General features: G+C 42.5%; 4 protein-coding genes across 4 annotated transcripts; 1 reads left to right on the forward strand and 3 right to left on the reverse strand.

Annotated features, from left to right (window-relative positions):
• Positions 1–6,352: 6,352 nt before the first annotated feature.
• On the reverse strand, positions 6,353–10,488 carry LOC106565782 (granzyme K). The gene is made up of 5 exons (XM_014133293.3): positions 10,276–10,488; positions 10,003–10,150; positions 9,441–9,594; positions 7,368–7,637; positions 6,353–7,169 (listed from the first exon to the last, which is right to left on the reverse strand). Exons 1-5 carry the CDS (start codon positions 10,358–10,360, stop codon positions 6,990–6,992), a joined length of 837 nt encoding a protein of 278 aa, XP_013988768.2. The 5' UTR covers positions 10,361–10,488; the 3' UTR covers positions 6,353–6,989.
• A 5,296-nt stretch (positions 10,489–15,784) lies between these two features.
• Positions 15,785–17,866, forward strand: rxfp3 (relaxin family peptide receptor 3). Its single transcript, XM_014129309.3, has one exon. The coding sequence runs from the start codon at positions 16,282–16,284 to the stop codon at positions 17,512–17,514; it is 1,233 nt and encodes a 410-aa protein (XP_013984784.1). The 5' UTR covers positions 15,785–16,281; the 3' UTR covers positions 17,515–17,866.
• A 4,546-nt stretch (positions 17,867–22,412) lies between these two features.
• Positions 22,413–47,569, reverse strand: slc45a2 (solute carrier family 45 member 2). The gene is made up of 7 exons (XM_014129320.3): positions 46,961–47,569; positions 44,041–44,217; positions 34,729–35,087; positions 31,898–32,038; positions 30,897–31,020; positions 24,598–24,803; positions 22,413–22,674 (listed from the first exon to the last, which is right to left on the reverse strand). The coding sequence occupies exons 1-7, from the start codon at positions 47,430–47,432 to the stop codon at positions 22,447–22,449; spliced, it is 1,707 nt and encodes a 568-aa protein (XP_013984795.2). The 5' UTR covers positions 47,433–47,569; the 3' UTR covers positions 22,413–22,446.
• Positions 47,570–48,873: 1,304 nt separating this feature from the next.
• Positions 48,874–100,452, reverse strand: amacr (alpha-methylacyl-CoA racemase). The gene is made up of 6 exons (XM_014129329.3): positions 100,368–100,452; positions 99,708–99,965; positions 97,166–97,309; positions 82,857–83,017; positions 51,347–51,533; positions 48,874–50,002 (listed from the first exon to the last, which is right to left on the reverse strand). The coding sequence occupies exons 2-6, from the start codon at positions 99,952–99,954 to the stop codon at positions 49,593–49,595; spliced, it is 1,149 nt and encodes a 382-aa protein (XP_013984804.2). The 5' UTR covers positions 99,955–99,965; positions 100,368–100,452; the 3' UTR covers positions 48,874–49,592.
• Positions 100,453–128,703: the final 28,251 nt, after the last annotated feature.

The following is a 128,703-nucleotide window of genomic DNA, read 5'->3' on the forward strand; positions in this document are numbered from 1 at the left end:
CATTGGTTTGTTATGAAAAAGAATGCTATTAAACATTTGCATTTAAAGTATAACTTTTTAATGTATTTAAACAAAGTGCATACAAATCTAACCATTCAAAACGAATACAATCTGAACAGCATAATATAATATTGCACCATATCAAAGATAAATAAATAACAATTTGCAAAACTGCAGCATCCCACAAATTGAAATAAATGTAAAAAAGAAGGACGCTATTACACAATTTGTTTATATACATTAAAAAAGTTATACTTTAAATGCACATAAACAAATTGCATATAAATGTAACAATTCAAAACTAATACAATCTGAACAACATAATAATAGAATATTGCTCCATATCAAAGAAAAATAAATAACAATGTGCAAAACTGCAGCATCCCACTTAAAACATTAAACTGGTCCCTCTTTTCTCTCTCTTCTTTATTGCCATGTTATAACCATCAGCACACAGCAATGCTGACCATATTTTGCATTCAGATTTGCATTCAGAAATGCAAGCCGCCTCACTTTCGAGGGGCTGATGCGGTTTCTTCTCTCAGTAATTATTTGTCCCGTTATTGAGAAGACCCTCTCAGAGGGAACGGATGTGGCCACTATGCAGAGTCTCCCTCTCATGACTTTAGTAAGCCGTGGGTAGACAGAGGCCTTGTTCTTCCACCAGCTCAGAGGATCTGCAGATCTTTGGAGGCGGGGCTCCTGCAAATAGGATCTGACCTCCATTATGGCATCTGCTGAGGGATTCCTTCGTGCTGCATTCCCAGTTGCTCTCTCGTCAAACAGCATCCAAACAGCAGATGTTTGTGGCACTACTGCTGGTGCTTCTGCTCCATCTGCTCCCTCTTCTTCCTGTTGCCCTGGTGCCTGAGCCAGATGACTGCTGGAGCTGTCCCCCCCTGCTGCTGAGGTTGTTCTTCGAAGAGCCTCATCAATTGCTCTGGCATCACTGAAGGCTAACTTCTTAAACCTGGGGTCAAGTGCAGAAGTTTCTGATAGCACGTGATTATATTCCATTCTGTGGAACCTTCTGTCCATTGATGAACATAGGGTGTCCATCAACTCTGTCACATGTCCTTAGGTTACATTTGCTTCTCTCTGTTGGCTGGCTGTGATTAGCTGCAGACCCTTACGCAGGAGTATCATTTTTGAGGCTGTCACATAGCTGAAAAGAGAGAACAGTAACATATTAGTTCAGGTTCATGTTTTGTCTACTGATACTACATTCTCATCTACTGCTCAAATACATATATAATACTGGATTAAATAATGATGTAGTAATAACTTCTTACTGTACCTCTCTCCACTGATCTCCACAGTGACCTGCTCAAAGGATTCCAGGACTCTGCACACCTCCTCCACCACCTCCCATTCCTCTTGGGTCAGAGCATCAACAGGTGCATTGACAATGGCCAGGGTAGAGATGATGGCATCCTTTGACTCAAGAAACCGCTTCAACATATAAAATGTTGAATTCCACCTTGTAGTGCAGTATTGTTTAGGCCTCAGCTCAGGCATCCCCATCTGGCGTTGTGTAGACTTTAGTTTTTCAGCACCTACTGTGCTCCTGTGGAAGTATCCCACAGCTGCTTTCACTTTGTCCACAGTGGGCTTCATCACCTTCAGAGCATCTCTTACAATCAGGTTGATTGTGTGGTTACCCTTGATGTCCAGCAGTCAGTGGTAAGGAAAACTGCAGTAGCTTTTTGGACTCTTTCCCGCACTGAAGCCTGTGTGCTCTCGTACAGTTGTGGAATAAGTGATTTTGAAAGGGTTTTCCTGCTTGGAATTGTGTACATTGGATTTAGACTATTGCTATAATTTCTAAAAACCTCTGTCCTCCACGATCGAAAATGTCTGGAAATCGGTGGCAATAATTTTTGCCAATGCAATATCAATTTGGCCTTGTTTTGCTACAGACATAGACTTTGGCATAAACTGGTTCATAGAAGACTGCGTTGCTGTGGGTCGCGGAGTAGAGCTACTTGATTGAGTGGATACACCTCCACGTGTGGAGGTGCTGGCTCCACCACTATCACTAGCAGGCCCGCTAGTTTCTCGAAGCTCCGCTACAGCTAGCTTCACAGTTGGGTGCACAGTTCACATATGCCGGTGTAGGTTGTGCGTAGAACCGGCTTTATATGAGATTTTGATTTGGCAAATTCTACACTGTGCTCTAACAGTGTCTACATTATTAAAGTGCATCCAAATGCTACTGTGCTTCCGACTCATTTTACAGCTGTTGTTTTCACAGCTGTCCTTCCTCTCTGTCCTCGGCTGCTAAGTGTGTGACTGTGAGTGAGTTGGCTCGGCCCTCCCTCACGCATCTTTGGTTCATTGGCTGACACCGCGTGACTGATTGACAGGAACAACAGGTGAGGCTGTTAGTCTGAGCAGACAGTCAGAATGAATGTGTGTGTGCTTGAGCATTTAGGCCTATATTATTTTATTTCTTTTTTCGTTCTTTGAATTCATTCTATTCATTTAAATCTTTCAATTATTCATATCTTAATTTTTTTATATATTTTTTTTTTAGTTTCGGCTCTTCTGATATGCAAGCCGGCTTCCGATGTTCACCTACAAGAGCCGGCTCTTAGATCCGACTCGTTCGCGAACGACCCATCACTACTGCAGATTACATTTCTGCACTCTCTTGAAGGCTGCGCCCCCATGATAGAGCGCAAAAATAGCAACACTCCTGTCTGTATAAACTCCAAATAGACTTTGTAGTATAGTTGGCCGGGCAGTCAGTGTTGTGCAGTTCTGTCTATTTTTCTGCTTTCCCCACCAAATGCACATCTTTTTTACTTCTGATATGGTTCGCTATGTCTGCTTTGATGCTCTGTCTATCCCACGTAAACAACTGTGATATGAGAAGTCTCTTCTCCTCAGCAGAATGGTTTATTATAATCACAAACATTTAGAAACCATACTTCAGTGCATTTGAATCATCCATGAATCCATGTTACAAAGACATTTGGCTGGATTAATGAAACAACAAAAGCTGCCTTAAGCAGTGCTAGCCTACATCTGTCCAAATACTAATCCACGTTGCCATAGGCTTTCACCGGCCTGGTTATGTTGTATATTTACAGTAGGCCTATGTCAACGGTAATGTTAATACTGTGTTGGGAACACTTCCTATGGGTCCCCACGACCAGGACCGAAGAACAGCCTATCCCAGTCCCTACCTAACCCCAATTTAGTTTCAGCATGTTGGAAATTGAGCCAACTCGACCGTGAAGACTACCGGAGGAGTATCATTGTACCACTCAATCATGATGTAACGGTAGTGAAATGTCCTCCACTGAGGGTTTTGTGGAAAAACTGTAGGGATTAATGAGGTCATGAGCAAAAAAGGGATTGATGTGTATAGATCTACTTATTTTATCCTTTTTCTTTAACTGAAACTGTTAACAGAGATGGGACATTTCTGCAACAAAGCTTTTCTTCTATGCACCTTTTTCTTGTCAGGTCTGGCATCCCTCACTCAAAATCGTCCATGAAATATGCCATTAATTTCAACTAATACTCACCCAGAGATTGCATCAATACTACAGTTGTGTGATGTTACACTGTGTGAGGCACTTTCTTAAATACTTTTGTCCAGTAGATGGTGGTAATGCTCTGTAATTTCCTCTCTACTCTCGTTCATCAGTATGGCCTGTGAGTCGTAAAGTGCAAGATGCTCTGCTCTGGAGATATATAACCATTGTGAACATAGCAGGAGGGCCTGGCTATTAGATTGCCACTCTCTGGTCTCCCTTGGCTCAGAGATGAGACTGCTTGGCTCAGTCATAGTGGGCTGAAGTATGAACCCACAAGTAGGCTTCTACTCTCCGATTGAATCAACTGTCAGACATGTTATGTTTCTCGCACTTACATTGATTGAAGCGTTTTACTTTGACATGACACATCCACAGAAAACGATCTCATGACAGCACAGCAGTGAGCTCTAAAAAGGGTATTGAATTCCCTATATTTTTATCTTGATATTTTTCCCAATTTCCCCAGGTTTTTGGGGCATAAGGTTGGTACTGAAAGTTGCAATCCTCCAGCAAAGATACTTCTGCTCCCATGAGTCTCTCCTCTCATAACATTGTAGTCCTCTTCATCCATCATTCGTCTGATGTCAGTGTTATAGTATTTTAAAATCCACAACATCTACAGTAGTTTTAGAAATAATGGTAGCCAATGAGAAGTGTTGTTATTGAAAAAAAGTTGTCCCTCAAGCTATCCGCTTGAACTCAGCAGGGTGGCTTTGCTTGTTTTTTTGATTTTGTAAATTACTAAGTGACATGATCTGTTTTACTGCATAATGAAATATATTTTCCAGACAACACAAAAGTGAATAGTTGTTATTGTGCTTGTCTATGCTGTGGTCTTTGCAGTTCATTCTTGCCCTGTGACTCTTTAAATATTTGTATAATGTAAATGTGTGCTGTGCTGCACTTACCAAAGCATTTACATGGTTTCAACAGAGGGCATCCAACGCTTAATGTTTAGCTCAGCTTGAGAATGCATTGAAAAGCCCCACACAATTTTTCAGAGACACATGCATCCTCTTGAACAGTGGCGATTTTAGCATGTAAATCTTGTTGGGGCAAACACATTTTTTGGGGGGGATGAATACCAGCAAAGCCACTACACAACACAACACAACACAACACTAAACAATACATGAATTGCACTATAACGGTAACAACCTGTGCCCACAAACTTTTAGGGCCTACATAAAGCTGTCCCAACAGCAGAGTCCCAACACTTTACCACTGCAACACCTGGCTATTAGCGGAGCCTTGTCTGGCAGTGAAACACTTCATTCAGCCTCATTTACTGCCTTTTAAAAAACATAGCTGATATGGCTAACTTGCTTAAACAAATATGTTTTGTACTGACAATTGAGATGTACAAACTATGGCATAAGAGGACGACAAGCGGATAAGAGGTAATCCGTAATTTCGATTAAGACATTAATGAGCGAGCTAGGACAAGTGTAGTCAATACAACTATTTGTTCAGCACTTTTTGAAATGTACAGCAACAGAATTCAGAACATGGGCCGTTCTTACAGCATTCTCCCTGTACATCAAGTCAGAACCATAAGATAAATAAAGGGGGCATATAAGCAGACAATGAAAGCTCTTCATTACAATGATTCTTTAAAACAGGTTATAGGCTACATGTGCTCCACCAAGTCAGAACAGTAGGCGAAATTAAGAGGGGAAAATAGAACAAATTATTAGGGTGAGGTACATAGACTACTAACAGCTTACAACACAACACACACTTAGTATTACTTTCTTAGCTACAGTATACATATCTCCCTGGCATATTGCACATTTTACACATGCTCACTTGAACAGAAAGGTGACGTGGCAGTCCTTCGGGGGCAGATTTTGTCATCAAACTTCGTCATCAAAGTCTGGCATTCTCTGGATTTATGGTGCGTTCAAGACAACTTGGAACTCGGGAAAAAAACAAGGTCAAATCATGATGACATCAGTGATCTTCAGGTTGTAGCTCTAGAAAGAACCCAGAGTTTCCGAGTTGGATGACCGTTCAAAACGTATTTTCCCAGTCGGAGCTCGTTTTTTCCCAGAGTTCCCAGTTGTCTTGAACTCACTGAAATCAGATTTCCCAGTTCTAAGTTTCCAGTTGTTTTTAGCACAGCAGAAATTATGCTAGATTTGACAGCATGGCCAGTGTTGAATGTTTACCATTTTAAGCTTGGAAAGAGACCCTTAAACCCAGAATTCGGACCACACACCCACTCCACTGAATAGCAGGCTAGTGATTGCTTTGCAATGCTTGCAGTTAACCACTGATTCCCTCCAAACCACTCATTGTTGAATTTGCGATTTCTAACTTGTTGTGTAATGTTTATGTCCAATGGCCGATGAGGCCCGAAATGTTTTATCTATATTTTCTCTTCATTATTTCTCTTCACATGACAAGGATAAAAAAGGATTTGCCAGTAGATTATCGACTTGATTCATGATGATGACTGCTAGCTAAAATTTTCAAAGTAAGTCCAATCAGTCCAATCAAAGCTACTGTAGATATAACGTGATTTGACGTCATTTTATCTGTGGCCAATGACTTTGAGCCTTCTTGGATGGGCACTTCTAATGTAACTCAATGGCAGCACCCAAGGGGATTGAATTGTCGAGCTCTACCCTTAGATTTGGCAGTGACGTAGTGTCCCCATGAGTGACAGAACACTGAGCCAATCACGGCACAACTAGAGAACATTAGCAACCCCTACGCTCCATATTTTCCAGTGGCTACCCCACCACCACAGAAACAACTGCATTTTGGAGCTGTCTTACTCAAGAAAGCAAAAAAGAGACCATGGTTGTATGCAGCTTTATTAACTAAATTATTTATTTTATTTTTTACATGTTTGCAAACTGATATGTGACAAATATTAATGCCAAAATAACAATCAAAACAAGCAACCCCCCCCAAAAAAAATATGTTGTTGTTATTATGCTAAAAATGTGGGGCTCAAATTGTTACTTTTTTTGTTATAGTTTTTTTGCTAAAATTGTGGGGCTCACATTGTTAAGCATAGAAATGTAACCAAACTGTGTGAACCACACAAGCAGATATACAGTTGTAACCTGACGCCCATGGACTGTTCAAGCTATACAAAACAGAGATGCCGGCGAGGTAATGTATATAGCTAAAGCTGATGTCCCACAGAGATGTCCAACAGAGAAATCTTGTTTGACACATAGAGATCCAGCAAAGACAACCGGTCTCCCTAAAGGAAATACATAAATGACGGGTTGCCACTGCTCTAGAAGGAAAAACAAAACTGTCAGGAAAAGTGAACACCACAATAGTTGCAGTTACTCTTTATTTTAAACAGAGAGGCAAACGGGTGATGACATAAACACATGTATTCTATGAGCCTTAGGGACCTAGGAGCTGGACTGTAATTGATTCTAGTTCAAACAATCTATGGTCTGACCCATTACATCCTTACAGTATGCCAACGTTGGTGGTGTTTGATTGATGTTTGATGATCTTGTGGATCCAATCCAGGTGTCTTTTGGAGAACCGGGTGTACACTCCAGGCTTCTTGGGGTTGCCACAGCCCAGTCCTCCAGACACCAAGCCTACAAAGGCTTTCTTACACTCCAACGGACCACCAGAATCCCCCTGGAAAAGGTCAACAAACATTTGACCTTTCATGCAGGTTAACATGGATGTCGGTTGGACCAGGTAACTAGAGTTCATGGCATTTGACTGGATCAAAGGTTAATGCAACAAATTCCCATGAAAAAACACCCACACAGTATGTTGCAACAAAATGGAAATCAATGTAGTTAGATCTATCAGTTCCCCCACAAACCGTACCTTGCAAGCGTCTGCCTGTCTTTTGTTGTTGCTAGCACAGAGCATGTCCTGGGTGATCACAGGGTTTCGGTTGTAGAAGCAGTCACAGAGCTTCCTGTCCAGTATGTCCACCTCTGCCCCCTGCAGTGTGTCTGACGGCATGCTACCCGTAGCACTTACCACCCCCCATCCTGTCACCTGGCACTGTGTGCCAACCTGGAGGTCTTTGCCAGACTTTGAAACCTCTTTCACTTTCACTGCCTTGCTGTTTATCTTGACTTTCATCTTCAGCTGTAAGAACAAAACTGTTAAGCATCAGGTAATCAGCTTGTGAAGATGACATGCAGACTTGGCGTATCTTGCGCTGCATGATGCAAACGTCCTCATTGCATCTTCAATAAACAAATACAGTTGAAGTCGGAAGTTTACATACACTTAGGTTGGAGTCATTGAAACTCATTTTTCCACCACTCCACAAATTTCTTGTTAACAAACTATAGTTTTGGCAAATCGGTTAGGACATCTGCTTTGTGCATGATGCAAGTATTTTTCCGAACAATTGTTTACAGACAGATTATTTCACTGTAGCGCAATTCCAGTCGGTCAGAGGTTTACATACACTAAGTTGACTGTGCCTTTAAACAGCTTGGAAAATTCCAGAAAATGATGTCATGGCTTTAGAAGCTTCTGATAGGCTACTTTGACATAATTTGAGTCAATTGGAGGTGTACCTTGGGATGTATTTCAAGGCCTACCTTCAAACTCAGTGCCTCTTTGCTTGACATCATGGGAAAATCAAAAGAAATCAGCCAAGACCTCAGAAAAAACAATTGTAGACCTCCACAAGTCTGGTTCATCATTGGGAGCAATTTCCATACGCCTGAAGGTACCACGTTCATCTGTACAAACAATAGTACGCAAGTATAAACACCATGGGACCACGCAGCCATCATACCGCTCAGGAAGGAGACGCATTCTGTCTCCTAGAGATGAACGTACTTTGGTGCAAAAGTGCAAATCATTCCCAGAACAACAGCAATGTGAAGATGCTGGAGGAAACAGCTACAAAAGTATTAATATCCACAGTAAAACAAGTCCTATATCGACATAACCTGAAAGCCCGCTCAGCGAGGAAGAAGCCACTGCTCCAAAACCGCCATAAAAAAGTCAGACTACCGGTTTGCAACTGCACATGGGGACAAATATCGTACTTTTTGGAGAAATGTCCTCTGGTCTCCTGAAGCAAAAATAGAACTGCTTGGCCATAATGACCATCATATGTTAGGAGGAAGAAGGGAGAGGCCTGCGAGCTGAAGAACACCATCCCAACCGTGAAGCACGGGGGTGGCAGCATCATGTTGTGGGGATGTTTTGCTGCAGGAGGGACTGGTGCACTTCACAAAATAGATGAGGGAGGGAGGAAAATGATGTGCATATATTGAAGCAACATCTCAAGACATCAGTCAGGAAGTTAAAGCTTGGTCGCAAATGGGTCTTCCAAATGGACAATAACCCCAAGCATACTTCCAAAGTTGTGGCAAAATGGCTTAAGGACAACAAAGTCAAGGTATTGGAGTGGCCATCACAAAGCCCTGACCTCAATCCTACAGAAAATTTGTGGGCAGAACTGAAAAAGCGTGTGCGAGCAAGGAGGCCTACAAACCTGACTCTGTCAGGAGGAACTTATTGTGGGAAGCTTGTGGAAGGCTACCCGAAACGTTTGCCATTAAATTGTTTAACTTAAACTCAATTAGTATTTGGTAACATTGACCTATGTAAACTTCTGACCCACTGGGAATGTGATGAAATAAATAAAAGCTGAAATAAATCATTCTCTCTACTATTATTCTGACATTTCACATTCTTAAAATAAAGTGGTGATCCTAACTGACCTAAGACAAGAAAGTTTTACTAGGATTAAATGTCAGGAATTGTGAAAAACTGAGTTTAAATGTATTTGGCTAAGGTGTATGTAAACTTCCGACTTCAACTTTATATCTGGGACAACAACCAACTATATCACTATTGATTCCGTTTTACCAACTAATGAGGCACAGCGCCCCAGAGTGCATGCTTTTGCTGTGATAAATTCACCTTGATTAACATGATGTCATCTTCCTTGGTTCTGTCACTGTAGGTGCCAGGCACATAGTACTCCTCAATGCCTACCCGCTGTGTGTTTTTGCTGCTTGTCAGAGAGTGAGCTCCAAGGACGGCTTCCACGAATTTCTTAGACTCACCAAAGACACTGCAATTCAAGACCACGTTTTTCTTGTTCACATTACATCGTTTCCTCTGAACTGCCATTTCCAAATACTTTAACCACATGCAAATGAGGTAAAAGCAAAAAAAGCACTTATTTTCTAAGCATGGTGTATGTACGTCTGTATGTCCTTTTCTATGGTTTTAAATGCCTGTTTGTACATAATGTTTTCATGTTTATATGTTCACCTGCCGGGGACTGCAGATGTAAATTAGCTTTCAGCTAAATCTGATGCAACGTATCACTTATCATACTCTGAGACTTATGTTTTGTTGTACATTGTCCCTGCCAAATAAACGTTATAAATACAAATAAACATGGTGTCCTTGCCTGAACTCAGTAATTGAGATATTAACATGGTGTTAAATCCAAGTTATCAGCCAATTAACATACCCCTTACAGTGAGCTGCCGTCAGAACCCACTGGTCTCGGATCAGAGTGCCCCCACATACGTGATTGTTCTTGACCTGAAGGGACACCATCCACGGCCTGGAGTGAGGCTTGACCTCATGTCCCCCCACGATTGTAACCTCAGAGCAAGCTGAGAGAAGAAGACATCATCATCGCAATGTGTCACAATAGATACAGCACAGCGCTTTAGAGTGGTACAACGTGACACAGCCAGGCACAGGTTGAAAGATAGACATGAAAGTTATCTACCCTTACCTGCTAATTTCCAAACAGAGGCAATCAAGAGGGCGGTTTGCAGCAGTGGTCCCCCAAAACGTATGATTCTGTTGAATCTCTCCATCTCAACTCACTGAGTCCATGGAAGAAAGCACATTTTATGAGTGTTCAGTAGGAGAGGTAAGGGGGCTGAGATTGCTCTGTATTTGCTGTGAGGTTTCTCTTGTGGTTTTTACAAACACATCTGCTGTTCACAACACCTGCAGACAATGCCTTGGTTTTGACACCATTGCTCTCTCACTTTTACACGGCTTGCAAAATATGTCAACTTGAGCTGGAGAAATGTGTCATGTTATTTTAGCATTGTATAAATAAGAACAGAGTAAACATTGAAAGGGTATACAAGATAAGTGGATAAAGCTTTGATTTAAGGAGGAACTTCTGAGATAAGTTCAAGACATGCTCAAATGAGTGCTGCCCCACTGGGCACAGACGTCAGTTCAAAGTCTAGTTTCGATATACATTTGGTTGAGTTATCAACTAATGTGAATTCAACGTGAAATCAACAAACAGTTTTACCCTGTCATTAGATTTAGGTTAAAAGTTGGGTGAAAAAAATACACAATTCCTTTATGTCAATTAGTTTTTGCAAATCCAATCAGTTTTCCACATTGATTCAATGCCATCACATTGATTCCATTTTTTTATGATGTGGAAACAACGTCGATTCAGCCAGTTTTTGACCAGTGGAGTGCTAGAATGTTAGTAATCTTGCTTTTATACCAGTCTAGGCCATGGAGATACACCTTTCTGAGGCTGTTTCCTCTGAGGTTGTAACACTGTTGTTTTAGAAGCAGCTTGAGAGAAGAGCTTTCTTCCCAGCTCAGCGCTGCTTAGTCAGACACTGCAGAGCATGCTTCCTGTCAACACTGTTCACTCACACCTTTTTTGTCTTCACCCCTTGAGATCACACCCTTGAGGTATACATTTTTTTCATAACTGTTAATTATATACCTCAATGTTCATAACAGACGGTGATGTATAATTTCCTTGCACAACCGACAGTGTGAGTCTGAAGACTTGATTTACTCTCTGTGATGTTTTTCTACAGAAATCTCGACTATGTTCAATGATGTTAAATATATTGTCTTGCTTTATACATTGTCCTTCTTGAAATGGCAGCGCTGTGTAAGTTTAAAGTCACAACTGTGCAAATGAGACACTTTTAAAAGCCTTTGACACTGACAATCAGTGGTTGTCTGCTTGGAATGAGATGGGTTTTTATGCAGAAAATCATGGCCATGTCGCAGACTAACCACAGGCTACAACCCCCAGTTTCCTTTAAAAAAAACGTTACCTCTCAAGTCTATTATTGAGAGCTTAAACAAAAAGCTGAGCACCATGTTTTCTCTAGTTAGAAAATGTCAGAATCACAGAAGTCAATACCATTGAACAGATGGTTCAGCTTCTCTAATTTTCCCCCAAATAGGCACAGACATTCAAATCACACCGAGTTAAAAGTGTTGAAGTGTGTTGAACTGCTGAAAAGTTGCATCAGGAAAAAAGAACACCGTCACCCACTTGCCCTATGACAGAGTTTGTCAGGCTGCTACCTTTACATTCCGTGACATCCCTATGAGGGTGTTGTTTTCTCGCTGTGCAACAGTAGATCACCTTTCATCTCCTTTCAGAACGATTTGAAGGCGCGTTTACCTGAGATAAGCGTCTCGCTTAATCTATTATTAATTAACTTGTATGTCTCTGTGTAAAGGCCTACCTCATACCTGTAGATTATACACATATTCATCTTTATACTGTCTGTGGTGAGTTTTTCATCTTCAAGCCATTTTAATGTTGTTTTCCTGTTAGTTCTATCAAAGCAAACAAACAGACCATTAACTATCAATAACTTAACTTCATATAACACCATGGCCAGAATGTTCTTTATGCTGTGCCAAAGGTGTACAACACACCTCCCAATCCGGTTCCTTGGGCACTCAAGGTTGACATCTACATTGACGGGGTCAAGGCAAAGCAACTACAGCTCAGAATGTCTTTGTTGTACTTTCACCACAGATGCTATGGGTGTATAATCAATGGCCGGTGATGAAATAACACTAAAGTGAGTGTACTGCAGACAACCGTTATGAAAGATGAAGATAGCCGACTGCAACTCCTCATTAATTATTGAAGGGCCAAATGTTACAGTTGCTGTTAGACACAAAAACAAGCCAGGTGACCTGGGCCCAAGAGCACTTCCATAAGACAGTGTGAATTCAGATCACCAGTTCAGAGCGTAAGGTTTACCGTTCAAACAAGGCATAGGGACTATGTTGTGTGTTTGACTTGTGGATAACAACCCCCTTCCCCACATCTGAGTTGAATACGATAGACAAAAAGAAACTAAGACTGTACAATACAATACACAATACATGATCTTTCGCTTACTGTTTTATCATATTGATAATAACAGAACAGGGCATTATACCTCATAAGAAACTGGACACAAACAACAGAGATGAGGCTACTGTATGTATTCTTCCCACACATTTTCCCCAAGGCAAGAACAGGAAGGATAACAGTCCAACGTCTGTAAGGTGGAAAATAAAAGACATGTTTAAAAGCCCATCAGACACAGCTCCAACTCTGACCAGCTCTATTACCGTGGCCATCCATTAGCCTAGAGGTAAACAAAAATAGAATAGTCTGAATGAATTGACCATGAATTGATACCTGTGCATTATCACCTTAGCCGTCATTTAGATATTTTCTTCACTACTGCCAAATACTGTACTTAATTTCTAACTAATTATAACAAGAAAATACAAAAATAAAAGGAAAAGCTAATATTATAGTTTGGATGTGAAATACCTCACACAATTTATTTTTCCTAGAGGTAATTCTTATCATGTAAATTATAAATGTAGTTGAAAGCAGCAGGGAAAAACATGGTGGTGTCCAGCTGTCATCTTTCAGCTGAATATGTGTTTTCAAAGAAAGGTGGTACAATTGAATCAAAGTGACGTATTTTAAGTTTCAATGCCTCAAGAGTATATGAAAGAGGTTGCCAAGTGGCAATGACAGAGGCCATTCTCAAGAGGAGGAGATAGTAAAGAATTACAGGCAGGCCTTGAAGTGAGGCACTCACACCTAGACAATGCCTTTCAAATCCTTCTGTTGGGATTGCTCTGTGTGTGTGTGTGTGTGTGTGTGTGTGTGTGTGTGTGTGTGTGTGTGTGTGTGTGTGTGTGTGTGTGTGTGTGTGTGTGTGTGGTGTGTGTGTGTGTGTGTGTGTGTGTGTGTGTGTGTGTGTGTGTGTGTGTGTGTGTGTGTGTGTGTGTGTGTGTGTGTGTGTGAAAGAGAGAGATGGGGTCTTGATAAAGCCTTTGAACGTGTGCTTCTATTGTTGAGGAACAGGTTTTCTCTCTGGGACTAAATTTAAGCTTTTCATTAAGAGGCGAATATGCTGTAGCTTGACACTATGCCACTCAAAGCCTTCGCCAGCGAAGCACAGTTCTCTGTTGAAAACAACTGCTTTCTTCTCCTTTCATCTCTTACTTTTCATCACTGCTCAAAGTACCACAGAGAGGACAAACCACCAAAACAAAAATAACTGATTCATCTTTATATAGCATTGACTCAGTTAACATGATATGTCTTAAGGAAGATTAAAACATGTCCTTTGATGGTATGGTTGTTGTCAGCATCTGATGTCTTCCCTTTTCAAGACTGTACAACTTCTATCAGAATTCAAAATCCTTTTAAAACCATGCGTGTAACCCTGCTCATCCCAACTACCAGACTCTCACTATAGTAGATCAATACAAAAAAAACATTCTCACAGATCATTCTGCATGCATACCAATAACTGTGCTGAGAGACTTGCTGAATAGCTTCAATTTGACTCTTCAGCAAAAGTAGTCAACTGATGATTGCCACCTTGTGGTGTCTTGCTCAAACAGCAGCGAGCTTTAACTTCATACAGTAGCTTTGAAAGTTGACATTTAGATTGTGCACAATATTGAGCGTCGACCACCCAGGTACATGCTTGTATGAGGATCCCGATCAGATAAATTCACCACTTTAAATTCAGTAAAGTCATCAGATGTATGAATAGGATTTCTCCCGACTCTACCTGTGACAATATTAACTTTAGTATATCTGAATATTGACTTTTCATTCATGTATGCCCTTTAGCAGGCGTTTTTAGCCAAAGCGACTTAACAGTCATTCGTGCACACATAACCGTAGGACTTGTAGCACTTGGAAATATTTACAGTCCTCGCGCTTCCTTATCACATGGCATTTACTCAGGAAAATTAAAAAAGCAGAGAGAGAGTAGAGAGGTCAAAATGTAATGGAATAACACAAGCGGTGAATGTGAATAGTGTGTGAGAGAAAATCATTGATTGACAACTGAGTGACGTGATGATTTATCATGGTGGTGTAAGATCGTTACAGGTTGTATCCAATAGGAGGTGGTACCATGTACATACAATACAGTGCAGGTATCCAGGTGCAACAGCCATGGTTGGGGATAATTCCACAAATTAAATTGTAATTCAATTCATTCTCCTTGTAAATGCCATTTAATTCAATTTAAATTCCAGGTCAGTCTTTGAATTCAGAGATAATTCAATTACTCGCATTTCCATTTCAAGAATTCAGCCCCAATTCAATATTATCCCCAATAATTCCACAAATTCCTATTTGAATTCAATTCAAATAGGAATCATGTCACTGTTCAGACAACTTAGCTATACTGGAAATATAGACATACAAGTTGAAATAATTTAAAATAAATCATGCAGTTAAATATTGATACTAAGTGCATTAATTTCATTAACTGTAAATGTACAAATATTGAATTCCAATTAAAGTCAATTCCAAAGATTAAATGTTTTTACAATTCCAATTAATTTCCAATCCAAACAGTCCAAAGAGCCTAATTCCAACTCAATTCCAATTCCATGACTTGGAGATTGTTGCAATTGAATTGAATTAAACGTCAACTTTCCACTTCATGAGTAAATTCAATAATTTAATTGGAATTTCAATTCATGTTGGCAGCATCAGTGTTAATTATACAGTGTCAAGGTGTAAAACAGAGGAGGATGATCAAGATAATGATTATATTATTCTCGCACTGCACAATCAGTCAATTACATCAACAGTTGTCAGAAATTGATTTAGAGTGGATGACGGAGATTGTACAAAAAATGATATATACATATAATTAAATAAGGGGGGTATTTGTAGCCTAGTGGAAAGCCTGACTGGAAATCATGGCTCTCTCACACAATTGTGGATAATGTGGCAGTGGAATTGAAACCACACTTTTAATTGTATAATATATTGAAGTTTTGCAGGTGATATGGAGCTCTCCAGAAATAATGGCAGAGTAATACCAATCATAGGTCTATGATTAATGCATGAGCTCAAATAGTTTAGGACTCCCTTGTCGTTCCATTAAAGATGTACTGTAGTGGGGAGCAGAGGAGAAGCTATTTGATTTTGATAGATCCTTTGTCGCTCATGCACAGTAAATAAACGGCCCGAATTCAGCACTGCGGACCGTAAGTGCACATGCGTGAAAGGCATATTGTCCAATCCCCGCGAAGACGCTTGAATAAAACGCGTCCGCAGCAGATCATTTCAAGTCATATTACAGTAAACACTCAGAGGAAGTGTCCCGTCATCTTGTCTTGATAATATAACTGGTCACACCATATGATTTTTCGCACGATTTTACGCATGATAAATTGTATTTATATTAAAAAAAAAGAATCATTGTAAGTTTAGTTTTTCTATCAAAACTTGATAATGGATACATGTATGAAAACACTTTTACTTTTATGGCAGTTGTCATCTGGGATCGGGTTTCGACCATTTCAAAGTGGATTTTACATCTAGCAGGTTGTTGTGTGTTAGCGAGTGGCAACAAAAACACTACCCATGGGATTTAGGGAGACCGCCGAGGCTGCAGCAGGTGCGTCTCAACAGTTGGGATACCCATAACTCCGAAGGCAACTGGCAGAGCATGGAATGGATTTTCTTAACGGCAGCAGTGCTGGGTTGAGGTCGGAGATGCAGGGGAAACTTACCGAGGAAGGTTCCGGATTCTATCCTGTTTCTGCGTTGAACTTCTCTTTCATGCTTAATGAAACGAACCAGTCCTTTGAATTCCTGGGGGATGGATCCGCCGTCCTGAGAATAATCATCTCTGTGATTTACTCTGTGGTCTGTGCTTTGGGGTTGATAGGAAACATCCTTGTCTTATACCTAATGAAGTCTAAACACGTATGGAAAAAATCGTCTATTAACCTTTTCGTGACGAGTTTAGCAGTGACTGATTTCCAGTTTGTATTAACTCTTCCCTTTTGGGCAATAGAGAACGCTTTGGACTTCACTTGGCTTTTTGGAAAAGCCATGTGCAAGATAGTGTCTTACGTGACAGCGATGAATATGTACGCAAGTGTGTTTTTCCTGACTGCTATGAGTGTGGCACGGTACTGGTCCGTTGCTTCTGCGCTCAATAGCAGGCGCCGCCGTCCGCGCTGCTGCTCGGCAGGCTTTATGAGCATTGTCATATGGGTTGCTGCTATATTCGCAGCTTTGCCCCATGCGGTGTTTTCCACAACGGCGACTGTCTCCAACGAGGAACTGTGTCTTGTTAAATTTCCAGACACTGTCGACGCACAATTCTGGCTTGGACTTTACCATAGCCAAAAAGTACTGATCGGTTTTCTAATCCCGCTGGGGATCATCTCCGTCTGCTACCTGCTCCTTCTGCGCTTCATCACATCCAAGAACGTGAACACCTCCTCCGCAAAAAGACGCTCCAAAGTGACTAAATCAGTGACTATAGTGGTTCTGTCATTTTTCCTCTGTTGGTTGCCCAACCAGGCACTAACGGCTTGGGGGATTCTTATAAAACACAACGTTGTGCATTTTAGTTGGGCATATTACACCACGCAGGCATATATATTCCCAGTGTCTGTCTGTTTGGCGCACTCCAACAGCTGTCTAAACCCCATATTGTATTGTCTAATGAGAAGAGAGTTCAGAAAGGCTTTGAAGAAACTTTTTTGGCAAATAACGTCTCCATCCGTGACCAACATGAGACCGTTTACGGCAATGACCAAGCCGGAACAGGACGAGCACGGCCATGCGATTGTTCCGTTAGCCCTCTGTCCGGAAGAGCCAGCCTTGGTTTTCTATCCACCTGGTGTTGTTATTTACAATGGGAGAAACGATATGCTCCCGAACAGTACGTAGCCTGTCCTAATACATTTGCCAAGCTGTCTATGGTGCCAAGTTGATTTAAAATGAATGAATTATTTAAATGAATGTATTGTTGTGTTAATCGATTTATTTATTCAATGTATATTTATATATGTATATTTATTCATTTCTATCACCACTATTTTGTCAATTTTACGCATCAATCAGAAGTGGCATGCTCTCGACTGATTGAAGCAAAAACGGAATAAAGGCATTTCCCTGTTCAAAATGTATTTAGATGCAAATCATTAATGCACAAGCAGCCCATTGGTTAATCTGTAAATTGTAGGCTTCAATGTATATGTGTGACACATCAAAATAAAGACCAGGATAATCTTGACATTCACCTCTGGTAAATGATGTGGTAAATAAATCCTGCACATGCTCATGAGTTTTACATTCCTAATTACTTGCATTGCCTTTTTTAGAATCACAGTGCTAGATCTAACCTGTGGGGAATATATTCAGTGGGAGCAACATCTATTTCAATTGTGCAAAGAAGTTATAAATCAGTAATTGAGGTGGAAATGAAATGGGCTATCACAGCCTCTCCTCTCACATTTATGTGGATGACCTGTCCTTTAACAGGTTTTAGAGTTCAATTTAGAGGAGTAGTACAGAGATCGTCACTATAATAGGAGCAAACACCAGCAGTGACAAGTTTTTATTCTGAGCTAATTGCTTCTAGGAAAGGTGGGCATGCGAGAGGTGATCTGTAGAGTTTCTTATGAAAGGTGGGCAGTTGACAGACACATACTCACTCTCCCTGGAAGTGAAACAACTGAAAGAGCACTGCAAGGGGCACATCATTGACAATAACCCTCTGTGCAGAACACATGACATACTGCACCTCTGTGCACCTCATACATACCACATGATATACAGTGGCTTGCGAAAGTATTCACCCCCCTTGGCATTTTTCCTATTTTGTTGCCTTACAACCTGGAATTAAAATAGATTTGGGGGGGGGGGGGTCTATCATTTGATTTACACAACATGCCTACCATTTTGCAAAATATTTTTTATAAACTTGAGCGTGCATAACTATTCACCCCCCCCAAAGTCAATACTCTGTAGAGCCACCTTTTGCAGCAATTACAGCTACAAGTCTCTTGGGGTATGTCTCTATAAGCTTGGCACATCTAGCCACTCGGATTTTTGCCCATGCATCAAGGCAAAACTGCTCCAGCTCCTTCAAGTTGGATGGGTTCCTCTGGTGTACAGCAATCTTTAAGTCATACCACAGATTCTCAATTGGATTGAGGTCTGGGCTTTGTCTTGGCCATTCCAAGACATTTAAATGTTTCCCCTTAAACCACTTGGGTGTTGCTTTAGCAGTATGCTTAGGGTCATTGTCCCGCTGGAAGGTGTACCTCCGTCCCAGTCTCAAATCTCTGGAAGACTGAAACAGGTTTCCCTCAAGAATTTCCCTGTATTTAGCGCCATCCATCATTCCTTCAAATCTGACCAGTTTCCTAGTCCCTGCCGATGAAAAACATCCCCACAGCATGATGCTGCCACCACCATGCTTCACTGTGGGGATGGTTTTCTCGGGGTGATGAGAGGTGTTGGGTTTGCGCCAGACATATCATTTTCCTTGATGGCCAAAAAGCTCAATTTTAGTCTCATCTGACCAGAGTACCTTCTTCTATATGTTTGGGGAGTCTCCCACATGCCTTTTGGCGAACACCAAATGTGTTTGCTTATTTCTTTCTTTAAGCAATGGCTTTTATCTAGCCACACTTCCGTAAAGTCCTGCTCTGTGGAGTGTACGGCTTAAAGTGGTCCTATGGACAGATACTCCAATATCCGCTGTGGAGCTTTGCAGCTCCTTCAGGGTTATCTTTGGTCTCTTTGTTGCCTCTCTGATTAATGCCCTCCTTGCCAGGTCTGTGAGTATTGGTGGGCGGCCCTCTCTTGGCAGGTTTGTAGTGGTGCCATATTCTTTCACATTTTTAATAATGGATTTAATGGAGCTCCGGGGGATGTTCAAAGTTTCGTGTATTTTTTTATAACCCAACCCTGATCTGTACTTCTCCACAACTTTGTCCCTGACCTGTTTGGAGAGCTAATTGGTCTTCATGGTGCCACTTGCTTGATGGTGCCCCTTGCTTAGTGGTGTTGCAGATTCTGGGGCCTTTCAGAAGAGGTGTATATAGTTGAAGTCAGAAGTTTACATACACCTTAGCCAAATACATTTAAACTCAGTTTTTCACAATTCCTGACATTTAATCCTAGTAAAACTTCCATGTCTTAGGTCAGTTAGTATCACGACTTTATTTTAAGAATGTGAAATGTCAGAATAATAGTAGAGAGAATTATTTATTTCTGGTTTTATTTCTTTCATCACATTCCCAGTGGGTCGGAAGTTTACATACACTCAATTAGTATTTGGTAGCATTGCCTTTGAATTGTTTAACTTGGGTCAAATGTTTTGGGTACCCTTCCACAAGCTTCCCACAATAAGTTGGGTGAATTTTGGCCCATTCCTCCTGACAGAGCTGGTGTAACTGAGTCAGATTTGTAGGCCTCCTTGCTCGCACATGCTTTTTCAGTTCTGCCCACAGATTTTCTATTGGATTGAGGTCAGGGCTTTGTGCTGGCCACTCCAATGCCTTGACTTTGTTGTCCTTAAGCCATCTGGCCACAACTTTGGAAGAATGCTTGGGGTCATTGTCCATTTGGAAGACCCATTTGCGACCAAACTTTAACTTCCTGACTGATGTCTTGAAATGTTGCTTCAATATATCCACATAATTTTCCTCCCTCATGATGCCATCTATTTTGTGAAGTGCACCAGTCCCTCCTGCAGCAAAGCACCCCCACAACATGATGATGCCACCCCGTGCTTCAAGGTTGGGATGGTGTTATTCGACTTGCAAGCCTCCCCCTTTTTCCTCCAAACATAACAATGGTCATTATGGCCAAACAGTTCTATTTCTGTTTCATCAGACCAGAGGACATTTCTCCAAAAAGTACGATCTTTGTCTCCATGTGCATTTGCAAACCGTAGTCTGGCTTTTTTTATGGCAGTTTTGGAGCAGCGGCTTCTTCCTTGCTGAGCGGCCTTTCAGGTTATGTTGATATAGGACACTTTTTACTGTGGATATTAATACTTTTGTAGCTGTTTCCTCCAACATCTTCACATTGCTGTTGTTCTGGGAATGATTTGCACTTTTGCACCAAAGTACGTTCATCTCTAGGAGACAGAATGCGTCTCCTTCCTGAGCGGTATGATGGCTGCGTGGTCCCATGGTGTTTATACTTGCGTACTATTGTTTGTACAGATGAACGTGGTACCTTCAGGCGTATGGAAATTGCTCCCAGGGATGAACCAGACTTGTGGTCTACATTTTCTTTCTGAGGTCTTGGCTGATTTCTTTTGATTTTCCCATGATGTCAAGCAAAGAGGCACTGAGTTTGAAGGTAGACCTTGAAATACATCCACAGATACACCTCCAATTGAATCAAGTGTTGTCAATTAGCTTATCAGAAGCTTCTAAAGCCATGACACCATTTTCTGGAATTTTCCAAGCTGTTTAAAGGCACAGTCAACGTAGTGTATGTAAACTTCTGACCGACTGGAATTGTGATACAATGAATTATAAGGGAAATAATCTGTCTGTAAACAATTGTTTGAAAAATTACTTGTGTCATGCACAAAGTAGATGTCCTAACCGACTTGCCAAAACTATAGTTTGTTAACAAGAAATTTGTGGTGTGGTTGAAAAACGAGTTTTAATGACACCATCCTAAGTGTATGTAAACTTCCGAATTTATGTGACAGATCATGTGACACATAAATAAAGTCCACCTGTGTACAATCTAAGTATGTGACTTATGAAGGTAATTTGTGGCACCAGATATTATTTGGAGCCTTCATAGCACCACTTTTCCTTTTTTTTTTATATATATATTTTTTGAAACAAGTAATTTTTTAAATTTCACTTCACCAATTTCGAATATTTGGTGTATGTCCATTACATGCAATCCAAATAAAAAAAATCTATTTAAATTACAGGTTGTAATGCAACAAAATAGGAAAAACACCAAGGGGGATGAATACTTTTGCAAGGCACTGTACTGCACCTCCGTGCATACATACAACATGATATACTTTACAATACATCCTACAGGGCACAAATGTCAGTTCAATGTCTAGTTTTGATTAGCATTTGGTTGAGTTGTCAACGAATGTGAATTCAACATGAAATCATCAGAACATTTCACCATGTCATTGGATTTAGGTAAAAAGTTGGGTAAATAAAATGAAAATCCCTTACATTGATTACTTTTCCCACGTACATGTTTTATTTTTTCCCCTTTATTTAACCAGGTAGGCCAGTTGAGAACAAGTTCTCATTTACAACTGAGTCCTGGCCAAGATAAAGCAAAGCAGTGCGACAAAAACAACAACACAGTGCAACAACATCATCACATCAAAGTTTTGGGTTGAAATGATGTGGAAACAATGTTGATTCAACCAGTTTTTGCCCAGTGGGATGCTTCTGTGCACATGTGTTTCAAAGGAGTTAAACCCACATGAAATAACGTCTAGGATTTCTAACTTCTTTCATTTTAATGAATTCAATTTCGAGTGATGTGCTTGACGTAATTCATCTGGGGCAACTAGGCTCACTGTTTTGACTTCGATACAGATGGATTTATATTGGTTAAAAGCCTCGCCTAAGGGCACACCATTAGTATGCCCCATCTGTCTTCACCAACATATTTTTTAGAACATCTACTGGTATAGCAAATGGGGAACATAGGGAGGATGAGAGGAACACATTGATCTGCACAGTTTGTTTTGCCTTGCTCAAGAGCATATGAAGCAGCTTTTAATCCATTTACAAAAACCTTAATGGGGTGTAAGGAAGAGGGAGACGAGGTTAAAGGGTATAAGTAAATATCTTTATTAAGAGGTTATTCCACGTATCTGATGAAGAGGGCGATGAACAGACAGCCAATTAGAGACATCGTCGATGCTGATAGGACCACCACAATCACACTTCCTGCCATGTTAACCAATGCCCCCAGTCCCGCCCCCACGATGATCTGAGCCAGCTGCACCATACACGTGAGCGCTGCACAATCCACGCCGGTGCCTCGATCCTGTCCTGCAGGATTCCCTTTCCCCATCTTTCTCTGCAACTGGTGTCACAACAGGAAGAATCCATTTTAGAAATGCTACTTACTGTATAACAAACACACTCTCATAGTCACACACGCCGTCCACAGTCCACCCAGTATATGACATGTTGTGAAAGAACGTGTTGTAAAACTAAAGGAAATGTAACCTGTTGTGACACATTACAAGAACAAGAGCAGCTGGGGAAGTCTTTTGTGAACATAGCCTAGTAAGCAGAATTACAAGCAATGCTTCAGCTCCAAATCAATAAACTAGTTATCACAAATCCCCTTCATGTCCTGCTCTAACGGGAGCTAATAGATTGATAGGAAATGGAGCTGAAACCAGATATGTTTGGTCTGATATAAATCAGTGTAATTGACTAATCTATCAGAGGGAAATAGTGGAAAAACAGACATGAACATGATAGTGATATGAAAGAAAAGTACAATGGTGGAAAACACTTTTGCTTTGTCAGTTGGAGACATTGTTGGAATCTTCCATCTGTTTGATTATGCAGTATTAGTCTTTCCCTAACTCTTGGTGAAAGCAGCAATTTAGGGATTATATGTTTCAAAATTAATCAGCCTCGTGCATTGGCAGACTGGACTACAGTTAGTAATTTGGGGTCTTTATTGCTGAATTGATGTTCTCATGTGGATAACATATCACTTGCCTATAAAAAAAGCAATATATGTTTTTTTTTTAAATCATACTTTCCGATTTTCATTGAGATAAAATGTGCGTTTCATCAATCTAAATTATTTGGATCAAATGTATTTCCCCACGTCCTGAGATTATAGAATATACGTCTACTATTTTCACAATTAGACATGGAGCGCTGTCCAGAGATGCCCTTACCGAAGCTGACAGAAAGTGTTGAATCCAAAGTGAAGTGCAGATTGGCTAAACTGAATCTCATTAATCCCTTTTTTCCATCCAAAGCCAAGCCTTTCCCTTTTTACATAATGAAAGGGTGTTTACTGCTTAGCCAAAGCACTAACAGCAGCTTGTCTAAGCGAGGCCTGTTGAGCAACAGCATTATGGAAAGGAACAGGTTGTCCGATCGGTCTGTAGAGACAGGGGAGGGTGTTTGGGAGGCCTGTCTGTTTTGAAGGGCACACCTGCTCTTCGCATGGGGCCCATGCTGACCAACACAGCGTTGACCACTCAACATTGACATGCTCAACAGATAGCTGGGCTCTATGGCCTGGCAAATAGTCATGCTCATGGGGAGTGGGGAGACGGGGGGTTGGGAGGACAGAAGGTCACCCATCTGTTGGTGAAGGGAAGTGGTAACGTAATCAGAAGCAGCTCTAGTGATGCACGTGGGTCCACTCTGTCATTATCTCACTGTATTAAGACACATTTGGATGCCAATCCTCACCACTCCTTGTCTTATAATACGCTCTTCTTTGGAAGGGTGATGGGTATTGATTTAGACAGTGTGGGAATCAATTCAAAAGAAATGCGGGTATAGAGTTGTTTTCCCTGAATGACATTCAAGTATTCCAGAGAAAGCAACCTATAGTGGGATTACCTATGCAATGTGAATTACAAGTGATTCATGACACTCTCGTTGGACAGAAAACAGAATAAAGACTAAATCAATAAATAGAATTAGAAAGTAACTCTACGCCTTCATGAAGGCGAAAAGGGGAGCGGTGATACATGACACATGGTGAGTATTCAAGTTACAGATGTGCATCACTCGATGTATGAGCTACAGACAGGTGGTGGATGAGGTTCGCAACGACTACACATTATTAGCTTGTAACGTAAGCTGCCACAGCCTCAGAATGTACAATCCACTATCAGTTCCAACTATCTGAGGTGTGAGAGAGTAGCCTGGTCCCAGATCTGTTTGTGCAGTCTTGCCAACTCCTATGGTCATTGTAGTGGCACAACCAGATCTGGGACCAGGCTATGAAAGAGAGGGTACTGACCTCCTCCTCACGGTGGTACTCTGAGATGAGGTTGAAGGGGATGGTGTACAAGGTGCTGGACATGACTCCGAAGACACTGCACAGGATGAGGGTGGTGATAATGTTGGGGAACAGGCCGATAAGACTGGTGCCCAGACCAAACACAAAGTATCCTACGAAGTAGAGCCCCTTCAGACCGATGTAAGGCAGCAGCAGCCTCTGGACATCTGCAGACACATCAGAGAGAGAGGGAAGGAGGGGAGGGTGGAGAGAGGGTGAGAGGGAGAGCGAGAGCGAGAGAGAGAGAGAGAGAGAGAAGGAGGGGAGGGTGGAGAGAGGGTGAGAGGGAGTGTCACGCCCCGACCGTAGAGAGCCCATTTATTTCTCTATTTGGTTAGGTCAGGGTGTGATTTGGGTGGGCATTCTAGATTTTCTATTTCTTTGTTGGCCGGGTATGATTCCCAATCAGAGGCAGCTGTCTATCGTTGTCTCTGATTGGGGATCATACTTAGGCAGCCCTTTTCCCACCTGTGATTGTGGGATCTTGTTTTGGTACTGAGCTTATGCCCTACTGAACGTATCGTTTTCGTTTTGTATTTATTTCGTTTTTTGTTTCAGTGTTCATCTAATAAATATGATGTACGCTTACCACGCTGCAACTTGGTCTCCTTCTTACGACGAACGTGACAGAAGATCCCACCAAAAACGGACCAAGCAGCGTGGCCAGGAGGAGTGGACATGGGAGGACATCCTGGACAGTAAAGGAACCTGGACGTGGGAGGAGATCCAGGCCGGAAGGGATCACCTCCCATGGGAACAGGTGGAAGCAGCAAGGGAGGAACGGCGACGAGATCGGGAGTCACGTGTGACCGGTCAGGCACCGTGTTATGCGGTGATGCGCACTGTGTCTCCAGTGCGCATTCACAGCACGGAGCACTCAGTGCCTGCCCCCGCATTTGCCGTGCTAGAGTGGGCATTCAGCCAGGACGGATTGTGCAGGCTCAGCGCTCCTGGTCTCCGGTGCGTCTTTCGGCCCAGGATATCCTGCACCGGCTCGACGCACTGTGTCGCCAGTGCGCCTTCACAGCCCAGTGCGTCCTGTGCCAGCGCCCCGCACTTGCCGGGCTAAAGTGAGCATCCAGCCAGGACGGGTTGTGTCAACCCTACACTCCAGACCTCCAGTGCACCTCCACAGTCCAGTATATCTTGTGCCTGCTCCACGCACCCGGCCTCCAGTGCGTCTCTCCAGCCTGGTACGTCCTGTGCCTGCTCCACGCACCCGGTCTCCAGTGCGTCTCCCCAGCCTGGTAAGCCCTGTGGCAGCTCCACACACCAGGCGGACAGTACGTCTCCTCAGTCCGGTGAGACCTGTTCCGGCTCCACGTACGAAGCCTCCAGTGATGATCCATGGCATGACGCCTCCAGTGATGATCCATGGCCCGTAGCCTGTAGTGATGATCCATGGCACGAAGCCTCCAGTGATAATCCATGGCACGAAGCCTCCAGTGATGATCCATGGCCCGGAGCCTGTAGTGATGATCCATGGCACGAAGCCTCCAGTGATAATCCATGGCACAAAGCCTCCAGTGATGATCCATGGCCCGGAGCATGTAGTGATGAACCATGGCACGGAGCCTGCAGCGACGGTCCCCAGTCCGGAGCCTGCAGCGACGGTCCCCAGTCCGGAGCCTGCAGCGACGGTCCCCAGTCCGGAGCCTGCAGCGACGGTCCCCAGTCCGGAGCCTCCGGCAACGTTTCACAGTCCGGAACCTCCAGAGACGGTCTACAGTCCAGAACCTCCAGAGACGGTCCACAGTCTGGAACCTTCAGAGACGGCTTACAGTCCGGAACCTCCTGAGACGGCTTACAGTCCGGAACCTCCTGAGACGGCTTACAGTCCGGAACCTCCTGAGACGGCTTACAGTCCGGAACCTCCTGAGACGGCTTACAGTCCGGAACCTCCTGAGACGGTCCACGGTCCGGAACCTCCTGAGACGGTCCGCAGTCCTGAGCCTCCAGAGATGCTCCGCAGTCCAGAGCCTCCAGCGGCGGTCGGCAGTCCAGAGCCTCCAGCGGCGGTCAGCAGTCCAGAGCCTCCGGCGGCGGTCAGCAGTCCAGAGCCTCTGGCGACGATCTACGGTCCGGAGCCTCCGGCGACGATGCACGGTCCGGAGCTTCCGGCGACAATCCACGGTCCGGGTCCTCCGGCGACGATCCACGGTCCGGAGCTTTCGGCGATGACCCCCGAAATATAGTCGCCACCGAGGATGGCGGATCCGCGAGCAGAGCGGGGTCTACGTCCCGCACCGGAGCCTCCACCGAGGCTAGATGCTCACCCAGACCCTCCCCTATTGAGTCAGGTTTTGCGGCCGGAGTCCGCACCTTTGGGGAGGGGTACTGTCACGCCCTGACCGTAGAGAGCCCATTTATTTCTCTATTTGGTTAGGTCAGGGTGTGATTTGGGTGGGCATTCTAGATTTTCTATTTCTTTGTTGGCCTGGTATGATTACCAATCAGAGGCAGCTGTCTATCGTTGTCTCTGATTGGGGATCATACTTAGGCAGCCCTTTTCCCACATGTGATTGTGGGATCTTGTTTTGGTACTGAGCTTATGCCCTACTAAACGTATCGTTTCGTTTTGTATTTATTTTGTTTTTTTGTTTCGGTGTTCATCTAATAAATATGATGTACGCTTACCACGCTGCACCTTGGTCTCCTTCTTACAACGAATGTGACAGGGAGAGAGAGAGAGAGATTTCAGCTTTAACCCTCCTGCTGTGTTCCGGTCAAATTGGAACTATTTACATGTTTTCTCTCTGAAAAATGTAGTTCATTTAATCTGATTGTCACAAGGTTCCATGACTTTGTCCACAAAGGTCATCTGAACACACTAAATACATTTTGATGATTTTAATAACATTTTGGGTGTTTTATTTAACTTTTGTACACCTGTGGTATTCCCGGTCAAAAATGACCGGACATTAGAAATGAATGAGTGAGACTACAATTAGTGTATAAAATTGAGTTCAGGCACATGCCCAGTCATCAGATGGACCCACTTCCATTCCCAGACCCCCACATGCATGTATGTTTGAGCACACACACACACACACACACACACACACACACACACACACACACACACACACACACACACACACACACACACACACACACACACACACACACACACACACACACACACACACACACACACACACACACACACACACACACACACACACACACACACACCTCACTCCCCTTCCATGGCAACCCCCACAGGAACCTTTCCCCAATAGAATCTTTCCCCCACAGGAACCACACCTGTTGGCATTCTCACAAACAATCGCAACATTGTTTCAATAATATATAGAACTTTTCTCACAGCTCTGGTATATAAAGCTTTTTTGAGGCCTTGCTCACAATTCATTCTGTGGCAGCACAATGACCAAACGATATACTGTATGTGAGGCTCTTGATCATATCTTTGATCATGACACTAGTGAGGAGGAGAGAGTCCTTGTTAAACTTTGACACAAAGTAGTCTGTGATAAATAGCACAATATGTTTCATCTGAGTATTTGTTATAGTCAAAATAATCCATACATTGCTTTTTTTTTACTCAAAAACGAGTTGTATGAGCTCAGGTCATTGAGGCCTACAGGCCATAAATGGCAAATAGAAGTTCAAAACGTGTAATGTTCACAAGAACTTAAGTTGATAAAAAGATCTTACACAACATTAGGTGATAATATATGTATTATTATGGATTTATAATCAGCTATAATGGGGCGGTCATTTTGTACCAGGAACACAGAATGAATTAACATGAAACAAACACAACAGAAGGGTTAAACAGTATGTGGACTGGTACTGCCAAGTAAGCCTTTTTTGTTACATTATATACTACTGTTAATAAACTGGGTGATTCGAGTCCTGAATGCTGATTGGCTGACAGCCATGGTATATCAGACCATCTACCACGGGTTTGACAAACATTTATTTTTACTGCTCTAATTACATTGGTAACCAGTTTATAATAGCAATAAGGCACCTCGGGGGTTTGTGATATATGGCCAATATACCACGGCTAAGGGCTGCGTCCAGACACTCTGTGATGCGTCGTGCGTAAGAGCAGCCCTTAGCCGTGGTATATTGGCCATATACCACACCCACTCGTGCCTTATTGGTTAAGTATAAGAACACAGAACGTGTCCAAGAAGACTGCATGTATAATTAAGTAAGGCATAATCAACAAGTGGCTATGCGTTCTATGGAAAATAATGAATAACGTGGAAGGTGTGTTCCATGACATGCTAGCGCTCCAGAGCGCTCGTTTAGTTTTACCTGTTTTTCTTTTGACATTTCTTTGTATATATACAGTACCAGTCAAAACTTTGGACACACCTACTCATTCAAGGCATTTTCTTTATTTTTACTATTTTCTACATTGTAGAATAACAGTGAAGACATCGACATTATGAAAAAACACATATGGAATCATGTAGTAACCAGAAAAGTGTTAAACAAATCAACATGTATTTTAGATTCTTCAAAGTAGCCACCCTTTGCCTTGATGACTGCATTCTCACAATCAGCTTCATGAGGTAGTCACCTGGAATGCATTTCAATTAACAGGTGTGCCTTGTTGAAGGTTAATTTTAAGTCAGACACCTTGACTTTTTCAACATTTTGTCACGATACAGCCTTATTCTAAAATTGATTAAATGAGACATTTTTCCTCATCAATTTTCCTCACACAATACCCCATAACGAAAAAGCGAAAACAGATTTTTTTTTTTACATTTCAAAACAGAAATACCTAATTTACATAAGTATTCAGACCCTTTGCTATGTGACTCGAAATTGAGCGCAGATGCATCCTGTTTCCATTGATCATCCTTGAGATGTTTCTACAACTTGATTGGAGTCCAACTGTGGTGAATTCAATTGATTGAACATGATCTGGAAAGGCACACACCTGTCTATATAAGGTCCCACAGTTGACAGTGCATGTCAGAGCAAAAACCAAGCCATGAGGTCGAAGGAATTGTCCACAGAACTCCGAGACAGGATTGCATTGAGGCACAGATCTGGGTATCGGAACCAAAAAATTACTGCAGCATTGAAGGTTCCCAAGAACACAGTGGCCTCCATCATTCTTAAATGGAAGATGCTTGGAAACACCAAGACTCTTCCTAGAGCTGGCCGCCCGGCCAAACTGAGCAATCGGGGGAGAAGGGCCTTGGTCAGGGAGGGGACCAAGAACCCGATGGTCATTCTGACAGAGCTCAAGAGTTTCTCTATGTAGATGGGAGAACCTTCTAGAAGGACAACCATCTCTGCTGTGCAAAGTAGCTGTGTAGCGACGCTCCCCATCCAACCTGACAGAGCTTGAGACGATCTGCAGAGAAGAATGGGAGAAACTCCCCAAATACAGGTGTGCCAAGCTTGACTCAAGCCTGTAATCGTTGCCAAAGGTTTTTCAACAAACTGGTTGTGCCACCTTTAGCTGCAACCAAACACTTCCTGTAGTTATTGATCAGTCTCATGTTGCTGTGGAGGAATGTTGGTCCATCTTCCATACAGAACTGCTCTAACTCAGCAACATTTGTGGTTTTCAAGCATGAACTGCTCGCTTCAAGTCCTGCCACAACATCTCAATTGGGATTAGGTCTGGACTTTGACTAGGTCATTCCAAATCTTCAAATGTGTTGCTTTTTAGCCATTTTCACGTAGACTTGTGTTTTTTGGATCATTGTCTTGCTGCATGACCCAGCTGCGGTTCACCTTCAGCTCACAGACGGATGACCTGACATTCTCCAGTAGAATTATCTGACACAACACAGAGTTTATGGTTCCTTCTATTAAGGCAAGTCATCCAGGTCCTGAGGCAGCAAGACATCCCCAAACCATCACACTATCACCACCATGCTTGACCGTTGGTATAAGGTTCTTACTGTGGAATGCAATGTTTGGTTTTCGCTAGGCATAATGGGACCCATGTCGTCCAAAATGTTATCATTTTGATTCACTTGTTCATAGAACATTCTTCCATGAGTCTTGATGATCATCCAAGAGTCTTCCAGGTGCTTTTTGGCAAACTTGAGTCAACATTTTGGACGAGATGGGTCCCATTATGTGTTATTTGTAAACTCAGGTTCCCTATCTAATACTGGGTTTTGGTTGAAGATCTGATAACATTCACTATCAAAAATATGCAAGTAGAGAAAATCAGAAAGGGGGCATTGAGCTAAATCACATGTAGACATTAGCTGACTCCAATAATGTCTTATGCTTGCTGCGACACGACTTACAGGAGTAAAGAGCAGAGGAGACGGCGTTGATGCAGAGACCCCAGCATCCAATCTCCACCCCCCTCTCATACCGCTCGTAGGCTGTGGAGTTATGGTCCGCATATGGGTTGCCCTTATACACAATCTGTCAACACACACAATCAACTCAACCATTATTTGACACAAGTTATGACTAAGTATGATAATTATGATAATCACATACAAAATGGAGGCAAAGTCACCCCCACAAATAATCAATAAAAGTGGTGGTATGGGTATTGAGGATTGAGATAAAAGCTAGTGCCTGCATGAAGTGAGGGATAATGATGATGATTATGATGTATTCGCTTTATAGTGCATGTGCTGTACAGTAGCTTATAACAGTTAACAAGCTCCATCCCATGTGTTATCACATAGCTGCCAAAGCCTGTATCAACATCATAAGCCATCTCTGTGCCACAGCTCTCTATTGACACAGCCAGAGCAGGGTTTGTTCACGCCTGGCATGCTGCTCAATCTGCCTCAGTCTGCCTGCAACCACTAACTCACCATGACCACCGTGTAACTGCGGCCTGTGTGAGTGCTTGTAGCATCCAGATCAGCCGTGATCACTATAAACTCCTGTCTGTCATTACAGACCAATTCATCTGAGCACACAAAACCAATCAGCGAACGCCGTGACGAGAGACTACCCACCAATCAGGGTTTGTTGTGATGGAGCTAAACCAACAGAGGAAGCCTATTAATGAACACCACGGCGAGCATTTTGCTATCGCCTAACGTTGAAGACGACATGAGAATTTAAATTGGGTGAAAAGATTCACTTCTTTAATGACCACTGTCAAATAACAGTAGTCATTGGCCGTGAATGAGTGATAGTATTAGTTTAATGTTTAACGGTAGCTACACTGAACGAACGACCCACTCCTCCCGCCGCACAGACACAGAAACAGACCCGCGTACACACATACACTCTCACTCCATCTCTCACTCCATCTCTCTCTCTCTCTTTCTCTTCTCACCTGTCCCATGAAGTCTGTGAAGAAGAGCATGTTGCAGAGGAAGGCAGTCCATCCCAGCAGGTGACTGACACAGAGACAGCGGTAATGACTTGGCATGTTAATCATGGCCATGAGACATGACTTCAGAGTCATCCTCTTCTGCTGCAGTTTAGAGAAACACACCGGGTCAGGCCATGAGACTTCAGAAGGACTCACACGGGAACAACAGGGGGTCAGAACAGAGGGAATTAAAAAAGAACAAGGAACAGTAGGGGTCAGATAAGAATAAAGAGAGAGGTCAGATGAAGACTTTTAGCTAATGAAAGATATACTAGCCTTATCCGGCAAAAAATCCTGTTTTAACAAGTCAGGAACCGAGGGGGGAAAAAAAACAAAGGACAAGGGATTAAAGAAATGGGTGAAATAAAATGTACTGTGTGTTCTATTTCTTTAATCGTGTTCTGGTTTAGTATAGTAACTAATGTTCTCTCGGATTGAACGCTTTTTTATATTGTGTACATGTACACAGTGTGGCATGACAGCATACAATAAACTGATGTTATTATCCCCAAATAAATTCCCAATCAACATTTTCTAGGAATTCTGTAAAGTGGCTGTACCCATCGAAATAGAATATGAAAATCTATGGTTGCACCGAAGTACCCTGTCTGACTACTGTGATAATAGAGGACCCTTGCCTGCTAGAATGGTATCATCTAAGAACATACAGTAATCATTCCTGTCTCTTTTCATAAAATGTTGAATAACTGAAAAGTCAGTCATAATTCATTTCCAGCTTTAGTTACACGCTGGGCATAAATACAGTCATTACATTTCCATTGTTATGGTGCTGAATTAGATTGTTGAACACTAGTCTGGGTTTCAATGTGTCTCTTTCAGAGCACTGGTTTGAATGGCTGTCTGAGCCTTACATGTCATGTAATTCATTTAATTCCAGGGGCTGAGTTACCGATACCTGTAGCAAGTGGCGGATTTAGGTAGAGGCCATCTTGCCGGGGGCGGCACGGGGCGCCCGCACAAAAAAATTCGGAATGGTGACATTTGCGCGATCGGTTTTGTATTGCTCATTTGCACATCATGTCAATGATATCATGTCACCGTGTGGGCCTGTGGGTCAATTAACCTTGTCGGAGTGGGCGCCCTGATTATAGTTTGTGAGCTAGGCAGGCTACTGTCTGGGAAGGTCTCCCACTCAGAAGTATGAGATGGGGAGGGGCGCGGGGGTAGGTTGACCTGAGGTCTCCCCACTGGAAGCCTGAGGTAGGGGGAGCGGGAAAATCTATAAAAAAGTGCACCTCTAAATTTGTACAGTACTAATGCAATTAGTAAAATCAGTCACACTGAAATGCTACCAGATAAACCACAATTCATTCATAATACTGATAACATATAGTTTCACAGACATATTGTTGCATTTTTTTCTGGTTTGTGCGAAATCGTTAAGAATAATATAAAACCAGTCTGCACACCACCAAGGTGAATTGGTTTAGTCTTGACTCTTGGTTGACAGTGTAGGGGGATGGGTAATATACTGATGCTCGAGTGCCAAATCAACATTTGTCTTTGTTACTTCTTTTTGATATTTATTAGTCTTATTTTTGTATATATTTGTATATATTTATATACTTTGAAATGTTATGATTACAAGCTACAACCGCCACTGCCACAGTACAGTATAACGATGGTTTAAATGGCTTTCTCGTGTGAGGTGACATTGCAACCTTTTAGTGGTTGTTCTACACTCTAGCCAGACCTGATGACTGCCTGGTCTAATCAGCGTCAAGGTAACCATGCATGTAATCCAGCTGACGCTGGTAACTAAGAAAACCTGTTTCCTCCATTAACACTAGGTTTGGGAACAGACAGACACAAGTTACTGTTTCCTGCTTCTTTAAATAACTGCATGACCCTTGTCCTCTAACAATCCTGCTGTCTCCAATCCCCACCTCCCACCTTCTCTATCCACTCTCCTCTATCCAAACCATATATGGAAATTATACACATTGAAATTGTGTAAAATTCTAATTATGTGGTTACTATGGCATTGCCTGTGGAGTGGTCACCATTGTCACACACCAGAGCAATGCTACACCATAGAGGCGTGAAAGCACATATCTCACACAGCGATGCCACATTTGACTAAGGACGCAGACCACTCGCAATGCTCCAAAGAGAGATATGCACACCCAGACTGTTTGCGTAGTCTAATATGGAGAGTATTGAAACTCATGGCTTTATAAATGACTTGTTCTCATACTTAAAGCTCAAGCATTCATTTTGCGTTATCAGTATAAAACAGTCATTGTTACTACTACGTAAGTACTTTACATAATTCCCAGGCTTTAACCTTTCAAAGACAAACCTAAAGTCAGAGCCTGGAGCCTGGGGGTCAGGGCTTGCGTGCGAGCAGCGTTTAGTGAGACACGTGTCAGAAAACACAAAGGTCACACTATACTGTGTAAATAGTATATAATACATATCTCCTCACGAGGAAATCAAGAGCTTTTACCCAAGGAGATACTCGAGAGGTAGTCACCTCTTTTTAAGTGCCATAGAAGTGCCATGAGATATGAACATAAAACCCTAAATCAAAGCATGTATACTGGAGTGTACATTAAGATTACTCTACGGTGTGATCACATTCTTCTTAATAAACACTGATGCCATTTAACACTGATGTGTTTCAAAGGATTTGACATTCCATTAGTGTGTGTAGTTTCATAGACTGATCTCTTTGTTTTGTTACCTGTAAAACACAGTATTGGTATCAAAGTCAGGATCTCATAGAGAAGGTCAGCCAGACTAGACTTCATGGTGTGTCTTTGACATACCTCTTTGTTGGGTTGCTTGGCACTGGATGTGACGGAATTGGCTTCCCCCAGGGCAGAGAATGAACGAGGCCGGAGGTCTGCCTCCGACTCTTGGGACATTGATCCATGCAAGGATCCATAGCCACCACTGCTGCTGTGTGTGCTGAGGAGGAGGAGTGCATTGGGGGTCATCACGTCCAAGCTAATGTCCTTGGCCAGGGGTGTCTCTGGGATGCTGAAGAGATGCACGATGAGGAATACCATCCAGGTCAGAGCAGAGAAGAAGTAGATGACCTGGTACTCTGACCCCAGCAGTCGGCCCAGGGACGAGTGACCCCAGTCCATGGCTCCCACGAGGTACCCAAAGGCACCCCCAAGCCCTACAACAGACAACAGGCACAATAGAGATTGGTTATCAGGTCAGTTGGTGGGGTCCTAGGCCATTGGTCATAGCAGAGTCATCAGACGGCATCTGCAATCCAGGAATTGAACTGAACATTTTTAAAAACATTTCATCATTAATAATAATAATTTGGAGGGTGGTTATATTTGTCCTATTTCACACATGTACAAGTATGTATCATACACGTGTGAATTGGTAATGTGTTTTTTGCATATGCAAACTCCCCGAGACACCCTCTGGGAGTGGGGTCACGGCTTTAGGTCTTAACATTAGGATTAAGTGTCTTGCTCAAGGGCACATCAGCAGATTGTTCACCTTTGTCTGATCTGAATTTGAACTATTAACCTTTCGCTTACTGGCCCAACGCTCTAACCGCTAGGCTACCTGACACCATTTTGCCTGTGGTGGTTTTGAATTTTCCAAGGAAGATAACGTGGGCTGTATTTAATAAATACAGTGTCTGATTTATAAAATAATGCTTCTTGCATCTGAATGTAAAGCTCATGTCACAATGTAATGTTTAGGCTGGGTGATCTCAGAGAAGCTGGGAGTAATGTTGTGATAAATGAGTTGTCACGTAGTACGATCCTGCACACAGATAAGTGGCTTGTTCTGTCAGACATATCCCTATAATTTGGACATACAGTGGGGGAAAAAAGTATTTGATCCCCTGCTGATTTTGTACGTTTGCCCACTTACAAAGAAATGATCAGTCTATCATTTTAATAGTAGGTTTATTTGAACAGTGAGAGACAGAATAACAACAAAAAAATCCTGAAAAACGCATGTCAAAAATGTTTTAAAATGATTTGTATTTTAATGAGGGAAATAAGTATTTTAGAAAGTGTTTATTAGAATTTATTAGAAAGTTAATTTAATAATTTATTAGAAAGTGAAACTTTAGAAAAAAAATACAAAACAAATAAAGAATAAACAAACCGTGACTACAAAGCAACTACACATAAACAATATCCCATAACCCACAAGTGAAAAACAGCTACTTAAGTATGATCCCCAATTAGAGACAACGATTACCAGCTGCCTCCAATTGGGAATCACACAAATCACCCAAACATAGGAAAACTAAACTAGAACCCCACATAGAAAATAATAACTAGAAAAAACCCCTGTCATGCCCTGACCTACTCTATCATAGAAAATAAGAGCTTTCTATGGTCAGGACGTGACAGTACCCCCCCCCCCCCCCCCCCACCCACCCACAAAGGTGCGGACTCCGACTGCAAAACATGAAACAAAAAAGGAAGGGTTAGGGGGGGGGGGGGTCTAGTGTCGGTGGCGGCTCTGGTGCAGGACGAAGAACCCTCTCATCCTGCGAATCCGTCAACATCGGAGGTGACTCTGGTGCGGGCCGAAGAACCCGCTCATCCTGCGGGTCCAGCCATGGACCCAGGCTGAACACTGTGCCTGGACTGGGCACCAACGCAGAAGAAGACTGATCGCCGTGCTTAGACTGGGCATCGGCGCAGAGGAAAGCTCCGGCCATGGAGCTTGAGGCTCTGGGCCATGGACCGTCTCAGGAGGCTCCGGGCCGTGGACCGTCTCAGGAGGCTCCGGGCCGTGGACCGTCTCAGGAGGCTCCGGACTGTGGACCGTCGTTGGAGGTTCCGGACTGTGAAACGTCGCCGGAAGCTCTGGACTGGAAACTGTCGCCAGAAGCTCTGGACTGGAAACTGTCGCCGGAAGCTCTGGACTGGGAACCGTCGCCGGAAGCTCTGGACTGGGAACCGTCGCCGGAAGCTCTGGACTGGGGACCGTCGCCGGAAGCTCTGGACTGGGGACCGTCGCCGGAAGCTCTGGACTGGGGACCGTCGCCGGAAGCTCTGGACTGGGGACCGTCGCCTGAAGCTCTGGAACGGGTAGGCGCACTGGAAGCCTGATGAGTGGGGCCGGCACAGGTAGCACCAGACTGGTAACACGCACCTCAGGGCGAGTGTGGGGAGCAGGCCCAGGACGTACCTGACTGAGGATACGCACTTCAGGAAGAGTGCGAGGAGGAGGCACAGGACGTACTGGACTGGGAATGCGCACTGGAGACCTAGTGCATGGAGCCGGCACAGGTGGTGCCAAACTGGTGACACGCACTTCAGGGTGAGTGCGGGGAGCAGGCACAGGACGCACTGGACTGTGGAGGCACACTGAAGACCTGGTGCGTAGAACCGGTGCAGGATATACTGGACCGTGGAGGTGCACTGGAGGTCTGGAGCATAGAGCTGGCACAACCCGTCCTGGCTGGATGCCCACTTTAGCCCGGCAAGTGCGAGGTGCTGGCACAGGACGTACTGGGCTGTGCAGGCGCACTGGCAACACTGTGCATAGAGCTGGCGCAGGATATCCTGGACTGTGAAGGCGCACTGGAGGCCTGATGCGTGAGGCCGATACAGGTAGCACCGGACTGGTGACATGCACTTCAGGGCGAGTGCGAGGAACAGGCACAGGACGCACCGGACTGGGAAGGCGCAGTTGAGGGAGAGTGCGAGGAGCAGGCACAGGATGCACCGAACTGGGAAGGCGCACTTGAGGAAGAGTGCGAGGAGTAGGCACATGACGTACCGGACTGGGGACACGAACTTCAGGGAGAGTACGAGGAGGTGACACAGGACGTACTGGGCTGTGAAGGCACACTGGAGACCTGGTGCTTATAGCCGGCCTCAATTGTACCGGAACTTTAACACACTTCTCAGGACGAGTACGGGGAGCTGACACAGGACGTACTGGGCTGTGAAGGCGCACTGGAGACCTGGTGCGTATAGCCGGCCTCAATTGTACCGGAACTTTAACACACTTCTCAGGACGAGTACGGGGAGCTGACACAGGTGGCATTGGACGACTAACACGCTCCTCAAGGCAAATGCCATGCACACTACGCCAAACCAACAGCTCTCTCTCTTCACTCTCCTCCAATTTATCCAACAATTCCTCGAAAGTCTCTAAATCTCCCCTCCGTCCACTCTCCTCCAATTTATCCAATAACTCCTCAACGGACTCTGACTCATCCCAATATTCCTCTTCGCTCTCCGACTTGCCCCTCAGCCTCGCCGACCAACCCATGTGCCCCCCCAAAACAATATTTTGAGGTTGCTTCTTGGGCTTGTGTCGTGGCCCGGAACCCTGTCGTCTTCGCTGTCCTTCCTTCACCGCTTGCGTCTCCCGCCATGGAAGGCGATCCTGTCCTGCCAGGATTTCTTCCCAAGTCCAGGATCCCTTCCAATCAAGAATTTCTTCCCAAGTCCAGGACTCCTTCACCTGGTCACGCTGCTTGGTCCTGGTCGGATGGGATATTCTGTCACGTTCGTCATAATAATGATCAGACCAAGGCGCAGCGTGAGTAGCATTCCACATAATTTATTAGAAAGTGAAACTTTAGAAAAAAATACTAAACAAATAAAGAATAAACAAACCGTGACTACAAAGCAACTACACATAAACAATATCCCATAACCCACAAGTGAAAAACAAGCTACTTAAGTATGATCCCCAATTAGAGACAATGATTACCAGCTGCCTCCAATTGGGAATAACACAAATCACCCAAACATAGAAAAACTAAACTAGAACCCCACATAGAAAATAATGACTAGAAAAACCTCCTGTCACACCTCCTGTCCAGCTTTCTATGGTCAGGACGTGACAGACACATTTTCTATAGGATTTAGGTCAGGGCTTTGTGATGGCCACTCCAATACCTTGTCTTTGTTGTCCTTAAGCCATTTTGCCACAACTTTGGAAGTATGCTTGGGGTCATTGTTCATTTGGAAGACCCATTTGCGACCAAGCTTTAACTTCCTGACTGATGTCTTGAGATGTTGCTTCAATATATCCACATAATTTTCCTCCTTCATGATGCTGATCTATTTTGTGAAGTGCACCAGTCCCTCCTGCAGCAAAGCACCCCCACAACATGATGCTGCCACCCCTGTGCTTCACGGTTGGGATGGTGTTCTTCGGCTTGCAAGCATCCCCCTTTTTCCTCCAAACATAATGATGGTCATTATGGCCAAAAAGTTATATTTTTGTTTCATCAGACCAGAGGACATTTCTCCAAAGAGTACAATCTTTGTGTGCAGTTCCAAACCGTAGTCTGGTTTTATTATGGTGGTTTTGGAGCAGTGGCTTCTCCTTGCTGAGCGGCCTTTCAGGTTATGTCGATATAGGACTCGTTTTACTGTGGATATAGATACGTTTGTACCTGTTTCCTCCAGCATCTTCACAAGGTCCTTTGCTGTTGTTCTGGGATTGATTTGCACTTTTCGCACCAAAGTACGTTTATCTCTAGGAGACAGAATGCACCTCCTTCCTGAGCGGTAGGACAGCTGCGTGGTCCCATGGTGTTTATACTTGCGTACTATTTTTTGTACAGATGAACGTGGTACCTTCAGGCATTTGGAAATTGCTCCCAAGGATGAACCAGAGGTCTACATTTTCCTGAGGTCTTGGCTGATTTCCTTTGATTTTCCCATGATGTCAAGCAAAGAGGCACTGAGTTTGAAGGTAGGCCTTGAAATACATCCACAGTTACACCTCCAGTTGACTCAAATGATGTCAATTAGCCTAACAGATGCTTCTAAAGCATGACATAATTTTCTGACATTTTCTAAGGTGTTTAAAGGGACAGTCAACTTAGTGGATGTAAACTTCTGACCCACTGGAATTGTGATACAGTGAATTATAAGTGAAATAATCTGTCTGTAAGCAATTGTTGGAAAAATTACTTGTGTCATGTACAAAGTAGATGTCCTAACTGACTTGCCAAAACTATAGTTTGTTAACAAGAAATTTGTGGAGTGGTTGAAAAATGAGTTTTAATGACTCCAACCTAAGTGTGTGTAAACTTCTGACTTCAACTGTAAATCACCGACAATGTCACCAGCAAAGCACCCACCCATCATCACTCCTCCTCATCCATGCTTCACGGTGAGAACAACACATGCGGAGATCATCCGTTCATCTACTCTGCATCTCACAAAGACATGGCGTTTGGAACCAAAAATCTCAAATTTGGACTCATCAGACCAGAGGACAGATTTCCACTGGTCTGATGTCCATTGCTCGTGTTTTTTGGCCCAAGCAAGTCTCTTCTTATTATTGGTGTCCTTTAGTAGTAGTGTCCTTGCAGCAATTCGACCATGAAGGCCTGATTCACACAGTCTTCTCTGAACAGTTGATGTTGAGATGTCTGTTACTGTGAAGCATTTATTTGAGCTGCAATCTGTGGTGCAGTTAACTCTAATAAACTTTTCCTCTGCAGCAGAGGTAACTCTGGGTCTTCCTATCCTGTGGCAGGCCTCATGCAGAGAGACAGTTTCATCATAGCACTTGGTTTTTGTGACTGCACTTGAAGAAACTTTAAAAGTTCTTGAAATGTTCCGCATTGACTGACCTTCATGTCTTAAAATATTGATGGACTGTTGTTTCTCTTTGCTTATTTGAGCTGTTCTTGCCATAATACGGACTTGGTATTTTACCAAATAGGGATATCTTCTGTATACCACCCCTACCTTGTCACACCACAACTGATTGCCTAAAAAGCATTAAGAAGAAAATTAATTCCACAAATTAACTTTTAACAAGGCACACCTGTTAATTGAAATGCATTCCTTAGACAATTATGCATTGTCATCAATTATGCATTGCGTTTGAGAACCTCAAACTAAGATTACCTCATGAAACTGGTTGAGAGAATGCCAACAGTGTTCAAAGCTGTCATCACTTTTTTCGTTACTACATGATTCCATATGTGTTATTTCATACTTTTGGTGTCTTCACTATTATTATACAATGTAGAAAATAGTACAAATAATAATAAAAACTATTGAATGAGTAGGTGTGTCCAATCTTTTGACTGGCACTGTGTGTTCCATAAATTCTTCATCCTGTATCCTACAATGATATACCTGCATGTAACTGAAACATTGTCATCAATTATGCATTGCGTTTGAGAACCTCAAACTAAGATTTCACTTCACTGCACTACTCCCTGACTACTATAACAAATAGCATCTCTCGAGCCATATAAATAGAATTATACGGCAGGCTATATTTGCATGTATACTGTATATCTCTGGTCCTCTCCTTCCATTATTGCAAATGGTATATTATTGCAGAGAAACTTGGAAACTTTATACATTTTTTTGTATCTATCCATAGAGGCAGTTTGGAAAAAGTCTGCATCTGCATTATTAGTTGGAGATACACAGTGAGTTAGAAAAGACATTGAACCAAAGACCATGAAACCCATTAGCATTCCGCATGCTCAGACAGCTAATCTCTAAAAACATCCAGCTATATAAACAACTCTAGTTCTAAAAGAATAATAAATTCATACTTCAAAGAATATCTTGGACATGGCATGTTTCAACAACTGTCATGTTAAGTATTTTGTTATATACACTACCGTGCAAAAGTTTGGGGTCGCTTAGAAATGTCCTTGTTTTTGAAAGAAAAGCAAATTTTTTGTCGATTAAAATAACATCAAATTGATCATAAATACAGTGTAGATATTGTTAATGTTGTACATGACTATTGTAGCTGGAAACGGCAGATTTTTTAATGGAATATCTACATAGGTGTACAGAGGCCCATTATCAGGAACTATCACTCCTGTGTTCCAATGGCACGTTGTGTTAGCTAATCCAAGTTTATAATTTTAAAAGGCCAATTGATCATTAGAAAACCCTTTTGCAATCATGTTAGCACAGCTGAAAACTGTTGTTCTGATTAAATAAGCAATAAAACTGGCCTTCTTTAGACTAGTTGAGTATCTGGAGCATCAGCATTTGTGGGTTCGATTACAGGCTCAAAATGGCCAGAAACAAAGACCTTTCTTCTGAAACTCGTCAGTCTATTCTTGTTCTGAGAAATGAAGGCTATTCCATGCGAGAAATTGCCAAGAAACTGAATATCTCGTACAACGCTGTGTACTACTCCCTTCACAGCGCAAACTGGCTCTAACCAGAATAGAAAGAGGAGTGGGAGGCCCTGGTGCACAACTGAGCAAGAAGACAAGTACATTAGAGTGTCTAGTTTGAGAAACAGACGCCTCACAAATCCTCAACTGGCAGCTTCATTAAATAGTACCCGCAAAACACCAGTTTCAACGTCATCAGTGAAGAGGTGACTCCGGCATGCTGGCCTTCTAGGGAGAGTTCCTCTGTCCAGTGTCTGTGTTATTTTGCCCATCTTAATCTTTTATTTTTATTGGCCAGTATGAAATATGGATTTTTCTTTGCAACTCTGCCTAAAAGGCCAGCATCCCGGAGTCGCCTCATCACTGTTGACATTGAGATTGGTGTTTTGCGGGTACTATTTAATGAAGCTGCCAGTTGAGGACTTGTGAGGCGTCTGTTTCTCAAACTAGACACGCTAATGTACTTGTCCTCTTGCTCAGTTGTGCACCGAGGCCTCCCACTCCTCTTTCTATTATGGTTAGAGACTGTTTGCGCTGTTCTTTGAAGGGAGTAGTACACAGCGTTGTACGAGATCTTCCGTTTCTTGGCAATTTCTCGCATGGAATAGCCTTCATTTCTCGGAAAAAGAATAGACTGACGAGTTTCAGACGAAAGTTATTTGTTTCTGGCCATTTTGAGCCTGTAATTGAACCCACAAAGCTGATGCTCCAGATACTCAACTAGTCTAAAGAAGGCCAGTTTTATTGCTTCTTTAATCAGTACAACAGTTTTCAGCTGTGCTAACTTAATTGCAAAATGGTTTTCTAATGATCAATTAGCCTTTTAAAATGATAAACTTGGATTAGCTAACACAACGTGCCATTGGAACACATGAGTGATGGTTGCTGATAATGGGCCTCTGTACGCCTATGTAGATATTCCATAAAAAATCTGCCGTTTCCAGCTACAATAGTCATTTACAACATTAACAATGTCTACACTGTATTTCTGATCAATTTGATATTATTTTAATCGACGAAGAAATGTGCTTTTCTTTCAAAGACAAGGACATTTCTAAGCGACCCCAAACTTTTGCATGGTAGCGTATGTATTTGTGTATTTTCATGCATTTATCCACTAATTGACTCTCAACTTCGTCACCTCTAAATTCACAGGCTAGTAAAGTTTTTGAGTTGTGAGGGTAGTCAAAATTAAGTTTGGGGTGTTTTTTTATGTTTAAGTCATGTGACTGCAATGATAAAACAGTACAAAAGAGAAATATCATAACAGCCAATTCTTGTGTGTCAAGAAAAAACACACACATTCCTCCAAATACCAGGGCTACGGTGACTAGCAGGTCATGTGCCTCCCCTCTCTCTCTCAGCTCCAACTCATGACTCCAACACATGACTGAGTATCTGCTGGATTAGGACCTACTGAACAAGCTCACACCACCCTGTGCCGGCTTCCCTTGCAATCAGCTGAGTCCACGCACTCGCTCGCTAGTACACTCGAATACTTACTCACGAGCTTGTTGACTGACGCACTCACTGTGCGAGCTCTGAGGGCCGGGCTTCAGGTTACTAAACAGCCACTTAAAAGTACAGAGCATACTGAGAGGTATTTACATCACATGTGAATATGCACTCTGTGCTGCAGGGACCCTCTCCTCCCCACACCCAGACATGCACTCTGCACACTGCACTGAGCCAGTGATCCCAGTCCGGCTGCCTCACATGCACTGTCTAAAATAACTTCATATAAAGGAGTGTAGATTGGGACACCAGTTTTCTTATTCCATAACAATCACATTAACTACATGACAACAAAACTCTGAAAATATACATATAATATCAATATAAAAGTAAACCTATATCAATAAAGACAGCAAATAAAGCAATGAATCTCCACATTTGCCTACCAATTTGAATTTCTATATTCCCACAAGCATAACAGTAAGAGCCTTTCACTAAAACAATATTGAATCTGACTAGTGGGAGGGAGGTTATATAATATTTTTCTTACCTGTGAGAAGGGCATGGTAGTGCAGTCCTCTTTCCTTGTCTGTGTACGAGCAGACGTCAAAGAGGTAGGCCTTGACTGGCCCATCGATGAAGTCTGCTGCAAAGTCAAATAGCACCACTCCAAACATGACTATGACGATGGCCCATATCCTCTTCAATGACCTATCCTGTACTAACGCTGCAAAAGAGGAAAAAGACAGGAGTTTACTTCAAGTTACAGATTCAGTCTGTCCGATTTTTCACTCGTTACTACAACTAGATCCACTTTCAATAACAGATAGTTCTGAATGCTTTTTTGTGTTTGTTTAGGATGAGGCGTAGCAGCTGAATCATGTCAGTTTGCCTTAAGAAGTACATCTTTCACTCAGCCATTAACTTCAAGACAGACACTGGCCCAGCTGACGTTTACAGACGTGATGAGACATATTTTCCAGGGCTTCTGAGGTAAACAGTGGATTTGTTAACAACTTGATCAAACACATTTGATCATGTAGTTTCAGTACATTGATACTTACGGTTTCATCAAGATCGATGGGGGCTAATACAGTCATGTATTCACCACATAGCAAGGAACAGCATGTTTGAAACCACATTCCTTTTGTTCAACACAATGCAAGGGCAGTTCAAAAGGCACATTTTTTTGGGGGGGGGCCTTTAAAAAGAAAATAAACTAAAATTTAAACAAAACACATTGCCAGCATGGCTCTGTCTGGCTAGAAAAACAACTCCTACTTAATTGTATGTTAATATCCTCAATCTGACACTGTGTACAACATTTGTATTAGTAATCACAGTATCTAGTGTTGATGCTCATCAAAAAGAGATACTGTTGCAAATCAGTCAGAATAATTGTCATAATTATGTTGTGCACCCGGCGGAGCACAAACAAACAGAATTATGTCCTTAATCTTGAGTGAGAAACAATTGGCTAACAGATTGCAGCAGAATTAAAACCTACCCAGCCGTATTTAAATTTGGGTGATTACTAATGCCATTACAAATCCCAGTTGGGTGTTGTGTTGCAGTCTTATTAGGCATGCCGGATGTATTGAGGCCTACGTTTTGATCTTGGAGAAATTCAAGAACTTTCCTCAAAGCTTAGTTTTATCCGTTGTATCCACATATACTGTACTTTACACTACAGTAGCTAACACACAGGGTGTGCATTGTCACAGATCCCGTTTTACTATTTCCTAGTGTTGAAGAATGGAAATAATCATCTTAACAAAAGTACTGTAAGTGGTCACACTATGTATTGTACAGTACTATTACAGAGAAGGTGAAATCCGGCATAACCGAAACCAACAATGAAGGCATTCACTGAAAACAAAAAGTTAGGTTGTCAGATCAATGTACGATACTGCTGCAAAAATAAATCCAATCCAAGCCCTTACGGAGAGAATTCATTTCCATATTTTAGTATTATTCTACTTACATTTATACTTTTCAATACACAAGCACAGCTCAACTATTTAAAAGTATTTGAAATATGTATTTTGACCCAGGTCTTACCAGCTAACCATAGACCTGACCCAATAAATTAAACAATCCCTTTTCAGTAAGCTCAAATTCATGGACGGACATGAAAATGAACAACATAAACAACAGTGGATATAACAGTTTGTGAAAAGAGGTATGGGCCGAACATGTACACTGAACAAAAATATAAATGCAACATGCAACAATTTTAAAGATTTTACTGAGTTACAGTTCACAACGTTGACATCAGCAAACGACTCGCCCACACGATGTCATACACGTGGTCTGCGGTTGTGAGACAGGTTGGAGGTACTGCCAAATTCTTTCAAACGACATTGGCTTATGGTAGAGAAATTAACATTCAATTCTCTGGCAACAGCTCTGGTAGACATTCCTGCAGTCAGCATGCCAATTGCACGCTCCCTCAAAACTTGAGACATCTGTGGCATTGTGTTGAGTGACAAACTGCACATTTTAGAGTGGCCTTTTACTGTCCCCAGCACGAGGTGCACCTGTTAATGATCATGATGTTTAATCAACTTCTTGATATGCCACACCTGTCCGGTGGATGGATTATCTTGGCAAAGGAGAAATGCTCACTAACAGGGATGTAAACAAATCTGTGCACAACATTTGAGAGAAATAAGCTTTTAGTGCGTATGGAACGTTTCCGGGATCATTTATTTCAGCTCATGAAACATGGGACCAACACTTTCCATGTTGCCTTTACATTTTTGTTCAGTGTACGTCTCAGTATTTGCAGAGGTGTAAAGATATGCCATATCTCTTTCATTTCTGTTCTTTGCAGATAGTTTTTCCCTTGAGACTCAGGATTGTGTCCAGCACTCATATTAAGGTTTCAATAATTGCTGTTGTGCAAGGCCTGCGGTCGAGCTCGTTTTTTTGAACACCTTGTGCAATCAACTTGGTCCAGTCAAAATAATAGGAACATTTGACCCTTCTGTCTAGACATACTAAGACACCCTCTCATTAATAGTTATGAAACACATTCAACTGCCAGACAAACACACACACATCTAAATTATGCAGTGACGTGTCTGTAAATATGTAATATTCTTCTTCGATTTCAGTTATTGCCCTCTTCTGGCAGCTGTTAATTAGTTTGACTGTCTGAGCAAAATAATCTGGTGTTCAGATAATTTAATTAGTCGTTTGAGTTCAGAGCGCGATACCCTCATGTTTCTCTTAAGGTAGGGGTGGCTCGGGCAGGGCGTTAAAAAAAATATTTGCATTTTCTATCAACATTGAAACAGCCCATTAATTAAGCACAAGTTTAAATTAAATATACTACGTATGTTAAAGTGAAAGTATTTTGGTTTCTCATATACAAGCTGCCCAACTCCATGACAACTATTGAAAAAACATAGACCAGTTCTCACATACATTGTAGAACACTATGCCTGATAGCCATGGGCTCTTACCAGATATGACTGCATCTCCATTTAGAAACAAGGTAAGGCCCATCAGCATCATAATCCCCAGTGCGAGGATGTAGGGCCTCCGTCGGCCCCACGGGGACCTGCAGTAGTCGCTGGCCGAGCCGATGATGGGCTGCAGCAGAAAGCCCAGGATGGGGCTGATCAGCCACACAAGGCTGTACAAGCTCTGAGGGAGTCCGACACTAAGAAGCACTGGCGTGACGAAGGCTGCCTCCACCGCATAGCAAAATTCCCTTCCAAACATCACCATGCCATGCAGCAGCAACCTCCCCCGAGACCGCCTGGGAAGCTCCACCACCCCAAACACAACGGGCTCCATACTGTCCAAGTAGTCCTCCTTCGTAGACTCCCTACAGTCCACACTCCCCACTGAGTAACAGCCCAGACCTGTGATGTGTGTTCTGGGCTCCGGAAGCCTGCATGGCTGGGGTTGGTCCCCTGTGAGGAGGGACATAGCTACTGGGGGAGATGAAGGGTGTATGGGTGTAGCTCTCAGCCCGCTTGTCAATGGCAAACTGCCCAATCTCTGCTTCTTGGCTCAAGCTAATTCTCTACTGCATAGCTGAGCAATGAGTCCAAGTAGCCTCAAGTCCTGATCTGAGGCAAGGAGAGGAGAGGCTGAAGAGATTGGAGGAGAGATGGGGTGTGGCTGCTGGTTTGATTTAGATGAATGAAGTTTCAACTTTCAGTTTTTTTTTTTTTAAGCACGTGACTAAGATTATGGCTTTTTAACCCCATTTCACCACACTACATTCCTTTACATCAAAATTAGTTCCATGAAATTATCACCTAATGGTGGATTACCAGAAATTCAGTAGTCCTAACAGAGAGAATTGGATGACAGGAGAATGACAAGAGATTAATTTACAACTCTGCAAAAGCATGTTACATTGCATGCGTATCTGAATCCTTGCTTTCTTGTTTTTATGCAGTTCTCTCACAAGGGCTCTTTTGTGGTCTGCTCGTGTGCACATCAGGTTGATCAAGTGATGTAGCATGTGATCCCCAGGGAGAAAAGGAGTTGTAACCCTTTGATGGAAGAGTGGAGGGGGGGATGGAGGAGGATGACCAGCCAATGTATTTACTGGAAGAGAAGCCTGGATGCATTACACTGGATGCCCAAAGACAAGGATGTACCCTCGGCAGTTAAGTTATTTCCTCTATGTATTAAAATTCTAAAACGTTGTTAGTATTTGTCATGAGACACTGGCTAGTTGCCTCAGTCATGTGAGACGTTGAGGCAATTCCCAGGGGTTCTCATGGGAACCATGCCCGCCGCCCACGTCAGAGGAACCAAGGGAGGCGTCAGACAGATTTAAAGGCCACATTCTCACCAGACCCCGAGTCCTAGGGTCACTGACATAGATACATTGTGTTCCAGAGTTAAAAATACCAATGAGTGAGGGCTAGGTACGGTCACGTGTTTGAGGGGACAATAGCTAGACTACTTTGAGTGGAGGAAGTGAACATTCTTATCAATGTGGTCCATCACGATTAGATGAATTATGCTAGAAAAGTGAAGGGGTCTGAATACTTTCTGAATGTACTGTGTGTGTCTATATGCCTGTAGTAAATGACATTCCTGATTTAAAGCGCTGTATCTATAGCTTTGGGTGATACTTAAATTATCAAATAGAATTCTAGGTTTCTGAACATCATGCATTAAATTGATCTAACAGCTGTACTACAAAATAAAATAAAAAAGAAACATGACTTTAATTGAAGCATTTTAATACAAATTGTCAAGAAATATTATTAATGGGGTGCCCATTCAGCTTTGAAAACATTCAAGATAAAATACAGGCACTTCAGTCAATAGCTGAGAATAATTTCTCACCACATTTATAGAATTACAAAGACTATTCAGAGAGGGACATTATGACATGTTAATGTATTTGGTACTGGTGCTCCTTGTATATAGCCTCGTTGTTTTTATTGTGTTACAATTTCTTTATTTAGAAAATATTTTTCTTACTTTTTAACTTTGCATTGTTGGGAATGGGATCGTAAGTAAGCATTTCATTGTAAAAGTCTACACCTGCTGTATTCTGCGAATGTGACCAATAACATTTTATTTGATAATGTAAAATCACCACGAACCCTGGATACAGGTAATAACTGATATGAAAGAGTACTTACAGTCAAGGGTCATCATTCTCTCCGCCTCCTCCTGCTCTACCTTACTCTAGTAATGACTGATATATTGTCATTGCTATCTAGCTATTAACATAATTACATCAATTACAATTAAGTGCTTACAGTCCAAACACTTACAAAGGCATCAGGGCTTGCAGTAGGTGGAAGATGTTCTACTGAAGCAATTTTTGCATATTACAGGGAAGCCATTACTACAAACACCTGTAAGTTACATATAATAATAACAATTATATGAATTAATTGCATTTGCAGTGTGATTTATCCAAGGGCTCCAAGTACTTAATGATTGAATAGCTAATCCACCAGCAATGCATGGCACACCACGTATCAAAGACGGTTGTCCAACTTTTAAACACTAAAGTGTACATTGGAGAGCCGGGGTGTTTTTCTTAAAGAAGGAAAATGGGATGGAGGGAGGAGGAGAGAGGCAGGAGGCAGTAGAAGAAGAAAGGCCTGGCTACAACCGTGCTTTGGCTACGTTACACTCAATAATACCAGCTGAGAGCAACTGGTCTACCTCTGCTAGTTTGAAGCCAAACTCCTCTAGAACGGGGCGTGTGTGTTCCCCTATAAGGGGGTCCTGGGCCAGGCAGGGGTCAGCAGGGGTACGGGACAGGACAGGTGCGGGGCTCGGAGTCACCTCCCCCTGGGCGTCCCTGTGGAAGGAGGCCCTCTCCTGGTTATGGGGGTGGGAGATCACTTCGTCCAGAGAGAGAACGGGAGTCACACAGGCGTCCTTTCCATCGAACACGCGACCCCACTCCTCCTGTGTCTTAGTCGCAAAGTGCTTAGTGAAGATCTGCCTCAACACTGGCCAATCAGAGAAGCTCATCTGTGGAGGAAGGTTGGCAGCATCTAATCCCAGGCCTAGAAAAGGTGATATGCAAATTATGAGTTATGAGTAACACATAGATATGGATGCAGTAGAGGAAATAGGTTCCCACTAGATGTGGCAAAGTCAAAAGGTTAGCTACATGGTAAAACATTTATTTTTAAAAGGTAAGGTTAGGGTTAGACAATTTAGCAGTGTGGTTAAGGTTAGGTTTCAAATCAGATATTAAGAACCGAAGTTGTAAAAAATTGTTTGGGTTTATGACTTTGCCACTTGCCCAGATAGTGATGACAGGAAAGAGAAGTAATATCTATTCAAACTCATTCCATATGTAATGAACAAACACCCATCAATGTTTGACATTACAGAAAGGTTAAATCATTGGTATTCCTTTTATCTGGCTCAAAAAGAATGAAGTGTCATTCAAGCTGTGTGAGAATGACGTACTTCATTATTTTACAGTTTAGAGAAATCTTTAAACAAACACAAATGAGTTAATCAAGAGGTGTCCTGTGGGTATTTACAGTGTCTTCAGAAAGTATTCATACCCGTTGAATTATTCCACATTTTCTTGTGTTACAGCCTGAATTTAAAAATGTTTTTTTCCTCCCTCACCCATCTACACACAATACCCCATAATGACAACATGTTTCTAGAAATCTTGGCAAATTTATTGAAAATGAAATACAGAAATATCATCACACCCGATTCAATACTTTGTAGAAGCACCTTTGACAGTGACTACTCTAAGTGCTTTCCCCACCTGGATTGTGAAACATTTGCCCATAATTCTTTTAAAAATTCGTCATGCTCTGTCAAATTGGGTTGATCATTGCTACACAACCATTTTCAGGTCTTTATATAGATTTTCAAGCAGATTTAAGTCAAAACTGTAACTCGGCCACTCAGGAACAAGCACCGTCTTCTTGGTAAGCAACTCCAGTGTAGATTAGGCCTTGTGTTTAAAAAAAAGAATCTCTATTTAATTGATTTTAAATGAAGGCACAACAACGTGAAAAAAAAGTAAAGGGTGTCAATACTTTCTGAAGGCACTGTATCTGTCCAGTTTTTAAAATGGATTTTCACAGCTGCAAGACGGTTGCATGAAAAAGAATGGTGTGAGTGTTGTTTGCACTGTCTTGCTGTGCATGATGTGTTTGTGTGTGTGTGTGCAATATGCATTATACATGACAGACTGTTAGATGTGCTCAGTATGCCAGGGGAGGGAAGGAGGGATAATCTGCAGAGAGATGCTGATCAGCCTGCCTGGACACAGTTGGGAGAAGCGGTGGAGGAGCAGGGGAAAGACAAACAAGAGAGAGAAGCAGAAGAGAAAGAAAATAAGACAATCAGTGAAAGTAAAGTTGAGCAAAACTGACCATGGATGAGTTGGTTATAGAACTGTGTCTCAATAGCCCCGACAGCCATGTATTTCCCATCAGAGGTCTGGTACGTGTCATAGAATGGAGCTCCACTGTCCAGCATGTTCTCCCCACGCGAGTTGTTCCACAGGCCATTACTACGAGATTTCCACACAAACGAGCCAACATAGGCAGCACCTTCTACCTGGAAATAAGAGGGATGTGTAGGGTGACTATACTGTTTTATGATTGGCATACAAACTGCAAACAAAGTTGCACTGATTCCAACGTCATCCATGGCCTACATTTCCCTAAAAAATGTTTAAATCAAAGCTTCAGGTAAAATCTTCAGACCTGTCAGTCAATGGATTAAAAGAAGACGTTTACCTAAAATCTAGAAACGCTCAACTGATTCCACACATTGACACTACACTGTACAAAAATATAAAAACGCAACATGTAAAGTGTTGGCCCCATGTTTCATGAGCTGAAATAAAAGCTCCCAGACATTTTCCGTACGCACAAAAATCTATTTCTCTCAAATTTTTTGCACAAATTTGTTAACATCTGTTAATGAGCATTTCTTCTTTGCCAAGATAATCCATCCACCTGACAGGTGTGGCATATCAAGAAGCTGATTAAACAGCATGATCATTACACAGGTGCACCTTGTGCTGGGGACAATAAAAGGCCACTCTAAAATGTGCAGTTCTGCCACACAGCACAATGCCAAAGACGTCTCTAGATTTGAGGCAATTGAGTGCAATTGGCATGCTGACTGCAGAACTGTTGCCAGAACATGTAATGTTAATTGCTATACCATTAGTCACCTCCTACGTCGTTTTAGAGAATTTGGCAGTATGTCCAACCGGCCTCACAACCGCAAACCACGTGTAACCAAGCACTTACAAATCCTGCTTCTTCACACAATGTACCGGGGAGATGGCAGACAGCGTGTCTAGTGTCATGTGGGCGAGCGGTTTGCTGATGTCAACGTTGTGAACAGTGTTCCATGGTGGTGGTGGGGTTATGGTATGGGCAGGCAGGCATAAGCTACGGACAATGAACACAATTGCACTTTAACGAAGGCAATTTGAATGCACAGAGATACCGTGACAAGCACCTGAGGCCCATTGTCATGACATTCATCCACTGCCATCACCTCGTGTTTGTACACAATTCCTGGAAGCTGAAAATGTCCCAGTTCTTCCATGGACTGCATACTTACCAGACATTGAGCATGTTTGGGTGCTCTGGATTGACGTATACAACAGCGTGTTCCAGTTCCCGCCAATATCCAGAAACTTCACACAGCCATTGAAGAGGAGTGGGACAACATTCCACAATCAACAGCCTGATCAACTCTATGAGAAGGAGATGTTTCACGCTGCATGAGGCAAATGGTGGTCACACCAGATACTCACTGGTTTTCTGATCCACGCTCCTACCTGTTTTACCAACAGATACATATCTGCATTGCCAGTCATCTGAAATCCATAGATTAGGGCCTAATGAATTAATTTCAGTTGACTGATTTCCGTACATTAACTGTACCTCAGTAAAATCTTTTGTTTGTTGCATGTTGCATTTATATTTTGTTCAGTGGAGTTTGACCTCTCCCTCCCTGTAGTGCTGTACTGAAACAGCAGCAAAAATGGATGCAGGCCTCGCTCTGCTCTGTTGCCTTCATTATTTGAAAAGTGTGGACAAATTCATTGTCAAACTCAAAAGTACTACCGGTTTTGAGTCAGGAAATGTGCACTTTTCCATCGAAAATGTCTGCGTTTATTTTATATATCATTATTTTATGTGGCCGACTGCCACAGAAGCGGAGATGGGTAACAACTGCACATGGACGCTCTCGAGGGAACCGTTAGCTACTGCTGTGGCTTGAGACTGCTAGCTAACCGTAAATTGACAGGAAAAGGCTCTGACAGGACGGATTCATGCAGATAGGCTACGATGTGAATTTGTGGTAAGTTAGAACAGAGAGAGAGAGAGTATTCACTACTATAGACTTCGGTCATAATCAAAGCTTTGTTAACCATTACGTTTTTATGTTCCAGTTACAGTGTACAGTGTAACAGACGTTGCGAGCTAGCTAACAGTAACGCTAACGGTGTCTTTTAAATTCGACATAAGTTATGTGGCGATGATATCTAGTTAACGCTGTATTCAATGTAGTTTTGCTATCTGTGCAAGGGTATAAATGAGACAGATGACGTATCATGCACATATCTTTTCATACTCAATTGCTTTCATTCAGTAGGCCATTGCAAAACAATTATCAGTAGGTCATGTGTAGAAAAGGTGACAGTGTTGATCACAATGTAATTGTATTATCCTCAATTTCTCAACTGTAGGCTAGCTAATGACTAACGTTAGATGGACATACAGAAATTCTTCAAGAGAGGCAGTGCCAGCAGCTATGCCGAAGGCCAATCCGGTGAGAACTGAAGATTTTACCAGTTCAAACAAACAAATTATAACTTAAACTGATTAATCACCTATTACGCCTTGAGTTATTGTAAATGAGTTTAATAAAAATACATGTCAAAACACAGCAGACAAGAATGAGGGAAAGAAGCTGGAGGCTGATACGGCTGAGGGAGCATGTCTGATGAAGGTTAGTGATAAAAAAGCAAGTAGATGTTTTAGCTTTCAGTTAAATTTGTACAGCATATGTCTTACTTTTGTTAGGCATAAATAAATGATGTTCATGATATCTTAAAGGGTCATGCAGAAAGAGAGGCTTCTGTGCAAGGCAGAGATCAACATTTGAGCTGTATAAGTGAGAGAGAGCAAGCATGCCCAGAGAAAGAGGGACAACAAACAGATCCAGAGAGGGAGGGACAACAAACAGATCCAGAGAGGGAGGGACAACAAACAGATCCAGAGAGGGAGGGACAACAAACAGATCCAGAGAGGGAGGGACAACAAACAGATCCAGAGAGGGAGGGACAACAAACAGATCCAGAGAGGGAGGGACAACAAACAGATCCAGAGAGGGAGGGACAACAAACAGATCCAGAGAGGGAGGGACAACAAACAGATCCAGAGAGGGAGGGACAACAAACAGATCCAGAGAGGGAGGGACAACAAACAGATCCAGAGAGGGAGGGACAACAAACAGATCCAGAGAGGGAGGGACAACAAACAGATCCAGGGAGAGAAAGTAATCAAGCCGCTGCAGCAATTCCTTCCAGAAATGAGAGCGATTTAGGTGACACTGGGCCCAGACAAGTGAAGCTGAAGTTTTGGTACACAGAAAAGTGCATTTCAGCACTGCTGGTTTGAGAAATATAATTGGGTAGAGTACTCTGTCCACAAAAACGCAGTTTTCTGCTTTCCATTATCTTCGGTAAACATGAGATGGCGCAAATACACAGAGACAGTGTTGTGGCATGGCAAAGCTACCAGGTAACTAACAAAGGTACAATTATCCATCAAATGTGACGTCTCTCTCTCCAGAATCTCAGAATGACACGATCGAATGCTGTGCTCAAGAGATTACAGACACCATAGTCTCTGAGATGTCAAAGTCTGGAATGTATGCCATTATGGCGGATGAGGCCAGGGATGGGCAATCTGAACAGTTGGCTGTGTGTGTACGGTATGTGACAGAGAGGACAGTTAAGGAGCGTTTACTAGCACTAGCAGAAATCAAGTAATTTGATGCAGCTCCAAATGAGACGGGTAGCAGGCCTAAAGTGCGTTGCACAGACCTATGATGGTGCAGCTGTCATGAGTGGGTCCAAAGCAGGTGTGCAAGCACATTTCAGAGTGCTGCATCCGGAGGCAATTTATGTACATTGCTAATCTCATGAGCTTAATGTGGTGTTGTGTCATACTTGTGGGCTATTCTTGAGGCTGCTGAGTTTTTCAAATTTCTTGGAGAATGTGTATTCGTTTTTCAGTACATCCCTAGTTAACCACCACAAGTTCAAAGAAGCTCAGTCCAAACTTAGAATAGCATCAGCTGAACTTGTACAGCTCTCAAACACTTGCTGGGCATGCCAGCTGCGGTCCATAAATGCAGTCCTGGACACTTTAACTGCTATTTTCGATGGTCTATCTGCCATTGGATCCCTCATGGCTGTTGGTCTAAGAACAAAGCTTCATAAGTTCTCCACTGTGTATTTGCTACTGATGTTTCAGTCCCTTCTTTCTATAACTGAGGGACTACATAAGTTCCTCCAGAAAGAGACTGTAGACCTGGCAGAAGCTTGTTTCGGCAAACAAGCTGTATGTGACACACTGATAGGCAAACGCACAGATGCATTTGCCACAGAACTTTATGAAAGAACCAAAGCACTCTGTGAAATTCACAATATTCCATAGGCAGATGCAGCAAGAAAGCACAAACAAAGGAAAATGTGAGATTGTGGTGGAGACCTCCTTGGGTTTAGGCACAGAATTGTCATATTCCCAAACAATGAAAACAGAGTTGTTGCTCCCCTGCTTGGACAGGATGGTTTGTGAGCTTGACCAGCGATTCTCGACTGTAGATGCAGGTCTGCTCAAAAGGCATACAGGCATGCAGCCCCAACTCAAACTTCCTAGATACATCATGCTTAACTGAGTTTGCCAAGCACTACGGTATTGATGTTAAAACAGAAGAGATGTTGGTGGCCAGAAACTTTCTTGAAAAGAGAGGCTGGATGTCCTCCCAAAGATATGCTTGCTGTGCATAACCTCCTGGATGATGATATGTTTCCTTCTCTGAAGGAAATCATTCCGGTTGCCATCACAATTCCTGTGAGCAGCTGCTCCTGTGAAAGGTCCTTTAGTGCACTGCACCGGCTGCACTCCTGGTTGCGTAAGACAATGGGTCAGAAAAGGCTTGCAGACATGTCCACGGAGGATGAAGTGCTTGGGCCACTAAGCCACAATAGTGTTATTGACCTGCATATCACTCACCTCACTTACAGTATTTTGGCTACATAGTACAACCATCTTTGTGCCTTTTGTTGGTGTTGGATGGACGGAAGACGCAGGGTTTTGAAAAATTCTAAATATGCTGCGTCCGTCTCACACTGGAGCCTTCAACCGCAAGGGGGAGTTGCGTATGGCATATAGCAGGTAAAGTTAGCTACGAAAAGTGGAAAAAGAGATGGCAGCAACAGCAAGCTGGTGTTCGGTCCCTGGCTGCACTTTATACACGAAATAGGGAAGGCGGCACCAATTTAACCGTTTTCAGATAAAAGATACGGAGAGATGCAGAAGATTGTTTGGTAACAATTTGATGTAGTAAATATGATGGAAATACTTCTGCAGCCATCCTTGCATCGCAGCGTGTGTATAGCAAGCACTTCAGCGATGATGTATATGAACGAGATATGAGATCTGAAATGATGGGGACAGAAAACCAAAGGATACTAAAAGATACAGCTGTTGCTACTGTATTTCCATGGACTGGATCTGGCCGGGGACCCCTTTTGTGATAGCAAATTAATCCGCCACCCCCTCATTATCAAAACACAACTCAAGTGAGATAAAAATAAGAGTTATACTATGACTTTGGCAATGCATGGCTTGATGAACCAAGTCTTGGGCCCTGGGAAGGAACATTTTAAAAGGCCCATCTCTTGGCTTTGGAGAGAAAATGTTGCAGCTTTAAAGCTAATAGCCTGCAATTCTACACATTTTGCCTTTAGGACAGAGATCATCCTTTGCAGTTTTAAAACTTAATTACATGCATTTATGTTAAAAGAAATGCAATTTTGGGGAATACAAGAAGAATTGAGTTGAAAAATGTATAAATCGGTGTAGTACTGTGGTACCTGTGAGCCTCCCATGCCCATGTTGCCCAGGGTTAAGACATACATTTAGAATTACATTGTATTGTATTACACCCTGAACTTGCTCCACGGATCCCTTGGCCAAAATGTGTCTAATCTGTCATTGTTGGTAATATTCACCCCAATTATAATTATTTTTAAACTAGATTTTGAGATCTGGCCGTGGACCTCCTGCAGTACAGTGGACCCCACTTTGAGAACCCCTGCTATTCAGGTTAGCATATGTGTTATCTTACATCGCAGAATAGAATATACAAAAAACATTGTGATAAATAAACATAGGCTATATAGTCTATTGGACTAATGTGCAAACATAAACCCACCAATGGTCCCGCTCATAGAGGTTATTGATAAGAGATCATTCAATAAAGTAAAGTTGAGCTATTTACTCATTGGATCATTGTCCATTTGGCCCAGCTGGAACAGGGTTGGGTCTCCAGATAGTTTTCCCCGCAGGACATTTGTGGCCTGCAAAATCCCTTTGTTTGCAAAAGCAAACTAACTGCTCATCATCATCATCATTATCATTATGTTCCTCCATTTCTATAACTATTGTAGTCACATATTACATTTCTCTGAAGTACAAACATTCCTCAGGAATGTGTTGGGTCTGTGATCCAGCTGCTGCTGCTATCTGAAGCTCAATTTGCCTCAATTATTGGTCCGAATACTCAGGCTCAAATAAATACGGTTTGACGACACCATCGGCGTCCCTCCAGTAGTTTTCTTGATCACTCGCGAGTATTTCGTCGCCAGACATATTTGTTGGTTGTTGTTAACTTTGCATAAATAATGTTTAACGCTGTCATCACTTCTCCGCTGAAAAAAAACGTACATCTGTGAATAAGGGCATAACGTGCTGTTTCTACGTAGCAAGGATTCCCTCGAGAGGGTCCATGTGCAGTTGTTACCCATCTCCACTGCTGTGGCAGTCGGCTACATAAAGTAATGATATAAAAGAATCAAATGTTTAAGGTGGAAAAGTACACATTTCCTGACTCAAAACAGATATTACTTTTAACAAAAATAGGTAATTTGGCCGTATGCTTTCAATAAAACAATGAATTTGCCCACACTTCGTAGATTTCTGAATCATGAATTCACTGGCAATGGAGCTGAGCGAGTACTGCATCTTCCAATGCCACGAGTCACATGACCCGTTTTTTCAGCTGTTTCAGTACAGCACTACAGAGAGAAAGAGGGGGAAAGGGAAAACTCCACTGAATTAGTTTCAATGTATGGAACTATTTGAGAGTTTCTGGATTTTGGGTGAACTTCTTTAAGTATTAGTCTTTAAAAACATAATTAGCAGTTGGTAGAGAGACGCTACCACTCTATTGCAGCTGCGAAGAGGGCAGTGTGTGAGAGATGGGAGCGAGCAGATGGAGGGACCAAGGCAACTCGGCTACAGCCAAGACTAGCTAACCTGTTCTCATCCTCCTAGATCTATCTGCTGGCTTCGATACCGTGAACCATCACATCCTCCTCTTCACCGTCTCAGGGCTGGGCGTCTCAGGCTCTGCACACTCTTGGATTGCATCCTATCTGACAGGCCGCTCCTACCAGGTGACATGGAGAGGATATGTGTCTGCACCACGTACTCTCACTACTGATGTCCCGCATGGCTCAGTTCTAGGCCCTCTTCTCTCTATACACCAAGTCACTTGGCTCTGTCATATCCTCACATGGTCTCTCCTATTGTTGCTATGCGGATGACACTCAACTGTTCTCCTTCTGACACCCAGGTGGTGACGCGCATCTCTGCGTGCCTGGCAGAAATCTCAACTTGGATGTCGGCCCACCACCTCAAGCTCAAAAACACGGAACTGCTCTTCCTCCCGGGGAAGGCCTGCCTGCTCAAAGACCTCTCCATCACGGTTGACAACTCCAGTGTCGCCCTCCCATTGTGTAAAGAACCTTGGCGTGACCCTGCACAACACCCTGTCGTTCTCTGCAAACATCAAAGCAGTGACCTGCTCCTGCAGGTTCATGCTCTACAACATCCATAGAGTACGACCTTACCTCACACAGGAAGCGGCGCAGGTCCTAATCCAGGCACTTGTCCTCTCCAGTCTGGACTACTGCAACTCGCTGTTGGCTGGGCTCCCCGCTTGTGCCATCAAACCCCTGCAACTTATCCAGAATGCTGCAGCCCGCCTGGTTTTCAAACTTCTCATTTTCTCTCATGTCACGTAACTTTATTCCATCTTGCGTTGTGTTAGTGAACTCTAACTCCACTTGCTACACATTGAGCCTCTTTGCCACTTTGACTGGTTGAGGCTACCAGTCTTTTTATGGTGCGCATGTCATAAAAACTACATTGAAAAGATGACTTTTTAAATGATTTAATAAAACAATGATGTATCCTTGTATCTAACATGGATGTTTTAATTCAGAAGAAGCCTTTTTAAATGTTAAAATAAGCCTATAATTTTTTTCTAGCAAATATGAATACTCACACAAGTATTTGAATACTAACGCCCATTTGAATATTCAAATAACCGCGCACATCCCTAGCAGTCGGCATTCACATCCCAGTTGTTGGCTTTATGCATTCATTATTATTAATGAATGATTAGCATCGGGCTATTAAATATATCATCATCGCTACTGGGAGAGGCCTCATATTAGTCTCTAGTGCTCAAAAATAAGAATACAATTCATTTCTCATTCTATCTACGTTTGAACCTCACCATAGTGTGTATTACATCATTTTGGGAATAACCTTGTCAGTCAGCTTACTACATACTAGTTTCTAGGGTTCAAAACACAATAAATCAATTAAAAAAATTAAGTCGGTGCCTTTACATTTTGTACCTCGACATATTCTGTATTTACGTCAACTTGGGAATAGCCCAACAGTGACAGTGTTCTTCCTTTTACACAGTGGATGCTTTTAAACAAAAACCACAATGTGTTTCGTATGTTTTTGTTAATAGATGGAAATCAACTCACTGAAGGGACATCCACAGTGTAAAGCTATTTCCAGGGCTTTGTTAGCCTGCTGGTTAGGTGTCCATTTCTCAAAAAGTTTGTCCACACTACTGGATTATGAAAAAAGCAGGGGACAGATCAAAGTGAAAACCCAGCATGCACTGACACTGAACTGTTTTGTTGGAGTGGCGAATCAGGGAGCTTTTGAGAAATTCTCCTTTGAAACAGCTTCTTTGAGGGTCACAAACCCAAGCCATGCACAAAACACATGCATTTCAAAAGGATGGACCATCAATTAAATCCATTTCTCACAGGATCAGTGGCCATCCCTATACCAAATGATGTCAGGAACAGAGTGCTAAATGTTCAAGAAGCCATCCAAAAGCATTCTAAGCAGTCCTTTTTCAAATAAAAGCTTGTGTGCATCTTCAGCCTTTTCCCCAGTATATTTCTTTGAGTGTATGGATTTCAATTCCACATATCTTATAGCAACAGGAGTCCAGGAATAAGAAGTTGTTGGTACTTAATCCTTCTGAGTAAAAAACATTCATATGAACAATTTTCATATGAACCGACCACATATCTGAATGAGTCAGAGAAAGGATGAGAAGAGGCTAAGGATTAACCGTTCTAGAAAGTGGGGAATCATACAGGCCTTCAGAAAGTATTCATACCGCTTCACTCATTCCACATTTTGTTGTGTTACAGACCGAATTCCAAAATGGATTACATTGTTATTTTTTCTCACCCATCTACACACACTACCCCATAATGAAATCCGTGCAAATTTATTGAAAATGAAATACACAAATCGAATTTACATAAGTATTCATGCCCCTGAGTCTTTACTTTGAAGAAGCACTTTTTGCCTAAGTCTAAGAGCTTTCCACACTTGGATTGTGCAACATTTGCCCATTATTCTTTTCAAAATTCTTCAAGCGCTGCCAAATTGGTTGTTGATCATTACTAAAGAACCATTTTCAGGTCTGGCCATAGATTTTCAAGTAGGGAGAGGGGTGGTCAACCGTGCTCGTAATTGATTTAGGCTTGTCCAAAATTGTTTATTTGGGGTATCAGGTTGATTGTGGAGGTCTGCACACTAAGAAATGTATAGTAATTTCCTCTACAAATGCATTGAGATACCGATCTGTCATTAACATGCCTCTCGCAACCTAAGCTCCAGCTGAAATGTCATTGCCAGAATCCATAAATGAAATTGTGTAATGAAGCATATGTGGAACTGTATGAAGCAAAGGTCTAAAGCCATGGTTTTACAAGTTGGATTGTACAACACTGAATGAAGGTTTTGAAAGGATGAAGTGTCTGGTTTTGTGTGTTCATTTTGTTTACAACCCAGAATGAAGGGTTTGAAAGTGTCTGTGGTTTTATGCATTTATTTTGTTCACTTACTCCTTTGATAGTTCAAGTAATAACCAAATGAATAAAACAATGATAATTATCACAGAGTGAGTGATAAGAGGGAATGTGATGGAACATTTTATGTTTGTGCTTTTCTAATAACCAATTTCTGTGTTCATGCAAGTAACTGAACGTGCCTGGGAGCAATCATCACTATCAGTATCTGCAATTTGGTAGTATGCCCAGAACCTTGTTTTGAGAAAGGGATATCCAAGTTTTGAGAGAACAAGCCTTGTGAGGTATTGGTCGGTCACATGCATGAACCAAACATTAATGATGAACTAATTATGAATAAGCTAAATCATGCAAATATAACTTGTCTGTGTAAGCAGTATATAAAAAGAGAACTAAACGGGACTGCCCCAGTGGAACTCACTTCAGACTAGTGGTCGACCGATTAATCGGAATGGCCGCTTAATTAGGGCCGATTTCAAGTTTTCATAACAATCGGAAATCGGTATTTTTGGACGCCGATTTGGCTTATTTAAAAAAAATAATGTTTAGACCTTTATTGAACTAGGCAAGTCAGTGAAGAACACATTCTTATTTTCAATGACGGCCTAGGAACGGTGGGTTAACTGCCTTGTTCAGGGGCAGAACGACAGATTTTTACCTTGTCAGCTCGGGGATTCAATCTTGCAACCTTACGGTTAACTAGTCCAACGCTCTAACCACCTGCTTTACATTGCACTCCACGAGGAGCCTGCCTGTTACGCGAATGCAGTAAGAAGCCAAGGTAAGTTGCTAGCTAGCATTAAACTTATCTTATAAAAAACAATCAAATCATAATCACAAGTTAACTACACATGGTTGATGATATTACTAGTTTATCTAGCCTGTCCTGCGTTGCATATAATCGCTTAGGTACACGTTGCTCCAACCATAAACATCAATGCCTTTCTTAAAATCAATACACAAGTAAATATTTTTAAACCTGCATATTTAGTTAATATTGCCTGCTAACATGAATTTCTTTTAACTAGGGAAAATGTGTCACTTCTCTAGCAAACAGAGTCAGGGTATATGCAGCAGTTTGGGCCGCCTGGCTCGTTGCGAACTGTGAAGACTATTTCTTCCTAACAAAGACAGCCGACTTCACCAAATGGGGGATGATTTAACAAAAGCGCATTTGCGGAAAAAAGCACAATCGTTGCACGACTGTACCTAGCCATAAACATCAATGCCTTTCTTAAAATCAATACACAGAAGTATATATTTTTAAACCTGCATATTTAGCTAAAAGAAATCCAGGTTAGCAGGCAATATTAACCAGGTGAAATTGTGTCATTTTGTGTTCATTGCACGCTGAGTCAGGGTATATGCAACAGTTTGGGCTGCCTGGCTCATTGCGAACTAATTTGCCAGAATTTGACGTAATTATGACATAACATTGAAGGTTTTGCAATGTAACAGGAATATTTAGACTTAGGGATGCCACCCGTTAGATAAAATATGGAACGGTTCCGTATTTCACTGACAGGAAAAAAAGTTTTGTTTTGACCTAAGGCTCGTATTTCTGTGTGTTATGTTATAATTAAGTCTATGATTTGATAGAGCAGTCTGACTGAGCGATGGTAGGCAGCAGCACGCTCGTAAGCATTCATTCAAAACAGCACTTTCGTGCGTTTTGCCAGCAGCCCTTCACAATGCATTGCGCTGTTTATGACATCAAGCCTATCAACTCCCAAGATGAGGCTGGTGTAACCGATGTGAAATGGCTAGCTAGTTAGCCGGGTGCGCGCTAATAGCGTTTCAAACGTCACTCGCTCTGAGACTTGGAGTAGTTGTTCCCCTTGCTCTGCATGGGTAACGCTGCTTCGAGGGTGGCTGTTGTCGATGTGTTCCTGGTTCGAGCCCAGGTAGGAGCGAGGAGAGTGACGGAAGCTATACTGTTACACTGGCAATACCAAAGTGCCTATAAGAACATCCAATAGTCAAAAGGTATATGAAATACAAATCGTATAGAGAGAAATAGTCCTATAATTCCTATAATAACTACAACCTAAAACTTCTTACCTGGGAAAATTGAAGACTTATGTTAAAAGGAACCACCAGCTTTCATATATTCTCATGTTCTGCGCAAGGAACTTAAACGTTAGCTTTTTTTACATGGCACATGTTGCACTTTTACTTTCTTCTCCAACACTTTGTTTTTGCATTATTTAAACCAAACTGAACATGTTTCATTATTTATTTGAGGCTAAATTGATTTTATTGATGTATTATATTAAGTTAAAATAAGTGTTCATTCAGTATTGTTGTAATTGTTATTATTACAAATAAATGTAAAATAAATAAATAAATAAAAACAATAAATCGGCATCAGCTTTTTTTGGCCCTCCAATAACCGGTATCGGCGTTGAAAAATCATAATCGGTTGACCTCTACTTCAGACCGGTACTTTATGCATCTAAGTTTGACTGTGACCTCTCCGGCATGCTGTTAATAAACAATGATTCATTTAAGATTGAAGTGTCCCTGTACAGAATCCAGCGCAACTTATGTGACTTGTTAAGAACATTACTCCTGAAGTTATTTAGGCTTGCCATAAAAGGGGTTGAATACTTACTATAGACATTTCAGCTTTTCATAAATTTGTAAAAACATAATACTACTTTTACATTATGGGGTATTGTGTGTAGGCCATTGCAAACACATCTAAATGTAATCAATTTTATATTCAGACTGCAACACAACAAATGTGGAAAAAGTGAAGGGATGTGAATACTTTCTGAAGGCACTGTAACGTGAACTAACTCACTTTTGTACATCGCACTGATCTGTACAATTGACCTTATTTTAGCGGCCAAAAAACGTAATACTTCCAGATCAACTGTAATATCAATACCATTGTAAAGCATGATTTCTCTCCTTTCCAACAAAATCAATGACGAGACCTTAATGATGATCATCTCTGCATGATTCAAGGCAATGACCTCCGTCTGGTTTTTATAGCGGCTTTTGAGAGTCATGATAGCTTGCAGTGATGACGCAAAAAATGACTAGGTATCCCCCCTTACCCTGTCCCTTTCTTGTTTTTAAACAGTGAGAGAAGTGCTACACCTGGTGGAGAAAGGCTGTAAGACAGAATTAGTTGCTTTATGCGTGCTGTACGTTACGCCATGACACATCACGATGTAACGTACAGCGTCAGAGGGGTCCGTTTTTTCTACTTTTCTCCAATACTATAGAGCCATTACCATGTTAATCAACGCTTGAATAGAAATGTAGTTCACATCCCGGATTATGATGTCAACACAGTTGCTACAATCCCATTACATTTACATTTAAGTCATTTAGCAGACGCTCTTATCCAGAGCGACTTACAAATTGGTGCATTCACCTTATAATATCCAGTGGAACAACCACTTTACAATAGTGCATCTAAATCTTTTAAGGGGTGGTTAGAAGGATTACTTTATCCTATCCCAGGTATTCCTTAAAGAGGTGGGGTTTCAGGTGTCTCCGGAAGGTGGTGATTGACTCCGCTGTCCTGGCGTCGTGAGGGAGCTTGTTCCACCATTGGGGTGCCAGAGCAGCGAACAGTTTTGACTGGGCTGAGCGGGAACTGTGCTGCCTCAGAGGTAGGGAGGCGAGCAGGCCAGAGGTGGATAAACGCAGTGCCCTTGTTTGGGTGTAGGGCCTGATCAGAGCCTGAAGGTACGGAGGTGCCGTTCCCCTCACAGCTCCGTAGGCAAGCACCATGGTCTTGTAGCGGATGCGAGCTTCGACTGGAAGCCAGTGGAGAGAGCGGAGGAGCGGGGTGACGTGAGAGAACTTGGGAAGGTTGAACACCAGACGGGCTGCGGCGTTCTGGATGAGTTGTAGGGGTTTAATGGCACAGGCAGGGAGCCCAGCCAACAACGAGTTGCAGTAATCCAGACGGGAGATGACAAGTGCCTGGATTAGGACCTGCGCCACTTCCTGTGTGAGGCAGGGTCGTACTCTGCGAATGTTGTAGAGCATGAACCTACAGGATCGGGTCACCGCCTTGATGTTAGTGGAGAACGACAGGGTGTTGTCCAGGGTCACGCCGAGGCTCTTAGCACTCTGGGAGGAGGACACAAGGGAGTGGTCAACCGTGATGGCGAGATCATGGAACGGGCAGTCCTTCCCCGGGAGGAAGAGCAGCTCCGTCTTGCCGAGGTTCAGCTTGAGGTGGTGATCCGTCATCCACACTGATATGTCTGCCAGACATGCAGAGATGCGATTCGCCACCTGGTTGTCAGAAGGGGGAAAGGAGAAGATTAATTGTGTGTCATCTGCATAGCAATGATATGAGAGACCATGTGAGGATATGACAGAGCCAAGTGACTTGGTGTATAGCGAGAATAGGAGAGGGCCTAGAACAGAGCCCTGGGGGACACCAGTGGTGAGAGCACGTGGTGCGGAGACAGATTCTCGCCACGCCACCTGGTAGGAGCGACCTGTCAGGTAGGACGCAATCCAAGCGTGGGCCGCGCCGGAGATGCCCAGCTCGGAGAGGGTGGAGAGGAGGATCTGATGGTTCACAGTATCAAAGGCAGCAGATAGGTCTAGAAGGATGAGAGCAGAGGAGAGAGAGTTAGCTTTAGCAGTGCGGAGAGCCTCCGTGACACAGAGAAGAGCAGTCTCAGTTGAATGCCCAGTCTTGAAACCTGACTGATTAGGATCAAGAAGGTCATTCTGAGAGAGATAGCAAGAGAGCTGGCCAAGGACGGCACGTTCAAGAGTTTTGGAGAGAAAGGAAAGAAGGGATACTGGTCTGTAGTTGTTGACATCGGAGGGATCGAGTGTAGGTTTTTTCAGAAGGGGTGCAACTCTCGCTCTCTTGAAGACGGAAGGGACGTAGCCAGTGGTCAAGGATGAGTTGATGAGCGGGGAGGTGGGGAGAAGGTCTCCGGAAATGGTCTGGAGAAGAGAGGAGGGGATAGGGTCAAGTGGGCAGGTTGTTGGGCGGCCGGCCGTCACAAGACGCAAGATTTCATCTGGAGAGAGAGGGGAGAAAGAGGTCAAAGCACAGGGTAGGGCAGTGTGAGCAGGACCAGCGGTGCCGTTTGACTTAGCAAATGAGGATCAGATGTCGTCAACCTTCTTTTCAAAATGGTTGACGAAGTCATCCGCAGAGAGGGAGGAGGGGTGGGGTGGGAGGAGGATTCAGGAGGGAGGAGAAGGTAGCAAAGAGCTTCCTAGGGTTAGAGGCAGATGCTTGGAGTTTAGAGTGGTAGAAAGTGGCTTTAGCAGCAGAGACAGAAGAGGAAAATGTAGAGAGGAGGGAGTGAAAGGATGCCAGGGCCGCAGGGAGGCGAGTTTTCCTCCATTTCCGCTCGGCTGCCCGGAGCCCTGTTCTGTGAGCTCGCAGTGAGTCGTCGAGCCACGGAGCAGGAGGGGAGGACCGAGCCGGCCTGGAGGATAGGGGACAGAGGAAATCAAAGGATGCAGAGAGGGAGGAGAGGAGGGTTGAGGAGGCAGAATCAGGAGATAGGTTGGAGAAGGTTTGAGCAGAGGGAAGAGATGATAGGATGGAAGAGGAGAGAGTAGCGGGAGAGAGAGAGCGAAGGTTGGGATGGCGCAATACCATCCGAGTAGGGGCAGAGTGAAGTGTTGGATGAGAGCGAGAGGGAAAAGGATACAAGGTAGTGGTCGGAGACTTGGAGGGGAGTTGCAATGAGATTAGTGGAAGAACAGCATCTAGTAAAGATGAGGTCAAGCGTATTGCCTGCCTTGTGAGTAGGTGAGAGGGTGAGGTCAAAAGAGGAGAGGAGTGGAAAGAAGGAGGCAGAGAGGAATGAGTCAAAGGTAGACGTGGGGAGGTTAAAGTCACCCAGAACTGTGAGAGGTGAGCCATCCTCAGGAAAGGAACTTATCAAGGCGTCAAGCTCATTGATGAACTCTCCAAGGGAACCTGGAGGGCGATAAATGATAAGGATGTTAAGCTTGAAATGGCTGGTAACTGTGACAGCATGGAATTCAAATGAGGAGATAGACAGATGGGTCAGGGGAGAAAGAGAGAATGTCCACTTGGGAGAGATGAGGATTCCAGTGCCACCACCCCGCTGGCTCGATGCTCTAGGGGTATGCGAGAACACGTGGGCAGACGAGGAGAGAGCAGTAGGAGTAGCAGTGTTATGTGGTAATCCATGTTTCCGTCAGCGCCAGGAAGTCTAGGGACTGGAGGGTAGCATAGGCTGAGATGAACTCAGCCTTGTTGGCCGCAGACCGGCAGTTCCAGAGGCTGCCGGAGACCTGGAACTCCACATGGGTCGTGCGCGCTGGGACCACCAGGTTAGAGTGGCAGCGGCCACGAGGTGTGGAGCGTTTGTATGGCCTGTGCAGAGGGGAGAGAACAGGGATAGACAGACACATAGTAGACAAGCTACAGAAGAGGCTACGCTAATGCAAAGGAGATTGGAATGACAAGTGGACTACACGTCTCGAATGTTCAGAAAGTTAAGCTTACGTTGCAAAAATCTTATTGACTAAAATGACGAAAATGATACAGTACTGCTGGCTGGTGGAGTAGGCTACCTAGCAGTGGCTGCGTTGTTGACTTTGAACGTGTAGCTGGCTAGGTAACCTCGATAGTTTCAGTACTACACCTTGTCATGATACAAAGCAACTTTGTAGCTAGCTAGCTAACATAACACTAATCAAGACGTTCCTTGTAATGCATTTAGTTTCTACAATGCTGCTCGTCGGTAATAGTTGGCTGGGTTAGGAAAAATGGCGTCGCGGGGGACGGAAATAGCTGGCTAGCTAACCTCGATGGCTGGCTAGCTAACCTCGATAATTACTAAACTACACAATTATCAAGCTATGACAAAGACAACTAAGTAGCTAGCTAGCTAACACTGCACTAGTCAAATCGTTCCGTTGTAAAGTATTAGTATCTACAGCGCTGCTAGTCGGTAACGGTTGGCTAGCTAGCAGTGGGTTAATGATGACTAGGTGTGTTGACTAAGTCTGGCGTCGCGTCGCGGCTGGCTAGCTCACCTCGATAATTACTCAAACTACACAATTATCTTAGATACAGAGACAGCAAAGACAACTATGTAGCTGGCTAACTAACACTAACACCACACTAATCAAGTCGTTACGTTGTAATGTAATAGTTTTCTTTGCAGCCTCGTTTGAATGTCACGGTTGCGCACATTTGTATGGAATGGGATTATCGTACGTTAGATGAGTATAACACTGAGAAGTTAATCTCCACATGATACATCTGCTTGCTCAGGCTTCCTAGAGGTACACCAGACATGTAACTGTGAGTAATCATCATGTACAAGGTTGATTGCCAAGATAAACCTGCAAATGGTAACTCTGCAAATGGACGCCCGATGAACATGACATGCGAAACTGACATACAAGTGTCACCACATGGACTACCAAAAGAAAACTGCGTGTGGATTTGTGGGTTCAAGTTGTAGAGTTATACATTTTTAATGAAGAATCTGGAGGCGAATATCACTTTTAGTTGACTTTAATGAAACAAACATAGCTGGCAACATAACACGGAGACTGTCTTCACCGGACGCCTCACAAGTCCTCAACTGGCAGCTTCATTAAATAGTACCCGCAAAACACCAGTCTCAACGTCAACAGTGAAGAGGCGATATGGCTTTTTCTTTGCAACTCTGACTAGAAGGCCAGCCTCCCGGAATCGCCTCTTCACTGTTGACGTTGAGACTGGTGTTTTGCGGGTACTATTTAATGAAGCTGCCAGTTGAGGACTTGTGAGATGTCTGTTTCTCAAACTAGACTCTAATGTACTTGTCTTCTTGCTCAGTTGTGCACCGGGGCCTCCCACTCCTCTTTCTATTCTGGTTAAAGCCAGTTTGTGCTGTTCTTTGAAGGGAGTAGTACACAGTGTTGTACGAGATCTTCAGTTTCTTGGCAATTTATTGCATGGAATAGCCTTTATTTCTCAGAACAAGAATAGACTGATGAGTTTCAGAATAAAGTTCTTTGTTTCTGGCCATTTTGAGCCAATTATCGAACCCACAAATGCTGATGCTCCAGATACTCAACTAGTCTAAAGAAGGCCAGTTTTATTGCTTCTTTAATCAATCAGAACAACAGTTTTCAGCTGTGCTAACATAATTGCAAATTGGATTAGCTAACACAACGTTCCATTGGAACACAGGAGTGATGGTTGCTGATAATGGGCCTCGGTACGCATATGTAGATATTCCATTTAAAATAAAAATCAGCCATTTCCAGCTACAATAGTCATTTACAACATTAACAATGTCTGCACTGAATTTCTGATACATTTTATGTTATTTTAATAGACAAAAAATATATATTTTCTTTCAAAAACAAGGAAATTTCTAAGTGACCCAAACTTTTGAACGGTAGTGCACGCACACACACACACACACACAGAGAGAGAGAAAGAAAAATACACTACAAGACCAAAAGAATGTGGACACCTGCTCGTCGAACATTTCAAAATCAAGGGCATTAATATGGAGTTGGTCCCCCCCTCAAATCAAATCTTATTGGTCACATACACATGGTTAGCAGATATTAATGTCAGTGTAGTAAAATGTTTGTGCTTCTAGTTCCACCAGTGCAGTAGTATCTAACAATTCCCAACAACTATTTAATACACACAAATCTAATGAATGAGAATATGAATGAGAATATGTACATATAAGTACATGGATGAGCGATGGCCGAGCGGCATAGGCAAGGTGCAGTAGATGGTATAAAATACAGTATATACATGTGATATGAGTAATGTAAGATATGTAGACATTATTAAAGTGGCATTATTTAAAGTGGCATTGTTTAAAGTTACTAGTGATCCATTTATTAAAGTGTACAGTGATTGGGTCTCAATGTAGGCAGCAGCCTCTCTGAGTTAGTGATTGATGTTTAGCAGTCTGATGGCCTTGAGATAGAAGCTGTTTTTCAATCTCTCGGTCCCAGCTTTGATGCACCTGTACTGACCTCGCCTTCTGGAAGATAGTGGTGTGAACAGGCAGGGCTCGGGTGGTTGTTGCCCTTGATGATCTTTTTGGCCTTCCTATGACATCAGGTGCTGTAGGTGTCCTGGAGGGCAGGTAGTTTGCCCCGGTGATGTGTTGTGCAGACCGCACCACCCTCTGGAGAGCCTTGCGGTTGAGGGCAGTGCAGTTGCCGTACCAAGCTGTGATACAGCCTGACAGGATGCTCTCGATTGTGCATCGGTAAAAGTTTGTCAGGGTTTTGGGTGACAAGCCAAATTTCTTCAGCCTCCTGAGGTTGAAGAGGCGCTGTTGCACCTTCTTCACCACACGGTCTGTGTAGGTGGACCATTTCACTTTGTCTGTGACGTGTCTGCCCAGGAACTTAATGATGTTTGGCACCGATGTTGGGCAATTAGGCCTGGCTCGCAGTCGGCGTTCCAATTCATCCCAAAGGTGTTTGATGGGGTTGAGGTCAGGGCTCTGTGCAGGCCAGTCAAGTTCTTCCACACCGATCACGACAAAATTTCTGTATGGACCTCGCTTTATGCACGGGGGCATTGTCATGCTGAAACAGGAAAGGGTCTTCCCCAAACTGTTGCCACTAAGTTGGAAGTGCAGAATTATCTAGAATGTTGTAGAGTTAAGATTTGCCTTCACTGGAATTAAGGCACTTCAAAGGCAGTAAGTCAAGGTCTTTGCAGTGGAATGAGAGGTTTGTGATATCACTGCAGTGTGAATGCATCTAGGCCATACAGATACCTGTCAACTTCTCACGTCCAGACTGCTGCGAGACACTACTTTTCCATCTGTGCATAGCGCTTCTCTGCATCGGTGAGAGTCCTGGAGCAATAAGCTACTGACTAACTGTCCATCGTATTTCTGTAGTAGGACCCCAACTAACACATAACTACTGGCATCTGCACTGACTATGATAGGCTTTGTCATGTCATAAAATGCCAGTACAGGATGAGTTGCTTTAACTTCCTAAAGGCCTCCTCCTGCACTGCAGCATCACTCTTGAGCAACTCGTTGAGTGGTTTGGTGACATCAGTTAGACCCGGTAGGTACCTGCCTAGGTAGAGGATCATACCCAGGACCCTGTCACGTTGCTTGCCGGCTCCAGCTGGGTGACGGCCTGGATCTTGGCATCATCAGGAAGAATGCCATTCTCGTCAAAGCAATATCATATGTAGTTGAGACGTTTCTGTCGCAGTAGATGTTTGTCTGGGTTGAGCTTCAAACCTGCATCCTCCAGTGTGTATAGGAGTCTCACATCATCCTCTGCTGTGAGAGTAAATAAGGATCTCATCCATGTAAATGGTCACGCCCTCTTAGTCCTTCAGGAGCCCTGTCATCTCATGCTGGAAGATTTCTGGGGCACTAGTGATTCCAAATGGAAGTCTGCTGAAATAGTACCTTCCAAAAGGCGTTATGAATATGTTAAGCTTGACACGCTCTCTCCAGTGGAATCTGCCAGAAGCCACTTCCTGCATCTAAGAGAAAACACCTTGGCACCAGCCAACTTTGGCAGGATATGTAGGTAGAATGTGTGACTCTCTTTTCACCGAGTAGTTTAACATTCTCAGATCAGCACATACCCTCAGCTGATCTTTGTTATTCTTGGGCACCAGGACCATAGGAGCACACCGCTATGTATGCTCCCTGATCACGCCACCCGCCACCATGCGGTTAAGCTCCTTTTTCGCCTTGGGGAGCATGGGCAGTGACATCTGGCTGTGTTTACCTTGGGGAGCATGGGCAGTGACACATCTGGCTGTGTTTACCTTGGGGAGCATGGGCAGTGACACATCTGGGTGTGTTTACCTTGGGGAGCATGGGCAGTGACACATCTGGCTGTGTTTACCTTGGGGAGCATGGGCAGTGACACATCTGGCTGTGTTTACACTGTAGGGTATCGCATCATTTTATTTTGATTGGTTTTATCTTCAGCTTGCTCAGGTCAGCAGGATGAGCACTCGAGCTCCTCTGTGCTTTTCACCTCTTCTATTCTCTTTATCACATACACTTTGAACCTAAAACGGCTGTCCTTTCCAAATAGTAGTAACTGTAAAGTGACTCATACAGTTCAGTTTACCCCCTGGGCTGTCTAGTTACTGTGCTCTTCAGTGGCGGCATGTTTTTTTAGTGTGCTATAAGTCTTTAATATGACAATTCTATCTGCCCCCGTGTCAACCTAAAGGTCTATTGCAGTATATTTTATTGCCAGTTTCCACTGTCCATGCATTGTTTGAGTCATCAACGTCTGTGACTTCTCCCAGGAAATATAACACATCCTCTTCTCCTCCCTCGTTGGCTGCAGTAACCTCTGACCGCACAGGAGCAACAAACAACCGCAAAATATCCCAGCTTCCTATGTTCCTATCAGGACATCTGTCCTCTTTGGCATGTGCCTTACTACAAAGTTTTTAGGAGGTGAAAACGTCGCCATCGTGGCTGATCTTATGACACCATGTAGTTTTATGTTTTATATGAATAATCCATTAGGAAAATATCACTTTAGTTGACTTTAATGAAACATAGCTAGCAACACAACACCGGAGACTGTCTTCACTGGACTTGTTACTTGACGGGTGCACATGGACTGACTCGCCCAATCACCGTTTATGAAGTCATGAATATACAGTGGGGGGAAAAAGTATTTGATCCCCTGCTGATTTTGTACGTTTGCCCACTGACAAAGAAAGGATCAGTCTATAATTTTAATGGTAGGTTTATTTGAACAGTGAGAGACAGAATAACAACAAAAATATCCAGAAAAACGCATGTCAAAAATGTTATGAATTGATTTGCATTTTAATGAGGGAAATGAGTATTTGACCAACTCTCAATCAGAAAGATTTCTGGCTCCCAGATGTCTTTTATACAGGTAACGAGCTGAGATTAGGAGCACACTCTTAAAGGGAGTGCTCCTAACCGCAGCATGTTACCTGTAAAAAAGACACCTGTCCACAGAAGCAATCAATCAATCAGATTCCAAACTCTCCACCATGGCCAAGACCAAAGAGCTCTCCAATGATGTCAGGGACAAGATTGTAGACCTACACAAGGCTGGAATGTGTAAGACCGTCACCAAGCAGCTTGGTGAGAAGGTGACAACATTTGGTGTGATTATTCGCAAATGGAAGAAACACAAAAGAACTGTCAATATCCCTCGGCCTGGGGCTCCATGCAAGATCTCACCTCGTGGAGTTGCAATGATCATGAGAACGGTGAGGAATCAGCCCAGATCTACACGGGAGGATCTCGTCAATGATCAAGGCACCATAGTCACCAAGAAAACAATTGGTACCACACTACGCCGTGAAGGACTGAAATCCTGCAGCGCCCGCAAGGTCCCCCTGCTCAAGAATACATATACATGCCCGTCTGAAGTTTGCCAATGAACATCTGAATGACTCAGAGGAAAACTGGTGAAACTGTTGTGGTCAGATGAGACCAAAATGGAGCTCTTTGACATCAACTCAACTCGCCGTGTTTGGAGGAGGAGGAATGCTGCCTACGACCCCAAGAACACCATCTCCACCGTCAAACATGGAGGTGGAAACATTATGCTTTGGGGGTGTTTTTCTGCTAAGGGGACAGGACAACTTCACCGCATCAAAGGGACGATGGACGGGGCCATGTACCGTCAAATCTTGGGTGAGAACCTCCTTCCCTCAGCCAGGGCATTGAAAATGGGTCGTGGATGGGTATTCCAGTATGAAAATGACCCAAAACACATGGCCAAGGCAACAAAGGAGTGGCTCAAGAAGAAGCACATTAAGGTCCTGGAGTGGCCTAGCCAGTCTCCAGACCTTAATCCCATAGAAAATCTGTGGAGGGAGCTGAAGGTTCGAGTTGCCAAACGTCAGCCTCGAAACCTTAATGACTTGGAGAAGATCTGCAAAGAGGAGTGGGACAAAATCCCTCCTGAGATGTGTGCAAACCTGGTGGCCAACTACAAGAAACGTCTGACCTCTGTGATTGCCAACAAGGGTTTTGCCACCAAGTACTAAGTCATGTTTTGCAGAGGGGTCAAATACTTATTTCCCTCGTTAAAATGCAAATCATTTTATAACATTTTTGACATGCGTTTTTCAGGATTTTTTTGTTGTTATTCTGTCTCTCACTGTTCAAATAAACCTACTATTAAAATTAGACTAATCATTTCTTTGTAAGTGGGCAAACGTACAAAATCAGCAGGGGATCAAATACTTTTTTCCCCCCACTGTACTTCCGCCGGCAACGCTATAATAAAATAGTTCCAATACATTACACAAGCCACCAACTGTAAACATAATCATGATGTACTGTGGACATAGCCATCCATAGATCACACAACATTTAAATAACATCAACTGAACTCTATTAAAGTCCTCGCTTGCAATATTGAGTAATAGCCAATGGAAAGAAAGCGTACCCAAATGTGCTTCAGCCAGCTCGAACAAAATGGGAATCAGGTGCTCGACTGAGAGACTTGAAAAGGTGGGAGGCCTCTTTATAACCTGGCAGGGGAGTGTCCCACTAGCCATGTCAATCATAAATGTCAATAGTAGCAACTACACATCGGCTGATCAAACAAATAAAGTATGAGCATTCTAAATTCCTACACAAACGTTCCACTTGTATAATAACAAAAGAAAAAAGGTATTAAGTAGTGATGTGGGGGAGAATCGATAGTTACATGGCGGGATATTATTTGACGATATCGTATCGACAATATGGCAATATTATTTGAGTGCTAGTTGGCTGTACCTGGACCAAAACTCCAGTATTTTTCCTTCATAGCTTGTTCTCCATCTTATTTTTAAAAAGGGAGCCAATCTGTTTTCAGCACTTATTTCCATGATTGATAACTCATTTTCTCATGGCTCCCTCTTGTCCTACTGCAGCAGACATTTGGTGAGTAATATGTGTGTAACATCAAATTGCAATAAAAAAAAAATCACAGTATCAAATCGCAATAGCTATAGAATCGTGAGAATTTCAATACGTACCGTATAGGCACCTAAGTATCGGGATAATATCGTATGGTGAGGTCACTGGCAATTCCCAGCCCTAGTATTAAGTATTTTGAATAATGTGACAGAGTCACTGACCATAGAATAAGAAACCATTACAGGAAATGTCATCTCAGTTGTGAAATGAGTTTAGGTACAGCACCGTTAACATCTGCATAGACATAATATTATTGCATTAAAGATGCCAACGGTCAAGCGTCAGACACACCAAGCACACTGACTGCTGTCTGCTGATAGGCAGGGTCGGCCCGCCCATTAGGGCTAAACTGACCAAGACACCTCCAACAACACATAGCACCTCACATAATTATGCCCAAAAACAATAACAATTCTTTCACCCAGTCGTATATGAACTATTTAGGTGAGTGCTGATGCTGCCCCATGATAAGCTGTACCCACTTTGTCAAAGTCAGGGACGTAAAATATTTGTCTTGTCCATGCCCAGCGAGCCTCTCCAGGATGCTGTTAGAGACGCAGCGCTGTGGCGCTCCACCAACGCTCAGGTCATCAAACATAAATCATGTGGCCTGTAGTAGAAACAGTAGCAGCCTATGGAGTTTGTCTGTAGCCTAGACTGGAGATCATATTTATGACAATGTTATGATAAAACAAAAGTTTTTGGTCTCTGATCAAATAGCCTAAATGTCGCCCTGTCCAAGATTCGATTTGAATATGACTTAACATGTTAACAAACACTATTTCCAAAAAACAGGACAGGTCGAAATAAAAATGGACAATATGCAATGAAATTAGGCTACTCACAACTTCTGTCTGGGAGTTTTACTCCAGCTAAATTGGCATGAATCAGTGATTTCAATTGTAAGCCTTTTCATACATTTTTGATGAGCTGATAATAGTGAAGAAAATACTTTTGCATTTCCCGCTGTGTAAACATTGATTCTCATTGCAAATACGGCAAGCTCAAAAATAACTCCTGATAAACTTGGGTAGGTGATATGCAGATTTTAAATAGAAAAAATGATTAGTCTTTAGCCTTGGTTATGAATCAGGATTAGGCTAACAAAGCCAATGAAACTGCCTATTTTACAAACGGTAATGCCATGGATGGGCATTCATAAAATTGCACTGTGGGCCGACATGTAGGCTACACGATTCTAGTTTTTCAGGGATAGGAGGAGGGCGGCAGAACGTCCAGGACCGGGCCTGCCGATAAGCACCTACTTTTTGGTATTTTTATTTTATTTCACCAGGTAGGCCAGTTGAGAACAAGTTCTCATTTACAACTGCGACCTGGCCAAGATAAAGCAAAGCAGTGCGACAAAAAAACACAGAGTTACACATGGGATAAACAAACGTACAGTCACTAACACAATAGAAGAAAAAAAACAATAGAAAAATCTATATACAGTGTGTGCAAATGTAGTAAGATTAGGGAGGTAAGAAATAATTACAATTTAGCATTAACACTGGAGTGATAGATGTGCAGATGATGATGTACAAGTAGAGATACTGGGGTGCAAAAATAGCAAAAATAAATAACAAATATGGGGATGAGGTAGTTGGGTGGGCCATTTACAGATGGGCTGTGTACAGGTACAGTGATCAGTAAGCTGCTCTGACAGCTGATGCGTAAAGTTAGTGAGGGAGATATGAGTCTCCAGCTTCAGAGATTTTTGCAATTCATCCAGTCATTGGCAGCAGAGAACTGGAAGGAAAGGCAGGCAAAGGAGGAGTTGGCTTTGGGGGTGACCAGTGAAATATACCTGCTGGAGTGCGTGCTACGGGTGGATGTTGCTATGGTGACCAGTGAGCTGAGATAAGGCAGGGCTTTATCTAGCAAAGACTTACAGATGACCTGGAGCCAGTGGGTTTGGCGACAAATATGAAGCGAGGGCCAGCCAACGAGAGCATACAGGTCGCAGTGGTGGGTAGTATATGGGGCTTTGGTGACAAAACGGATGGCACTGTGATAGACTACATCCAGTTTGCTGAGTAAAGTGTTGGAGGATATTTTGTAAATGACGTCCCCGAAGTCAAGGATCTGTAGGATAGTCAGATTTACGAGGGTATGTTTAGCAGCATGAGTGAAGGAGGCTTTGTTGCGAAATAGGAAGCCGATTCTAGATTTAATTTTGGATTGGAGATGCTTAACCTCTATGGGACCCCTTCCCGTTCTCATCCCATTACCGGGATTGCTTGACAAGATAGCATGGCGCGAAATTCAAAACAGCAAAAATCGAATCATTTCAATTTCTCAAACAATCAACTATTTTACACCATTTTAAAGATAAGACTCTCGTTAATCCAACCACATTGTCCGATTTCAAAAAGGCTTTACAGCGAATGCAAAACATTAGATTATGTTAGGATACCACCACAGCAAAAGAACACAGCCATTTTCTTAGCATTTTCAAAGCAACGGTAGCTGTCCAAAAGCACAAAACCAGCTAAGATTATGCATTAACCTTGGACAAACTTCATCAGATGACACTCCTAGGACATTATGTTAGACAATACATGCATTTTTTGTTCCATCAAGTTCATATTTATATCCAAAAACAGCATTTTACATTGGCACTTGATGTTCAGAAAATGTATTTTCCACCAAAAACTTCTGGTGAATTTACAAAAATACACCTCATAAACGTTGACAAAATACATAATTATTTTAAGAATTATAGATAGGCTACTCCTTTATGCAACCGCATTGACAGATTTCAAAATAACTTTACGTGGAAAGCACACTTTGCAATAATCTGAATACTGCGCTCAGAAAAAACAGCAGGCAATTATTGATACCCGCCATTTTGGAGTCATCTAAATGCAAAAATAGCATAAGAAATATTCACTTAAATCCCAGGTCCACAAAAAATGTTGTTTTGTTAGATAAAGTTCATAATTTATGTCCAAATAACTCCATGTTGTTTGCGCGTTCAGTAGGCTACTCAAAATGTAGGGCGCGCGAGGGAAATGTGATGATGAAAAGTCAAGAAAAAGTTATATTTACGTTCGTTCAAACATGTCAAACGTTGTATAGCATCAATCTTTAGGGCCATTTTAAGTTCAAACTTCAATAATAGTCTTGAAAAATGTTTTGGAACACAGGTCCCTTCTCACGTGAACGCGTGCAATGAACTCAAGTGATTTTCGGAGTCACCTGCTTCCCAGCCTTCTCCTTCGGTCTGTGTTTACCGCAAAAGCTTCAAACAACTTTCCAAAGACTGTTGACATCTAGTGGAAGCCTTAGGAAGAATGAACCCTAACTCACTGTGTGTCAGAAAGGCAAGGACTTGAAAAAACTACGGAACCAGATTTTCATTTCCTGGTTGTATTTTTCTCAGGTTTTTGCCTGCCATATGAGTTCTGTTATACTCACAGACATCATTCAAACAGTTTTGGAAACTTTAGAGTGTTTTCTATCCAAATCTACTAATATTTGACTCTGGGCCCGAGTATTAGGTTGTTTACTCTGGGCACGCTTTTCATCCAAAAGTCAAAATACTGCCCCCTAGCCTAGACAGGTTAATGTGAGTCTGGAAGGAGAGTTTACAGTCTAACCAGATACCTAGGAATTTGTAGTTGTCCACATATTCTAAGTCAGAACTGTCCAGAGTAGTGATGCTAGTCGGGCGGGCAGGTGCGGGCAGCGATCGGTTGAAAAGCATGCATTTAGTTTTACTAGCATTTAAGAGGAGTTGGAGGCCACGGAAGGAGTGTTGTATGGCATTGAAGCTCATCTGGAGGTTTGTTAACAGTGTCCAAAGAAGGGCCAGAAGTATACAGAATGGTGTCGTCTGCGTAGAGGTGGATCAGAATCACCAGCAGCAAGAGCGACATCACTGATATACACAGAGAAAAGAGTGGGCCTGAGAATTGGACCATCCCCATAGAGACTGCCAGAGGTCCGGAGAACAGGCCCTCCGATTTGACACACTGAACTCTGAGAAGTAGTTGGTGAACCAGGCAAGGCAGTCATTGGAGAAACCAAGGCTGTTGAGTCTGCCGATAAGAATGCAGTTATTGAGAGAGTTGAAAGCCTTGGCCAGGTCGATGAAGACAGCTGCACAGTACTGTCTTTTATCGATGGCAGTTATGATATCATTCATTTAGGACCTTGAGCGTGGCTGAGGTGCACCCATGACCAGCTCGGAAACCAGATTGCATAGTGGAAAAGGTACGGTGGGATTCAAAATGGTCGGTGATCTGTTTATTTTCTTGGCTTTCGAAGACTGAAAGGCAGGGCAGGATGGATATAGGTCTATAACAGTTTAGCACCTCTGCCAAGAGTGTCGGCAGTACATTTTTGCTGTTAACATAGAACAGATCTTCCGCCGTGAGCCTCGTTAAAATCCTCCAGACCCCAAGATGTCAGTACCGTTATTTTTGCCTGCTTAAAATTTGTAGCTAGATAGAAAACGTTAGCTAGCAAGATGCACTAGTGTTGTTACTAGCTAGCTAGAATTTGTAGTAAGCCCTTGTTGATACTAGCCAGATGGCCACAACTAGCTTAGCGAGTAACATTATAATTAAATCACAATGGATTTGTTTTTGAATGAAGCAGCTGCCTGTTAGCTGCCGAGAGTCAGTTGAATAGCTAGCTACCTATTTTGTGTTAATCCCATGAGTCGTTGGGGGTGACATATGGAATTGTTTTTAGATGGTCATAACATGGTTCATTTAGCTATTTGATTTAGAATTTTAGGACCCCTTTAAGTATTCCCCCCCAAAATATATACATTTGATATGAAATTGAATTTGGACTTTACTACTACTGCTACAGCCCACATTGAATAACACATTCATAAAATGGCAAAAAAATACAGTACAAAAAAAAAATCATAAGGAAAAAGGGGGTGGATTACACCGGGGAAAAGTACCCGCTTTTTTCCTTTTGACGTCACGCAGACAGTAGTACTCTTTGATTGGCTTAAAGTAAATTTGCCGGCCACCGACAGGCAGACGATTCTACATTTAGAAACGTCTGGTTCGTCGGTACTAGGTCAGTACGCAGCAAGTGGTGTCTTTTGTTCTAGCAAGAGAAGGAATTACCTCCTACTGTGGTAAGTATCTATTGGCAGTCAGTCTGACCCCTCACAGCTGTGTTCATGTTTGCCTGGTTTTGATTGCCTGTGGCGATAGGTTAAGGGAATCTTTTGAGATGGTTGGCATTGAACAAAATGTCAGGGATATTTGCCTTGCAGACCAACAATAACGATGTGATTGTCATGGCCCATCACTGACGCAGTTATCACCATATTACATATACTTACATTTACATTACATTTAAGTCATTTAGCAGACGCTCTTATCCAGAGCGACTTACAAATTGGTGCATTCACCTTATGATATCTAGTGGAACAACCACTTTACAATAGTGCATCAAATCTTTTAAGGGGGGGGGGGGGGGGGGGGGTTAGAAGGATTACTTTATCCTATCCTAGGTATTCCTTAAAGAGGTGGGGTTTCAGGTGTCTCCGGAAGGTGGTGACTGACTCCGCTGTCCTGGCGTCGTGAGGGAGCTTGTTCCACCATTGGGGTGCCAGAGCAGCGAACAGTTTTGACTGGGCTGAGCGGGAACTGTGCTTCCTCAGAGGTAGGGGGGCCAGCAGGCCAGTATTATATATTAGTACTTCTTACTAATAAAGCATCAATATCACAGGCATGAATAGGAAGTAGCCGGCTGCTTGTATACAATTTGTATACCTGCAGATGGGGTCTACATAAAGATAATTATGTCTTTGTTGGTTTACAGAATGCATTTTAATAGCTACAATATGATTTTTCCTGTAACTTAAACAGTCTAATTCTTCGGAGGGGTACATTTGGAGATCTCCTTAATACACAGTATTCGCCTTAAAATTGGGGTCACTAACTTTATAAAAGCTATGGAAAAGTACCAACAATCCCTGGAGGAAAAAGAAAAGTACAAGCCTTAGGCAAAATGTAATGTTTACAGCGATCATGGAGGGGACGTTAATATATTCATTGAAAATGGGGCTTCAGGCATCATGGCGTCTAGGGATCTAATAAAAATATGACACAGTGAGGTGCGGCAAAAGTTAATAAAACCACATCTTGAGCACATCTAGTGCTTGACTTGGACTGAAATAGGTGCTGGTACTCATTTTAAAAGTGCTGGTACCGTTTATGTACTGAACAAAAATATAAGCGCAACATGTAAAGTGTTGGTCCCATGTTTCATGAGCTGAAATAAAATATCCCAGAAATGTTCCATATGCACAAAAAGATGATCTCTCAAATTTGGTGCACAAATTTGTTTACATCCCTGTTAGTATTTCTCCTTTGCCAAGATAATCCATCCACCTGACAGGAAAGGCATATCAAGAAGCTGATTAAACAGCATGATCATTACACAGGTGCACCTTGTGCTGGGGACAATAAAAGGCTACTCTAAAATGTGTAGTTTTGTCATGCAACACCACAGATGTCTCAAGTTGAGGGAGCGTGCAATTGGCATGGTGACTGCAGACATGTCCACCAGAGCTGTTGCCAGACAACTGAATGTTAATTTCTTTACCAAACGCGGTTTTAGAGAATTGTGCAGTACGCCCAACCGGCCTCACAATCACAACCTCCACATCCGGCTTCTTCACCTGCGGGATCGTCTGAGACCAGCCACCCTGACAGCTGATGAAAATTAGTAGTATTTGTCTGTAATAAAGCCCTTTTGTGAGGAAAAAAAAAAGTCTGATTGGCTGGGCCTGGCTCCCCAGTGGGTGGGCCTGGTTCCCAAGTTGGTGGGACTGTTTTCCCAGGCCCACCCATGGCTGAGCCCCTGCCCAGTCATGTGAAATCCATAGATTAGGGCCTAATGAAATTATTTCAATTGACTCCTTTCCTTATGAACTGTAACTCAGTTCCGGTGAGCTCCTGCCTAAGTCAAGTACTGAGCACATCTTACATCCCACCTAATCTCCATACTGGACATGAATGGCATTTAAAATTCACATGCTACATGAGAATTCTTAAAAATATCACAGATACAGTATTCTTTACTTTTTTCAGTTGCGATTGTGGTACTGGGTTGGTTTAGTGATGGAATTGATCTGGGATTTTACAGTGTGTAGTGGGACTGTACGGAGCAAACCATAAGACATGCTGAATGTGTTGTGATTGTGACTTCTGTGTCTGAGCAGTGTTCAGGTTAAAGGGGTAGGAAAGAAAAAAAACAGTTTGGAAGTTTCTGCTGTTGTTGAGTGCCCTCGTTCAATGTCACAGCGTTATCTACTGTTAAAAATACATTATATCCTACAGCATTTTTCAGGCAAAAATCTGTATGCTGCAATGTACAAGCCTTTAGAGGATATGGAGGTGTACAGAAAACAGTACTGTAGGTGTTGTTGATGCCTGGCAGCGTACTGAGAACAGCACTGTGGGTGTAAATGTCACCTGTGGATCTGCTCAGACATCAACTGAGCTGATGTGATCTCGTACTCACCATGCTGGTGTCAACGACCTGCCCTATTCCCGACCTGGTCCGCTCCAGCAGGGCCAGGACCACCCCGAGGGCACAGGTCAGACCCCCGCCTGCAAAGTCTGCCAACAGGTTCAGAGGAGCGTAGGGCTTCTCATGGCTCCGGCCCAGCATGGACAACAAGCCTGACACAAGAGGAGAGGAATACATGGAGTGAAAGAAGCAGAGATGGAGGAGGATACATCATCCTTTCTTAATGTCTGTATGGACCATGGTACAAACAATAAACAAAGTAAATGATCTTAAAACAAATCTAGTCTAAATGATAAGTCCTTACAGTGGCTTGCGAAAGTATTCACCCCCTTGGCATTTTTCCTACCTCGTTGCCTTACAACCTGGAATTAGAATAGATTTTTGGGGGGTTTGTATCAGTTGATTTACACAACATGCCTACCACTTTGAAGATGCAAAATAATTTTTTCTTGTAAAACAAACAAGAAATAAGACAAGACAACAACAAAAAAGAACTTGAGCATGAATAACTATTCACTCCCCCAAAGTCAATAGTTTGTAGAGCCACCTTTTGCAGCAATTACAGCTGCAAGTCTCTTGGGGTATGACTCTATAAGCCTGCTACATCTAGCCACTGGGATTTTAGCCCATTCTTCAAGGCAAAACTGCTCCAGCTCCTTCAAGTTGGATGGGTTCCGCTGGTGTACATCAATCTTTAAGTCATACCACAGATTCTCAATTGGATTGAGGTCTGGGCTTTGTCTTGGCCATTCCAAGATGTTAAAACATTTCCCCTTAAACCACTTGAGTGTTGCTTTAGCTGTATGCTTAGGGTCATTGTCCTGCTGGAAGGTGAACCTCCGTCCCAGTCTCAAATCTCTGGAAAACTGAAACAGGTTTACCTCAAGTATTTCCCTGTATTTAGCACCATCCATCATTCCTTCAATTCTGACCAGTTTCCCAGTCCCTGCCAATGAAAAACATCCCCACAGCATGATGCTGCCACCAACATGCTTACCTGTGGGGATGGTGTTCTCGGGGTGATTAGAGGTGTTGGGTTTGTGCCAGACATAGTGTTTTCCTTGATGGCCAAAAAGCTCAATGTTAGTCTCATCTGACCAGAGTACCTTCTTCCATATGTGTGGGAATTCTCTCACATGCTTGCTTATTTTTTTCCTTTAAGCAATGGCTTTTTTCTGGCCACTCTTCCGTAATGCCCAGCTCAGTGGAATGTACGGCTTAAAGTGGTCCTATGGACAGATACTCCAATCTCCACTGATGAGCTTTGCAGCTCCTTCAGGGTCATCTTTGGTCCCTTTGATGCCTCTCTGATTAATGCCCTCCTTGCATGGTCCGTGAGTTTTGGTGGGTTTGTTGTGGTGTCATATTCTTTCCATTTTTTAATAAAGGATTTTTTTAAAATGGTGCTCTGTGGGATGTTCAAAGTTTCTGATATTTTCTTATAACCCAACCCTGAACTGTACTTCTCCACAACTTTGTCCCTGATCTGTTTGGAGAGCTCCTTGGTCTTCATGGTCCCCCTTGCTTAGTGGTGTTGCAGACTCTGGGGCCTTTCAGTACAGGTGTATATATACACACACTGAGATCATGTGACACTTAGATTGCACACAGGTGGACTTTGTTTAACTAATTATGTGACTTCTGAAGGTAATTGGTGGCACCATATCTTATTTAGAGGCTACACAGAGCTCTGACCTCAACCCCATCGAACACCTTTGGGATGAATTGGAACGCCGACCGCGAGCCAGGCCTAATCTCCCAACATCAGTACCCGACCTCACTAATGCTCAAGGCTGAATGGAAGCAAGTCCCCGCAGCAATGTTCCAACATCTAGTAGAGAGCCTTCCCAGAAGAATGGAGGCTATTATAGCTGCAAAGGGCTGACCAACTCCATATTACTGCCCTTGATTTTTGAATGAGATGTTCGACCAGCAGGTGTCCACATACTTTGTCATGTAGTGTAATTAAAAACCCAAAACTACATTTTAAGTGAGAAGTAGGCATTTGTCTGAAGCTGAAAAAGGAAATTCCCATGAACGTCACAATGCCTACTCCATCTATGCACTACCAAGGTTTTCCAGCACACAGCTTTGACCTACTACAGTAGCTATGTTGGTCTATTCTACTTCAAACAATGTGTATGTAAGTTGCTTAGGACTCAATACTTCTCAAACAGTGAAATCTAAAATCACTTGAAGTTGGGATGTCCCTCCTACCATTTAATTTGCTCTTCCGACTGTCCAACTCCTGGCTAAACCCTACATCATAGCCACTGACAATGCACATGCATGCAATCCTTACACCGTAGTGCAGCAGGGGAAAGCGGTTTCTTCACTATAGCACATTTGGAGATGGACTTAGCCATTAAATCTAAAATAATTTATAGATTTTAAACAACAACAAAAAAACTGTCATAGATGGACAGGATTAAAATGAGATGAAATGTGATTTCAGGAAGCCAAGCTAGAGCTCTGTGGGAGCTCACAGCACTGAATATCCCACAGAGGTCTCTCTTGATGTTTTGATCAAGAGAGACCTTTAAAAGATATGCACATTTTCAAATATGTATTTTAGGCCACATTATACAATGGATGGTTCTAATCCTGAATGTTGATTGGTTAAAATTGCATTCCAGCTGGTGTCTATTCCACAAGTTACCACCGGCAAAATCTATGATGTTTAAAATGCCTATTTACTCTGTTCCATCTGACTGCGCAATCCACTGTCTCATCAGCCCAGCCAGGCAATTGACATACTTGATCTCCACTATAAAAATCTTAACATTATCTCACATCTTTTAGGCTAACATTTAGTTTAACAGCAGAGATTTGTATAAACCTCGCTGTCTGTCTCTCCGATATCGGTAACAATGTTTCAATATTCAAATTCGATCTCCAGCTGTCCCATTGTAATGAACGTATCGGGAGTCGGGACAAGCAGCAGCATTTCTCAGCCAGTAGAAATCATGAATCAGCTGGCATCATTTTTATGGATATATACAAAGAAATGTCAATTGAAAAAAAGGTAAAATGAAACAAGTGCAGCTAGTTTGCAGTCTTTCCTGCTTCAGTTTGAAGTGATTCTGTTAGCTGTGTTGTTGGCTAGCTCCTCTGAACAATGTCCTGACGAGAGAGCACATTTTCTATGCCAAGTGAAATCATGCCTCATTGTTTTGGATGGGTCCAAATAAATGTCACTAGAAAAACAGCTGAAAACAAATGCAAATGCAGCTACTGTTGTTATTCTAGCTGCACTGTTTGACGTGACTGTAAGGTAGCCGTAGTTGGCTAGCTAGCAAGCAAGGGATAAGAACGTTACCAGCCAGTATGGCAATGTAACATTTAGAACGAACGACTGGGTCGCGTCTCTGGCAAACAAACAGCCGGTTTGGGTAGCAATCCTAGATTTGTGTCAAGACTATATCTTGTGGAAGGATGAAATAGTATGAATAAATTCATAAAAATATATGTCAATCATTATTTGAATATGTTGGTAACCCGTTGTATAAAAGTGATAATGCCCTCGAAGCTGGTGTTAGGAGGATATATTGCCACGGTTTGCCGGCCCTCGACTTCGTATCGGGCCTAACAACACCTGTGCCAATATATCCTCCAAACACCTGCTTCTCTGGCATTTTCACTTAAATAGAATTCTGCTGTAGATTGAAAATTCTCAGCAACGGAGGTAATTTTCTCACACATTTCAAAACAGACATAACTTGACATTTGTTCTTTGTTTTTGAGCTAACTTAGTTTAAGAGCACAACCTCTTCTTTAATATAGTGTCCCATGTAGTTCAGTTGGGCATGGCACTTGCAACACCAGGGTTGTAAGTTTGATTCCCCCGAAGGACCAGTAAGAAAAAAAAAAAAAATGAAAATGTATGCACTCGCTCTGGATAAGAGCGTCTGCTAAATAACAAAAAAATAATAATATGACACCACATTCATGTCAATAGGAATTACACTCAGTCTTCCATTGTGTAAAAACACTCACTATCAAAAAACAGTTAACTCAACACAACAAAAAACCCTAGATTATTTCAAATTGTTGTAAATTTGACTAAATTACTCATTCAAAAAGTATAATTATATTATACTTATTATTTACACACACACACACACACACACACACACACACAAAATCCTAAATGTGACCAGAGGACAATATTTAGAAAGTATTTCAAAACCCAATTTCCCTATAAGATTTGTAGGACAAATTCATGTCAGTGTTTGTATTTAGCCTACAACATGCCATGAAACTTCTTGAAGCACGGCTCCACCCTACAATATGGCACAAAATGTAAAAAGAGTACTTTGACAACAATTCAGTAAATGCAACAAGTATTAGAGCGAGAAAGATTCTAAATGCACCCATACAAAGTAGGCTATTGTATTAACGAAGATGTTTACTTCTGTAATAATGTAAAAAATGCAAACAACTTACTTAATTACTGACTATTGTCCCTCCCCATGGGGAAAATTTGTTGCATTATCATGTACATACCAATAAATAAAAGAGAGTAGTTCAAAGTTCAGGTACAGGGGATAGCTTGGGTCTAAATAATTGTGATCCTTGCTGAGGGCCTGACCAAGCCTGTCTGTTTGACTCCAAGGACCTTGCCTGCTGCGGTGATGATCCTTCTCAACATATTTTTCTGGCTGATAGTGACATTGCCAAACCAACAAGCAATTCAAAAAGTTAATACTCTAAATTTTACAGGTTTTAGTAGGCACAATTGACTCAACACAGAAGTTTACATAGTCTGAAATAACATCTGAGTTCGTTAAGATCAGAGCTGCTGTCCTCAAATACCTCTCACATAGTACATTCAAAACCCTGGAGACAAGTGATACTATTGTCGTTCCAGACGAGGACAGTTCTAACTGTAGGTTTCTCCCTCTCCAGGAGCCGACAGTCGGTTGGCCGAAGGTAGACAACATTGTGGTCTGATGTCCCCAGTGTAAGTCTGGTGGTGGCAGAGGAAGCATTTGGTATTGTCCCATAGCACAAATTAAGAGTCTTATTTTTCCTGGTGTGACATTTCACATAATGTTGGTACGTGCGTAGGACCTTGTGCAAAGTGCAGTTTTTAAAATCACCTAAAATGTATTTTGGGTGTGTCGGGGAGATGGATTCCAGTTTCTGTGACAGATTATAAATAATCTCTGATGCCTTTGCTGTATTAGCTTTCGGTTGAATGTACACAGTACAATGTCGGGGGTACAGAGTCGCTCTCTTACCAGGATCGATCTACACCACTGGTCCCTGACAAGCAGGCAGATGCCACCGCCGTGATGTTTTCCCTGTGACGTTCAGATCACAGTCCGCTCTGACCAGTGTGAAGCCGGACGGCTCCCCTTCCCTGTCCGGGACTCTGTCATCCAGCCAAGTCTCAGTAAACGGCAGCAAACAGGCCTCCCACTACTGATTTTGGAAGCGCAGATTCGCTGACAGCTCATTGGCTTTTGCCCTCGCTGACTGGGCGTTGATCAGTAAGGTGGTGGGTAAGGGAAGTTAGTTCTCACATTTTTTTTAGTCTGTCTGATTCCCCCACGTTGTACACATTTGCATTTGGGTTTGTAATCCACTCGCAGACAATCAGCGATTAGACATGCCACTGGGATATCCATTGCGTTCATGTTTGAGTTGCATTGAAGTAGAAACTCTCTGCTGTATATTGGATTCTGCTGCCAGCAGTGTTTTCCTAATTTAGTCCTTTTGTAGCAGGTATGAACATGATCAGTCCAACACCACACCACTGTAAAGCCATCGTTTCTCTTCATGTTCCTCTCGCTCCACATCTCTAATTCCTCTTCCTCCCTGCTTTCTGCTATTGATCCCTGACTTACCACATCACTTCCCTCGTTTTCACTGACCGAGAGGAACAGAATAACAGAGGGAGAGAGAGGAGCGGAGTAACAAATAGGCTACAGTTGTGGTCAAAAACATAATCTCTCCTTCTCACACGTCTCTCTCTTCCTTCCTCCTATTTCTCAACCATACACATGCTCTCTTCCAAATAATCACCTCTTAGGGCAGCGGTTCCCAAACTTGGGGTTTCAACCCCATGTGGGGTCACCTGATATGAAAGTGGGGTTGCGGGAGAATTTCCAAAATCTTGGTAAACATTTTGTTTTTTAAAATTAGCATACAAAAAAAAAATGGTCTCAAAATCATTGCAATATGGTTAACCATAAGAACAATTATTCAAATCTAAAAGTTAAAATCAACTACATTACTTAAATCATGGGAAAAAGGCAGTACTTGACCGTTGCACTTTAATCATTCCCATGGTGAATGGCTAAGCCTGCTACGCTATGAAACCACACACTATTGCAGAGACTTATTTTACCGGCCACAAATAATATAAAAAAATTATATTTAACCTTTATTTAACTAGGCAAGTCAGTTAAGAACAAATTCTTATTTACAATGACGGCCTACTCAAGCCAAATCCAGACGATGCTGGGCCAATTGTGCGCCGCCCTAGCGGACTCCCAATCACACCTGGATTCGAACCAGGTACTATAGTAACACCTCTTGCACTGAGATGCAGTGCCTTAGACCGCTGCAACACTCAGGAGCCTGGGAGATATGGGGAAAACAATGTGTGGGGAGGCAGAAGCACAGACACTCACATCAATTCCTTTGTCAGATAACACTGAAACTAAGAATTGATGCTATAGCTAGCAATCAAGAGGAAACTCTGAACGATTCAAAATCTTCCCACCTTAATCACTCCAAATGGACGTTAGCTGTGGGAACCGAGATGCATTGACTTTTGTTTGCTGCAATACATGGTCGGGGGATGCTATTCACGATGACATATTGTTCCGTCTCACGATTCCCGAGCATGAAACGGCACAGGGGATGTTCAGTGTGCTGCGTGGCTATATTGACAAAAAACAAATTCCATAGGATCAAAATGGTGGGCTTTTGCACAGATGGGGCTCCATCTATCACGGAACAGCGGGCAAGCCTCTGCATTTAAACTCATGGCACGCGGATTCAGTGCTCTCGTCTGCATTGAAAACAAATATCGATTCAAGTTGGATGTGACAGGAGAGATTAGGTCAACCACACCCCCTGACTTTGAGATGCATCAAGCACACCCATCTCATTAGTGGTGCTGAGATAAATTGTCAGACTAATTTGCAATTGACTGTCATAGCCCCATATTAATAGTACAGTTGAAGTTGGAAGTTTACATACACCTTAGCCAAATACATTTAAACTCAGCATTTCACAATTCCTGACATTTAATCCTGTTAAAAATTCCCTGTCTTAGGTCAGTTTGGATCACCACTGTATTTCAAGAATGTGAAATGTCAGAATAATAGTAGAGAGAATGATTTATTTCAGCTTTTATTTCTTTCATCACATTCCCAGGGTGTCAGAAGTTCACATACACTCAATTCGTATTTGGTAGCATTGTCTTTAAATTGTTTAACTTGGGTCAAACATTTGAGGTGGCCTTCCACAAGCTTCCCACAATAAGTTGGATGAATTTTGGTCCATTCCTCCTGACAGAACTGGTGTAACGGAGTCAGGTTTGTAGGCCTCCTTGCTCACACATGCTTTTTCAGTTCTGCACACACATTTTCTATAGGATTGAGGTCAGGGCTTTGTGATGGCCATTCCAATTCCTCGACTTTGTTGTCCTTAAGTCATATGGCCACAACTTTGGAAGTATGCTTGGGGTCATTCATTTGGAAGACCCATTTGCAACCAAGCTTTAACTTCCTGACTGATGTCTTCAGATGTTGCTTCAATATATCCACATCATTTTCCTCCCTCATGATGCCATCTATTTTGTGAAGTGCACCAGTCCCTCTTGCAGCAAAGAACCCCCACAACATGATGCTGCCACCCCCGTGCTTCACGGTTGGGATGGTGTTCTTCGGCTTGCAAGCCACCCCCTTCTTCATCCAAACATAACGATGGTCATTATGGCCAAACAGTTCTATTTCATCAGACCAGAGGACATTTCTCCAAAAAGTACAATGTGCAGTTGCAAACCGTAGTCTGGCTTTTTTAAGGCGGTTTTGGAGCAGTGGCTTCTTCCTTGCTGAGCGGCCTTTCAGGTTATGTTGATATAGGACTCGTTTTACTGTGGATATAGATACTTTTGTACCCGTTTCCTCCAGCATCGTCACAAGGTCCTTTGCTGTTGTTCTGGGAATGATTTGCGCTTTTCGCACCAAAGTACGTTCATCTCTAGGAGACAGAACGAGTCTCCTTCCTGGGCGGTATGACGGCTGCGTGGTCCCATGGTGTTTATACTTGCGTACTATTGTTTGTACAGATGAACATGGTACCTTCAGGCGTTTGGAATTTGCTCCCAAGGATGAACCAGACTTGGAGGTCTACAATTTTCGTTCTGAGGGCTTGGCTGATTTCTTTTGATTTTCCCATGATGTCAAGCAAAGAGGCACTGAGTTTGAAGGTAGGCCTTGAAATACATCCACAGGTACACCTCCAATTGACGTCAATTAGCCTATCAGAAGCTTCTAAAGCCATGACATCATTTTCTGGAATTTTCCAAGCTGTTTAAAAAGGCACAGTCAACTTAGTGTATGTAAACTTCTGACCCGCTGGAATTGTGATACAGTGAATTATAAGTGAGATAGTCTGTCTATAAACAATTGTTGGAAAAATTACGTGTGTCATGCACAAAGTAGATGTCCTAACCGACTTGCCAAAACGATAGTTTGTTAACAAGAAATGTGTGGAGTGATTGAAAAACAAGTTTTAATCACGCCAAACTAAATGCATGTAAACTTCCAACTTCAACTGTATGTGATGGCTGTTAATAACATTTTTTGTTCCTTCACATGGTTGGGGTCGCTAGAATTTTGAAATATCGAAATGGGGTCGTGGGCCAAAAAAGTTTGGGAGCCTACGTGGTAAGAAGTCAAAAGTATGTGGCACAACGGTTTACAGATTCAACACATCCTCAACTATTGTTTGTTTATTTAGGATGTTGAAAGTGTTAGGTTTTAATTCTCAGAGTAAAAACACTCAACGGACATTATGAAAGCTTAATCAAGTTTATTCTACCCAGAGGGTCAATACAGCTGCATTCAGACAAAACATGTTTCCACCACCACAAGTATATATACACTCCAATTTTCTCTCCTTACATCTTTTAAGGTTCGACAGGAAGACGAAGTAATAGGGTAATAAACCATAATTTTTCCCTTAAGGGGATCTGACCTCAACCCCTGATTTGCCTAATCCACAGATGTCCATCCGTATCCCCTGTAGCAATCCTGTGACTTCCTCCCGTCCACCCAACACATTCCAAAGCCATTTGGCTCCTACTGAACCATTAACTTCTGATTTAAAAAAAAACCAGTCTATCACTCCTTAGATACGATATGATACTTCTGAGTATAACAATGTTCCAAGTTTAACCTAGAATCTAACAAAGTAAAAGATTAATTATATTAAACCTGCACATAGTGTCATCTTTAATCTATTTTGATAAGGCATAGTTATAGTTGTCTTTCTAAGGAGATGATCAAATAACAGGGTCGCAAGCGAAGCACAACGGTCTCCAAATCTCGTTTTCTTGCCTGACAAATTACAGAATTTGCCAATGTTAGCTGATTAGTTATGAAGCTGGGACAGTTTCCAAATGAATTGCATCGGTAGAAACAGGACATGTTACAAATTGCAGGGTAATACCAAGCAAAGAGCAGTATCTGCCATTTTCATTGGTTAGTTTACTATACTTCTCATGTATGCTATTAATAACAGTGTAATTACTGGCAGTGTAACAGAGCTGAAACTGCATCCTTTGTGTGTCTTCCACTAAGATCCCAGTTGCATTTACATGGAGACGTAGGTTCTGCGTCAGTCACATTACATACTGTGTTTTATAAGTAGCCCATGTCTTGTTATAAGAATAAAATGTGAAAAGTAGCACAGCAAATTGTTTGAAGTACATAAAATGATGACCTATCTTGTAATATATAATGATGTATTGGAACATAAAGTATGACATAGGGTAATATTAATTATAAAAAATGACCATGATATTGTCAATTAAATTATTTGTATAGATTTTGTTTTGAAGACACTTAAGACAATTTTGAATAAATAACAGATTTAAGAATTAATTTTAAACTTACAGTATTTACATGTGCATATTCATAAGAGGACACAAATTACATTTAGCTACAATTGATAAAAATGCTGAATAGTTAAGTAACATTTTCATTTCATTTTTAAGTAAAACGTCTTCAGTGCTCTTCCATATAACTCCTCACCCTCAGCAATGCTGTTCACAGCCAAGGCATTCCAGAGCTGCCTTTGATTTGCAGGCATCAAAGGACACAGCTTGGTGATGATGTCCATCTTTTTGGACTCATATAGCCCTATTGCATGAACGGACATTGACAGGAATAAAACCTAGTGGCACCTTTGGTCCGCATAGATACTATAATCATCTAGGCCACAGGGATTGGTGGAAGTCATTTTGGCAAAACAGTATTTTCCCACATTCAAGTAATGATGGCAGCGAAGCAGACACGTTGAGCACACATCTGGCATGCCAAAGCTTGTTGTACTAATTACATACACAACCAACAAAGGTAATGGACACAATTTTGGATTTTAACTTTCCTGCACGGAACAGTCCCTCAATACTGGAATATAAAAGAAAACCAGAAACCCTGGACATGTGGGTAGATATATTATTAATGAAATAGCAATGCTGTGTGTGTGCTCAACCGGAAAACGAGAATGCGTGGCTTTTGACAATTCAGTAGCGCTATGGGGTGCACGTCCAACTGACTGTCAGCAATAACCTCAACCAAACGTTTTCTGTAATTGCGGATCAGACCTGCACAATGGTCAGGAGGAATTTTGGACAATTACTCTTTACAAAACTATTTCAGCTCCAAAATATTATTTGGATGTCTGGTGTGAACTGCTCAAGGTCATGCCACAGCATCTCAATCGGGTTGAGGTCAGGACTGACTGGGCCACTCCAGAAGGTGTATTTTCTTCAGTTGAAGCCAGTCTGTTGTTGATTTACTTCTGTGTTTTGGGTCGTTGTCCTGTTGCATCATCCAACTTGTGTTGAGCTTCAATTGGAGGACAGATAGCCTTACATTCTCCTGCAAAATGTCTTGATAAACTTGGGAATTAATTTAATTTTTCTATCGATGATAGCAAGCGGTCCAGGCCCTGAGGCAGCCCCAAGCCATGATGCTCCCTCCACTATAGTTTACAGTTGGGATGAGGTTGATGTTGGTGTGCTGTGCCTTTTTTTCTCCACACATAGTTGAGTTGTTTGGAAGGAACACACAACTGTAGTTTCATCTGTCCACAGAATATTTTGCCAGTAACGCTGTGGAACTTCCAGGTGCTCTTTTGCAAACTTCAGATGTGCAGCAATGTTTTTTTTGGACAGCAGCGGCTTCTTCCATGGTGTCCTCCCATGAACACCATTCTTGTTTACTGTTTTACGTATCGTAGACTCGTCAGAGATACCAGCAAGTTCCAGTGATTTCTGTAAGTCTTTAGCTGACACTCTAGGATTCTTCTTAACCTCATTGAGCATTCTGCGCTGTGCTCTTGCAGTCATCTTTGCAGGACGGCCACTCCTAGGGAGTGTAGCAACAGTGTCTATAAAATGGAGAAAGTTCAGCAATTTGTCTTACCATGGACTGATGAACATCAATGCTTTTAGAGATACTTTTGTAATCCTTTCCAGCTTTATGCAAGTCAACAATTCTTAATCTTAGGTCTTCTGAGATCTTTTGTTCGAGGCATGGTTCACATCAGGCAATGCTTCTCGTGAACAGCAAACTCAAATTTTGTGAGTGTTGTTTTTTTTAATAGGGCAAGGCAGCTCTAACCAACATCTCCATTCTCGTCTCATTGATTGGACTCCAGGTTAGCTGACTCCTGACTCCAATTAGCTTTTGGAGAAGTCATTAGCCTAGGGATTCACATACTTTTTCCAACCTACACTGAATGTTTACATGATGCATTCATTATAAACAAGAAATATACAATAATTTGTGTGTCATTAGTTTAAGCACACTGTGTGTCTATTTGTGACTTAGATGAAGATGAGATCAAATTTCATGACCAATTCATGCAGAAATCCAGGTAATTCCAAAGTGTTCACATACTTTTTCTTGCCACTGTGCAGTACCAGTCAAAAAAGTGTGTACACATTCATTCCATGGTTTTTCTTTATTTTTTTTTACATGGTAGAATAATCAAAACTATGAAATAACATATGGAATAATGTAGTAACCAAAATAATGTTCAACAAATCTAAATATATTCTATATTTGAGATTATTTAAAAGTAGCCTTGATGACAGCTTTGCACACTCTTGGCATTCTCTCAACCAGCTTAATGAGATAGTCACCTGGAATGCATTTCAATGAACAGGTGTCCCTGGTTAAAAGTGATTTTGTGGAATTTATTTTCTTCTTAATGAGTTTGAGCTAATCAGTTGTGTTGTGACAAGGTAGGGGTGGTATACAGAAGATAGCCCTATTTGGTAAAATACCAAGTCCATGTTATGGCAAGAAAAGCTCAAATAAGCAGAGTAACGACAGTCCATCATTACTTTAAGACATGAAGGTCAGTCAATCTGGAAAATTTCAAGATCTTTCAAAGTTTCTTCAAGTGCAGTCGTAAAAACCATTAAGCGCTATGATGAAACTTGCTCTCATGACTGCCGCCACAGGATAGGAAGACCCAGAGTTCTCTGCTGCAGAGGATAAGTTCATTAGAGTTACCAGCCTCAGAAATCTATAAATCAACTGCACATCAGACTGCAGCCCAAATAAATGCTTCAGAGTTCAAGTAACAGACACATCTCAACATCAACTGTTCAGAGGAGACTGCGTGAATCAAGCCTTCATGGTCAAATTGCTGCAAGGACACCACTACTAAAAGGACATCAATAATAACAAGAGACTTGCTTGGGCCAAGAAACACAAGCAATGGACGTTAGACCAGTGGAAAACTGTCCTTTGGTCTGATGAGTCCCAATTTGAGATTTTTGGTTCCAACCACGTGTCTTTGTGAGATGCAGAGTAGGTGAACGGATGATCTCTGCATGTGTGGTTCCCACCGTGAAGCATGGAGGAGGCGGTGTGATGGTGCTTTGCTGGTGACATATTTAGAATTCAAGGCACACTTAACCAGCATGGCTACAACAGCATTCTGCAGCAATAAGCCATCCCATTTTGTTTGCGCTTAGTGGGACTATAATTAGTTTTTCAACACACCTCCAGGCTATGTAAGGGTTATTTGACCAAGAAGGAAAGTGATGGAGTGCTGCATCAGATGACCTGGCCTCCACAATCACCCGACCTCAATCCAATTGAGATGGTTTGGGATGAGTTGGACCGCAGAGTGACGGAAAAGCAGCCAAGTGCTCAGCATATGTGGGAACTCCTTCAAGACTGTTGGAAAAGCATTCCAGGTGAAGCTGGTTGAGAGAATTCCAAGAGTGTGCAAAGCTGTCATCAAGGCAAAGGGTAGCTACTTTGAAGAATCTGAAATATATTTTGATTTGTTTAACACTTTTTTGGTTACTACATAATTCCATGGTTTTGATGTCTTCACTACTATTCTACAATGTAGAAAATAGTACAAATAAAGAAAACCCCTTAAAATGAGTAGGTGTCCAAACTTTTGACTTGTACTGTACTTCCATTCATTTTGATACCGGGGAACTTCAGACGAGTCTTGAGGCTTGTGGGCATCCTAGAGCAAAACACCACAGTGTTCGAGAGTCTCATCTTTCAATAGAGTGGTCATAATAGGCCAAACCGTTCAGACGTTTTCATGAGAAGACCGATTTTTGAGATGTCTCCCGGTCTGACAAGCACTCCTCTAACTTTGCCACCTTTCACCGCAGATGAAGAAGGGCGATATCGGCGGATGCAGTGGATTGAGATGCAGCCCACGCAAAAAAAATCTTTATCTTAGACTGATGGGGATTTTTTTATTATGTTAACTCAATTTCTGCGGGGGCGTGACCATTGTTGGCTAAGGGTTAAAGGGAACTTCATGTAATATAACATGGTATGCAATAGTGGTGCACAATTTATATTTACAATATCAAAAGGGATGCAAAAATGGCACTCTACTCGTGCAGCCACAGAGATGGTTGCCATCGAGACCATTCATTAATTGTAGTGCTATCAGTCCTAAGTAATATGCCATTGAATAGTGTGCATTTCTATATCTGATTTTCAACTGAGGCTGTTCCACATCTTATGTCCCGGATGGACGTAAAGTCAAGTTGTTTCTACCTGACATGGCGAGGTAGTTGATGTCGTGACCAGCAGCCTTGGCAAAGGCTCCACTCTGGCCGTAGCCAGTGAGGCGTGCGTAGATCAGACGAGGGTTCTCTTTCAGTAGCTCCTCTGGACCCAGGCCCAGCTTCTCCATAACTCCTACATAGAAACACACAGTTTAAAGAGAGGAACAGACTTTACATACCTTCAAATTAGGAATAAAAGTACAGAGGTGTAACAAAGTGTACCATTAGCCAGGCACAGCTTATTCAAAACCAAAACACTTAAACCACATCCACAGAAACAGAAGACAATGCACCACAAAGCAAATAAAGCCTGAAGCCTCTTGCAAACCACTACAGTCTGAGTCATGTAGTTGAGGTTGTTCCAGGGACACTGTCTGGCACGGTCTATTTCTTTCTATAGACCCTGCACTCATATGACCATCAGACACACCAACCACAGTGCAAACCCTGGGGAAAATGTCCTTTCAATTCAGCCACCAGCTGAATAGAGGGAAGTGGGAAAGTAAGTACAGCTCATGTTCAACAGAAATACTACGAAAAATAATTTACAGAAACGTTTTCCAAATGAAATCACCAAACTATATTTTGAAAGAGGAAGCAAAGTACTTTAAGCATATGTTGTTTTCATTTGTCTCCACTAACTGAATATTTGTTCTGTTAAAAGTGTAAAATGAACAGCTGTACAGAAAGACTCATGTGAAGGACAAATTACAGAGGAACTTCTTGACGCAATTAAAGCCTTTAAATCCGGGAAAACACCAGGGCTGGATGGCATACCAGTCGAGGTATATCAAACCTTTTTGATGTACTCAGAGGTCCTTTATTAGGATGTTTTACTCTACCATTTTTATAGGAGTGGCTATCTGACACTAAGCAAGGTGTTTGTATTAATTATATGAGCAAAAAACGATTCAATTTTATTTGGAAAGGCAAGCCTGACAAAATTACAATTATACTGAACAAAAATATAAAAACGCAACAAGTGTTGGTCCCATGTTTCACGAGTTCAAATAAAAGATCCCCGAAATGTTCAATACGCACAAAAGCTTATTTCTCTCAAATGTTGTGCACAAATTTGTTTACATCCATGTTAGTGAGCATTTTTTCCTTTGCCAAGATAATCCATCCATCTGACAGGTGTGGCATATCAAGAAGCTGATTAAACAGCATGATCATTACACAGGTGCACCTTGTGCTGGGGACAATAGAAGGCCACTCTAAAAATGTAGAGTTTTGTCACACAACACAATGCCACATATGTCTCAAGTTGAGGGAGCGTGCAATTGGCATGCTGACTGCAGGAACGTCCAAAAGAGCAGTTGCCAGAAAATGTTACGTTTTTTTTTCCCACTACCAATGTTGTTTTAGAGAATTTCACAGTACGTCCAAGCAGCCTCAGAACCACAGACCATGTGTAACCACGCCAGCCCAGGCACTACACATTCAGCTTCTTCACCTGCGGGATCATCTAAGACCAGCCACCTGGAATACTGATGAAACCGTCTCAGGCAAGCTCATCTGCGTACTTGTCATCCTCACCTGGGTCTTGACCTAACTGCAGTTTGGCGTCGTAACCGACTTCAGTGGGCAAATGCTCACCTTCGATGGCCACTGGCACGCTGGTGAAGTGTGCTCTTCACGGATTAATCCCGGCTTCAACTGTACCGGGCAGATGACAGACAGCGTGTATGGCGTTGTGTGAGCGAGCGGTCAACGTTGTGAACAGAGTGCCCCATGGTGGTGGTGGGGTTATGGTATGGGCAGCCTATAAGCTATGGACAACGAACACAATTGCATTTTATCAATGGCAATTTGAATGCATAGATACTGTGCCGAGATCCTGAGCCAAGAACCTGAGGCCCATTGTCATGCCATTCACCTGCCACCATCACCTCATGTTTCAGCATTATAATGCACGGCCCCGTGTCGCAAGAATCTGTACACAATTCCTGGAAACTGAAAATGTCCCAGTATGTGTCTTCTGCATTTAATCTGAGCAAAGAGCTTAGCCTTTTTTACACCAAAGGAGGAGAGAAACTCACATTGTAACCCAGCACATCAGTAGTTCCGTCACACGTTTCACTTTGACGTGTGTTCTGAGCAGAATACATGTGGGAACAATCAAACTGTGTATGGGAATCCCTTCCTTATTTACGACTTGGCCAACACCAGCTGGTGCATACAAATGCATTTTCTTACACTGTAGAGTACATCCACTCCCAATCAGGCCGTGGTGGACATGTAATGTTGCTCTCTTCACTTAGTAAATGGTTGATAGAGTACACGCATGCTCACATTATGGATGCAGGAGTTACTGCTGGACCTTCAAAAGTACATTTGAATTACAAACCTTTAACCCTGACTCAAATTATAAACCTTTAACCCTGACTCTCATCTCTTATCACCTGTCAATAATTGACCTATAAAATAAAGTGGCATTCAATAATCCCATATATCTAGTCTATAAGGGGGAATTTTCACAATTCAGTAACTGAAGTATTCAATGATATCCAAATATGAACATGTCTGACCTTTGCGGAAGGGCTCAAGGATGACATCTGATTGAATGCAGAGTCTTTTCAGCACAGCTACTCCCTCTGGCCTCTTCAGGTTGATCGCCACCGAGCGCTTGCCTCGAGCCTGCGTGTCCATTGTCATTGCAACCTTGGTCCGGTCCACTCGGATCACCTTGGCGCCAAAGTCAGCCAGAATCATGCCGCAAAAGGGCGCTGGGGCCAGGCCCGCAAGCTCGATGACACGCACACCAGCAAGCGCCATGAACGGAACCGCTGTTGAAAGATGGGTGTTCTGATGTATTTTATGTGATGTAATGAACATGCTATTCAGTGTGACAGTGTGCGGTTAGCCTATCATAACAATTAAATCATATGAACACCTTTATTAACTATATATATTAATTACATTTTGTTACATGCTACTGTGCATTCAATATAGCTTGATAAAAGGTTTTGTACAATATAAATCTATTCAATGACTGCCGCGGACAACTTACAATGAATATGGGTCATAGTTCACTTGGCAGGGTTGCTTTCATCACTATCTAGGCTAAGTTCTCTTTTGGCATGCTATGTAGATAAATAGCGAAAACGCAGTACATGTGCCAATGTTTAAAGTATTCAATCATAGTGTTTGGGCATTACTCTATTTAATAGAAACTCAGAAACACCTACCTTTGCTGGACAACAACAAAACTCAACAAAATATTTCTGACTACGGGTACTTCCTGATGACGTCAAACTCCTGGTGGTGCATGGGAATTGACGTCTTTAAAGAATCACTAAGCGTGGAGAACTCATATTAGACAGTCATTGGTTGAGAATAGAAGGCATAGCAATAGCGTATTTTTGTAGGTACTAACGGAGGCCATAGTCTGATTAATCAAGCTGTAATACACAATTAACTGGTATACAACATGAAACGAATGCTTGCAAAATCGTGTAAATGTTCCTTACAAGCCAGAACATTGAATACAATTACTTTTTAACTTACTTTACCGGTATGCTGTGCGGTTTGTCCTTCAGCTGACATTTGGGACAAAATATCCACAAGAATGTATTGTTTATCAAAAGAGGAAGAGGCGAAGCGAGGGGATATACTCCGCCAAAAATCTGTCCAAGAAAATACGTTTTTGTATGGAGGTCAATGAGTGTCGAATTTGTTCAACAACATTTTTTTTTATGCTCATTTGCTATGGGGGGCTTATTTGATCGAATAGACGTTATGTAATAATTAGGTTATTACAAATCCACTGATATAAGTGGACGAAATTGGCATTTCGGCAACTTTGAAAAAAACAACAACTTTATTTCAGAGTTGTGCCTGTTGTCATAGAGATAGATAGAGGACTCATCGTGGATACATTTTAGCGCCGACATTGCCATTGAGGCAGGGCTGACAACTTTTGAAGAAAGCTTGGAGTGAGAGTTGCTCTATGAATTTCATTTCCCCCTGGCACAACCCCTAGACAGGGGATCTGGGGGTCCTCCCCCAGTAAAATGTTACTGTTTTAAAGCTAAATTCCTGCCATTCTATGTATTTTGACATGGCGTAGGCCTATTACCAGGGTGGAAAATAAAACAAATAAAAAACACAGGTCAGGCATGCTTTGAACAATAAATGAACACTCAAAATGTGAAAACTTTGTTACTTTGGGGGATGAAATTTTAAGTATGCTAATATTTTTTAAACATATTTTTTAGGGGGTTTGACACTTTATTCAGACAGTAATTACATGAGATGGGGAGACAGACAAATGGAAGAAACAGTGGGAAGGTTGGAAGTAGGGACTGATCTCTGTTCTCAGGTGGAAAGCTGAAGAGTGTTACTACTAAACCAGGCTCTGCACAGGAAATACTACTATTAATGGTTGATGGCAGTGGGTAACCAAATCATAGATTGCAATTTCCTTGTCCATAGACTGCTTTCAAGGTAAGGACACAAACATTTTGGATTTTGTCATTTGACATAGGGCTGGAAGAAAATCTTGCTTGCTCTCCAGGAGGGTTGGCCAACCCTGATCAATGTTTCCCAAGTGCTTTGTGTTTGAAAATGTTCTTGTTATAACAATACTTTTTTCTCAAAATCACCCAGCCTTCAAGAATAATCGAATGAATATCAATATTCAGGTGGTTTATGTCTACTAGTTGAAGCTCCTTTCCATCATCTTACTCTACATAGACAAAATATGTGTTTGAGTCCTCCTACCATCTCTGCCTAGCTTGTGCACAATACTAAAATGTCAAATTATACTTGGGGCCTGGAGCATTTGATATCCAACGCTTATTTGTATGAATTATTTAAAACTGTCCATGGGTGGCTTCAACAATACTTAGCCTCATTTAATTCATTTTCATTTTCCAGGCCTCCCTTGCGCTCAAAGGCGCAAGGCTCCCCAGCATTACACACTCCTGCCACCTTCATTACGCACACCTGCCTTCCCCCTGTCACTCCCATCAGCGATTATTGGACTCACCTGGACTCAATCACCTCTGTCATTATCTCCCCAGTCTAGTTCCCCGGTCTGTTCCCTACTTCATCATTGATTGTCATATGTCCTTGTATACCCGTGTGCTAACACTGCTCCTGTCTTGTTTCATGTCTGTTCCTGATTAAATGTTTGACTCCCCGTACCTGCTTCTCATCTCCGGCATCGGTCCTTACACCCTTCTAGAATCAAACATACACTTTTGGGTTCACAATCTGTTTGACAAAATTATTTTTGCAGTTACTCGTCAGGTTACCCTACCAAACTTCCCTGCTAAAACATACTGTAGGTCTGTCTGTTGCCTTTTCATTGGCCTAAATGCCAATCACCAAATGAGGGGACTAATGCAAGTGTGGATTAAATTGACTGTAGTACATGCTGTCAAAAGGCTGCATTCTGCAATAGGGATGGGAGTAACTTTGTTTTGTTGGCAACATTGTACATAATACAGCGCTACCATGCTGCACTTTTTACAGTTTTATAAACTCAGCAGAGTTCTCTCTCTCCATTCAGCTCCACTCTAATCTTGAGGGGTGTTTCTTTAAAATGTCATATGCTTCAATGTATCGCGGTTCACAGTGCTGTGGCAGGACAGGACAATGATAGAGGTTTCCGCTCGTGATGTTAAATTGCAGGTTCAGATGCTCAGATTTCAAAAGGATTTGGAGCACAGTTGAACATTTCACGTACTGACTATACAATGGACTAATTAGAAAAATAAAAGCAGTACTTTTCAATGCTTGAGATTACATTACATTTACATTACATTTAAGTCATTTAGCAGACGCTCTTATCCAGAGCGACTTACAAATTGGTGCATTCACCTTATGATATCCAGTGGAACAACCACTTTACAATAGTGCATCTAAATCTTTTAAGGGGGGGGGGGGGGGGGGGGGGTTAGAAGGATTACTTTATCCTATCCTAGGTATTCCTTAAAGAGGTGGGGTTTCAGGTGTCTCCGGAAGGTGGTGATTGACTCCGCTGTCCTGGCGTCGTGAGGGAGCTTGTTCCACCATTGGGGTGCCAAAGCAGCGAACAGTTTTGACTGGGCTGAGCGGGAACTGTGCTTCCTCAGAGGTAGGGGGGCCAGCAGGCCAGAGGTGGATGAACGCAGTGCCCTTGATTGGGTGTAGGGCCTGATCAGAGCCTGAAGGTATGGAGGTGCCGTTCCCTTCACAGCTCCGTAGGCAATCACCATGGTCTTGTAGCGGATGCGAGCTTCAACTGGAAGCCAGTGGAGAGAGCGGAGGAGCGGGGTGACGTGAGAGAACTTGGGAAGGTTGAACACCAGACGGGCTGCGGCGTTCTGGATGAGTTGTAGGGGTTTAATGGCACAGGCAGGGAGCCCAGCCAACAGCGAGTTGCAGTAATCCAGACGGGAGATGACAAGTGCCTGGATTAGGACCTGCGCCGCTTCCTGTGTGAGGCAGGGTCGTACTCTGCGAATGTTGTAGAGCATGAACCTACAGGATCGGGTCACTGCCTTGATGTTAGTGATATAAGATATATAAGATATAAGGGGTGTGAGCGTCAGAAGAGAATCAAATGTCTCATGGCCAATGCATGAGAGTTGGCAGCTCTGTTGAGGGCTTCCACCATTTTAAAGTTGTCAACTGGGTGAGTTGAGTTGGTCGCAATCAGCCAATGAAGAAGAAGAAAATGTACTACTTTAAAATGGAGATAGTTTCAATGTTAGCTAACCTTGAAACTGTCACAGATGCTATAATTGAGCCCCACAGTGGACACATCATAATACCCATAAAGCCTAGCGGACAAACAAGGAAATGGTTCCAATCCTTTTTCCAACATTCATGTTATCCATTCTGGATTTGAGAAACACTTCAAATAAGGGCTGTGTTTCGTGTAGGCTTACCCTGGGGTTACATTTTGATAACCGTGTAAATCTTTCTTGGACAAAGTTACTTTTATCAATATATTCAGCACTATTTACTCTCAGATTCGAACATGCTAATTAGCAACAAAGTAGACTTCGTGCAAGACTACAAATCCATGCAAGTTCCAGCCATCTCTAGCTGACACCTTTGCTGTCAGCTAGCTAGCTACCTTGATCCAAAACGAAAGATACACTGAGTATACCAAACATTAGGAACACCTTCCCCACCCTAGCTTTCACCTGGATTCACATGATCATTCTATGTCATGGAAAGAGCAGGTGTCTTAATGTTTTATATACTCAGTGTATATTGAAAATGTTAATTTACTGATCCATATTTTCTTTAATATTTGTTGTCTTATTTATGCATTTGGTCTTGTCTTGTACAGAATACTATCCTAGTAGCAGTCAGATATTTATAATGTGCAATGAATACTTGTCACGTCCTGACCAGTAAAAGGGGTTGTTTGTTATTGTAGTTCGGTCAGGGTGTGGCAGGGGGTGTTTGTTTAGTGTGTTTCGGGGTTTTTGGGCAATGTTCTATGTTAGTATATTTCTATGTCTGTGTCTATTTAGTCTATTTCTATGTTCAGGGTTTTTGGTTTGGTTTTCAATTAGAAGCAGCTGTTCTTCGTTGCTTCTAATTGGAGGTCATATTTAAGTAGGGGTTTTTGTCACTGTGTTTGTGGGTAGTTGTTTCTCTGTATAGTCATTGGGCTGGTCGTCGTCTTGGTTTGATTCGATTCTTTAATAATAAATAAATAAGATGAGCATACACATTCCCACTGCGTTTTGGTCTACTCCATACGACGAACGTGACAATACTAGGCTATTTTTTTTTGGAAAGAAGCTATATAGCTAGCTAGCTAGCTACCTACCTAGATGATGTTAGCGACATTCCCTTATTTTACCAGATCCTATTTAGCCGGTGGAGGTCTTTATTTAATCTCTTATATCTGCCAACTATATGAACAAGGTGAAATCTATTTCAATTCATGGTGTCAGAATGTACTGTTGTATTAAAGCAATTCAGAACTAGCTTGTTGACATGTTCTGTTGCAGTTTCAAAGCCAGATTAAGTCATTGCAGAATGTATCCATAATCATGAATGAACAAGCATATTGTATTTGGCAAGAATGCACCTAGTCACCCATCAAACACAGGAACTCCAACAATTACATTGTTTAAAAAAAATGGAAATAGTAAATAATGCCTTTTATACACAACATATAAACATCTGAATTTAAGTAAACATTCATCAATGCCACAAACCTGGGACACCGAAGAGCACCATTTCAACCAGCATTACTATCCAAGAGCGCACAGATTCTTCTGCTTTTCCATTTTAGGAATTAGACCAGCAAAAACAAGACAAAATGTAAAACAGCATATTGTGACTTTGGCTGGTGAGTTACAAATGGAGAAACTGGATGTGTAAGGTAGGCTTTATATAAAATACTAGGTCAACTCCAGCAGAAACAGAAACACACTTAACAGACTCAAAACAAGAAAGCCATGCCTAAAACACAGCTATATCAACACAATTCAACAGGTCCATGGTGCTGCTTTCGGTTGTGAGCAGCACATTTAACACTGCATTCAGTCTGAACCCCAGAATAAGCAGGAGGATGACAGCATTACACAGGTGAAAAGACAGTAGCAAAATCAGTACACCACAACACTTTTAAACGTGTTACTGAATCTATATGCTATCAAATCAGGAGAAGAACAAGTGAAGGAAGCAGCATAGGGAAAATGGGTGAAGGTAGGGTGGGTTTATAGAGATAAAAAAGAGAGTTCCAAAGTGTCTGAAGTTGAGGGACCATAGGGCATAAAAGGCAAAGTGTGGAATAAGGGGTAGGTAGAGAGATGCTTGGCCATGGAATAAACATACAATGGGGTGCTGGTGTGCTTCTGCACCCTTTCTAGATCGTTGTACCAAATATCCGGCCCATGTCCAGTCATACTCGGGGTCTCAGCGTGTGCTTGAATGTCTTCGGGTCTGCATTTCCTCCCTACCTTCTTTCTGGCGGTTGCGAGAATGTGTGTGCACTGTGGACGCCAATCAACATTTTGAAAAAAATTCTAAATTCACTGTGTGTCTGCCTTGATATTCCTCAAACCCCACAGACCTCCTCTTGCGCAGTGAAACCCAGAAGTGACCACTTGCTTATGGCAACACGTTCTGCTGAGGACACCCAAACCAGAGTTGCCACCCAAGGAGCATGATCCTCTCTGGAAGTTGCTGTAGCTCTGCTTGGTATATTTAGCCTACATTGGCTATTGGTTGAGACTCAGGACCCGTTCTAGATTGGAATGTCAGGGTGGGCAATTGAAATGTGAATTGGTCCAAGTTGGAGGTAATAATGTATTTAAGTTACAGTTTATTAAGATGCATGCATACACCACACCAAAAGCTTGATTTTATGGCTGTTTTAAAATAAATTTCCGGCAATTCTACATAGTAATGATTTATGTTCACTACTTGGCCAATTGATTTGATAGCATGTCTAATCGATGCAAATACATTCTATGACTTGATAGTTCACCTCTCTGTTTTCTTTATTCTGTAATAGGGTATATTGTAACCATATGTTCAAGCTAATCAAATCAAAGTGTATTTATGATACAGCGTGTAAGCTACACAATGCAATGATATTATGCTATATGTAGGCTATTTATACTTACATTAGGCGAAAGCCTACAAATAGCTATACCAGGTAGTGGTAGGCCTATTATGCTATACCGCTAATTATTGTTGTTTGTTCCTGAACTGGCCGAATGACAGAGCTATCCTTCGGCTTTCCTTCAGCACCACAAGTTGGTTCAACTTCTTTAACACCATTGCACCATCCTGGTGCTGTCCTTTCAGCACGACAGAGGGTGCTCCAATCCCTTAAAATCTAATCAAAATCTGTTGTCTATGCCTAATAGCCATACCAACTTATTGATATTATTACAAATAGAAGTGTATCACTTTTCACAATGGTGCTTGTTTAAAAAGTTAGATCAAAGCTGAATCAAACTCTCACAAGATCACATTGTCACAACGTCCACAGGTGGCGCCTCTCCCGGTTTGGGCGGCGCTCGGCGGTCGTCGTCGCCGGCCTACTAGCTGCCACCGATTTCCTTTCCTGTTTCATTTGGTAATGTCTGGTTAGGGTAGCACCTGTTTTGTGATTAGTAATTAGTGGGGTATTTAGTCTGTCTGTTTTGGCTGTGGGGTTGTGCAGGATTGTTTCGTGTCTGTTGTTGTAGGTTGGGGGATTATTTTTTCTTGTCCTTAAGAATACGTTACGCGTTTTTGCATTAGGGTAGCTGGGCTGCGTCCCGCTACATTCCTAGACTGTTTTTCTTGCTTTGGAATTATTTTTACCCTGCCTTGTCGGTTCGGTTCTTTGGACTTGCATTCTTCATTAATCGTGTTTCACATACCTAAGTCTCCTGCGCCTGACTTCACCCCTCCTGCAGAACTACTTTTGACACACATAAGGATCATTAATTAGCATTTTACATAACAGAACCAAATATAATAATCATAGCACAGTAGGCCTATAACATTACTGTTACACCAAAAACACCTAATTTCTATGAGTTGTTGATTGTTCTCCATCCTCCCCTGATACAGAATATATAATTTTCATTGTCATGGCCTGGCATGCTTGTTTCAATTGCAATTGCGCCACAACAGAGCGTGCCACTGGGCAGGATATATGCTTTGATTGAAACAAAATGCAAGAAAGGTTAATAGTTTGTTAGAACCATGTGCTCAAATTCGTTCACAAAACTATTTCAAGGAGATCTGCATATTCCCATGACACTAATTGAGGTCAATCAAGTGATTGGAATGGAGATGCAGTTTGGAAGTTTCACCAGTAAATCGTGAAGAATTATCATTCACGATTGCCAGTGAGGTTGAACTACTTTGAAATTAGATAGCCTACGCCTAACTTGGTGTTTTCAAGTATTAAGCATATAAATGTTTCTTTAGACAATATATGTGGGCATAGGCAGACGTTGCAATTGGAGAATGCATTTTATGCATATTCAAATCAAATCAAACTTTATTTGTCACATGCGCAGAATTAAACAGGTGTAGACCTTACCGAGAAATGCTTACTTACAAGCCCTTAACCAACAGTGCAGTTCACGAAGGACTTAAGAAAATATTTACCAAATAAACTAAAGTAAAAAATAATTTAAAAAAGTAACACAATAAAATCACAATGAAGAGGCTATATACAGGGGGTACCGGTACCGAGTCAATGTGCGGGAATACAGGTTAGTCGAAATAATTTGTACATGTAGGTAGGGGTGAAGTGACTGTGCATAGATAATAAACAGTGAGTAGCAGCAGTATAAAAACAAATGGGGGGTAAATGTAGATAGTCCGGGTGGCCATTTGATTAACTGTTCAGCAATCTTATAGCTTGGGGGTAGAAGCTGTTAAGGAGCCTTTTGGTCCTAGACTTGGCCCTCCGGTACCGCTTGCCGTGTGGTTGCAGAGAGAACAGTCTATGACTTGGGTGACTGGAGTCTTTGACAATTTTTGGGGCTTTCCTGTGACACCGCCTATTATAGAGGTCCTTGGTGGCAGGAAGCTTGGCCCCAGTGATGTACTGGGCCGTATGCACTGCCCTCTGTAGCACCTTACGGTCAGATGCCGAACAGTTACCATACCAGGCAGCTATGTAACCGGTCAGGATGCTCTCGATGGTGCAGCTGTATAACTTTTTGAGCATCTGGGGACCCATGCCAAATCCTGAGGGGGAAAAGGTGTTGGTATGCCCTCTTCACGACTGTAACTTGAAACTCTCAACCCGCTCCACTACAGCCCTGTCAATGTTAATGGGGGCCTGTTCGGCCCGCCTTTTCCTGAAGTCCGCGATCAGCTCCTTTGTCTTGCTCACATTGAGGGAGAGGTTGTTGTCCTGGCACCACACTGCCAGGTCTCTGGCCTCCTCCCTATAGGCTGTCTCATCGTTGTCGGTGATCAGGCCTACCACTGTTGTGTTGTAAGCAAACTTAATGATGGTGTTGGAGTCGTGTTTGGCCACGCAGTCGTGGGTGAACACGGAGTACAGGAGGGGACTAAGCACGCACCCCTGGGGGGCCCCAGTGTTGAGGATCAGCATGGCAGACGTGTTGTTGCCTACCCTTACCACCTGGGGGCGGCCCAACAGGAAGTCCAGGATCCAGTTGCAGAGGGAAGTGTTTAGTCCCAGGGTCCTTAGCTTAGTGATGAGCTTTGTGGGCACTATGGTGTTGAACACTGAGCTGTAGTCAATGAACAGCATTCTCACATAGGTGTTATTTTTGTCCAGGTGGGAAAGGGCAGTGTAGAGTGTGATTGAGATTGCGTCATCTGTGGATCTGTTGGGGCGGTATGCAAATTGGAGTGGGTCTAGGGTATCCGGGATGATGCTGTTGATGTGAGCCATGACCAGCCATGACCAGTTTTTCGAAGCACTGGATGGCAAGAGTTTTTGGTTGAGCCACTAGAACCAGAGGACTGCGTCCTCACGGATCGGTTGTTAGTTTCCCCTTCCCTGGTGCTAGTGTAAAGGACGTCAAGCTGCTTGCTTAACGGGTACCACTTTCTCCCAATTTGGCCCATACCTGGCACAAACTCAGGACCTCTGCCTTACAAAGCATGTGACCGCCCTCTGGAAGCGTCTTACCAGTTGGCTCCACGCGAAAAGCTAGCTATTCGCTGACGCAAGTGGGAACACTTCAAGTGGGAACACTTCAGGCTGAGGAGTAAATTTCACACATCCACATGTGCTACATTCACCCCTCAAACTCATTCAACAGCGACCCTAGCTCTTAACTGAGCGCAACTGTAGATCGGGTCACGGCACCACTGTAAAGGACATCACAGTGCTTCCTTAGCGAGTACCACTTGTTTCCGATTCAGCCCATGCCTGGCGCAAATTCTGGACCTCTGCCTTGCTAACACACGTGACCGCCCTCCTGAAGGGTCTTACCAGTTGTGCCTCGCGAAAAGCTAGCTATTCACTGGCACAAGTGCGGACACTTCAGGCTGAGGAGTAAGTTTCACACATCCCCATGTGCTACACTAGCGGAGAGAGGACTAGCTTATGTTCCAGTCACCAATATTGGCTACTCTGATGTTTGGCTGACCCCTCGCAGGGTTATATACAGAACAACAATATAAACGCAACATGCAATATATCAAAGATTTTACTGAGTTACAGTTCATAGAAGGAAATCAGTCAAATGAAATAATTAAATTAGGCCCTAATCTATGGATTTCACATGACTGGGCAGAGGAGCAGCCAAGTGGGTGGGCCTGGGAGGGCATATGCCCACCCACTTGGGAGCCAGGTCCACCCACTTTGGAACCAGCCAATCAGAATGATTTTTTCCCCACAAAGGGCTTTATTAATGACAGAAATACTCCTCAGCACCCCCCCACCCTCCCCCTCCTCAGATGATCCCGCAGGTGAAGAAGCCCGATGTGGAGGTCCTGGGCTGGCGTGGTTACACATGGTCTGTGGTTTGTGAGGCCGATTGAATGTACTGCCAATTTCTCTAAAACGACATTGGAGGTGGCTTATGGTAGAGAAATTAACCTTTAATTATCTGGCAACAGCTCTGTTGGACATTCCTGTAGTCAGCATGCCAATTGCACCCTCCCTCAAAACTTGAGACATCTGTGGCATTGTGTTGTGTGACAAAACTGCACATTTTAGAGTGACCTTTTATTGCCCCCAGCACAAGGTTCACCTGTGTAATGATCATGCTGTTTAATTAGCTTCTTGATATGCCATACCTGTCAGGTGGATTATCTTGGCAAAGGAGAAATGCCTACTAATAGGCATGTAAACAAATTTGTGCACATCATTTGAGAGAAATAAGCTTTTTGTTCGTATGGACCATTTCTGGGATCATTTATTTCAGCTCATGAAAAATGGGACCCGCACATGTTGATTAATACAAATGGCTCGAGTAGTAGCTGAAACTGACTCCAAGTAGAGTTCCTTGCAGATGGAGTTTCCCATGAGTGTACAGCCTTTATCTCTTCTCAGGTAGCCAGTCCCAGTGAGTGGCACGTTTTGGACTTCCCTCCCTTTGAGGGTCTTGATAGTGCAGAGCAACTACAAGCCAAAACCCTGGTAGACAAGTATAGCACTAGAATCTTATGGGTGATCAGATTAATGCACCCAACATCAGTTTCACTCTTAGCAAACAAAGTGCTATACTTGTGATCAGCCCTACCGCAGTATCCACTCCTCCCAGTATGAGTTGGTTAGGGCCCACATCAAACAGGTATTGAAGAGTCCCTCCTTATCCGGGAGAGTAGCAACCCTTTCTCGTCTCTTACAAGGATGTGTGTTGACTATAAAAACAAGGAACGGTGCTTTTCCCCTGCCAACACTAGAAGAGTCGGGGGCTGAGTGGTTCTCAACTCTTGATTTGACAAGTAGATAAAGCCAGGCAAAGATGGCCTAAAAAGTCCAAGACTGCCTTTTACACACCATTTGGCCTATTTGAATTCAATCAGATCTCGTTTGAATTATGCAATGCTCCAAGTACATTCCAGCGCCTCATGGAGCGCATGTTCACATGTTCACTTCCAGTCTGTTCTTTCGTATCTTGATGATGTGATCATGTTCTCGTCCTCGGTAAAGCAACGCTTTGAGAGGCTGGAGGAAGTGTTCTCCCGATTGCACCAGCAAGGACTGAAGATTAAACTGTCAAAGTTTAATTTCTTTCAGAAGTACCTCAGTCATATAGTCTCAGCAGAAGGTGTTGGCACTGACCGGGACAAAGTTGCAGCCATGAGAGAATGGAGAGTTCCTACCAACCTGGCCAATCTCCACTCTTTTCTGGGGTTTGTCAGCTACTACCGGTGGTTTATAGCAGGTTTCGCCAAGATTGCAGCACCCCTCCACCGAGTAGTGGCCCAGCTGACACCCCAAGGTAAAAAGGGAAAGACCCATAGGAAACCACTAGCAGAGGCTTGGACAACAGAATGCGAGACAGGTTTCCACAAGCTTAGACAAGCTTTGATCTCAGCACCTATCCTAATGTATGCTGACTTCCAAATGCCTTTTGTATTAGAGATAGATGCTAGCCATGGGGGATTAGGGGCGGTGCTCTCTCAAGAGCAGGAGGAGAATCAGGCCTGTTGCCTTTGCTAATTCTAGGCAGAGTTCCTCTGTCCAATGTCTGTGTTCTTTTGCCCATCTAAATCTTTTATTTTTATTGTCCAGTCTGAGATATGGCTTTTTCTTTGCAACTCTGCCTAGAACGCCAGCATCCTGGAGTCGACCTCTTAACTGTTGACGTTGAGACTGGTGTTTTGCGGGTAATATATAATGAAGCTGCCAGTTGAGAACTTGTGAGGTGTCTGTTTCTCAAACTAGACACTCTAATGTACTTGTCCTCTTGCTCAGTTTTGCACCGGGGCCTCCCACTCCTCTTTCTATTCTAGTTAGAGCCAGTTTGCGCTGTTCTGTGAAGGGAGCAGCATTGTATGAGATCTTCAGTTTCTTGGCAATTTCTCGCATGGAACAGCCTTCATTTCTCAGAACAGGAATAAACTGACGAGTTTCCGAAGAAAGTTGTTTTGAGCCTGTAATCAAACCCACAATGCTGATGCTCCAGATACTCAATTAGTCTAAAGAAGGCCAGTTGTATTGCTTCTTTAATCAGAACAACAGTTTTCAGCTGTGCTAACATAATTGCAAAAGGGTTTTCTAAGGATCAATTAGCCTTTTAAAACGATAAACTTGGATTAGCTAACACAAAATGCCATTGGTTTCTGATAATGGACCTCTGTACGCCTATGTAGATATTCCATTAAAAACCAGCCGTTTCCAGCTAGAATAGTCATTTACAACATTAACCATGTCTGCACTGTATTTCTGATCAATTTGATGTTATTTTAATGGACAAAAATATATATATATTCTTTCAAAAACAAGGACATTTCTAAGTGACCCCAAACTTTTGAATGGTAGTGTAAAACATTTTTGTTGTTGTTGGTATTTTACCCCCTTTTTCAATTTTGTTTCATCGCTGCAATTCCCCAATGGGCTCGGGAGGCGAAGGTCGAGTCATGCGTCCTTCGAAACAGGACCCGCCAAACTGCTCTTCTTAACACCCACCTACTTAACCCAGAAGCCAGCCGCACCAATGTGTCGGAGGAAACATCAATGACCCTGGTTGGCATTGGCTAATAATAAGTTAATTATCTGAGAGAGCCTGGTGAGTGAGAGGTGCTTCGAAGCAGGCTGCTGGGAGAAGGGAATTATAATTATTATATTCAGCCCATGGGCACATTTTTTTCACATTTTCTTATGTTACAGCCTTATTCTAAAATTGATTAAATAAATACAATTCCTCATCAATCTACACACTATACCCCATAATGATGAAGTGAAAACAGGTTTTGAGAAATGTTTGTACATTGATTAAATAAAAAAACAGAAATAGCTTATTTACATAAGTATTCACGACGCTTTGCTATGAGTCTTGAAATTGAGCTCAGGTGCATCCTGTTTTCATTGATCATCCTTGAGATGTTTCTACAACTTGATTGGAGTCCACCTGTGGTAAATTCAATTGATTTGACATCGTTTGGAAAGCCACACACCTGTCTATTTAAGGTCCCACAGATGGCAGTGTGTGTCAGAGCAAAAACCAAGCCACGAGGTCAAAGGAATTGATTGTAAAGCTCAGAGACAGGATTTTTTTGAGGCACAGATATGGGGAAAGGTGCCAAAACATTTCTGAAGCTTCGAAGGTCCCCAAGAACACAGTGGCCTCCATCATTGTTAAATTGAACAAGTTTGGAACCACCAAGACTCTTTCTAGAGCTCGCAGCCCGGCCAAACTGAGCAATCGGGGGAGAAGGGCCTTGGTCAAGGAGGTGACCAAGAACCCGATGGTCACTCTGACAGAGCTCTAGACTTCCTCTGTGGAGATGGGAGAACCTTCCAGAAGGTCAACCATCTCTGCAGCACCCCACCAATCAGGCATTTATGGTAGAGTGGCCAGACGGAAGCCACTCCTCAGTAAAAGGGACATGACAGCCCGCTTGGAGTTTTCCGAAAGGCACCTAAAGACTCTCAGACCATGAGAAACAAGATTCTCTGGTCTGATGAAACCAAGATTGAACTCTTTGGTCTGAATGCCAAGCCTCACATCTGGAGGAAATCGGGCACCATTCCTACGGTGAAGCATGGTGGTGGCAGCATCATGCTGTGGGGATGTTTTTCAGCGGAAGGGACTGGGAGACTAGTCGGGATTGAGGGAAAGATGAACGGAGCAAAGTACAGAGATCCTGCTCCAGAGCGCTCAGGACCTTAGACTGGGGCGAAGGTTAACCTTCCAACAGGACAATGACCCGAAGCACATAGCCAGACAACGCAGGAGTGGCTTCGGGACAAGTCTCTGGATGTCCTTGAGTGGCCCAGACTTGAACCCAATCAAGCATCTCTGGAGAGACCTAAAAATATCTGTGCAGCAACGCTCCCCATCCAACCTGACAGAGCTTGAGAGGATCTGCAGAGAAGAATGGGAGAAACTCCCCAAATACAGGTGTGCCAAGCTTGTAGCGTCATACCCAAGAAGACTCGAGGCAGTAATCACTGCCTAAGGTGCTTCAACCAAGTACTGAGTAAAAGGTCTGAATACTTATGTAAATGTAATATTTTCGGGATTTTTATTTTTAATAAATTAGCAAACATTTCTAAAAACTTTTGCTTTGTCATTTTGGGGCATTGTAAATAGATTTTATGAGGGGGGAAAAACAGATCAGGGCTTTACATAAGGACAATTCAGAGTATGCTATTCTGTTCTTCTGAAATAGATTCTTCTGAGCTACATTTTCTTCATATTATGTTTCTTTAGACCTGTCTCAAATAAATAATGGATTTATTTGGACTTAAATGGATTTATCAGACTTTTTAAACTGTAGATGTTCCAAAGGTCTGCATCAGTGGCTTGTAGGCTATGCGTGGAAGCCAGGAGATGCTAAATGTTTTTATGTTAATTAATGGTCAAATACCGTGAGACCTGCAGTTATTTGCTTGACAATCACTGACAGACAATTTCATGACCGCCACAGCCCTAGGCGTGGTACAGTTTACTTTTTTGTCATTTTTGTCCTCCATCCACTTTCATGGGATTTCCGCAGTCTTCTAAAGGACCCATTGTGACATGACTTCCAACATTCTATTCTATTAGCTGTAAACAATGTTTTACATAAATCAGCTACAATGACCACTTTCCCAACAAGTTAGACAAAAAGTATGACATCTTGGTGCCTCTTTTGCCCTGGGCTAACAGAGATTTTAGCCCAGGGCTAAGCGAGTGTTTACACTTACACATTAGAAAGTGGGCTAGCACCAACCTTAGCCTAGGGCGAGCTGACTCTGCTCCAGAGCAGGATTAGCACCGAATTTCTAGCCCCCAGAACACGGTGCCAAAATAGCCAATGAAAAACGGGTCAAGAACAACAACTAGAATGATCTCTGTCCAATCACAAAAGCTGCACTGTCACTTAATTTACATACACTCATGATGCCTGTAATGTGTTCTGCATGTTATTTTGATAAGTGAAGTCACACTTTCATCCTTCCATCTGAGGACAAAAAACATACTTTCATCCGTGCAAAAACAAAAATGATTGCTATGCAGGCTGGATAAAGTCTTCTCACTTTAAATAATGTGTTAATACATGTAAATAAGGTATTTAGGTTTTTATTTGTAATACATTTGCAAAAATGTCTAAACACCTGTTTTCACTTTGTCATTATGGGGTGTTGTGTGTACATTGATAAGGAAAAAATGTAATTGAATCAATTCTGGAATAAGGCAAAGGCTGTAAGGCTGTAACGTAACAAAATGTGAAAAAAGTGAAGCGGTCTGAATACTTTCCTAACACACTATAAATAAGCATCTCTAAAACAGTGTACAAGAATACTTTTCAAAAGACTCTCCATTGAATGAACTAGGCAGGATATCCTTGAGTGAAGCATTATCCTCCCTGTTGATGGTTATGAAGGGCTTTTAAAGCCTCAGAGAGAGACCACAATGTTTTGTATTTCTGTAAAAAATCAGTTATCGGCATAGTTGCAGTGAGACAAAGCAACACATGCAGAGATAAACATCCTGGTGAGTGTGTTGGGTTTTCGTGTAGCAACTCTGTGCTCATCTGAGAACCTGCAGCTGTGAGTCATTAAAATCAAACGGGGGCTTATAAGTAGCAGGCTTAATTTGGCTGGCTTCTTTCTTTATGTCTTGGTTTGAAAAAGAAACAGATGAAAGGAAACGAGATGAGAGCAGGAGGGAGTGAAACGGAACTTCGGGGTCTCTAAAGACATGCACTACTGCAGGGATGTAACTTAATTCAAAGACTAACCCAATGTCATTACTTTGCGAAATGTATGCACGCTGTGTATGGACGTGACAGCTTCCCAATATGTTTCCATTTGTTATATACACTAAGTGTACAAAACATTAGGAACACCATCATAATATTGAGTTGCATCCCCTTTTTGCCCTCAAAACAACCTCAATTCGTCTGGGCATGGACTCTACCAGGTTTCAAAGCATTCCACAGGGATTCTGGCCAATGTTGACTCCAATGCTTCCCACAGTTGTGTCAAGTCGGCTGGATGTTCTTTGTGTGGTGGACTTTTCTTGATACACGAGAAACAGTTGAGTGTGAAAAACCCAGCAACGTTGTCAATCTTGACACAAACCGTTCTTGACCCAAACCGGTGCTCCTGGCACCCGTTCAAAGGCATTTCAATATTTTGTCTTGCACATTCACCCTCTGAATGGCACACACACACAATCCATGTCTCAATTGTCTCGAGGCTTAAAAATAATTATTTAACCTGTCTCGTCGCCTTCGTCTACACTGCTTGAAGTGGATTTAACAAGTGAATAATAAGGGCTGGCATTTCCAAAATAACAAACCCCTCTCTATCTCCGGTTGATCAAATCTTACAGTCGATAGGTATATTTGCTCCAGATCTCGATAAGCATACAGTAGCTGTCAAATGCAATACGCTTTGATTGGTTATGAGACAATGACCTGCCACTGGCATTAAACAAAGTATGTGTGTCCATGTATGCTGATGATTCAACCATTTACGCATCAGCAACCACAGCTAATGAAGTCACTGAAACCCCTAACAAAGAGCTGCAGTCTGTTTTGGAATGGGTGGCCAGTAATACCTGGTCCTGAACATCTCTAAAAGTAAGAGCATTGTATTTGGTACAAATCATTCCTTAAAGTGCTAGACCTCAGTTGAATCTGGTAATGAATGGTGTGGCTGTTGAACAAGTTGAGGAGACTAAATTACTTGGCGTTACCTTAGATTGTAAACTGTCATGGTCAAAACATATAGATTCAATGGCTGCAAAGATGGGGAGAGGTCTAGCTGTAATAAAGAGATGCTCTTCTTTTTTGACACCACACTCCAAAAAGCAAGTTCTGCAGGCTCTAGTTTGGTCTAATCTTGATTATTCTACAGTCGTGTGGCCTATTGCTGCAAGGAAAGACCTAGTTAAGCTGCAGCTGGCCCAGAACAGAGCTGCAAATTTTGCTCTTAATTGTAATCAGAGGGCTGATATAAATACTATGCCTGCCAGTCTCTCTAGGCTAAGAGTTGAGGAGAGACTGACTGCATCACTTCTTCTTTTTATGAGAAACATTCATGTGTTGAAAATCCCAAATTGTTTGCATAGTCAACTTACACACAGCTCTGACACACACACTTCTCCCACCGGACATGCCAACAGGGTTTTTTTCATAGGCCCCAAATCCAGAACAAATTCAAGAAAACGTACAGTATTATATAGAGCCCTTATTGCATGGAACTTCCTTCCATCTCATATTGCTAAAATAAACAGCAAACCTGGTTTCAAATAACAGATAAAGCAACATCTCGCGGCACAACGCCTCTCCCCTATTTGACCTAGATAGTTTGTGTGTATGCATTGATATGTAGGCTACGTGTGCCTTTTTAAAAATGTATGTAGTTCTGTATGTAGTTCTGTAGCTGTTCTTGTCTAATGATGTTCTGTATTACGTCATTCTGCATTATGTTTCATGTTTTGTGTGGACCCCAGGAAGAGTAGCTGCTGCTTTTGCAACAGCTAATGGGGATCCTAATAAAATACCAATACCAAAAATACATTAGGACCCATTTACCCAGAGCAACAAAATAGTGTCTGAAAACAACTTGTGAATTAAACAGACTTGGCGTTGTTACTAGACCACCAGTTAAAATAATATAGCTAGAATTCAATCAAAAGCACAGTATTGGAATTATTTTTACCAGGTAAGTTGACTGAGAACACATTTTCATTTACAGCAACAACCTGGGGAATAGTTACAGGAATGAGCCAATTGTAAAGCTGGGGATGATTAGGTGACCATGATGGTATGAGGGCCAGATTGTGAATTTAGCCAGGACACCAGGGTTAACACCCCTACAATAAAGTGCCATGGGATCTTTAGTGACCACAGAGAGTCAGGACACCCATTTAAAGTCCCATCCAAAAGACAGCATCTTACACAGGGAAATGTCCCCCATCACTGCCCTGGGGCATTGGGATATTTCTTTAGACCGGAGGAAAGGGTGCTTCCTACTGGCCCTCCAACACCACTTCCAGCAGCATCTGGTTTCCCTTCTAGGGACCAACCAGGACCAAACCTGCTTAGCTTCAGAAGCAAGACAGCAGTGTGATGCAAGGTGGTATGCTGCTGGCCACACACAAATTTGATTGAATACAAAATCCTGGTTTGTTGGATTGATAAAGGCAAATCTTTCACTTGCATACATAGAATGGGATTTCTATCAGATTGGCTACTTGAGGAGAGCACAGGACTTTGAACTTTGAACAAATCACATACTGTATATCAGAATGGAGCCTGAAATTGTGTCCAGTGATGCATTCTGATTATGGTAAGGTTTACAGAGATTGTCCTGGGCTTTGCAAAACGAGTGGTGATTCTGGTCCATTTCTGTAGAGATCTGAGGCAAACTCAGATGCATAAACAGTAGAGCACATCCCCACTTTGAGGTTGTTTTTAGGCCTACAATGTTAACAAACTCCTCATTGGGCCAGTAACCGAAAGGTTGCTGGTTCAAATCCCAGATCAAAAAAACATGAAACATTTACCAATGTGCCCTTGAGCAAGGCACTTAACCCTAGAAGCTCCTGTAAATCACTCTGGATAAGAGCGTATGCTAAATGACTAAAATGTACTTATTAAATTGGTAAAGAGAAACTGGCACATCATTTTTGGGTCAGTGGCAAGTAGCCTACTGCATAAAAGTGATGGGCCAGTAACCGGAAGGTTGCTGGTTTGAATCCCCGAGCCAACTACATGAGAAATCTGTTGATTGATAAGTGTCTGCTAAATAGCTAACATGTAGATGTACAGTTGAAGTCGGAAGTTTACATACACTTAGGTTGGAGTCATTAAAACTTGTTTTTCAACCACTCCACTCATTTCTTATTAACAAACTATTGTTTTGGCAAGTCGGCTAGGACATCTACATTGTGCATGTGTCACGTCCTGGCCAGTATAAGGTTAATTGTTTTTGTAGTTTGGTCAGGACGTGGCAGAGGGTATTTGTTTTATGTGGTTCGGGGTGTTGTGTTTGTGTAAAGGGTGTTTGATTTAGTATTTCCGGGTTTTGGTTTATGTTTAGTTAATTCTATGGTTAGTCTAGTGTGTGTGTTTCTATGTTTGGTTGATTGGGGTTGGGACTCTCAGTTGAAGGCAGGTGTTGTCTATCTGCCTTTGATTGAGAGTCCCATATATTAGGGTGTGTTTGTATGTGTTATTTGTGGGTGATTATTCTGTGTATAGCCTTGTGCCTTACCAGACTGTTTATTTGTCGAGTGTTCGTTTTTCGTGTTTTGTTATTTTGTATGTTCATTTTTGAGAGTAATTAAAAATCAAGATGAGCATTCACGTACCTGCTGCGTTTTGGTCCTCATTCACCGACAACAACCGTGACAGCATGACAAGTAATTTTTCCAACAATTGTTTACAGACAGATTATTTCACTTATAATTCACTATGTCACAATTCCAGTGGGTCAGAAGTTTACATACACTAAGTTGACTGTGCCTTTAAACAGCTTGGAAAATTCCAGAAAATGATGTCATGGCTTTAGAAGCTTCTGAAAGGCTAATTGACATCATTTGAGTCAATTAGAGGTGTACCTGTGGATGAATTTCAAGGCCTACCTTCAAACTCAGTGCCTCTTTGCTTGACATCATGGGAAAATCAAAGGAAATCAGCCAAGACCTCAGAAAAACAATTGTAGACCTCCACAAGTCTGGTTCATCCTTGAGAGGGATTTCCAAATGCCTGAAGGTACCACGTTCATCTGTACAAACAATAGTACAAAAGTATAAACACCATGTGACCACGCCATCATACCGCTCAGGAAGGAGACGCTTTCTGTCTCCTAGAGATGAACGTACTTTGGTGCGAAAAGTGCAAATCAATCCCAGAACAACAGCAAAGGATCTTGTGAAGATGCTGGAAGAAACAGGTGCAAAAGTAACTATATCCACAGTAAAACAAGTCCTATATCGACATAACCTGAAAGGCTGCTCAGTAAGGAAGAAGCCACTGCTCCAAAGCCGCCATAAAAAAGCCAGACTATGGTTTGCAACTGCACATGGGGACAGCATCATGTTGTGGGGATGCTTTGCTGCAGGAGGGACTGGTGCACTTCACAAAATAGATGGCATCATGAGGGAGGAAAATTATGTGGATATATTAAAGCAACATCTCAAGACATCAGTCAGGAAGTTACAGCTTGGTCGCTAATGGGTCTTCCAAATGGACAATGACCCCAAGCATACTTCCAAAGTTGTGGCAAAATGGCTTAAGGACAACAAAGTCAAGGTATTGGAGTGGCCATCACAAAGCCCTGACCTCAATCCTATAGACAATTTGTGGGCAGAACTGAAAAAGCGTGTGCGAGCAAGGAGGCCTACAAACCTGACTCCGTTACACCAGCTCTGTCAGGAGGAATGTGCCAAAATTCACCCAACTTATTGTAGGAAGCTTGTGGAAGGCTACCGAAACGATTGACGCAAGTTAAACAATTTAAAGGCGATGCTACCAAATACTAATTGAGTTTATGTAAACTTCTGACCCACTGGAAATGTGATGAAAGAAATAAAAGCTGAAATAAATCATTCTCTCTACTATTATTCTGACATTTCACATTCTTAAAATAAAGTGGTGATCCTAACTGACCTAAGACAGGGAATTTTACTATGATTAAATGTCAGGAATTGTGAAAAACTGTGTTTAAATGTATTTGGCTAAGCTGTATGTAAACTTCTGACATCAACTGTAAACTCCTCCAGTAAGCTGATAAGCATATCACTGCACCTGCTAAACTGTGTACGTGACCAATAACATTGGCCAGCTTTAGGAAGAGTGTTGGTGGTTCCAAACTTCTTCCATTTATGAATGATGGAGGCCACTGTGTTCTTGGGGACCTTCAATGCTGCAGAAATGTTTTGGTACCATTCCCCAGATCTGTGCCTTGACACAATCCTGTCTCGGAGCTCTACGGACAATTTCTTCGACCTCATGGCTTGGTTTTTGCTCTGACGTGCACTGTCAGCTGTGGGACCTTATATAGGCAGGTGTGTGTCTTTCCAAATCATATCCGATCAATTGAATTTACCACAGGTGGACTCCAATCAAGTTGTAGAAACATCTCCAGGATGATCAATGGAAACAGGATGCACTTGAGCTCAATTTAGAGTTGCATAGCAAATGGTCTGAATACTAGATTTATGAGGATTTTTTTTTCTTCTCCATTTTCTAAAAAGGCTGTAATGTTACAAAATGTGGAAAAGGTCTGAATACTTTCTGAGTGCACTGTATATAGGGCAGCAGCCTCTAAGGTGCAGGGTTGAGTAACCGGGTGGTAGCCAGCTAGTGATGGCTATTTAACACTCTGATGGCCTTGAGATAGAATGTGTTTTTCAGTCTCTTGGTCCCAGCTTTGATGCACCTGTACTGACCTCGCCTTCTGGATGATAGCGGGTGAACAGGCCGTGGCTCGGGTGGTTGTTGTCCTTGATAATCCTTTCGGCCTTCCTGTGACATTGGGTGCTGTAAGTGTCCCGGTGATGCACTGTCAGCTGTGGGATACAGCCCGACAGGATGCTCTCAGTTGTGCATCTGTAAAAGTTTGTGAGGGTCTTAGGGACCAAGCCGAATTAGAATACAATATTTGACAAGCTTTCTTGTTTTTTCTATGCACCGTTACACTTGTTAACCCTGTGATTTACTTTGCTCAAAGTTTACAAGACATAAAGCAAGAGGATAGCAAGTTATGCACAGAAAAGACTGAGGTCATGGAAAGAAACAACGAAAGTTACCAGACAAGAGGTAGATTGAGGCGATGCAGACAGTACAGTTTGTGTGAGAGTTCAACAACCATGGGAACTGTGTCCACTGCAGGGATGTATTGCCATGGATTAATTGAGGATCACCCCTGCTGTTCAATGTCCACTAGCTCTGTATGGCTGAAGAGCTTTCCCCATAAAAAAAGTGTTGAGAGATCAATCATCTGCCTGTCACTCTCTGCGCCAGCTTTGTCATTGTTCAAGTTAGCAGGCCTGCTATGAACCAGATCAATGGTGAGCATCAGGGGTCCAAGGACAAGGATGAAATACTAGAGGCATTGATGGAGGAAGAAGTTAAACATGATTTACAATAACTGATGTGCATTCAGGCGCAACTAGAATGTGTTCTAAATTATACATAGTCTGATGTGATGATAGATGCACATTGTTAATACCCTCAATCTAAACTTTAGTTTCACAAGGGAGTAACTGCCAGTAGTTCCAGCAGACTTCTTTAATGAACTGCCCCAGGCTAATCATTAATGAACAGGTGGATTTACTACCGTTATCAGTCCATGGCCACTGACCCTGATGAGAAAGACCCAGTGTACTCTCTACTGCTGAAAGAACAATCTGTTCCTAAGGCAGGATTACACGTGGTCCATACCTAGGGCTGAAACTGTCTCTCTGTGAAGACTTAAGGATGGATCTGAAGTGTCAACCTTGAACAAAGATAAAATAATGTATTTTGCCATTTTGCAGTCATTTCTATTGTAAATAAGAATCGAATATGTTTCGGAACACTTAATGTGGATGCTACCATGATTATGGATGATCATGAATGAATCGTGAATAATGATGAGTGAGAAAGTTACAGATGGACAAAGATCATGCCCCCAAAACATGCTAACCTCTCACCATTACCAATAACAGGGGAGGTTAGGATTTTCTTGTTGGTATGGTATTTATATGACAAGAAAATAGAAGTCTTTGGCCACACACACCAGCTGTGGGTTTGGCCTTCGAAAGAACAATGCATATGCAGAAGAACCTGGTTGCCAAAAACCTGGATACCTCTGCCAGGAGGCTGAAACTTGGCCGCAAGTGAATCTTTCAGGAAGACAATAACCACCAAGCACCAATCAAAATCACACATGTCAAATCACAAATCATTGCCATATGAATCCAAAAAACTGTGAAAGTTATGCCCTTGGAACAAAACAAAAAGAACCGCTAACTGGGAAAAGGACAGACATTGGTGCCAGTAAGAACAAGCCCTGTCCACAGGATGAACCATCCCTGACCCACTGAGGCAAGATATGCAGGTCACAGATCAGCCTGTTCAGCCATCTCTGGACCCATGGCCAGCGAGACCCACACCACAACCAAGACCCGTGATACCTGGAGGGAAATCATAGTGTGTGTGTGTGTGTGTGTGTGTGAGTGTGTGTGTGTGTGTGCGTGTGTGTGTGTGTGTGTGTGTGTGTGTGTGTGTGTGTGTGTGTGTGTGTGTGTGTGTGTGTGTGTGTGTGTGTGTGTGTGTGTGTGTGTGATATAGAAATAGACGTGGCATAGGCTGCTGAGGGTCTGCTGAGGAAACCTAGGAAATGTGTGCGGCGGGACCTTCTCAAATATACTGAACAAAAATATAAGCGCAACATGCAACAATTTTACAGTTCATAGAAGGAAAACAGTCAATTGAAATAAATTCATTAGGCCTTAAACTATGGATTTCACATGACTGGGCAGGGGCACAGCCATGGGTGGGCCTGGGAGGGCATAGCCCCACCCACTTGGGAGCCAGGCCTACCCACTGGGGAGCCAGGCCCAGCCAATCAGAATTAGTTTTTCAACCAAAAAAGGCTTTATTCAGATGATCACTCAGGTGAAAAAGCCATATATGGAGGTCCTGGGCTAGAGTGGTTACACGTGGTCTGCATTTGTGAGGCTGGTTGGACCTACGTTGGAGGCGGCTTATGGTAGAGAAATTAACATTAAAATCTCTGGTAACAGCTCTGTTGGACATTCCTGCAGTCTGCATGCCAATTGCATGCTCCCTCAAAACTTGAGACATCTGTGGCATTGTGTTGTGTGACAAAACTGCACATTTATTGTCCCCAGCACAAGGTGCACCTGTGTAATGATCATGCTGTTAAATCAGCTTCTTGATATGCCACACCTGTCAGGTGGATGGATTATCTTGACAAAGGAGAAATGCTCACTAACAGGGATGTAAATACATTTGTTCACCACATTTCAGAGAAATAAGCTTTTTGTTGCATCTGGAAAATCTCTGGGATCTTTCATATCAGCTCATGAAACATGGGACCAACACTTTACACATTGTGTTTCTATTTTTGTTCAGTATACTATTTAAGTATGGCTTATCCACTGGCATCATGGTTCAATACATAATGTACTCAGACTATTGATTTTATCCTGGCTAGTGGTTTCATTGATTTTGTTTTCTGTGACATTGCTATAATTGGACAATGTTTAGGTACACTGAGGATCTCGCACAGGAGGCAATGATATGCTGCGCCCCTGTGGAAAATAAGAGGACTACACGACACCGATACAGTTTGCTCATTGTACACAAAACGGTTTTCTTAAAGTTACATTTGAGACATCTGGCCATCAGAGGGCACTCATGTACAGTCATTGCTCATGAGTCCTGATTAAAAGAGTGTCCTAATGGAGTGTGTGTAATAGTCTCACAAGGTTGTGCAAATGGAGTGTCACAAGGTAGTGTAGTGCAAGTCATTAAAATGGAACAGGCCTCTCCCGGGATGCATCTTTAAAAGGACATAAAACACAGTAAAGACAACACAATCCCATTTCAAAGCAATGTGGCACTCCTGGGACATGCATTTGCGTGCACAAAGTGCATTCATTAATCCAAAGCTGAGACAAGGACGGAGGAGCAGGGAGAACTGGTAATGACATGAGTCTTGAAACAGGTAAACACCACCAACCATATGCCAGTTATTTAACTCACCATTACACCGTCACAACAGTCATTGAAAACAACAGAGGAAATTATTATACATATTAGCTACATTTGTAACCACATTGTTTGATGGGGATTGCTCATCATTTTGTATGTAAACGAGTGGAGTTCCGCCAGCCTCAGGTTTAATCCCCAGCCAGCTGGACGTAAAACCACTGGATGATAAGGCAGCAGTAGCAAATTATGCCGTTCCATCTAAGAGACGGTGCCAGGTGATCACAGGAAAGGGACATCCTGAGCTCCATCTGCCAGACATGGAGTACCACATCTTCTGTGACAGATGCAGCCCGTTGAAGTTGCTGTATACAGATGGAAGGTGCACTGGACTGGAGACTTATAAATGGAGAGGAATTACGCACATCCAGGCATTACATGACACAGTCATGCAATGAGAAGAAATGTTTGAGTTTATTTTATTTTTACAGGTACTGTGCACATTAATCAACGTTTCAGTAAAAGTGCCGGTTTTAGCCAGCCGGCTAATTTTCAACCGCAGTCCATGGGTCTGCTTACTATTTGCTGCTACTGACTAACAAGACTCATAAATAATACATCTCTAGTCTATATAATGGTATAGAGCATGGGGTATTCAGCTCCTACCCTACGAGGTCTGAAGCCTGCTGGTTTTCTGTTCTACCTGATTGGCCCGTGTAGCTCAGCTGGTAGAGCATAGCCAGGCTTGTGGTTTCAATTCCCATGGGGTACCAGTACAATATAAGTATTAAAATGTATGCACTCACTACTGTAAGTCACTCTGGATAAGAACATCTGCTTAATGACTAAAATGTAAATGTTAAATCATTAATTGCACCCACCTGGTGTTCCAGATCTATATCAGTCCCTGATTAGAGGGGAACAATGAAAAACGCAATGTAACTGGCTTTGAGGTCCAGAGTTGAGTTTAAGGAGTATAGTGTGTATAGCACAGTTGGCTTCTGAGGGGGGGAAAGCTTAAAGTCATGAATGGAATGGTATAAAACACATGGTTTCCATGAGTTTGATACCATTCCATTAATTCCGTTCCAGCCATTTCTATGAGCCCATCGTCCCAGATTAACCTCTACGGGATTGGTGTCCCTAAACCGGAACAGTAGTTGCTAACATGCGCTATTGTGACTAGAATGACGTTGCATACAACAGCCAACTTTCCGGGACATAGACATGTATTATATGGGCAGAAAGCTTAAATATTCTTGTCAATCTAATTACAGTGTCCAATTAACAGTAGCTATTACAGTGAAAAAATACTATTGTTTGTGGAGAGTGCACAAGAACAAAAAACTTTGATCACAGCTAATGGTTTGATACATTCACCTCTGAAGGTAAATAATGTACATGCATTCAGTAATCTTGCTCTGATTTGTCATCCTGAGGGTCCCAGAGATAAAATGTAGCATAGTTTTGTTTGATAAAATCATTTTTTATGTTCAAATGTAGGAACTGGGGTCTACAGTTTGACCCCACTGCTGTCTCCACACCCGCCCCGCCTGACCATCTAGATGTGTGAAAGTTAGTGTATAAGCTAATGATCCATCATGTATGACATTCCTGGGAGTGTGTAAACTTAAATGTTTTATTATCATAGCATTTTTTAATGTTCTCTATAGTTATAGACTTGAAAATGTACCAGTTGACCAATTCAGCACATTTGGGCAAACTCCTGGCAGACTTGATACAAAATATTGTGCAGTAATGTAATTCTTCACTGGATCAGTCTGAAACGTTGCACACACACTGCCGCAATCTGGTGGCCAACATCTAAATTACATCTAGACTCCTATCTGAAAGTATGGCCTTTCTCTTGCATTTCAAAGATGAAGGAACAAAAAACAATGTGAATTTGTTTTGTTTGCATTATCTTTGACCAGATCTAATGTGTTATATTCTACTACATTCATTTCACATTTCCACAAATTTCAAAGTGTTGCCTTTCAAATGGTATCAAAAATATACATATCCTTGCTTCAGGTCCTGAGCTACAGGCAGTTAGATTTGGGTATGTCATTTTAAGCAACAATTCTTTTAAAAAAAGGTACGACCTCCTTTCAGTATACAGTCATTAAACAATACTGCATGCACATTAATTACATGAATGAAGATAAGGCGCACCGAGAACACTGATATCCGTTTCTCTGCAGATGTCTTCAAAACCTTGTAATGCAGTGACATGTTAGTACACTAGATGGCAATATGTAGTATTGGAAATGTAAAAGAGTTACAAAATTGTGAATATACAGTTGAAGTCTTAGGTTTACATACACCTTAGCCAAATACATTTAAAATCAGTTTTTCACAATTCCTGACATTTAATCCTAGTAGAAATTCCTTGTTTTAGGTCAATTAGGATTACCACTTTATTTTAAGAATGTGAAATGGCGGAATAATAGTAGAGAGTTATTTATTTCAGCTTTTATTTCTTTCATCACGTTCACAGTGGGTCAGAAGTTTACATACACTCAATTAGTATTTGGTAGCATTGCCTTTAAATTGTTTAACTTGGGTCAAACGTTTGAGGTAGCCTTCCACAAGCTTCCCACAATAAGTTGGGTGAATTTTGGCCCATTCCTCCTGACAAAGCTGGTGTAATTAAGTCAGGTTTGTACGCCTCCTTGCTCGCACACGCTTTTTCAGTTCTTCCCATACATTTTCTATACGTTTGAGGTCAGGACTTTGGGATGGCCACTCTAATACCTTGACTTTGTTGTCCTTAACTATTTTGCCACAACTTTGGAAGTATGCTTGGGGTCATTGTCCATTTGGAAGACCCATTTGCGACCAAGCTTTAACTTCCTGACTGATGTCTTGAGATGTTGCTTCAATATATCCACATAATTTTCCTCCCTCATGATGCTGATCTATTTTGTGAAGTGCATCAGTCCCTCCTGCAGCAAAGCACCCCCATCAACATGATGCTTCCACCCCCGTGCTTCACGGTTGGGATGGTGTTCTTCGGCTTGCAGGCCTCACCCTTTTTCCTCCAAATATAACGATGGTCATTATGGCCAAACAGTTCTATTTCTGTTTCATCAGACCAGAGGACATTTCTCCAAAAAGTACAATCTTTGTCACCATGTGCAGTTGCAAACCGTAGTCTAGCTTTTTTATGCCGGTTTTGGAGCAGTGGCTTCTTCCTTGCTGAGCGGCCTTTCAGGTTATGTCGATATAGGACTCGTTTTACAGGAGATATAGATACCTTTGTACCTGTTTCCTCCAGCATCTTCACAA

Source organism: Salmo salar, chromosome 01 (assembly GCF_965601325.2).
Source record: "Salmo salar chromosome 01, fSalSal1, whole genome shotgun sequence".
Taxonomy (NCBI): Eukaryota; Metazoa; Chordata; class Actinopteri; order Salmoniformes; family Salmonidae; genus Salmo; species Salmo salar.

Excerpts from the sequence above, each read along its gene's own strand:
- LOC106565782 (XM_014133293.3), bottom strand. The coding sequence starts at position 10,360 with ATGGAGAGATTCAACAGAATCATACGTTTTGGGGGACCACTGCTGCAA. Across the intron at positions 10,151-10,275 it reads CTCTGTTTGGAAATTAGCAG|CTTGCTCTGAGGTTACAATC; the intron begins GTAAGGGTAGAT and ends TTCTTCTCTCAG. Across the intron at positions 7,170-7,367 it reads GACAGGCAGACGCTTGCAAG|GGGGATTCTGGTGGTCCGTT; the intron begins GTACGGTTTGTG and ends GACCTTTTCCAG.
- rxfp3 (XM_014129309.3), top strand. The coding sequence starts at position 16,282 with ATGGATTTTCTTAACGGCAGCAGTGCTGGGTTGAGGTCGGAGATGCAG.
- slc45a2 (XM_014129320.3), bottom strand. The coding sequence starts at position 47,432 with ATGTCCCTCCTCACAGGGGACCAACCCCAGCCATGCAGGCTTCCGGAG. Across the intron at positions 44,218-46,960 it reads TGGAGATGCAGTCATATCTG|CGTTAGTACAGGATAGGTCA; the intron begins GTAAGAGCCCAT and ends CCTCTTTTGCAG. Across the intron at positions 31,021-31,897 it reads TCACAGACTTCATGGGACAG|ATTGTGTATAAGGGCAACCC; the intron begins GTGAGAAGAGAA and ends GTGTGTTGACAG.
- amacr (XM_014129329.3), bottom strand. The coding sequence starts at position 99,954 with ATGGCGCTTGCTGGTGTGCGTGTCATCGAGCTTGCGGGCCTGGCCCCA. Across the intron at positions 51,534-82,856 it reads AGGTCGTTGACACCAGCATG|GTAGAAGGTGCTGCCTATGT; the intron begins GTGAGTACGAGA and ends TCTTATTTCCAG. Across the intron at positions 50,003-51,346 it reads CTATAACCAACTCATCCATG|GCCTGGGATTAGATGCTGCC; the intron begins GTCAGTTTTGCT and ends CACCTTTTCTAG.